We start from the raw sequence: 121,896 nt of genomic DNA on the forward strand, positions 1-121,896 counted from the left end.
AACCAAAATACTGATTGGAAACTCTGAGCGGTGGATGGGGCTCTTTGACTTTGAGCTTCACTGTAGGTTGATCTTGGTTAGCCCTTTGTTGGGGGAAGATCTTTCCTCTTGGATGCCCGGAGACTTCTCTTCTGATCTCCTATCTGGAGGGTAAAGGTCTGCTGCCAGTGTTGTGGATGCTGATTTGGTGAGGAGAACTTGAGGGGGAGGAGGTGTGGAAATATTAACTAACTCCCCTAAAGCAGAGATAAAGACTCTGCTTTATCTTCTTCAGAGAATAAACATCCAGACCCCCTGTCACAATGGAGAAGGGGGTGGATCCCCAGCACTGTAGAGTGGGGAAGGGGACCTGGGGAATCTGACCACTTCTCAAATCTCCTAATTTTTGTCAGTCCCTTATTCCCAATTCCAAGGGTACCACTGAGGTCAGCTCTTGAGCCCTTTCAGAATTCTCAGTGGAATTGGATCCTTTCTCAGCATTACTCCCATTTGTTTCATATTCAGCTCCCTTAGGCCTACCAATTCCAGTTACCATTTATCCATTTGCTTTCCAGCCTCTCAAATTTTTTGCTGAAATCTCTTTTTCTGTCTTCTCTGTCCTTGTAGGTTTATGTCTTTAAACAAATCTTTTTATTAGTTTTAGTGAATTTTGGAAGGGAGTGAATTTCAGGGTATGTGTTCAATCTGCTTTTTTTGCCTCCTTTCTCACTGTGTTCTAATTATCCTACCAAGTGATCAGATCCTTTTAGAAGCCTCAGTCCTGCTGACTTCATCTGTCTGTCACCTGGCAGTTAGGCCAGGCCCCCATGGGCTGCTTCTCAAATTGCTGCAGCTGGGAGGCGGAGACAAGTTCCCTAGAGACAGAGCCCCAACCTGTCCAGGCGTCTCAGAGCCCCACAGACCTGCAGCTCCTTCACAGAGAGCTGGGAGGGAGGGAGGCCCTGGCCATTGGTGACTACTTTTGTGAGAGGGGTAGAGTCCAGCCAGGCGTGGCCAAAGACAACCCAACCCAATAGCCTGGGTTGGCAGCACAGTTGCCTTCAGGTCCACATGGCTGGATGCTGTGGATGGCAGAGAGGATGGACCGCACACTGGAAAGACACTGACATTGCTCTTTCCGGTCTTCATTCAAATGCTTGCCTTCTGAAGCCTGATCATTTTGGGGGTCCAGGCTCCTTCTGTTCAGAACTGGGGCCGACTCTTGCTTGTTAGGATAACTCCTTCCTGGTGATGATAGCCTCCCATATATTGGCAGCTCTTGCTCTGGAGTCTGCAGTGTAATTCATGGGACACTGTTGTTGCCCACCCAACAGCTGCAGCCTCTCTTCTTGCCTAATAGAATATTCATTGGTATGGCTGGGGTCATGCCAAGGGCGGATCATGAGGGGTCAATGCTAGTCATAGCAATCCCATTCCCCTGTGTCTTGACTTCCAGGGGTGGGTATGCCACCCAGTTCTGGCCAATGAGGTATGTGTCTGGGCTAGGCTAGGGGATGGTGTAGTGTGTGGTGTAATTTCTGAGAAAATTTTTCCTTTTTGATAAAAAAGAGTTACCCAGAGATGAAGCCTTTCTCCCCTTCCTTTCCTTCTTGTTTTGAACTCTGTCATGTGAGGATATGATGCCTGAGCTGGGCAGCCATTTTACAGCCATGAGTCAATGAACCCAGAAAAGTAAATCTTGTACACTGTGATTAGTGGACTCACAGGTAGAAAGAGTATGGGACCTTGATTACATTGTTGAGCCTCTGAAACCATCCTGATACCACATTTACTCCCACCAGGGGACTTGCCAAGTCAACAGTAAATGGGGACTTCCCTGGTGGCACGGTGGTTAAGAACCCGTCTGTCAATTCAGGGGACATGGGTTCGAGCCCTGGTCCGGGAAGATCCCACATGCCACGGAGCAACTAAGCCTGTGCGCCACAACTACTGAACCTGCACTCTAGAGTCTCCTAGCCACAGCTACTGAGCCCGCAAGCCTAGAGCCCATGCTCCGCAACAAGAGAAGCCACTGCAATGAGAAGCCCGTGCACCGCAGTTAAGAGTAGCCCCCATTCACCGCAACTAGAGAAAGCCCGCAGGCAGCAAGGAAGACCAAACTCAGCCACAAATAAATACATAAGTTTATTTTAAAAACAAACAAAAACAATAAATGAACTCGTGGTTTGAGCCTCCATAAATAAGGTTTTCTGCTCATTACTGTTAAAAGAAGCCTGACTATTAACACTCACAGACCATGTTTCTGGTCTTAGATTCTTCTGGTGCCTGGAAAAAGACTTAGTCAGTTTGGGCTGCTATAACATAGTACCATAGACCAGGTGGCTTGTAAACAACAGAAATTTATTCCTCAGAGACCTGTAAGCTAGAAGTCTGAGGTCAGGCTGCCGGCATAGTCAAGTTCTGGTGAGGGCCTTCTTCCAGGTTGCACACTGTCATCTTCTCCTTGTATCCTCATGGTGGTTGAGAGCAAAAGCAAGCTCTCTAGCAACTCTTCTAAAGGGCACAAATCTCATTCACAGGGGCCCCACCTTCATGACCTCATCTAATCATAATTACATTTTAAAGGCTCCACTTCCTAGTACCATCACACTAAGCGGGGGAGTTGGGTTTCCACATATGAATTTTAGGGGGACACGAACTGTGAGTTGTAACAAAAGCTATGCCTCATGGTGACTGAAGATAAACTAGCAATTTATTCATTCAATATTTATTGAGTGCCTACTATGTGCCCAGCACTGATTTAGGTAGAGAAATAAAAATGATACAGAGAGGCCTGGGCCTGGAGGAAGCAGGGCAGGGAAGGGATTCAAGAACACATGCAAAATAATAACCCAAGGTGGGCTTAGCTTCATGCTGGGGGCAGGGGAGGGCCAGCTGTGGGAGGTGTTTATCTGGGAGGTTATCCTGGCAGAGATGGACCAGGAATGGAAAATTCAAGTGCCTTCGGCGGGGGCAGGTAATGAAATGAGACGTGTGAGCCTGGGTAGGGAGTAAGACCATAGGGAGTGAGGTTATATGGTGGAGTGAAGAGGTTTGCAATAAAAACCAAACACTGCCAAGGCTCTGCTGGCTAAACAGTCACCCACCAAAGCCCCCACATCTGCTGCCCTGAACATTGTGTGGCTGCCAGATTGTGACCTGCCAGGATATGGCTGAGGGTCCCTTGTGCTGTCACCTCGGGTAGTGTCCAGGTGTCTCATGGTCAGTCGGAAGCATCTAGGATGAATATGCTGCAGACCCTGGCTCCACACTGCAGATTCTCCCTTCAGCCACAACTGCTACAAGCTGGCATAAGGGCAAGTCCTTTGGGTCAGAAACCCAAAAGGGGTTAAGAATCTGAGGGCCAGAGAGTGCTGGAGGAGGCAGGGACTCTGCAGAGCATCTGAATGAACCCCCCGATGTACAGATGTGAAGATGGGACCCAGAAGGACAGAAATGTGAAGTGGGAGTCCCTTGTCACTCGAAGTATTCTTGCAAAGGCTGAGTGACCGCTCGTGGGTGATGCTACAATAAGGAGTCTCCTTCTGAGTTGGTGGATGGATTGGGCTTTGTAAACCATCCCTTCTGGTTCTGAGAGTTCCTGATCCCAGGCCCCCCACGAAGCCCTTCTCCCTGTAGATGGCAGCTCATTTCCTTGTTCATTCAATTTGAACACTCCCCATCTGGCTTTGCTTTGGAGCAGTTATTATTGGTAATCAACCATCAATTTAGCCCTAATGATGCAACCTGAACACATGTGGGGCGAAGCCTGGACCACAGCTGCCTTGCAGGGGGACAGCCCCGGGAGGTCTGGCTGGCCTCTGACCTCTTCCCACCTCCCTCCAGGTCCAGTTAGGGGGTAGAGGCTGGGCCCCTGCCCTAAACCTTTCCCTTCTCCTTCCACATCCCCAGGATCAGCCTCCAAGGCCTCAAATCCACCTCTCTGCCAGGCCAAAAGGAAAGTCCATCTCTGGAATCTGAGGGTATGACTACCTAGAGAAGCGGGGACAGGAGCCCCAGGAGAGGGGACAGGGAGGCAAAGGCTCTGGAGTGAAATTCAGCTCCCATGGTAGATATGCTAAGGAGGGTTGAGCAGTGCTTCCTGAGCTGTGGGAAGACTCAACTTCTAGAAGGCTGAAGGTCAGAGGGGGCTGGTGCATATATTTACTTGAACATTTACTGCTTTTTTCCAAGGCAGGAAAGGTTTTCAGCAGGGACGATGCCTTAAGCCAAAGCCATGAGGGATGGTGGCATTTAAAGGCTCTGTGCCAGATGTGGGGAGAAGGGATGGGTGGGAATTCTGGGCTTCTCAAGTCCCTCTGAAAAGTGAGGCCAATACCTCTAATGAGGTGTAGGGCCAGCCTGGCTTCTTGGGGTTGGGACCAAGAGTGTCATGGTGACAACTAGAGCAGAATCCCATGGTGGAGGAGAGCACCAGGGGTAGGCGGCACACCTGGGTGTGAATACTGTGCCCTCGACCTGGATAAAGCGACCTGGCCTCTGGGAGCCTCAGTGTCCTCCGCCGTGAAATGAGGACAAGCTGAGCCACCCCGCCCTTTGCAGGGAGGGAAGAGGAGCGAGTGTGAGAAGTTGTGAGGACAGAGAAGGCAGGCTGTGCAAGTGGGGGGCCTCAGGCCCCAAGCTCCGCCTCACCTCCGCAGCCCTGCTTCCAGTCTCTTAAAGGCTGGATCACCTCATTCCAACCAGAGTTCCTTGCGGGCCGATCACACAACGGCTGTAAAGTCAGAAAGTAGGTTGAAGATCAAAATGCTGGCCTGAGAGTCTGATTCTTTTAAAAAAGAAAATCCTCAATTCCGGTTGGAGTAAACATTTCTTTTGTTCTCTCGAAGCAGGCTCAGAGACGCAGAGTCAGGAGAAGCGGAAGTGATTTTTTTTTTTTTTTTTTTTTTTTTTTTTTTGCGGTACGCGGGCCTCTCACTGTTGCGGCCTCTCTCGTCGCGGAGCACAGGCTGCGGACGCGCAGGCTCAGCGTCCATGGCTCACGGGCCCAGCTGCTCTGCGGCATGTGGGATCTTCCCGGACCGGGGCACGAACCCGTGTCCCCGGCATCGGCAGGCGGACCCTCAACCACTGCGCCACCAGGGAAGCCCGGAAGTGATTTTAAAGTCACTCTCTTGCCCAAGATCACTTCGTGGTTCCCCATTGTCAACAGCACAGAGCAGCCCCTGGTGCCAGCTGAGCGCTGGTTGCTGGGCACACGGCGGAGAGCAAAGCAGACACAGCGCAGGCCAGCCCTCGGGGGCGGGTGGTCTAGGTCTCGCATCACGATTTTTCCCAAATGCCCCCTCACCACCTGCAAGAGATTCACCAGGGAAGGCGGGTGGGGCTGGCTAAAATGCAGTTTCCTGGGCCCAGCCCTGGGGCCTCCTGAGAATCTCAGGGACTGGGACCTGGGTATCTACCTTTTAAGACATCTCCATATGATTCTTACTCACACGGAAGTGTAAGAAGCAGCCCCTACGGATGGCGACTCCAGGGACTGGCCTCCACCCCCTACATGGATTTCCACCCTTTGCCCACCCCACCAACCAAGGTGGACACTGCGGAGGGAGAATGAGGAAACCAAGGAACTAAGAAAAGTCCTGACGCCCCCGTTGCCTCAAGGGCAGGCTAACTCTTTCCTCCCCTCACGCTCAATTTGTTCCGTCTGCCCTAACGTGCGTTGACTACGTTGGACATTTCCTTCCCTTCTTCTCTGCATCTTGACGTGCATGGAAGTAGTGCCTCTACTTAGGAACTTAGAGCTTACACGTGTCCAGAAGCCTGAACAGATTCTTGCATCCCAGGAGAAACATCTCACCTCTGTCTGTACCCATGTAGACAGGAATCACTGGTCACCTGGTGATGTTACACGTGGCTGCATGTGGGAGAAAGTGAGGGAAAGTTGCAAAATAACAATGGCTTCAATGATATAGAAATTTAATTCTTTCCTATTTTAAAGAAGTCACAGAGAGGCCATCTGGGGCTGGTAGGGTGGGTTTATGAAAGCATCTAGTGTCCAGGCTCTTTCAAACTCGCTTCTACAGCATCTGCATGAGATTCACTATGTACTTTCCACTTTATGGTCTTACATGGCTGCTCCAGCTCCTGCCCTTACATCATCTTCCAGTTAGTGCAAATAATAAAGGAGAGGAGAAAGGCACACCTCCTCGCCTTAACACCTTCTGGAAGTCATACATGAACTTCTGCTTATATCTCACTGGTCAGAATGTAGTCACACAGACAATGGGGGCGCCTAGCACTCTGCAGCACCACTGCAGTCCTCCTCAATCTGAGGCATGTTTGCTGTGGTTGTCCTTACATTTGAGTTGATTTATGAATATATATGACTGCCTCATGCAAATAAGAACAAACTTGGAGAAAATGTGGAACAGTTAGTAAGAGTTAGAATCAGAGAATTACAAAGGGAATGAGAGTAAAGCGGAACTTTTCAGAGATGAGTATATGAGATCCCTTGAATGGCATCACTTTGGATTTAGGAACAATTGGGCTTGGGAACCACCTTTGGAATCTTACATCCTCATAAAGGAGGGAGTGCCTATAGAACATTCTTTTTCCTGGTTAAAAATTCCAGGCGTGTCCCCTGTTCCTCCTTTACACTTCTGGATCAATGTGCCGTTCTGAAGTCTGACTTTCGACCCCACCACCCCATGATTTATCTCCCTAACTGATTTCCCAGTCCCAATCGACCCACACCTCTTCATTTTGTGCACAGATTACTCTTCCTGATTAGCTCACACCTCTGCTCAGAAACCTCCAGTGTTCCCCACTGCCTACCAAACTCCTAATTTCTTCACCGGGTGTGCACACCAGCCCCTTCCACGACTCTATTCCCATCAAATAAACTTGGCTGTTTTCTTAACTAACCCAGTGCCTCGGCTTCTCTGGCCTCCATGCAAGCTGCTCTCATAGCTGGTATACCTTAAGAGGCTTTGTGTTTGCCCCTGCCACTGCAGGAGAAGACCAGGTCCTGGTTGCCGGAGGCAGAGCTCCCAGCAACCCACAGACCAGCAGCATCACCGCAGCTGCCTCGTCGCACAAGCAGAGCTGGCCAGTGAGGCCGATCCCCGGCCAGCCCGCACGTGTGTGAGAATAAATGCTTATTGGTGTCCGCCACTGCAATTGTATAAGTATTTATCATGTAATATTATCATAGCAGTAGCTAGCCCATCCACCTGGCTAGATACCTCTCTCCTCATTGGAACCCCTGCAGTATTTTCGGTGCCTCTGGTATGAATCACTTCTACCTTCAGCAAGAATTAGGTTTGGATGTGAACACAATCCAGAGAAACAGTGGTTTAAACAAGACAGGAGTTTATTTCTCTCTCATATGATGGTTGTGAAGTAGGTAAACTGTCCACAGCTGCCATAGGTGTGTGAACTGAAATTCAGCCCGAGCTCCTGGCTTAGGGCTGTGAGACATATGAGGACGAAGCACCGTTTTCTACTTTGCCCAACCTGAAGAAACATCTTTTTGTGTGCCTGCACAGTGAAGGATGTGTGCCTGCTGTCTTTTTGTGTATTTCTTACTTAAAAAAAATTCAAATATAAACTGTATTAGTCAGGGGTCTCCAGAGAAATGGAACAAATAGGATGTAGATATATAGAAGGAGATTTTTCAATAAGGGATTGGCTCACACAGTCATGGAGACTGAAAAGTCCCACAGTCTGCTGTCCGCGAGGTGGAGGCCCAGAAAAGCCAGTGGATGTAGTTCCAGTCCAAACCCCAAGGCCTGAGGACAAGAGGAGCCAATGGTGTGGCTCCCAGCCTGAGTCCACAGGCCGGAGAACCAGGAGCACGATGTCTGATGTCCCAGGACAGGAGAAGATGAATGTCCCAGCTAAGCAGAGAGCAAATTCGCCCTTCATCATCTGTCTTCTTGTTCTATGGGGGCCCTCTGGGGACTGGGTGATGCCCACCCACATTGGTGAGGGTGATCTCCTTTGCTCAGTCTACCCATTCATATGCTAATCTCTTCCAGAGACACCCTCACAGATACATCCAGAATTAATGTCCAGCTATCTGGACATCCCTTAGCCCACTCAAGTTGTCACATAAAATTAACCTTCCCATAAACAAAAGTAAAGAGAATAATATAATGAACCCTCATGTATCCTTCATCTAATTCCAACAATTATCAACTCAATGCCAATCTAGTTTCATCTATACCCCTCTCCGTGGGTTAGATCATTTAATATATCTGTAAAGCATCTGAAAATAAGGATCCGTTGTGTAAACACAACCACAACCATTATTCCATCTAAAAACCCAATAATTCCCTAATATCACTAGTATCTAGTGTCTGCATTTCCCCAATTATTTTTATAGCTTATTTGTTCATCACATCTCATGAAAGTCTAAATGTTGCATTTGGTTGATATATCCCTTACGCCTCTATAGGGCCCCCCTCCATCTCTTTTTTTCCCTTTATAATTTTTTTTTGAATGCAATGTTTGTCCCATAAAGTTTCCATGATCTGGATTTTGCTAAGTGCACACTTATAGTATCTTTTAATATGTTTCTCTGTTTCCGATGCTTCATATCAATTGGAAATTAGACCTAGAGGTTTGATTAGGCTCAGGTTCCATTTTCTGGAAGGACTACTTTATGAGTGGTGGTCTGTTCTTTTATCAGGAGGCAAATCATGTCCCATGTCTCTCTTTTGGTGATTTTAACAGCTGTTGGTGGTCATTGTTCAGAACTATTGTTTCATTAAGATGGTACTTTCATTATATCACTTCTTCATTTATTAGTCAATACTTCTATAAAGAGAAGCTTGCCTCATCCAATTTTTCATTATACTGAAATGGAGTTCATAGAAGAAAAGGTAGGATAGATGCGCTTGATTCTTTCTATTTATCAGTTATTTTATTATTATTCTTATTTTTAATGGTTTCTTAGCATCCTCAAAATCAGCTCTGTTTTCTAAGAAAGCCATCCCTGCTTCCATCCCTTTCCCCAGGGTAGAGTCACAGGACCCCAGCTCCCTGCCAGGTGGTCTGGGATCTTCAGCATTTAACCTGGAAAGCCAGGTGCTCAGACAATTTCCCTGTTACAATGGAGAGGGGGTGTTGTGGACCCGGGGTACCTGGCTGTGTTTCCTGTTGGCTCCACCTGTGTGAGGGCTGAGACATGCTCTGGGCACTTAGTGAGTACGCAAGGAGCACAGGAGTGACAGATTCAGTCCCCACTGGTCCTATCTGTCCCACCGCCCTATTTCCATTCAGCCAGGCCCTGAGCTGTCTCCTACGGCCTCACTCATCCCAAGCTTCTCCTGCTGCTGCTGTTCCTTTCCCTTTCCTTCCCCTCCCTCTCTTCTCCTTCTTCTTCCTTCCCTCCCCCTCTTCTCTTCCTCCTTTTTCTCCCCTTCTCTTTCCCTCACTTTCCCCATCTCCAGCTTCTTCTTCTGCATTTACTTCTGGCTTTTGTTCCTGTTTTGCCTCCTTGACTCAATGCCTCCCCAGTTTTCTCAGCCTGTTGGAAATGGACCCAGCCTTTAGGGTCCTCTCCTTCCCTGCTCTATCCTGAAGGATTCCTTGAGTACTCAAGCCCACCCTGACTTCCACCTGACTCACCGTCATGCCTGGTTAAGCTCCTCTTGGATCCCTTTCTTTTCTTGTGTTTATGCCCAGATCCCCGCAAGTGATTGTCAGTGCCTGGGGCCATGCCTCTGTCCCCAGCAGGCTGCATCTAGCTAGACCTCCTGCCTTGTTCAGCACAGGAGCTGTTGTGACACCAATCATGGGGGTGCATTGATTGAGGCACTGCTGTTGGGCACAGATTTTGAAAGCTGTGTCTACCTGTGGCCGACACAACCTGGAGAAGAGCAGGAATCTGGTCATCAGTCTTGGAAAATTTTTGATGTCTACGTGACTGAAGAGGTGGATTTGTGTTCATTTGTTGACTAAATGGCAGTGGTGGTCATAACCCAGATCTGATATTGGGCTTCAAAGGAGTAGTTCTTGAAACAGATGCTTCTGGGCTCCAGAAACACGAGGCTCTATAGAACCCTTTCTGCAGGTGGCCAGAGTGGAAACAAGAGAGTGAGGAATCAAAGTGTGGGTCAAGGTTCAAAGTGGCAGTGCTATTTCTACTTTATAGAGTCAAGTTTCTCCATTTTGGATCAGGAATTATAGACTGACCTTCACCTTTCATTTTTAATATTTCTTCTTGAGTCTTACATGCTAAGCCTGCAAACATGCTCTAGGTATTGATTTTGGCAGTGGGTGGGAAGAACATAGAAAGAAAAAACCACGAAGAATGAAATATTTCTATAAATCTTTCTGTTCTTAGGAGCCTGCTTTATTGTACTTCTGTGGACTTTATGTAATGGAAGGGGCAGTGAAAACAGTCATCCCAGCATAATGGGAAGAAAATGGGAAGTAGGACAGTACTAGGCTGTACGCTGGGAAAAATGGATTCTGGTTGTAACGCTGACCTTGTTCATAAGCCCATTTCTGAGCCTCAGTTTCCTCATTTGTGTAACAAGGAGATGGGCAAGACAATAATCAAGTTTCATTCTTGGAGACACTACTTTATCTATACTTCTAGAATTCTCTGTGTTATTTACAGAATCCATACCTATCTTCTCATTTGATCCTCACAATAAACCTTTAATGCAGGTTATTATTACCCATATTAGACAGATGGGTGCATTGAGGCTGAGAGATGGTAGGTTTCATACAAATGAAGCTTGTCTTCCTGACGCACAGTGATTCCTTCTTACCAGGAGGCGTAGACCTGTGAGGGAATGTCGGTATATTGGTGAATGTTGGCATCTGCCTGTTATGTTTCTCTGATGTGTGAATATGCAGGTATGAAGGGTATGGTTAGTAGGTAGATTTCCCTAGTTAGAGTGATGGTCTGTTCCTTGATGATTGCTTTCGTCTGATGGATGTTCCATGTTATGGTAGAATGTCCACTGAACACATTAACTAGGCGCTCATAAAAAAACAACAGGAGGGCAAGAGGTAGTGGGCAAGGAGAGATGGACAAGTAAAGGGGAAAGAACTAGGGCTGGAGAGCTAGGCACCATTCTATGTTCTCTGCAAGTATTAAATTACTTGGTCCTCACATCAATCCTATGAGGAAGGTTGCTATAATCCTGCTCATTTTACAGCTATTGAAACTAAGGCCTGGAGAAGTTAAATAACTTATTCAAGCTAGTAAGTGGCAGAGCCAGAATGTGAAGCCAGGCAATCTGATTTTGGAGTGTGTACCCAAACTACTCTGCTGTCAAGGTCAGATTGGGCAGTCATAGCCTTTGTGAGCTACTCTGGTATAAAGTAAGATAAAGAATGCCCACCCAGGGAGATTGGGATTGACATATATACACTAATATGTATAAAATAGATAACTGGGCTTCCCTGGTGGCGCAGTGGTTGGGAGTCCGCCTGCTGATGCAGGGGACGCGGGTTCGTGCCCTGGTCCGGGAGGATCCTGCATGCCGCGGAGCGGCTGGGCCCATGGGCCGTGGCTGCTGGGCCTGCGCGTCCGGAGCCTGTGCTCCGCAGTGGGAGGGGCCACAGCGGTGAGAGGCCCGCGTACCGCAAAAAAAAAAAAAAAAAAAAAAAGATAACGAATAAGGACCTGCTGCATAATAAATAAATAAAATAAAATTCAAAAATTCAAAAAAAAAAAAAAAAAAGAATGTCCACCCAGGGACTTCCCTGGCGGTCCAGTGGTAGAATATCCGCCTTCCAATGCAGGGGACACAGGTACGATCCCTGGTCAGGGAACTAAGATCGCACATGCCGCGGGGCAACTAAGCCCACGCGCGTCAACTAGAAAGAGAAAACCCGCACTCCACAACTAGAGAGACAGAGAAGCCTGCGCTCCACAAGGAAAGATCCTGCATGTTACAGTGAAGATCCTGCATGCCACAACTAAGACCCGACGCAGCCAAAAATAAACAAAAATTTAAAAATAATTAATTAAATAAATGTTGAAAAAAAAAGAATGCCCACCCAAAGCTAGCCAGGTTGCAGAGGAATTGGCACACTATATATTGCTGGTAGCATTGACAATGAGTTTTATAAAGCTTTTAAAATGTGTGGCAGGCGATATAAAGTTTTCTTGTATATTGTCTTGTATACTTGTATACTTGTCTATTTAAGAATGCCAGCCGGGCTTCCCTGGTGGCGCAGTGGTTGAGAGTTTGCCTGCCGATGCAGGGGACACGGGTTCGTGCCCCGGTCCGGGAAGATCCCACATGCCGCGGAGCGGCTAGGCCTGTGAGCCATGGCCGCTGAGCCTGCGCGTCCGGAGCTTGTGCTCCGCAACGGGAGAGGCCACAGCGGTGAGAGGCCCGCGTACTACAAAAAAAAAAAAAAAAAAAAAAAAAAGAATGCCAGCCAATCCTAGAGGTTTATTCGAAGTTGTAGTTCAACAAACGCAATAAGCTAGAGGCATGAGAAAGTTCATGGTGTGATTTGCAGTAATGGAAAACTGGGAGCAAATTAAGTGCCCAAGAACAGAGTATGATTAAGTAATTTCACAGTACATTCATTTGTTGGAATACTATGAAAACATTTAAAATGAAAATTAGGAAGATAATTATGTAGAAGGATGGGAAAATGTTTCTGATAAAACGTTAAGTTAAAAAGCAGGATAAAAAATGCAGATTATGATGACAAAACCCATGTATAAGCATACTGGCAAAGCCTGAAACAGAACAGGAAAAAACTCTAGTAGTTAGGTGTTTCTTAAGTTCTTTTCATTTAAAAAAGTTTTCATTAGTGGTGGCATTATGTTTATTCGATAGATAATGAAGAAAGGAAAGAGCTGGGCAGGAGTGGGTTGACAGGATGGTCAAAAGAGGGGCCTGGAACTGTTGGTGTGTTCCTCCAGCTGCTTTCATCCTTGAGTTCTCTGAGGGCAGCAGAGGTGTTTGGGGGTGGAAAAGAGGTCTGAGAGATATGCGTGCACTGGGATCCTGCCCTGTTGTGCTCACTGGGACTATGGTAGGTGTCTTGGCAAAGCCAATCTGCAGTGTTCCCTTTGCTGTCTTCCTCTTCCCCTGACCTCACTTCTCCCATTCTTCATTCTTCAAGTTGCACTTAAAAGTCACTTTTCTGGAGTCAACTCCTACTGCCCTCCCTACCTCCCACCTACTCAGCTAGGTGCTTCTCCTAGCTGTCCCCTTTCCCAGCACCCTATGCTGATACCATCTCTTCCATTTCTGAGGCCCCTCTGGGCTGCAAGCGTTGGGGCCTCAAACACAACACAAGGTGTGTTCACTGAATGGGCCTCCTTTCCCTTATCTCAAAAATGGAGGCAGGTTTGGTTGATTAGATTTTTTCCAGCTCCACATACTGCAATTTTACCATCTAGTTTTCTCAGACTCATTAAATAAAGGAGCCACTGAAGACAAGTCTCGGTGTAGGAAATGTCCTGTCTTTCTGCATGTGGATGCCAAGCAGACTCTGGTCTTGCTGAGGACTGTGAGCCTGGTCTGAGGGTAGTGCTGGGATTTTCACAGCAGGTGGGCTAAGTGTGTAGGAACTAGGTCTTAGCAGTCCACCTGACAACTGGGCTGCGGGGTGAAGGCTCTTTGCTTCTGTCTTGCTTGTACCTGGCAGGCCAGTCACAGGCCACGCGAGACACTGTGGCTGTGCCTCCACGTGTGAATCTGAGGAGCCTCCTAGCCCTGATGTCATATACGTGCCTGTGGGCTGTAGAAGTGGGCGTGTCTGTGCACATGGCTGGTTGTGTCTGTGTCCGAGTGAGGAGAATGGTGGTCGAATGGTTTTCTGGGTGAGCGTGCCTCTATAGAACGTGTGCACACACCTCAGTGTACGAGCGGTTTTCAATTCGGCAAATAAATGTTGTGAGCTTTGTGCTCTGCAGAAGCAACAAAGCGGTGCGAAGGCAAGGAGCCTGGGAGTGTACATATCTGCATTGTGTGTCCTCTCTGTGTGTCTTTGGGAATGCGTTCTTGGCACGTGTTTGGTTAACAAGGCTTTCGGTGTGTGCAGGTCTGTGTGGCAGTGCCTGCGTCCCGTGTGCCGCGCTTGCTCTCTTTCCAGCTCCACTTGTGCCCGCAGTCGGGCTCTGCACGTGGGCCAGCCTCCATGCGCACGTCCCCGAGTGACCCGGGAGCGCTGTGCAAGGACCTCCGGGTCGTGTGCACTTGGAGCGCTCGAGCCTGTCTCTCCTGACGCACGAAGGCACCTTCACATGTCTGGGTGCACGTCGCTCTCGGTGTGTGCACGTTCCGTGTGCACGCCGCCCGTGTCTGTGTGCTGGGCGCTCCACGCGCGCGCGTTCCGGCCTGCGGGCGACCAGAGACCCGCGCGGGGCTCCACGCACCCCGCGGGGCTGACCCCCTTCCCGCGCCCGGCCACGGGCCACCGCGATTGGCCGCCCGCTCCCTCTCAGCCGTCACCCCTCCCTCCCCCCCGCCACCCGCGCTCCCGCGGTCCCCGCTGTCCCCCGCGGTTCCGGCGAGGCCGCGCCGCGCTGCGCTCCGCTCCCATTGGCTGCGCGCGCCTTTGTGTGGCGGCAGCTGCGGCCCCAGCGCCTTTGAATGTCGAGAGGGGCCGGGAAGGGAGCCTTTCCATGGGCCATCTGTCTCCCCGCCAGCCGCCGCCCCACCGCCGCCCGCGCCCCGCGCTCCGCCTCCCGCCCCGGCGGCTCCCGCAGCCCCGCCGCCGCCCGCGCCCGCGCCCCGGAGCCGCGCCACAAAGGGCCCGCGCGCAGCCGCCGCCGCCGCCGCCGCCGCCGCGCGAGGAGCCAGGATGGTCCTGGTCCACGTCGGCTATTTCGTGCTTCCAGTGTTTGGCTCTGTGCGAAACAGAGGTATCGCTTTTTCCTTTCGGGGTCCGCTTCGGAGCGTGGATCGCCGCGGGCACCGGGGTGGGGGCGGGCGCCGAGGGCGGCGGAGGGCTCAGGGCACACCCGCGGGGACGCGGGGCGAGCGGTGGCTTCTCCCCTCTCCCTTTTGGGGGGACCCCCAGTGTGGAGGTGGCTGCCCTCGTGGGAGCTTTTGCAGTGAAGTTAGGATTTGGCGATTTGAGTCCCTCCCTCCCTCCCTCCCCAGCCCCACTATTTATTCTTTGCGGCGGACGCGGTTCCCCCAAATCATAGCCCCTTCCCCCAATACCTAGCCCTGTGTGATCGAAGGACGGAGAGAGATACAGGACTGCGTGTGTGCGCGCGCGCGTGTCTGTGTGTGTAAGCGTACTTGGCTTCCTGTGATTTTTTTTTGAGGTGTGTGTGTTTCGTGTCATTTTTGTTTGTGTTTCTCCATCATTTGGTCGTTGATACCGATGGCTGGTTAGCCGGGACCTAGCATCTGCATCTCCCATCTGCCCTATGCCATGCCCCAGCCCCCGCATTCTCATGGGCACTTGCACGATTTCCCGTCCCATCTTTTCCTCCCCTTTTAACCCTTTTTGTGTATCGCCCTTGTGCTACCCCTCCCACCCCATGGTCTTTGTATGACAGTTGCATTTATGGGTTCAAGATGCTTGTGTGTCTGTGTGTGTGTGTGTATGCGAGTGTGTGCAAGTGTGTGCGCGCCTCGGAGAGTCAGACGTGCACTGCTGTGCACCCCTGGGCCGGGCCGGAGCGGGGTGCCGGCCCTTGGCTGTTGCGCTGTGTGTGAGGATGAGGTGGGACGCTGCCCCCAAGCCAGGCCTTTGCCCCGGGCAGGCGTTGACAAAGCAGCAGGCCGGCGCCGGCTTTGTTTTTAACTGTGATATATGGGGTGTGTTTGCACGGTCCCCTGCCCCACATCCCCTTTCCCTTACATTCTGCTACAACAATAGCTTGATTTTCCCCTCTTCTCCTCCCTTCACATTTCTTCCATTTTCTTTTAATCAGAAACTCCCACCTCCCAAAGCAAATCCGAGATGCATTTAGATTCATCATTATTATGTTTTCTTTTTGTACTCTGCCTCTGGACTCACATTTCTCTTCTTGGAAATGTTTCTGCTATCCTCTCCCACTCCACGTCTGCTTAAATCCCTGCTGGCTGAGGCCCTCGCCCACTCCCCCTCCCTCAAGCTCAGAATGATGTCTTCCCTTTGCGGCCAGGGCTGCTCCACCAAGTCAGAGTGGGGGGTGGCGTCGCAAGCCGGCGCTTTAGTGCGCCCCAGGGGCCCGACTGGGCAAGAGAATGAAAGCCCAGCCCTCTTTCTTTCAGCCCAGCTGTCCCCAGACCCAGCCTGTCCCCAGAACCTAAAAGGCAAGGTTGGCCCCCTTAGGCCTGTTTGAACCACAGTTTTTTCGTGTGATGATAGAATGATGACATTCTGCATTTATCAAATCTTTTTTTTTTCTTCATTGTGTAGCTCAGTGAATGGTCAACTCGCTGCTGTGTGCGCTGTGACCCTTCTGCCTCCGCATTTAGCTGTATTGTGACACCCCTCTTAACCATCTCCTGTCTCCATCTGAGGAAGGCATTGCTATTTAAGCGGCAGTATCCCCTATCTCAGGCCAGCCTAGCAGTGGGGGGCGGTGGTGGAGTGGGTGTGTGAAGAATAGGAATGGGGGGGGCTGGGTGAGATCTCCCTTGAAATGCCAACCCCTCCCCCAATACACAATTATATCTTATTACTTGGCATTTCCTCTTAAAACGGGTGTGGAACATTACACTAGGCAGAAATTCAAAAATGATTAAGAAGGATGTTGAGCCTGAAAGTATAATTATCCTGATTAAATCATTATCATCCTCATTAATACCACCAATCTCTAAATACCATTGCAGGATGCTGATTCCATGTTTTGAAATTCAAATTGCTCAGCTGCCTTTAAATTTTATTTTTAATACACCCCCACCTCAAAAAAAAAAAAAAAAAAAACACCCAAGAAAACAAATTCTGCCAGTCAGTCAAAGTTTACTTTCATGACAAACACGCCCATAGGAAATTCAAGGGCTGAGGGTTAATTGGGCTGTGAGTAAAATTTAGCACAATGTGATAAGAATTCATGACCTTCCGATAGAGGATACTAATGCTTAACTCAACAAGGTCCTAAACCACAATCTTCTTGTAAAATTATTAGATAGCTTGCCAGCTTAAATCTGTTCCTTTTAGTTTCCATTGTAGTAGTATAGGATGTAGGCCATTTCAGAATAGATGTAGAGAAATAACCATTTTTGTATCTCATCTTGTTTAGCCGAGTACATTGCACTGTAAATCCCTGTTAAGTGGATTCCTTTTGCCTTGGCTTGGAGGCTGTAGCACCCCATTTCCCACTTATCTGGGTGGCCATCATCTAGCTTCCTGGTAGCACCCAGGCATAAGTGAAGAGATTATATTTAGTCAGAGGCAAAAAATAATAAATAGAGATATGAAAAATTTTGATGAAATGACAGTTGCTGCTACTCTGAAAATTTGGTGTAGCAAGGTCCTTGACTTAAGGGGGAGCCATAGCCATGGTGTCTTAATTGTTTCATTGTACAATGTCAAGAGCATCTTTGGACATCCGCCCTGGCCCTCAGAGCTGCCCCTTTAACAGCCGGCTCCCTTCTGCTGCCTCGCTGGCCAGACCTGCTTGAAAACTGAAACAAAACAGCAGCAATAAAGAATAAGGCCCCTACTTCAAGGGCCCTTCCAAAATAAAGTCCCAAGTGGCCTCCCCAGATTGCCATTTGGCAATCTGAAAAGAAAGAGAAGAGAAAAAAGAAAAGAAAAGAAAAAGGATCCCCAGCAAAATGGTTTTCCATTAAACAGGGATAGCGTGTTCTGCTGTGCTGAATTACTTCCTGTTCTTATTTTGTGGGTAATTTTTTCTGTATCAAATATCCTTTCGGTTGTGTATCTTTTTCACCTTTTCTTGTACTAAAACTAAAGCATGATCTGTATTTTTTTACATCCCCCAGTTGACAATGTACAGCGCTCGGTTAGAGATGTTACCCTGCTGAAACGTACTGTGCTCGTGTAGCCCGGGCCATCTGCTCATTGTACGCTGCTTTTGTTCTGTTGCCCTTCCGAAGCATGGTGGGCCCAGCCTTTTTTTTTTTGTATCGTGTGCATGATGACATTGTTACACACAGAATCCACTAATACTAATATACAATCTCTCAATAAAGAACTAGTTTCCTATATTAACCTAGTGTGCTTTTTCTCTTGCTGTTTTCCCATTTATTGTTGTATCCTGCTGTTTAGATTTTCCCCCTTGCTTTTCTCTTCCCACCCTCACCCACCCACCCACCACTCCCACCTCCCATTGTAAGATTTGAGTGAATGCCTTCTGGTTTTTTTTTTTTTTTTTTTAACTTTTGTTTTGTTTTGTTTTGTTTTGTGGTACAGATATGGTGACTTTAATCTCATCTAGTCCATATCTTTCTACGGCAGATGTCTGGGGCAATGCGGGGGTGGGTCAGTTGTCCTGTCACACCAAACTAGCTCTGCTGCATAGAAGGAACTCCTATCTTTGGCTACCTGTGTACCCACCCAATAGCCCCCACATTTCATCTCAGTTTCCAAGTTACATGGGCACTCAGTTTATGATGCTGGTGAAGAGATGGGGCTGTAACACTTAGGTTGAGAAAAGGGATACTGTTCTTAACTAGCAATCTTGTAGCATTTCAGACTCGCCTGAAAAACCCATTTTCAGTTGTGTTTTAACTTTTCTTTTTACTGTTTTATTGATTTACTGTCCTTGTAAGTCATGCTGGGGGTGACATGTTACATGCAGTTGAAGCCATGATCTGGAATTTTAAAGTACCCTCTTCTGTGTGCATATTTAAATTGTTGGGACCTGTGATGTAAGTTTTGCATTGAGATCCTGCATAAGGAAGATGTTTGAAACAGAAACCAACTCAGACCACTCCCACATTCATCCCAGGGCCAGCAGCCTGACCTGTGACTGTAGGAATAAGAGGGTCTGTGCCCTCTGCAGGCTGTGAGCCATTTAAAGCTGATTACAGCCTAGTTTCCTGACAGCTGCCTCATCTGTGGCCGTAGTGCCCCTCTTGAGAAAGAAAGCCAGATCTCTGCCATTGTCAGAGTGTGTTGGGGGGATCAGGAAGGAAGTCATGACCTTACCCCAAATTGAATTGGAAGAAGAGCCCTTAAAATATGTCTTTTTTCCATAATTATATTTGAGGAGCCAGCGGAGAGGTATTTTTTCCCCAGAGTGGAACCCAAATTCAAGCATTTGTCAATTACACCTAGTCAAGTTCAGCCCAGAACAAGCCGTGACAAATGAGGCGTTTTAGTCACCGCGGAAATTAGTTGATTAAAGAAATTCATGGTTCCTTCAAAGGGTCATCGTTCTGGAGCTGCTCTTCCTTGGGCCAACGTGCTTCCTCCTCGCTCCCGTGGGCTGTCTCCTGGCCCGCCTCTGCCCCCTGCCAGCGTCCCTTTCCCAGGCAGGCGCACCCCTGCCTGACCACAGCGCTTCCTTGCCTTCTTTGTGGCTTGGTGCGGCTCTCCGCTCCCCCCATGGCTGCCCTTTCTGCTCTGGCCCTTTGTTCTCATGCTCTCTCCAGCCCAGAAGGGAAAGCTGAGCTGATTTACTGTGACACATGGACACACATGCAAGTTCCCAGCAGAGGCTCATGCTGTAGTTTTTGTAAGAAGGGATATGCAGGTCTTCAAGGATTTTGTTTCTCCCCCTCCTTCTTCTCCTCTCCTTCTCATTTTATTTTGGTTTTCGTGAAATGTTTAATTTTGTTCCTAGTTTGAGAAAGCAAAATAAACCATCTTCCAACCAACCTCAACAATAAGGAAAACTCAATAAGGAAAACTACCGCAACTCAGGTGATGGCCGTCATTTCTGTCCTAGAGAGCAGTAGTTCATTAGATTGCTATTAAGCAACTCTAAGATTTTATTTCTTTAAGTGAATGTTACGTATGTTGGAATTATTTGGTCAATACGTTTTGAGGATGGTTTAGTAACCTAGTAATAACAAAGAAAGTTAGTGGGTTAATGGAAAGTCATGTCTTAGCAATTTATCAAATGCATACTATGTTTTCATCCAGATTGTCAGAATAAACATATTTATCTGAAGGAGCCTTTTCCTCTGACTGGATGATCCAGTCATGACAAAGCCATTGTACTTTATATCTACTCTCTCAGCCAACAGATGTGTACCTGTTTTAATAAAGTTTAACTCTAAAAGGTTTTGGAAAAGCCTTCTGCTCACAGATCCTACACTGAACTTTGTAATAAGATGGGACATAGTTCTTGTTTATGGCTTTTCCTTTTGAATAAGAGAACTTCTTTCCTGAAACTAGCATCAGATAAGGTCCACCTAATTGAGGAGCTTACTTGAATAATAGTTCTCATAAATCAGCAAATACTATTAATCACTCAAGGTTGTGGGAAAAGAGCACCAAGAGTCTCCATGCCCTAATATGCTGATAACAGAGACTGGGCCGCCTCTCACCTCTCTTCCTTTCGTAGTTTGCTCACTTCCTGCCCTACGCACTATGTCCTTCCCACCTTTAAATAAGCAGCCTGCGGTGTCCATTGGAAACCTTAATGCTTTTCTGGGCTAGGGAAGCAACAGCTCTGTGCTGGATCCAAGTGCAATGTGAAACCCCTTTCCTGGCCAGGAGACACAGGCCCTTGACTCCGACTCAGGGAGTGACTTTGGATGTCTCAGTCCTAGCTGACCACGGTTGCTCAAATGTGCAAGACACTTGTGCCTTGGCTTCTCTTCGAATCTAAATAGCTCTTTAAAAATTCCTGGCTTAACATAATATGAATGTGAATTAGTTTTTATTAGTATGGTATGGTTTGGCCACAGATGAACCAATATATTTCTAAGAGAATCAGAGGGGAAAGCTTACCTTAGAGAGGCTCAGATTTTCTGGATGATTTAAAAACTAAAAGCAAACATTCAGAACCCCGCAGCCGAACCACTTGCAATGCCTGTATTTTCATGTATTCAGTCATTCATTCATTCACTGACTCACTTGTTTGTTCATTTAGTTAATGAGTGTTCATTGAATTCTACTTGGGGCCAAGTGAAGCAGTGTAGGACCTGGGTGCCTGCCCTCCTGAGGCTTATGCTGAGGCTGGAAGATGAATGCTTAGGAGACCAGACGCTGAGATGTTCTGTGCCACAGCACCCAAACGGATGGCAAGGACATCCTGACTTGAGGTGGGAAGAGCTTGGAGCAGTCCAGTGGTTGAGTCCTACTCCAGTCTTGACTGGGAAGGGTGAACTTAGGCCACTGCTCTGAGCATCATCTAAACAATGACTATCATTATACCTACCTGATAGGGTGTGTGGTGTGCAGACTTTTCAAAGGCACCTGGCACAGAGCAGGTGCCTCGGGCATGCTAGGTGGCTGCCCCCATCCCCCACACCTGTAGGAATTTACTGGCCAAGGGATCAAATAAAGTCAGGGATGACTTGCTGAGGAAGTGGGGTTGAGATGTGCCTCAAAGGTTGGTATGTATACAGGAGGAAGAGAAGCGAGGGCTCCAGGTGGGGACCGGAATGGAGTGAGACTTTGGCCAAGGTCAAGTGGCTCTGCTGATTTACCAAGAACAGAGAGTGCTTATGAGGAGGGGTGTGTGTGTGTGTCTGTGTGTGTGTGTCTCGGGGTATGTGTGCAGACCTGTTGCCTTGCACATCTTCAGGAGGCACTGGGACCATTGTCCTGTCTTTGAATGGTTCTCCTGAGAGAACAACTCCAGGGGATAAGCAACATGAGTTTGGGAGAATAAGGGAGAAAAGGCTGGAAGATATTTTGAAGTCAGTTTCTGAAGACCTTTGGAAGCTCCGGCAGCGTTGGACTTGCTCCTTTAGCCACTGGGGGCTGTCTGGGGAGACTGGTGCTTCAACAACTTCTTATTCTGGCAACTGATGCCAGGGGGTGAGCCCAGGGGGCTGAGCTGGGGAGGAGGCCGTGGTGGGCATCCAGGGCTGTTGGAAACCCAAAGCAGGGCTCCGGGGGAGGAGGGCTTGCAAGAGGGGCCTTCCCATAGGAGGAAGTGAGCAGAACTGAGTCAATGGGCAGGGGCTCAGGGGCGGGAGGTCTGGGGGTGCCTGGGAAAATGTAAGACCATGAAGACAAACAGGGAAGATGGGAGGAACAGTCAATTTGGGGGATAGGTTAGTTCAGCGTGCGGATAAATAGAATTTGAGTTGCAGAAAGTGGCAGAGGGAAGGGGACCACGGCAATGTGCTGGGATTTGAGACTTCTAGGACCCGGATGGAGTAGAAAATTAATTTTGATGATAAAAATGTATCATATTTACATGACACACCCTCAAAAAACTCTCCCTCCGTGCCTTACTTGGCTATACAGATGCATCTTTAGTTATGCTGGTCACACTTTCAGCAACCTCTCTGCCGACACTGACTCCCTCAGGGAGCTGTGCCCCCATATCTCAGTTTGAACAACTTTTATCAAACTTCACCCTTCTTGAGAAGAGAGAACCCCAAGGCCGGCAGGTGGGAGGATCGCTGCCTCTACAGTTTTGCAGAAAAGGTCGGCCCTGCCCACGTGAGGAGGATAGCAGAGTCGGGGAGAAAGATGGGGCAGGGGTTTGGCAGCTGGGGACGAGGGCAGGGTGTGAGAGGGAGGGCCCGGGCTCCGACTTCAGCATTCGCCCTGTCTGCAGAGTGGATTTTCCCTAACTCAAAGCTCTTTCTCTTCTGTTATCTTATTTCCTCCCCAACACAGCCTGGGAGGAGGTAATTGGGGGCCAGAGGAGGCAACTGAGGCCAAGGGTGGGGAAAGTCCATCCCTGCCCGCCCCCAGCTAGGAAATGGCTGAGCCAGAAGTGGATGCCAGGTGACTAGCCGGCCGGCTGTGGTTCACTGCACTGCCTCCATGGCCTGTACACTGTTAGGAACCCTCTTGAAACCAAGATAAGCATTGGAAAGGAATCCCTGCTTTTCCTCCATGTCGGGAGGCATCAATTTGTCCGCATTGGGAGAGGCCTCTGTCCAGCTCGCGGACGGCCATGCTGTGAGGCAGGTCAAGTCCCCAGCCTCGAGCTCTTCTCCTGGAAGGGGAGGCTGAGAGCCAGGGAAGGTACATAGTGGACCAGAGAGACCCCTGGGTAGGAAATGAGCAGGGGCTGGAACCCCGTGGTGAGTCTTTCAGCCTGCAGACTCTGGCTCGGAGGAGGCCTGGCCGGCTTAACTGGGGGACACTCTGCTCTGATTGCCACCTAAATAACCAGGTGTTGCCCTTTGAGGACTTTGGCTCCCAAGTCATGAGCACATTTCCCAAGCTTCCTTAGGTCATTGTAATGCCTTTGCAGATTCTGTCTATGTTATATCATCAAGTAGAAGAATCACATTTTGGAAAGTTTAGAAAATAGACCAAAAGGAAAAAAATCTCTTAGGAGTCCACCTCTCTGTGATCACTTTAGTGAAAGGCCTTCCACATTTTTGTTCATACTCATATATGTCTTTTTTGTAGAGCTGTAAACAGTGATATACACTTCTGCATTCTCCAGTTTTTCTAATTTAACATATCGAAAGCCTTTTCATGTTTTGCTAAGCTGTCTTCACCAGCACCACTTTGAATGGCTTCACCATATTCCACTTGAATGGTGGCTCTGCATTCGGGCTTGGTGGTTTGTGAGGCACCCAATCGCCCTGGGTCACGGGCCACTCCTGCTGGTCTACCTGTGACCTCCCGCAGGCTGCTGTTTGGCCACTGGAGGGTAGGGGGTTAGTGGAATCTGACAGCTTCCAGGACTCTCTGCTCACCGTCAGCCCCTTCCATCAATGGGCCCAAAGAGGGGGAAGGAAGGTCAGGAAAGAGGGTGTGGGGAAGGAAGATTTGGATAAATTCTTCTGAGACCTGGGTTCTGGTCTTTGTTCTGCTACAAACGTCCACTGTGATCTTGAGCAAGTCAGCTTCCTTCATGGGGTCTCAGTTCCCCCATCGGTCAAATGGGGATGATGGGTCCATTGTTTCTGCCTTACAGGACTTGTCACATGAAGTAATACACATGGAAAGAAGTAAGAAGCCAGCCAGAGACAACAGTACCAATAATGGCCCATTATTCAGGAGGTAGTGCTCAGACAGGCTGCGCAGGACGGTGGGCGCAGCCCTGCTTTGAGGCTGCTCTGCCAATAACCCCCCCTGTGACATGCTGGCGAGTCTGACTGCTCTGGGTCTGTACCTCCTATCTGCCAAAGGAGATAATTGCCCCTAATTGCCCCCTTCCTGCTCTAAAAAACTGTGATTTCCTCTTGATGAGAATAACTTACATTTCCATTGTCTTTTGGCCTCTTCACGGGGCAGCAGCCGTGCACGTTGGTGCTCAGTACATAGGCACCTACCCGTCCACCGGCGGCCTTCGGAGGGACAGGGGGGCAGCAGTGACTCCTGGCGGCTCCGCCACGGCGGTGAGCGCTCCCCCTGGGAGTCCTGAGCCTGGGGTCCCTCCCGCTTTCTGGTGCTGCTGCTCTGTTGGGCCTCTGAGCAAGAACTTCCCTGCGGCATCATTGCTTCCTCTTGCCATCCTTTCCCTTAAACCTCCCCCTGAGGTGTGCCACTCCGGGGCAGCAGGGGAGTCGGCCCTCCAGGAAGTCACCCACGTGGAAGGGCTCAGCTGCTCCTCCTAGGAGGTGGGGACGCAGCGGGGTGGAGGAGAGGAAGTGGCGGCTGCTGACTCAGCACCAGCCTGCGGGTGGAGTGGGGGTGGAGGAGCTCTCTGAGGCTGGGAGGAAGTGAGAATTCAGCCAACACCTGTCTCAAGGAAGGGCAGGAAGCTTTGGAACAGCTGCTGCTCCTTCTCTGGGGCTGCGAGTGGGAGAGAAGGGGGTGGAGGCCCGCTCAAGGCTCCTCCTCCCCCCGCAGCCTGTTTGCTCGGCTCCAGCGCTCCACCCCGCATCTGCCAGGGCCTCCAGGCCACCCCCTCCCCACTGCTCAGGGGCCCCACCACGCTGCCTGCCCCCAACGCCATCGTGCTGCCTCCTAGAGCACTTAGTCTGAGGGTGCTCATGGGTGAATGCGTCCAGCCTCCCAGCGCTGGGGGCACCGGGCTTCCCTAAGCCAAGGGGTGGCCCTTCCCGCGGGGCCCTCAGTCTCCCTGGCACTCCCTGGAAGGGCAACCGCTCCGCCAGCACGGCCCTGCCGACCAGCGCTGAGGGGTCCAGTTCTGGGGATGGTGAGGCGGTGATGGAAATACCTGGATCCATGGGCCGCTTCCCTCCTTCGAGGCTCCCTGAACTGCTGGTCACCCCTGGCCCAGCGGCCTGTGTGCCTCACTTGGTACTGAGGGAGGGAGCCACAAGAGGTAGTTGCACAGGACTTCGGCCCTGGTTCAGCTGGTGGTGGCCGAGCCCCTCTCGGACACCAGGGTGGGTAGGCCCAACCTTGGCTTCACCTTTGGTGGACTCATGTCCCTCGGGGCATAGGAGGGAGTCAGGCATGAAGAGGTGTTCAGTCAGCTGGTCCACAGGGAACCTGGGCCTTGGACGCGGCTCCTGCCTGACTGCTTTTGGGTGAGGAGAAACTGAGGCTCCCAGGCAGCGGTGCCAGGAAGCAGGGTGGCCACAGAGCCACAGCCGGAGTTGGAGGGGGAGGGGAAGGGAGGTAGTAAGAGGCCCCGAGAGGGAGCTTGGGCCCTCTGGCACCTGAGGAATCCAGCCTTCTCCCCACCGGGAGGAATGGGGCTGCAGGAGGCGTGAGGGGAAGAGAGGCCACGTGGGCGTAAAGAGAGCAACAGCCATCAGCCCCCACCTGAGCAGGTGAGCTGGGAGTGTGATGACGTAGGCCGAGGAGGAACCCAGACATGAACCCGGGACGGTGTTTGCCCAGCCCATCCCCATCCCATCCTGAAGGGTCCCCACCAGCCCAAGCTTCCCGCAGGAGAGAGGTGGAGGAAAGAAGGAGTGAGAAGTATAGACGGTAGGAGGAGGAGGTTAGAGACACACTGTCTCGTCACTGAGCCCCACTTCTCAGCAGGAAGCACCCATCTCTTGGGTCCTTACTAAGTCTGTGCCGGTGCCTGCAGAGTCCTGCCTTGTGTTCGCCTGGGTGGGTGGGCCTGGCTTGCCCACCAGACTAGACGGGAGAGTGGACAGGTGTGCAACAGACAAAGGGCCGAACCCTTGACTTGGGTCAAAAAAAGGGCCTTGCCACACCACAGAATAAACACAGCGTGGTTTTCAGTTTTCTTACTAAATTTGGATAAAAGGAGATTTCTATATTAAACTAAGCAAGGAACTCTTATGCCACCAGTTACAAATTTTGCATGGACTTTTTTTTTTTTTTTTTTAAATTGCGGTACGCAGGCCTCTCACTGTTGAGGCCTCTCCCGTTGCGGAGCACAGGCTCCGGACGCGCAGGCTCAGCGGCCACGGCTCACGGGCCCAGCCGCTCCGCGGCATGTGGGATCTTCCCGGACCGGGGCACGAACCCGTGTCCCCTGCCTCGGCAGGCGGACTCTCAACCACTGCACCACCAGGGAAGCCCTGCATAGACTTTTGAGTGAAAACATAGGACTTTAATGACATATTTCATTCACGCACTCCAGGCCAGTCCATACCCCTACGGCTGGGGGGCTGGGGCCGTTTCACACCCCTCTGACATTTGGGCCCTCCTGGGGGAGAGTGTGAGGGGCGCTCCTGGGTAATCCAAGGCCTTCTCTTTGCAGAAGTGGGAACCCAAGCCTGTCCAGAGGCTGGAGTAGCTAAGCCAGCTCCCAAGGGGCCTGGTCAGGACTGCGACCCGGGCCGCTTGACCCCGAGGGCCAGCGCTCTTCTCGGGTCTTGACTCTAGGCCAGCTGGAGGCGGCCCAAGCTCCAGTAACTCCAGCAGGATGGTCAAGGGGCATTTTGTGGGGGACAGGACTGGGCAAGGCTGAAGACAGCATGGGGTTTAACTGGGCAGAGGGAGAAGGGTGGCATTTCAACATGGTGGCCGATTCACATATATTCCTAGTCTGCAGAGCCAAGGCCAGGACTGGGAGCCACGGTCTGAGAGGAGAGGGCAGCGGACGAGACAACCCCATGAACTGGCGTGGGAGGAGGGCCTTCCTGTGGGGGGCGCTCAGCAGAGGGCTGTCCATGGTACTGTAAGGACTCTCTTTTTTTTTTTTCTTTTTTTACAGTGATAAAATATACATAGCATAAAATTTGCCATTTTAACCATTTTATAGTGTACACTTCAGTGACATTGAGTACATCCATCGTGCTGTGCCACCATTACCACTCTCTACTTCCAAAACTTTTTCATTACCCCCAACAGAAACTCAGGGCCCCCTTGACCTTGAGGCCTGTTCCCAGGCAGCGCCAAGCTGTGCTTGCTGGGGCCCCTCCAGGACGGTGGGGGAGATTAAGCGGTGGCAAAGAAAGCACAGGTTTTGGCCTCAGGGAGGGTTCAAGCCTGGTCTTGCCACCTACTTTGGGTGACTTTGGACCTCTCTGAGCCTCAGTGTCTTCATCAGAAAAAAATGGAGAGAATTGCTATCAATACTAGTGTCATGGGGAGGTGAGGATGAAAGAGAGTTATGATACATTTAAAGTACAAGCACACGAACCTCTGGGAAGTGCTTAGCAAAAGATGGTCATTCTCAGCTCCCCACTCACCCCATCCCCTCCGAGCACACGTCCCTGTTTGTTTGGGCCTGGAACAGTCTAAGGGGTCCAAAGGGAGTGCAAAGGGAACAGACAAGAACTGGCATGTTTCAGCTTCACTGGGTAAGCAGTTACTGAGAATCTACTTTGGGCTGTGAGCAACCGAGGCACAGAGAGCGTCTGGCCCACAGCCTAGCTGGGGAGACCCCCGAGCACCCCTGGAGTCCCTGGAGCGGGGTGGAGAATGCAGACTGGGCTACACTGAGGGCCAGGCCGATGGTCATGCTGGCGGGAAAGCGTGGCCCAGCCTGGAGCAGCTGGCCAGGGTTGGTGCCCGGGATGGGAAGTCACTGAGGCCTGGGAAGTCAGGAGGGCCTCCTGGGGAAGACAGAACAGGAGCTGCTCCCCGTGGAGGGAGCGATCTGCACTTGCTGCCTGGGGGACCGATCAGGTCTGCCTGCCCCCTGTCCCTCTCCCACACAGGCCCAGATCTGATCCAAGAGGTGAATGTTCGGAGTCCTGCGGCTGTTACCTTGTCTGATTTTTCTTTTTCTTTTCTGGAGCATCGGGCCTCTCATTTCATTGTCATCCCACCCACGCTAGTCCCCTTCTTCCCTGCTATCCCCCGGCCCCAGCCATTTCCCCTGTAATCCCCTGCCTCCTCCCACCCCTCTGCCTTGCTGGACTGCCTGAGTGCTCCCATGGGTCAACGTGCCACCCCTTGGGTGGGCCACACAGAGTGGGATGCTGCCTGGGAGGAGATGAGGGTTTGTGACCTCCTCTGAAGTGGGCAACGCTCTCAGGCACTGGTTCTTCTCCCTGCAGAATTGGGTACTATTCTTACCTGCCAGGCTGAGTGAGAGTCAAATGAGACGGTGGCTAGAAAGCACCCACCATGACACCTGGCACAGAGCATGGGGCTACGCTTATCGTTATACGTGGCTACCTGCTGGGTAGTTGCCACGTACAGGATCCCCTGACTGCTCCTAGGAGGCACTTTGAATTTGGTAAGGGGAACAAAGGGTAGGGGAAAAACTTCTCTGAGCCTCAGTGTTCTCATCTGTAAAATTGGGACAATCCTAGTAACCCCTGCAACAGGGTTATAATGAGGCTCAGATTTGATCTCGGATTTGTTCAGCGGACCACACAGATGTGTACCTTGTGTCGGCATTTGACCAGGTGCCCTGCCAGGCACTGGAGGCATGAGGATAACAACAACATGAGCATCAGCAAATGCCCACATAGCACTTGCTCTGTGCCAGGCGCTCTCCTAAGCACTTTAACTGCCCTAGGGGTGTCGTCCCACGGGAAACAGACACTTGAACAATCAAGAGAGTATGGTTCAAGGTACATGCTGTGTGCTCAGGCTGAGCTGAGTCTTAAAAGATGCGTGGGGCTGACCAGGAGGAGAGGCGGGGGCAGGGTGTTGCAGGCAGAGGGGCTGCAGGGCACAGGGACTGCCAGGCAGAGGGCGGGCTGAGGGGCAGAGGACTGCAGAGGGGACGTGGGAGCAGGCTAACGTCCTGTGGGGCAGCTGGGCCCTTGTCACTCCTAATTGTCAACATATCAGTGTTGCCTGCTAATCAGCATTGCTGGTGGCTGATTGGCCTTTGTCAAGAATGAAGTGCACACAGTCTACGCGGAGCTCTGGTATGTCCGGTATGAAATAAGGGCTGAGGGTGAGACCTGGGCGATGCCTTTGAAGGTCTAGGAAACAAGCTGGAATCCTGACAGACCCCCAGAATAATAATAATGGGGCATTAATAATAATAGTAATAATAAATGTTATCATGGTCTACTGCTGAGATGGAGCGGTTCGGAGGAGGGGAACGGGAGGGGAGTGTGGTATCTGGGAGACCTGGAAACTGTGGGGATTGAGCTGACCCTTGAAGCAGGGGTCTGGAGCAGCATTTCCCAGCACACTTTCCAACCAAATGCTGGGACCTCTTGAGCTGTTAAAAGCTGTTTATGCAAAAGGGTTATGTGTTCAAACAATCTGAAAAAATACGACACACTATACCCCTGTCTTATGTCTATTAGCTTATTAAAGGCTCTGATAAGTCCTGTAATAAAGAAACCCCTTTTGGTTCTGCTTCAGTAGCATTTCCCCAAACTACCTGAACACAGAACTCTGTGTGTGTGGGGGTGTGTGTGTGTGTGTGTCTGTGTGTGTGTGTGACTCCTAAAAATATGTCTTGAGCATGGAGCACAGTTTGGCAAATGCTGGCCTGGGAGCCAGGTCATCTAGCTCAAGACTGGCTAAAAGCAACTCCTTATACTGAGGGGAAATGGAGACTGAGAAAAAGGCTGCAAAAGATGGCTCATCAGTATGTGACTGCTTGTCTCAAAATACCCACCCCCTCCAGCGCAGTCTTCCTCCCAGGAGTGCCACCCTTACCTACTCGAGAGAATTCTCTAAGACCAGAAGGTCGGTGGGGAGCCGGTCACTCACTCCCAGTGCCACCCTTGCAGGCTACTGGGGAAGCTCTGCCAGCAGCCAGGGAGCCGAGGTGGCCCTGGAGGGAGCTCCTGGCCTCTGGAGGGACTTGTACCCCACTCTGCTCAGGCCTTCCTCCCACCTTCTTATATTTGTGACCTTGCCCAGGTTCCTCGGGTTGGGCTTTCTCCCTACCCATCTGTGAGCCCCTGTTCCCCTGAACCCACAGCTGCGTTTGACACACTGCACACGACCCGTCTAGCACGTGACGTGCACATAATAGTGCACCCGGATGCTCAGCCTGACACGTGCCCATCTGTACACAGCCCCCGAGTCATACACATTTACACACTCACCCACAGGCCACACACCTGCGTGACGTCAGCAGTCCACTCATGGACACTCATAAATATCTGTACACACAGAACATTACACAGTCACATGCACAGGTGACAATAGATGCACACAGCCACTTGCTGCTCACACATGTGAGTATACACAGCGACACCGTGATACCCTCGCACGTTATCTCTGGAGATGCAACTTAAATGTCCGCTTCCCCTTCTTTCTACTGCCACGTCTCCTGAACCCCATGAGGTGGACACCATCACTGGATTCACACAATTAATATTCCAACAAGCCTTGAGCCAGGATGATGCCACCGGGCTTGCGCATGGCCACGTGCCCCAGTAGAGCCTGTGGCCCCCAGTTGTCACCGTCCTCAGGGCTCCACTGTCTCCATGAGCCCTTGTTGCGGCCTGGGAGGGGCAGTGGCCTGTGTGGGCTACTGAGGGGGGCACCCCTGATTTGCCATGGTCTCTGCTATAGCTGCCTGGTGATGGATGAGACAAACAGCGCCCAGCTCCTTTGGGAGGCTATGTGGCCTGGGGGGCTTTGTGGAGGAGGTGAGCCTAGAGCTGGTGTTGAAGGCTGAGGTCCCTGTCAGTAAGAAGTGAGAAAGGGGAGGGCACCCAGGTGGGAGGCCGCGAGAGGGGCGCGGGGAGGGCTGAGCATGGCTGGTAGCCCCTCAACCCCGAGAACCCTGGCAGCGGTTATGAGGTCAGATTGGGTAGAGGTGGAAGAAGAAGCAGTGGGGCCAGGAAACGGCCAGCAGCCCTGCTCGGCTGGGGTTTCCACCCGCCACCCTGGGTGCTGGGCCTGACACCTGGGAGACTCCTCAGCTGGTGCTCAGCCTCTGCGCGTGTGGCTGGGGGAATTAAACAGACCGTGCAGTATGAATGGCGCTGCCCTGTTTTATAAAGTGCCCTAACAAGCTGGCGAGCCGGGCACACTCAGTCTTATTTACGGCTGCTATTATTTCTCTGACATTGAGATTAATTTGACGACAGCTGATTATAAGCTCTTCTATCATCAGATGGGCCCACTACCTGGGAGGAGAGGAGGGCTGAATTTAATTTGTGAATAGTGTGTGTGGGAGTCTCAGCCATAAATCACGGAAGGCACCAGCAGCGCTGAGCCCAGAGGCCTGGGAGCCGCCTGATCCGGCCACGTGATGGAGAGGGATGTCCCGGCAGGTGGGCGGGTCTGTAGACCCATGGAACCTGGCGGGATGCACACCATCCGTGCTGCGAGAGAGATCTGGGGCATCACCTGGCCAAGGAGCCTTCAAACTCTAGAGTCTACACCAAGTAAGAATCATCTGGAACTTTGTTAAAACACAGATTTTTCCAGCCCTACAGTCACCACCTCTGGGGGGTGGGGCTTTTGACTTCCCTAAGTCTGGAGTTTTCTTGGAGGAGGCCTGCCTGGTGCAGTCCTGCCTCGGGAGGCCTTGGCCTGTGCACAGGCTAAGTGGCCCCTCCAGTTTCCTCCTGCTCCAGGCATGGCCTCCCTTCCCTGGGTGTCATGAAGAGAAAGACACAGGAGAAGGGCTGGCAAAAAATAGGCCCTGAGTGGAAAGCTAAGACGTTGGGTCTTGAGCAGAATGGTAAAGTCGGCAAAGGCCGCCTCCTTCCTCCCATGGAGCCCCCAGCACTGTCACGCCTCAGCTGTGAGCCCTCCTGCCGGGCAGCAGAGAAGCATCAGCTCATGAACGTCATGCTGGGGCTTACAGGCACCATCTCTCTGTCTTCTTATGTTGATCTTTGGGTTACCTTTTATTAAACCCCATTGAGAGATGAGAAAACCGGGGCAAGGTAAGAGGTGGTTTTAAATTTCATGGCCTAGAAACTGAGGCTGGGGTTTCAGTGCAGCTGGGATACCTGGTCCTTTCTATGACCCGAGGCAGTATTCCTACCCCGGGGGCAGGGCTGCACACACCAGACTTTGCACCCCTCGGCAGACAGTGAATGAATCTACGGGGTGTGTGGGGACAGGGTCCATGAGAACTCGAGGTGTTAAAGAGGTGCCCCCGCTCCTGAGCAGTCCTCCTCTCCGATGGGGGCTACTTTCCTTGGGGCCCCTGGGCCCAATGCAACAGATCTTTCTCCACTCGTGGCCTGGCAGACCCTGTCACTGCTGGTCAGTGGGGGACATGGTTGTGGGGCAGGAGGGCCTGACTCACACACATGGCCCCTGACTTGCCTTGATGGAAGTGAGTGGCCCATGGGCAGCGACTTTGCCCCTTGCCTTTCCTTGCATTTCCTTGGCCTGTCCCAGGATGCCAGCCTAAGTCCTCTGCCTCCCAGGCCCTGGCCTTTCCTTCCCACCACTGACTCTCCTCTTGGCAGCCTTTGCAGGGCTCTGCTAGGCATTTTGAGAATCCTTCAGGCCAAGCATCCCTGGTTCCTCCAGGGCCTTTGGTTCCATGCAGATGCTGACTTTGACGAACTCCAGCTGGTCAAAGTCCATAAAATGAGAAGGAAGCCAGTATGGACTCCATCAGATGCCCTCCCTTCGTTGAAAAATCCATGCTTCCATTAACGTAGCCTAAGTTTGCACATCAGATGTTTTGAGTACACGTCACCCTATTATTGAGCTTAATTCATGCAGACCTGAACTCTTGAATCTGATAACACCTGTTTGGAGACACATGTCTTCACCTAGTGGAGTCGGTTTATTGGGTAGGGTTTAGTTTGGCTCTGGTGCCAGAGACTCAAAATAAAGGTGGCTTAAAGGGGGTACCAACTATCTCAATCAGCCTGGAGTTAGTGGTCCCGGGCAGGTGCTGATGTCAGGGACGCAGGCATCTCCTTTCTTCTTGCTCCACCCTCCCTGGGGTATGGCCCTTTTCTGTGTGTCCAGGACAGTTCACCCCATGTCCACTTTCTAAGCAGCGGGATGGAGGAAGAAGAGAAAGGGCAGGAAGAGCATGATATATTGCTGCCTGGCACCTCCACTTGTATCCCATTGGCCAGAACTTGGTCTCATGACCACACATGGCTGCAAAGGAGGCTGGGAAATGTAGTTTTTATTCTGGAAGGCCATGTGCCCAGCTAAATTTGAGGATTCTATTACCATAGAAGGAGAAAACAGATATTGGGAGACAGCTCATCACCTCTGCCTCAGTTGGTTCTTAGTACCCGCAGATGAAGCCTTACATTGATCCTACTTAAAGACTGTCCTATGAGAGAAACTTATGGTCTCACAAGCAAACTCCTTGCCTATGGAAATTAAAAAGAGATTGTCTGTGTCCACTCCTCTCAGTTTAGTGTTGTGGTGGATGGGGCTAACATGCCCACCATGGCTTCACCTAACAGGCAAGGACCAGACACCAAGGCAGGAAGTGAGAAGCCACTGTCCAGGTTGGTCTCAAACCACTGACCTGTGTTGATAGGATGTGCTCGTTCATTCATTTACAAATTCTCCTCATTGTCCTGGTGACTAGGTTGCATTTTCCATCTTGTCCACAAGAATACAGTAGAATGTGTGAGCTAAGAAGGAGATCATAACTGTGAGTGCCCAGCCAGGGGTGTGGTGTACAGACCCTCAACAGAAGCTGTGTGTCCTCAGGCAAGGTATGTAACCTCTTGGAACTTTGTTTTCTCATCTGAGAAATGGGGACGTAATCATGACCCGCCCCTGGTTGTGGGCGAGATTCAGCGAGAGTCCACAGGCAGCACCGGTGCAATGTCTGGAGCAGGAATGGAAGCTGCCACAGCAGCGGGGTGGCCTGGGTGTCAAGAGCATAAGCTCCAGGTCAGGCTGCCGGGAGCGAGTGAGGCTTAGTAGTCTCCCAGGAGGTTGTTTTTGTGAGGATTATGTGGGGTACGGACAGCGTTAGCACAGCACCTGGCAAGGGGTGGGCACTCCGTGAATGCTAGTTTGCTCCCTGTCCTCTTCCCTGCTGCCATGGGCAAGGGGTGTCACCCCATCCCTCCCCAGATGGTGGGTGGAGGCAGGGGGAGGACTCTGAGAATCAGAGCAGAAGTGACCAGCCAAAGAGACACGAGCTGCTGGCAGGCAGAGACCCAGGACTCTGGCCCCTCAGGCCAGGGTGGTGCCCACCGCCCCAGGCTCCTACCTCAGGTCCTCCCTGAGGGAGGGTGAGGGAAAGAAGGTTTGCTTTCCAGAAGGCAACAACCAGACATGAATATCCCATGTCGAGGGCCCACAGACCTGGGGGCCTGGCTGGACCCTGTCCACCAAGACCCAGCTCTCAGGGTTTTCACTGGAAGCCTGGAAAGGCAGGGCTGGAAGGGACCCCAGAGATATCCACTCCTTCCAACCAGCCCCATTTTGCAAAAACAGAGACCCAGAGAGAGGAGGGTACGTGGCCAAGGGCACTCAGCCAGGGTGGAGACCCATGTCCCTCCCCCCGGCCCCCCTCCTGGACCAGGAGGGCAGGGGCCACAAAGCTCCACGTTTCCCACTTTCTTTCTCTTCTCTTCCTTCCGCTCCCAGTTATGAATCATGTCATTTCTTCCCAGTGCAGTCCTCCTGTCCAGTCTGTGGGAGGCCAGGGAGGCTCAGGCGTGTTAGCAGAGGCACCTGCCGGGGCCAGGAACGACCTCTTAAGGGAGCAGCTGCGATGTGGAGGGAGCTTCGCAGGGTCAGGGATGGGGCTTGGGCTCCGATGCCAGTCCTGAGGCTCACTGGTGTGTGCTGAAGGCGAGAGTGGGCAAATGGGACCCGCTCCCAAGGTTAGGGTGGAGATTAACTCACATAAGTTTGTAGACTATATGGGGCCATTCAGATGCGAGGTTCTGTTCACTCAGGCTGAAAAGATGAGGTTCTCATACACAAAGCACAGGACGGGAAGGGCTGGGGAGGGAGTGTAGGCATCCGAATCCAACAGTGCTATTGACAATACAGGGTCTACTTATATCTTAGAGGCCAAACAGGAGAAATCTTTACAAGCATCTCAATAATTGGTTACGATATCTCCAGGGCATTTGCCTGATGCTTCAGGGTTTCACAGAACACACCACTACAATCAGTCAGTAAGCTCTAAGGTGCATTTGTACATTTGCACATTTCCCGTCTCTGAAATTGGGATGTGATTTTTCTAGATGCCCGTGCATCCCAGTTTAATTGCCTTTTAAAAATCTTTTTGGGGGGGCTTCCCTGGTGGCGCAGTGGTTGAGAGTCCGCCTACCGATACAGGGGACACGGGTTCGTGCCCCGGTCCGGGAGGATCCCACATGCCGCGGACCGGCTGGGCCCGTGAGCCATGGCCACTGAGCCTGCGCGTCCGGAGCCTGTGCTCCGCAACGGGAGAGGCCACAACAGTGAGAGGCCCGTGTACCACAAAAAAAAAAAAAAATCTTTTGGGGGTTCATAAAGTGATGGTACACTGTGCAATTGATGGCCTCTTAGAATTGAAATTTAGCATTCTTTTTAATGCTTCCCGTTCACAAAGCTTTGGGGGCCACAGCTAAGTCTGTAAAACCTTCAAAGGCAAACTTCAGTGCCAAGTTTGTGATTCATGAGATCTCGGTTTCTTTCTCACCACAAACATCCCCCTTTATCTTGTTTTTAACATTTCACGACCCCACAAATCCAAGGACTCAGAAGGATAAACACATCCCGGAGGACCAGAAGGCAGCGAATCTGGAGGTGGGAGTCCTGGGAGCTCTCTGAGCTTTGTTAAGCTCTCTGGGGGCCTTGGGCCCCTTCCTGGTCCAAGGGGAAGAGCATCCTTTCTGCTTCACTCTTCAGGGGCTGGTGAGGACCTCAGGGAAACTTGCTGTCTAAAAAGCTTTGCAAAGGACACACATTCCCTAGAGTTAATATTCTAGAAAAAATGCTAACTTCCTTAACCTTCCCTCTCTCCCCAAACCAGCTGTCCAAGCCCTCTTCCTCTGCCTATCCAAGGACCACCAGTCTTCTAGACACACAGGTGACCCTTCTGGAATGCTGACCCTCCTCCTCCCACTCCTCCAGCAGCTACAGTCTCCCAGTACCCTGGGATGTCCCTTCCTAGGGCCTCTGCCACACTTGCATTCGGTGCCTGCCTGGGCTCCCCCCTCCTTCTCTCCTCCCCGCTCCACCCCGTGTACTCAGCTGCCCCCTCAAGACCTTCCCTAAGCCCAGCTTTGTACACATGATCCAAAGCCTTGCACAGCCCCACTGTTCCTGCAGGACCCCTGTACCTAAATGCCCAGTACAGCCCCACCGCATGGGGGTATCTGACTGCCGTGGATGATAAGGACGTGACGATGATGACACAGAAGGACCTCTGTGTTGGTGGAGGCATGGCCAGGTGATGGTGGCTGCTGAGTCAAGGCCACGGGCTGGTCCTTGGCAGGGTTTTCATGGCCCTTGGCTCTAGGTCAGGATGAGGTTGGCTCAATGCAGGTCCAAATCTCTACCATTCCTCTCTCGTTCTCTCCTTTATCTATTACTTACATATTTATTAAGCCCCTACTCTGTGCCAGGAACTGTTGAGCCAGGATTCAGACCCAGGCAGGGGACCCCAGAGTCTGTGGCGAAGTTGAAAAAAATTGCTTTATCTTCCTTCCTTTCATTTGTGTGTTTATTCATTCACTCATCCCACAAATGTTGATTGAATGGCCCACCCTGTTCCAGGTATGTTCCAGGCACTGAGGAAACAACAGTGAACAAGACAGTCAGGACCCCTCCTCTGGATTTAGGGAGCTTACATTCTTGTGGGGGACGACGGCAGACAGCAAATACGTAAGCAGGTAAACAGCGTGTAGGAGGTGACAGGGGCTAGGGTGCAAAATAGCACAGGGTAAGGGGGCCAGTGATGCTGGGGCGGGGGTGCGGGAGAGGCAGGAGGTGCTCACTTTATGTCCACACTCAGGAAGAACCCTGTTGTCAGTGCCATGCTTACCAGAGCCCGAAACTTGAGGGCAGTGAGAGAGGGAACCCAGAGGATGTAACGGGGTGAATCTTGCCTCCCTTGTTGTGGGTGGGGCCGGCTGCTTCCTGCCTCCTGATCAGGACAGGGTGCCCACACTGCTGGTACCTGCTCTGTACCAGGCACCCTAGTAGCACAGTCCTCACACCTGGGAGGTAGAGACTGTCATTACCCCCACTTCACAGATGGGGAAGCTGAGGCAAAGAGAGGTCACCCAAGGTAACACAGCTGGTAGGGGTGGAGCCAGGATTCAGACCCAGGCAGGGGACCCCAGAGTCTGAGCTATGACTACTCTGCCACACTGACCTCTGTATGTCTGTGTTCCACCCCTGGGCCCAGTGGTTCTCTGAGCCCTGGGGCCAGACGGCTGCCTCCCCCACCCTCATCCCTCGGCAGGGGTGCTGACTGGCGGGTGTGGCACCCGGCATGGCGTTCCAAACCTTTCTCAGTGCACATCTTGCTGTGGCTCTTACACATGAGGAAACTGAGGCCGAGAGAGGAGAACTGACTTGCTCAAACCTTATACTAATTAATGACCAAAGAGGTTCAAGGACTCTCCTCTCCCTCGTTCTCCTCCCTTTGTCTGATTTATTTGCCCGGAAGCTGCAGGGCCATGGTGGGGGTGAGAGGAGGTGGAAGCACGATGGGTCTGTCCATATTCTGGGGACCATCTCTGTGGACAAGGTGTGTGTGTGGATGTGCATGCATTTGTCTTTGTGTGCATGTGTGGGCACATGTGTGTATCGGTGCATGTGCATTCTGTGTATGAAGGTGTGTGCACATGCATGCACATGTGTGTATATTCAGATTCCACCAAGGACTCCCACGAATCAAATCCAAGACACAGGCAGTTAAGGGTTGAGAGGGCACCCGGGGTCTCAGCAACCCCTTCCAGGGCTCTGCCACACCCTAGGCATTGCCACACTCAATGGCATTGCCATCTGCTCTTCTCACTGTGTCAGCTCTCCGCCCCCTGATTCCCTGCCTCTGTTCTACACCTTGGTCACATCGAGTCATGGTGCAGGTGTCCGAGGTTTTACACTCAGGGAAAACTGAGACCTCCAAAGATTAGAGGGTTCCTTCAGAGCCAGATGGAGCCCATCGGAAAGGCAACATTCTTTGCCTTTGAGCTGCAGTGTTGACTCTGAGTAGTTCTCTTATCTGTCATTAGGGTTACCTGGGGAGCTTGCAAAGATCCATATTCCCAGCCCCCAAGGCAGAGCTAACTTTCTGAAATAGGAATCTACATCTATAAAAATACGGATTTGTGAATTTTAAATACAAGCTAAATACAAGCTGGTGGGTTTGCCATTAAAGAGGAAAGATGCGGGGCTTCCCTGGTGGCGCAGTGGTTGAGAGTCCGCCTGACGATGCAGGGGACACGGGTTCGTGCCCCGGTCCGGGAAGATACCACATGCCGCGGAGCGGCTGGGCCCGTGAGCCATGGCCACTGAGCCTGCGCGTCTGGAGCCTGTGCTCCGCAACGGGAGAGGCCACAGCAGTGAGAGGCCCGCGTACCGCAAAAAAAAAAAAAAAAAAAAAAAAAAAAAAAGAGGAAAGACGCGCATGTGGGGAAAGTGTAAGCAGCGTGGAAGGCTCATCACCGAACACCTGCTCCCCGACCTCGCCTTTGCCCCAGGCCCCTCCCCAGAGGCAATGACTGTAATGCTCACCTTTGATATAATAGCAAGCGCTGCACTAGACGTCACACACGCACACGTGTACTGTGTTGAACAGAACCCGTATGTCCCGGCCTTCATGGAGCTTTATGGTCTAGTGGAGGCGACTGGGAATAAACAAATGACCCACAAATACATGCATAATCATGAAGTGTGACAAGGACCGGGCATGATCAGAATGGGGTGTTGGGGGCAGAATAGCAGAAACAGCCTCATTTTGGTGGGTTGTGCTGGAGGAGGTGGTGGGATGGAATGAGGCGTCCCCATCTCCTGTCCAGAATCTCAGCTGATTCTGAAGGAACCCTCGGTGGGGCTGGCCAGGGCGGGGCCGGGGGAGGCAGGGAGGCTCTCAGGACCCTCGCCACTCACTTCTCACTCGATGTCTGGGGTACAGAGAGGAACAAGACCCCTCTGACATTTGGGAGTCACCATCCAGTTAGGGAGACAGGACATCACCCATGATAAGGATTGTATTGGTTTCCTAAGGCGGTCGTGACACATAAGTGGGGGGCTTGAAACAATAGAGATTTATTGCCTCACAGTTCTGGAGGCTGAAAGACTGAAATCAAGGTGTTGGCAGAGCCGCGCTTCCTCTGAAGGCTCTGGGGAAGGATCTTTCCTTTCCAGCTTCCGGTGGTCGCTTGCAATCCTTGCCTTGCAGACCCATCACTCCAATCTCTGCCTCTGTCATCACTTGGTGCTCTTCCTGTGTGTCTCTCTGTCTCCACGTGGCCTTTTTTATAAGGACATCAGTCACTGGATTAGGACCCACACTAATCCAGGATGACCTCATCTTAACTGGGTCACATCTGCAAAGACCATATTTCCAAATAAGGTGCCGGGGGTTGGGACTTCAATGTATTTTTTTGCGGGACACAACTCAATCCACAACAAGGATGAGACACGCAGGCCCAGGGAGCAGGACAGCCAGTGAGGGCTGCAAGGATTCAGGGAAGGTCTCCAGGGTTTGAGGGTCCAGGTACATGGGGAGGAGGACTGAGAATGAGCAAGTGAGTGGGTAAAAGACTGCAGAGGCAGGAATGCACAAAGCACACACAGCCTTAGGGAAGAGGCTCCCAGAATCTGCTCAGAGCTGCCTTCTAGAACTGTGAGTTCAGTAAAATGAGGCCACCAGTTATGAAGTCTTCAGCGCATCCTAAAGAGAACCCATTTGTTTCTCCCCTACAGGAAGTGATGGGGGCCCTGGGTGTTCTCAGCCTTCCCCTGTGACCTTCCTTCCCCCTGGCTCTGGCTTTCAGGTGTGGTGGCTGCAGAAAGAGGAGTGACTGCCACCTGGTCTCGTGGGATGGCTAACATGTCCGCAAAGCTCATAGCCTCTGGCTCTTGAGGACATGCTGCAAATACCCAAGACTGTCTGTTCCTCCTATTCTTATGTCCACACCAACCAGCTTCTTTTTCCATCCCTTTTCTTTTTTAAAAAAATTAATTTATTTTATTTATTTATTTTTGGCTGCATTGGGTCTTCGTTGCTGCGTGCGGGCTTCCTCTAGTTGCAGCGAGTGGGGGTTACTCTTTGTTGCAGTGCGTGTGCTTCTCATTGCGGTGGCTTCTCTTGCTGCGGAGCACGGGCTCTAGGCGCGCAGGCTTCAGTAGCTGTGGCACACAGGCTCAATAGTTGTGGTGCACAAGCTTAGTTGCTTCATGGCATATGAGATCTTCCCAGACCAGGGATCGAACCCGTGTCCCCTGCTTTGGCAGGTGGATTCCTAACCACTGTGCCATGAGGGAAGTCCTCCATCCCTTTTATTCACACACGGAGGGAGAAACCTGTGTGTGGGATGACCCCCACCCTGTTGTCATTGTATCCCCAGTGTCTAGAGAGGGTCTGCTCGGAGCACATATGCAAGAGATATTCTTTGACTTAAAGAAAAGCCACAATGAGATGAGAGCATCCTGATAGTCACACGCTTAGATCTTGCCCCTGCAGAGACCCAGCTCCCCCAGCCCTTCACACACACTGCTGTGTCAGGAGGACTGCACCCAGGTCCTACCACTGCCACTGAGCTGAGCTGATGCTTGGGAGAGGCTCCTCCCCTTCCTGGGCCTCAGTAAGCCTCCTTGTAGTATGGAGGTGGTAGTACCCACTTCGCAGGGCTTACATGTGAATAGCTGTCACGAAGCTAGAATTGAGCAATTTATTTCAGCCCGACCATCTGCACTCCTGCTTTGTAATCTGAGTTACAGTTATGCCAGGCTGGGTAATGCAGGGTGGACCAGGCAGGCTGCACCCTGCCTGAGGAGGGGATGGATCATGTGTAAGGAGTTCACAAAATGAGAAACACTACAAGGGGGTGTGGTGCAGGGAGCTCTGAGAAGGCATGACTAGGATTTCAGTTGGCTCAAGGGTCAGTGGAGTCCTTCTGCGGAGGTGGCCTATGAAGAGGAGTTAGCCAGACAGAGAGTGGGAGAAGAATTCTCAGCAGAGGGAATAGCGTCTTGGAAGCTAGAGCTCACGGCCTGTCCTAGAAATAGAGAGCAGTCTGGTGTGGCTGGAACAAAGAGAGCAAAGGGTATGTGAGAACTGAGGCCAGAGAGACCAGATGGACTCCAGTGGAAGGGCCATTGTATTAGTTAGCATTCTATTTGCTTTAGTATATACAGTTTATTTATTTCTCTCACTTGTCTAGAAGAAGTCTGGCAGGAATAATCCAGGGCTGGTGTGGTGCTGCATAGTGTCAGGGACCCAGGCTCTTACTAATTGCTCTGCCATTCTTTTTTTTTTTCTTTTTTTTTTTTTTGTGATACGCGGGCCTCTCACTGCCGTGGCCTCTCCTGCTGCGGAGCACAGGCTCTGGACGCGCAGGCTCAGCAGCCACGGCCCACGGGCCCAGCCGCTCCACGGCATGCGGGATCTTCCTGGACTGGGGCACGAACCCGCGCCCCCCTGCATCAGCAGGCAGACTCCCAACCACTGCGCCACCAGGGAAGCCCTGCTCTGCCATTCTTGACTTCCATTCCCAAAGTCACTCATAGCCCAAGACAGCTGCTAAAGCTCCAGCCTTTGTGTCTGCGTTCCAGCAAATACTAAGGAGGAAGGGATGGGGATGCTTTCTCAAATTAAGGCACTTCCTAGAAGTTGCACATGCCATTTCCATTTAAATCCTATTGGACAGATTTTAGTCATGTAGTCACACTTAGCCTCAAGGGAAACTGGGGAAGTGTCTTTATTCCAGACAGCCACGGGCCAGCTAAGAATGAGAGGCTTTATTGTTACGGAAAGAGAGGAAGTTGGATATTGGGGATAACTCATGGCCTCCACCATAGTCACCATGTTTAGTATTTCAGTTGATGACGGCACTCTAGGTCCAGAATATCACAAGATGCATCATGAATCCATGTGCTGGCTCCACTGAGGGGCTTCCACCTCACTCATCCAAATAGAGCCTTCCTCCCTCCCACCAACATGGTGCATCAGAGCGATCCTCCTCTCCTCCATGGGCTGCGCTCTCCACCGTGGGTGCTGAGGCTGTGGGAAGTCTTCACTGCTGCAAGAATGGGAGGAGGAGGGACCGTGTGTTTGTGACTAGCCCTGGAGGAACAGAAGCTGTTCTGCAGACAGTGGACTAGGTTGGTGGTCAGGCCCAACTGGAAAAATGGTCTTCCTGCTTCGGTGGGAGCCCGGGGTTCCTTGGGAAAATACAGGTGGAGTTCCAAACAACTTGTTTACAAACTCTTGAGACCAGGTGGCTTGTGTCCTTTTCTCGAAGACATTTCCATGGCAATCCCTGCTTTCCAGCCTGGACTTCCACTTCTCTCTTTTGGGACCAAAGCGCCAGGCAGCAGCAGGCAGCACCAGGCAAAAGGTCCCTGCGTTAGGAACGTTGTCAGGGCTCCCCTGGGGGACAGGAGGCGGGGGTGTGGTGGGAGAAGACCGCCTTGCCTGCTGGGCTGCCTCTCCCAGACACACGAGGCGGGGTGTGGAATTCCGCATGGGGTGGTGCCAGGCAGGGTCAGGCACGGGAGCACTCAGGCTGGGAGGGAGCTGAATGCTGTCCAGCCTTGGGGTGTTCAAGCTGCGCTTGGGGACCCCTGGGGACTGTGGAGCTGTAGAGGAGGGCTGTGGAGGAGCTCAGGGGCTGGGCTTCGGCCCCGCAGCAGGCGACTTCCCATCGGCTTTCAAAGTGGGCTCCCACAGACATTTCGTTTGAAGGAAGGTCTCTGTAACTAGAGAACGTTGGACTCTGGCCGGCCGCGCAGTGAGCAGCTGATGGGAACAGGGCAGGAAGAGGACAGCGACTCGCCCGAGATCCACGTCACTCGCTGATGCCCCACGGTAGAGCGGCGGCCTGGGTGCCAGGCCTGAGCCTCTGCAGCTGCGAGCTGGGAGGCTCTGGAGGCCGCTGTCCTCCGCCCCAGCTGGCTCGTGGGGGAACCAATTTCTGAGCTTCCCCAGACCTCAGTCTTGTGCACCGGTGGATGACGGGGTTGGGTGAGATGCTCCTGAAGATTCTTTTTAGCTCAAATTTCCACGATCCTATTATCTACTTCATGCCCCGTTTCCCCACTTAAAGAAATTAAGAAATAGGGCAGCATTGAAGATAATAGCTCATTTATGGTCCCGGAGGATTTCAAAGGGGTTTACAGTGTGCGAGCAAAATGCCGCTCAAGTTCAGCTGTGGTTGGCCTGCCCTCGGCCCCGCTCCTGCCCTCTTCCTGCTTGGAAATGGGGGTGTGGAGGGGAGGCCCCAGGCTCTCGGTCCAAGGTGACAAGGGGGTCAGGGGGCAGTGGCTTCTCCTCCAAGGCCATTCTTTTCTCCACCAGGCCGTGCAGTGCACCCTGTAAGCCCTTGGGATGGATTCTTGAGGAGGCCAGGTTTTCCCGTCAAGTTTTTGTGAAAACATTTCACAAAATTTGGGGGTTTCTACCTACAGTTTTTTAGGCCTGGGTTTTCTTAACTTAGAGCCAGTGGGGCGAGTCCCTTAGGACGCTCCTAAAAGGAATAACAGAATTTCCCCACGAAGCTTGCCTTCCAGGAGTGTGTGGGGGCTGGTGTGAGTGGAGGGTCGCTCTGGCTCCAGGGGCTTGGCCCACTCGCTAGGACTGCCTGCAGCTCCGTCCTCTGTCTCTTCCTTGTGACTCATGTTCGGTTCTTGAAAACCCTGAACGCAGCCCAGAAGCAGCCCAAGTAGTGGTGGTACAGCCACGCCTCACTCTTGTGAGCAGGGAGAGCCTCAAAGCTTTGCTACTTACAGACACAGGGTCACGTGGCCTTGGCCAATGAAACTTTGGGAACTTGCTTCAGTGAACAAATAAGAGGGATCTGTGATAACCACACCAAGTTCAATGGTACGTAAGTCGGTGTGTTCGAAGTGCTTGACAAGTTCTTCTTTCCGATAGTCCCCCGCTGGTCCTTTTCCTTAAATTACCGAAGCTCAGCACATCAGAGCCCAAAGGACTTCAGAGAGGTTTTTGCCCAGCTCCTGCATTTCACAGAGGTGGAGACTGAGTCTCGAAGGGGAAAATCACAGGATGAGATAAGTAGCAAAGGGCAAGCCAGACCCCAGGGCTCTTGTGCGGAGCCCACAGAGCTCTTTCCACACCTGCAGAAAGAGCGCAGAGTTAAACCGAGGTCGGCCTCTACTGCACCCAGGATGGGGGTCACGAGGACCTGGGCTTTGCCCAATTGTTCATTGTATCCCCAGTGCCTGGCCCAGGGCTGACATAGAGCTAGTGCTCAATAAGTATTCGTTGACCAAATAAATAGGAATTACAACACATTCTACATCAGAAGGGTTTAAATAGATGTGGCTTTGCGTGCTGTCAGCCAAGAAAATCCCTCATCCTCTGGGCTTTGAATGTGGCCCCGAAGATGAGCACTCTTAATTCTTCTATCTCCTTTGGCCACAGAGGAAGCAAAGGCCAAGTCTTCTATCCTAGCAGAAAAGGTGGCTCTTTTCTAAGTGTTAAAAAGATTGAAAGGAACACACTGCAGTCCCCCAGCCAGATCTTCTCTTTGCAAAGTTTTCAAGGGAACCATGCCAGCCCTGAAGTGGTGCCTTTGCCTGGTTTCTCTCAGCGCCTTAGCTGCTCCCCGACTTGAGGCACCCATGAATCAGGGTTCACCTTTGCTCTCTGGGTCCCTGATTCATGTGGGGAGACCAGGTGGTCAAGTTGAAGCCCAGCCCTCTTTGGAGGGGGTGCGGGTCAAGGAGTTATGCCTTTCGTTGCCACGATGAGCTGATCTTGAGGGCAGGGAACATGCCTCTGTGTCTTGGGTCTCCTTGGACTTTCTGAGTGGAGTTGAAGAGGTCACATGAAGTAGCTGAGGCCACCAGTGAGAGGGTGACCTCCAGACTCACCTCTCAGAGGGCCTGAAGCCCAGGCTCTTCTCCATGATCTGCTTCCCTAAAGACAAGAGGTTTTTCAGGACCTTCTTGTGCTCTCCACCCTGTACCCATGAACTTCTTCCCCAACCAGAAGTTTCTTTGGTCAAAAATCCTCAAGAATTACCCAAAGTGTGTTTTGGCGTGGTCTAGCAAAGCTTCAGAGAAAAAGCTGCAAGGACATAGAATACACACTCTAACGTGACCTCAGGGAAGCTCACTTTTTGGGGTCCCTAGAGGGCCCTTGGGGATGCCCCCTCACACATAAGTGAGGTGACACCCAGGCCTGTGATTTCAGGTCATCTCCACCCCTCATTGTAAGATGTCCTCCTCCATCTACTGCTTGGTGCCTAGATTTTAGGATTGGTTTACAGTTGGATTTTGTTTTCTTCAGAACAGGCCAAAGGAGAGGCTGGAGGTACCATGGAGTCTCCTTTGGTGGTTTCAAAAGGTTGCACTTGGCTCCCTCTGACAACCTGAGCTGGCTGGGGGGCCCCCAGAGCATAGAAACACCAGGAGAACAAAGGCCAATGGATCCCTCTTTGCACCTCCTCATTGGGCTGCAGGCTGGAGGCTCAGGAGGCTCATTGGTTTCCTGGGCCTTCAGGGTGCTTCAGGAGGTGAGAAAGAGCCCTGGTCCAGGATTCAGGAGACCTGGGCCCTCTGGTCCCTGCTACGTCCCTCCCAGGCTCTTGGGGGTCTGTTTCTGTCTCTGACAAGAGAAGGGTGGCTGGGTTGGGGGTCTCTGGGACTCCCCTTGCTTCTAATGCCCTGCAAGTCTCTACTTCTTCCAGGTACTCCTGCTTTATCACCTTCCCCTGCTTCTCCTGCCGTGTTCTCTCCAGGCAGTTTCCTGCCTTCTTGTCAGAGGAGAGGGAGGGGAATTTCTCTTTGCAACCAGACCTGGGTGAGAGGGGAAGGGGCTTGGATAACAGGTGGGCTGAGCCTAGGCCTTGAGGCTCCAATGTGGACTCTTCCAGAACCTGTCTCCTGTCTGTGTTACCCACTCCACACCCCTGACTCAGGGTCACGTAGGGTCAAGAGTCCAGGGATTCTGTTTTGGGATGACCGATGTCTGTCTCCAGAAGTCTCTGGAGGAGACTCTCCTATGCTAAGTGAACACATGTAGTTGTCTCTTGATAAGGATGTGGGCAGGGCTCCAAGCTTAAAATCTGGCTGGATAACTTCTCTTTTGTGACCTTGGACATCTCATTTCACCCTGGGCTTCCACAACCTCATTCAGTGATGGGGAGGTCTAACTCCGTGGCTAGATTGTCCTGAGAGTGCAGGGTGTGGGCAAGGGATAGAAACAATGGCAAAAGAGGTATAAAGCAAAGGGGTTGCCCTGAAGGAAGTCAAAATCATTTGCAAAGGAAATGTCATACCTTGTGACCAAACAAAGGGGGATCAGTACACACTGGGGTCTAAGAGATAACTCTTGTGACAAAGACTTAAGCCCTCTGGAAGATTAGGGGGGATGAGCTGGGAACAACTGACAGTGTTACCACCTCCTTGCTCCCCAGGCCCAGCCCAGCCCGGAGGACATCTGGTTCTTCCCAAGTGCCCCTCAGATGCTGTAGTTCATTTTATGAGAAGCCCCTGAGAGCCTGGTGAGGGTGATGGAGAGTTGTTCCCTGGTTTCCTTACGCTCTGAGTAAATGGAGTACCCAGCAATGCCTTCTGTTGGAGAACTTGATAGCACAGTGATATCATTGATATCAATGATATGTTGACAGCACAATGGTTATTAAACCCTGGAGTCCTGACTGAGAAGAAGAGTTAGATTTCTGAAAAGCTTCTAGACTGGGAGGAGGCTATTCCTTTCCGCAAGGGCTAAAGTGAAGCTCTGCCTTGAGACTGTTCTCTACCTTTCCTAGTCCTGAGATTAGGTCAAATTCATTCATTCACTCATGTATTCATTTACTTACACACACATGGATTGTCCACTACCTGTCAGGCGCTGTGCTAAGGGTTAGGGAAACAAGAGCAAACAAAGCCGTCTTGGAGAGTGAAAATGCAAGTCTAGCAGAAGGCTTTCTGTGTCCTGCTGGAGAGAATGGATTTGCTGGAACTGGCTTAGGGCCCAGTCCTCCTGTTGGGCTTCTGGGATTCACACCAAGAGGAAATTCATCATATACTTAATTTCCAAGAAAAAGGAAATAAATCACCAAGCAAAACAACACTGTGGGCCTTCTAAAGCAAACACAACAGGAAGACACTGGGGTTGGGTGGATGAAAGACTCCTTCCAGGCTGCCCTGCTGGGGGATGTAGAATCTCTCCTTACAGATGCCGAGTTTTGGGGATTTTCCAAGGACCTTTTGGGATTTAGCTTCCTATTCAACTGATTCAACCCTCTCCAGATGTACGGCAGGCCAGATGACCCCTGACGTCTCCATCTGCTTTAAAATTCAGCAGTTTGGGGATTTTCAGGATCTGAGCTCAAATTGGAGGATTGTATTCATGTTCAGCTTGGGTGGTGGGGAACAACTTGTCCAGAGTAGTGACCTGGACAGGAAGTGCGCTCCTGCTTAGAAGAAAAGTGGCTCTCTGTTCCATGCATCTGAGCCAAAGCCTTATGCTGGTCCTCTCTGAGGCAGGGGAGACTTGGTTCTGGAATGACAGATGGGTCTACTGGACCCATAATTTGGCAATTTCAATGAAAATGTGGGCCTTAAAACTTATATTGCATAAACCTTCCGGCATGGAGCAAGATGTATTTGTACAACCTTTGGCAACACACTCTACCCAACTGGCCTTGGTTTTTCCCCCACCAGCAGCCTGTGACTTTGTGCTTCAGTCATTACCACACCCCAGCTCCACTGAATAGCAGATTAGAGGTAGACTTCTCAAGCCTTCTTGAGCATCAAGCTTGTCTTCAGTGCTTTAAACAAAGCAGACTGCTGGGCTCTCTTAGTATCTATTGCAGCTGGTGGGCGGGGCAGGCATCTGTATACTTTAACCAACTCCCTACTTGATTTTGATGCCTGGTTTGGGTTGAGAACTTGGGACCAGCAAGTCTCCAATTGTGGTCTCCTCAGCAGTGCTCTCACCAGGGAAGCACATTGAACATGCATGTTCCTGGGCCCCCTCCCCAGAGCTACTGAACGAGAATCTACATGGTAATTCGGATGCACACAAATGGTGGAGAACCACTGCACCAGGCCCTGTCTGCTCCCCTGGACCTCTAAGCACCCTTGTGCTCGTGCAAAGAAATCCTTCCCAGCTGAAGTTTATTGCACGTTCGCTGAGGGTTCATCCCTGGAGATGTAGGTTATGCCTGTGTGGTGTTGGCTGAGACTGATTTGGGGCATGAGGTCCTGAACAGAGAGTAGATAATGTTGGTTAGATCATTCACTCTCCCCAGTCTGCCCCCTTTCTCCCCCATATCCTGCCCAAATCACCACCTAAACCCCAGGGCCACTGGGTGGGAAACCGAGACTTTTGGGACAGGACCTAGTCATGGGATAGAGGAGCAGGGAGAAGCCCATAAGTGTCCCCAGCTTCCTTGGGGCCCAGGGGGACCCGGGTCACCTTGGTCACAGTTTGGCGTGAGCTTTGTCCCTGGTGCCCTCGACTGTCCAGGAGAAGACAGCTGACCTTCTCCTGAGGTGACTTGGGTCTGCAGTCCTGTTCCCTTCAGGACAACTCCACGGAGCTGTCTTTTCAGGCACACAGGGGTCATGAAGCGCTAACCATGGACCAAGGCCTGGCTATGAATAAAGTAGCAGCCAGCCTCTGCTGAGAGTCTAGTACAGTCTGGAGAGAGAATGCTTGGGTTCAAACCACAGCTCTGACGTTCGCCAGCCGAATGACCTTGGGCAAGTCACTGAACCTCTTTGAACCTTCATGTCCTCATGTTTGTTTACTCATATCCATTCAACCAATAGCTGTTTATTAAATACCTACTCACAGTGAGCTGGACTTGGCCACATGTCATTTCTGAGAACTGGGTACAGAGCCCTGGACAGGCCATGTCAGGAGGTGTCCTGGGGAATAGATAGAGTTTTTTTAGGGCAGAACACGGGAGTGTCTATGCAGGAGTGCGCCATGGGGGCAGTGCTGGTGGGCTGGGAGTTGGCTGGCAGGTCCTCTCAGGCTGGCCTGTCTGCCATGTCCAGGGGTGCTCTAGAACCCACCAGGTCTTGCGTGGGGTCCTTCAGAGCACGCTGATCAGGGTGACAGCATAGTTTTCTGGAGGGAGCCTGGCTGGAGAATGGGGAGCTAAGTTTAATGCTGACCCCACTACTCACTTGCTGTGTATCCCTAGGCAAGTCACTTCATTTCTTCATGCCTCAGTGCTGGGAGCCATAAGCCTGCCACGGTCCCTCCCAGAAGCCCATGTGGAGACCCAGAAACATAGTGCACAGGACACTATACTAGAAAGCGTGCTCTTTGACATCGGGAGTATCGTTGTCATCTCCCCCATCCCTGTGTGGGCCACTTGTGTGAGCTCACTCTCACTCACCCCACATTCTAGCTTGTTTTGTCCTGGAGGAGAAGGCCACCAGCTATTGAACTAGCCCACGTCACCATGGCAACAGGAAGACAGAGCCTTGGGAGGGGCCGGCTTGAGGGGTTAGGGGTCTCCTGTTAGGACTTGGTGGAGGGGAGACAGGGCTGGGGAGCAAGCCCTCTCTTGCTCTGGCTATAGGAACCAAGGGCTCTGCTGCCTCTGGCTGAGCTGTTTTATCCGTACTTGTTAAAACCTGAAAGGGACAAAATCTGTGTGTTTCCTTTATTCTAACCACACTGCAGTGCTGTTATGTAAGGACTGCGTGGTGTCCAGGAAGCCTTGGGGCACAGAGAAAAGGAGATTTCTCACCTCTGCACCCTTCACCTCTCTCTTCTTTTCCCATAGCCTCCCAACTGCACCACCGGCTGTGTGTGTGTGTGTGTGTGTGTGTGTGTGTGTGTGTAGGAGGATATGCCTTCTCATCACAAACACTAGACTGAGCAGAAGAGCCCTCTGCCACTCACTTGGGCCCTGCAAAGCTGTGGTCTCCTCTAGGGGCCTCCAGGGCCGTGAGCTTGATGCCAAGGCTCTGGGTCTGGTGTGGCTAGTGCTCAGACTTGGGGAATGGGGAAGCCAGCCAGAGCCTGGGGCTAATAACAGCTCACATTTCCTCAGAGCTTCAACCGAGCTTTCTAAGCTTCCATTATTACTTTCATCCTGACAAGCACCTGTGAAGACGGCTGGCCCACTAGGCAGGTGAGGAAAGTGAGGCCCAGGGGGGCTGAGGGACCGTGGGGAGAGGCCAGTGGAGGGCTCTGTTCAGACATCCTGACTCCCCAGCGGCCCATCGTGTCGAGGCTGGGAGGACGGGCGAACTGGTTGCATGCCACAGAGCTTGTCACTGCAGTGTTGTTTCTTGTTGTTGATGACTCAGTTGACAGTGACGTGACAAAGGAGACCCCAGTGCCGGGGACACGGAGGGCTTAATAAGCCACTGCTGATGCCGAAGATGGGGCTGGACACTCCTGCAGCGGCTCATGGGCTCCAGGACCGCCTGCAGTGACCGCCCGAGCAGCCACTTGTGTACCCAGCCCTCTGGATTCTTCCCCGGGCCGGACCCTCCTTGGGATCCGGGCCGTAGGAGGGGCTGTTATGTGCATCACGCATGTAGGAAGCTGGGCTCAGAGCGGCCTCAGCCCCCAGCCCCGTGGCCTTGAGCGCCCCTGGCAGCTGCCTGCTTTCCTGAAGCAGACGGACAGTTGCTCCCACAAAAGGGATGCGTGGTGCCCGTGCTGCGTTTCCCATGGCAAACTCAGGCCCTTCATGTTTCTAATTACTCCTGGTGTGCTTTTCTCCCCTCCGTGTGAGCATGGCCAGGCTGGGGCATTCTTGTCATCCTGGTCCCCCTCCTCCCCACCCCACCAAGTGTCCCCGGATGGAGCCCTTCTCCCAAACAAGAAAACTGGGGCCCAGGCAGCTTGTGCACCAGCCAGGCAGCTTTTAAAAAATTGTTGTATTTTAATTAATTAATTAGCTAATTAATTATTTTTATTGTGGTAAAATACACATAATATAAAATTTACCATCTTAACCATTTTAAGTGCACAGTTCAGTGGCATTAAGTATTCACGTTGTTGTGCAACCATCACCACATCCGTCTCCAGAAGGTTTTCATCTTCCCAAACCGAAACTGTTCCCAATAAACACTAACTTCCAGCCCCTTCTCCCCCAGCCCTAGCTACCTCTATTCTACTTTCTGTCTCTATGAGTCTGTCTACCGAGGAACCCCACGTAAGTGGAATCATACAGTATTCGTCTTTTTGTGACTGGCTTCTTTCACTTAATGTCTTCAAGTTTCTTCCATGTTTTACCGTGTGTCAGAATTTCCTTCCCCAGACAGGAAAAGGGAGTTTTATGTCTTTTCTTTTGCTCTAATTCTTTGGTTCTTAAGCAAACAAAGAAACAAAGCAATGGAATCTTCCTCCAGCTATTTTCTTTCCCAAACAAAATCTTACCTGGAGACCCAGTAAATAAGGCACACAAAGCAGAGGTGCTCTGGCTGAACAAGGGGGAGAACAGGGGACCTTACAGCCTGACCCTGGCATCCCTGAAGATCCTTTCCAGGAGCTCCCGGGCACACCACAGGGCTTCTGCACCTGCTGGACCTGCATGTCCCAGACAGGGGGTGACAATTTGATTGACGGTGGGCCCACATGCTGGCACTGGGGACCTGGACTCCCTCCTGCCTCCTCTGCTTTCCTCCTAACTGCCTCTTCATGTCTCTGGGCCCCAGCCAGGACCCCAGGACTTTTCCAACACAAGTGAAGAACCAGAGAAAGTTAAAGACCTCGTTTGCCTGGGGGATTTGGAGTTTCTTCTTGCAAACCTCCCCAGGCTGGGTTTATCTGCATCTCTCTGTCCGAGTCCCTTCCGGGACCTGGTGGAAGCCCCCTGCTTCCCCTCCCCTCCGACCCCCACTCACCTCTCGCATCTTCCCATTTCTCCCTGCCCTCAGAGTCTTCGAGCTCCTTCCCGGCTGCCGCGGCCCCATTCTGTTCTGCTCCCACTGGCCTCATCTATATATCGGCTCTAGACAGTTCCTTTCCTTTTCCCCAAATATTACGTGTCCTGAGTTCCATTTCCTTAGCATCTTGTGAGTATTAATTAACTGCAGTATTAACTGCAATATTAGTTGCTGCATGAGTTTAAGTGCTCTGGGGAGTTCTACAGTTGTCAGATGACTCTTGGTTCCCTGCAGTTTTATGTGAGGTCCAGAGCACACAGAATTTCAGACCCCATGAGAGGCAAGGTGGGGGCAGTATTTTGGGATAGGAGCGGCACGTGGAGTAGAATGAATACATTTTGGACATCCCGAAATCCATCACGGCAACCAGCGGCTCTGCTACATCGTACGGCTGTGTATGGATCACCTAGTACACTCTAGGTCCTGGGCTAAGTGCAGGGGTAACCACCAAGCAGGCTTAGACTCTGCCCTCAATGAGAGTGTGGTTTGGGGCAAGTTACTTCATTTCCTTTTGCTTCTGTTTCCTTATCTGTAAAATGGGGTGGTAATCTCTCCTAGGGCTGTACGGGGATTAAGTAAGATGGAGCACGTGGAGTGCTTTGGAGGGATGGACACAGTCTGTCACAGCCACAGTCACTCTGAGTATCACCCTCGCCTGTGGCTGAGGGGACCACAGGCTCCTGTATGTCCTGCTGTTAGGCCCCTGGCTTCAAACAGCAAAGCTGTCACCTGTGCTTCCTATGCACTTTGTCCTTTCTAAAATGAACATACAGTAGGGATGGAACTGATAGTAGCTGGGTACCTTCTCTGTGTCAGAATCTCCGTGAGGCAAGCATTAGCATGCCGACTGTAGCGACAAGAATACTGAGGTTTGGGGTGGCTCAGAGCACACCCAGGACAGCGTGGTCAGGACGTGGTAGAGGCCACAGTCAGGCCCAGCCTGCCCAGTATTGAACTTTGTTCCTGGCAGGTGAAGAGGAGGAGCACAGGCATGAAGGAAACAGTAGATGCAGCCCCTTGGTGTGTGTGGGGGTGTCTTTTGAAGCTTCCCAGTTGGGGGACCTCACCTGTGCACTGGCATATTAGACCAGAATTTGTGGAATGTTGCAAAATCATGGCCCTGTGACTTGAAAAGGAATTTCTTTCGAGGCTTCAATCCAGTTCATCTGAAGTAATTCAGCAAACACCAGTTAAGAATATTTTAAGTGCAGGGATTGGGAGAGACTCAAAGATGCGCAACCTACTCCTGCCCCTACGAGCATCTAGGCTACTGGGAGGAGGCGGCGGGACACTGGAGATGCACTAAGAGAAGTTCAAGTGTGGCCATTGCATCCTAAGTTCAAGTCAGCATGTGATCTGACAATGGATTGTTTTAAACTGTGAATATATTTATAGGGACGATCTTAAGAAGATATAGACTGTATCACGTTTTATTACATCTTTAGTAGATAACTTTTAATGAAAAGAAGAATGTTTCATAAAACTTAGAGTTAATGTCATCCCTCCCTCCCTCCTTCCCTCTCTCCTTCCCTCTCTCCTTCCCTCCCTCCCTCCCTTCAACAGATATTTATTGGAACTTGCTATATGCTAGACACACAATGAATGGTATATTTAGGTTGTGACGTTCAGGACACCACGTCTAGGGCAAAAGGTACAAGAAGGTGCGGCTTGGCATGATCAGGCCTCTGTGAGGAAGACCTGGGGCAGGAGGACTGCTAGTAGGTGATGGTGGGCTGCATTAGGGAGGTGGCATAGGAATGGAGAGGCGGAGTGGGTTCAAGAGGCTTCTGGGAAGAGGGTGGTGGGTCTTGGCAGCTGATGAATCTCAGTAGTTGAGAGATGAGGCCAGTGGAAGATGGCCTTGGGGCTTCATTTTAGCTAACTGCTTTCCCAGATCCCAGTGCAGACTTCATTAATGCTCCAAGGGGCCCCCAGCCATTTATCAATTAGTATTGAGGGAGCAAGTTTGAGGGTGCGGTGTTTGAAAGTGAGATAAGGACTCCACACATACCTCTGGGCCACCTAGCTCTAGTCTACACAGTACCACACAATAGCTTCTCCCTTGGCCCATATTACAGATGAGAAAACTGAGGCTGAGTGTCTGCAGAAGGCCACAGAGCAGTTAGGGTTGGCACCAGGCCTAGCACTCAGGCTCCTGGGGCACACCCTGTAGAACATTCGTCCCTCTGAACACGTTCTGTGGGAGGGGTAGGGTGAAAATTGTGGCCTTTTGCACCTCTTTCTCTAAATCACCACCCAGACTGGAAAGGTTTCAGGGAGCCTGGGGGGAAGCTCTGAGGTGTCTTTGCTGCCGGGTGTTTAACTTCCCTCCCCATCCCCTTCCCCTAGCACTGCTCAGGTGGATAAACAGCTGACACTAACCATATGTCAAGTGGAGGTGACACCATGCACCTCAGATTGGGACTTGAACCCATGTGCTGGGACTCGAACCCAGTCTAAACCCAGACTGGGACTTGAACCCACATGGCTGGGATTCGAACCCAGCCAAAACCCTGACTGGGACTTGAACCCATGTGGCCAGGAGTCGAACCTGGCCAAAACCCACGGTCTTCCAACTGAGATCACACACCTGGTTTCGGGACTTAATGAAGCTCAGGTTCCTGACGTCTCATCACAGAAAGAATTCAGTGAGAGACAAAGTGATGGGTAAGAAGTGGATTTATTTAGAGAGAAACACACTCCACAGACAGTGTAGGCCATCTCAGAAGGTGAGAAAGTCACCAGGATACGGGGTTGTCAGTTTTTATAGGAGCGGGTAATTTCATAGGCTAATGAGTGGGAGGAGTATTCCAGCTACTTGGGGAAGGGGCGGGGATTTCCAGGAACTAGGCCACCAGCCACTTTTTGATCCTTATGGTCAGCCTTGGAACTATGGTGGCACCTGTGGGTGTGTCATTCAGCTTGCTGATGTGTTACAGTGAGCATATACTGAGGCTCAAGGTCTAATGGAAGTCAACTTGTCTGCCATTTGGACCCATTTGGTTCTAATCAATTTATGGCATGTCCTCGGGCTACATCATTCTTTCAAAGGTTGTGCCCTGCCTCCTTCTTTCCTGTTTCAGAGGGGCCCTGGTGCCTGTACGAGGCTCACTTGCTCCTCATTAGGACTGGAGTGGGGAGGGGAGTGGGGCACCAAAGGGCAGCAGCAGCATCTGGTCCCCAGGACCCATGGGCGTGGTGGAGGCGGTGAAGGAAAGAGGAGGCTTTGGGACCTCACATCCCTGCTGGAAGCCTTGTCCCCCCACCCCACCCTGTGATAAGGGGGACCTGGAAATGCAAAGGCCCTGGCGAGTTACTCGGCCAAGGAAAACCCTCTTATCTTCCTTTTGGGGGGCATCTAGCCCAGACGATTTTAAGCTGGTTGACCCCACTTGTCCCCAGTTTGACAAACACAATACCCTCTCCTTTAAACTTAACTTGAAATTTGAGAGAACAAATCAGTCTCATAGGACAAAGTGCTGGTTTCTTTTCAGGGCTGATACCTCATCCCTCCAGATTCTGAGAGGCCTCTTCCTATTTATCTCCCATAACACCCCTCCCTGCCACAATAATCCATTTTACATGTGAGGGAATGAAACTAGAGAGGTTGAGTGACCTGCCTGAGGTCACACAGTAATTTGGTCTCTGGGTCTGGACAACAGCACTGGTCTTCATCTTCTCCTGAGCCGTCTCTTTTCACCAGGCCCCCAGGGCAAGGTTCCTCCTTTAGGCCACCTTCCAGATTCTTCTCCTTGCCCAGTATCCTCCCTGTTAACTGCAAAGGTCTGGCCTTTCTAGGGGTGGCCACAGTTTGAGCAACCACCCTGGGGAGCTAATGAGCTTTCTGAACTTACAGGATATAACTCAGGACACAGAAGGGGAGGAGGAGCTTGATGCAAAGGGTCTGTTTCAGGGTTGCTTCAAGATGGTGCCCTGTGAGTAGTTACTGAGCAAACTGCAGAAGGGGCTGTTCTGCCCCAGGGGTCCTTGGCCCATGGGGAAGTTCCTGCCACTGATGCCAAAACCTCAGTTTCTGTGCACTAATGCCAAATCGAATATTGGAGACAGAGTTTTGGGTAAAGTAGAAAAAGGTAGCTTTATTGCTTTTTTGCCAGGCAAAGGGGACACAGTGGACTCCTGCCCTCGAAAATTGTGTCCCAGCCCAGGAAGATTTGATGAGGAGTTTTATAACAATAGTTCAAGGGTGGGTGGGGTTGCTGATAAAATTAGGGTGTGTGCAGGGCCTGCACTCCTTTAATCTGGTAATCTTTTGATGAGCTTCCCTGGTTCCTTTAATCTGGCCTCAGGTGGTCTTCTCTGGAATGAAGAATGCTGACATCTTCCATTTGTTGGGGGTTTTAGTTCTGTAAAGAGCTTAAAGATATTGTTATGTGTATCTCTTTAGGGGGAACCAGGACCCTGCCCCAAGGCTGCACTATTGTTTCTTGGCTGCTCCTCCCTTGTCTCTGCATCCCCTCCCTTCCCTGATCAGCAACTGTTTGAATCTGCCCTTTGGAACTTAGGGAGGATCATGGAGGTTGGAGTCTGTTCCCTACAAACAAGAAACGGGGGACAGAAAGGCTTCTATGCCCAGGAACCCCACAGGGTCCTGCTTGGTTTCACCTCTAAGTCTGCTTGCTGACCTCATCTCAAATGGAACTGGAATGTGAGGGAAGAAGAGATAAGGGTCCAAAGGCAAAGGCCACCCCCACCCTGAAATTCCTCCTGACCACTGATCTCAAATTCTCTTCATCCAGGATCTGTGCTTGCTACAGCTTTTTAAAAACAGCTCACTCCCAGCCACCCCTTCCCTGCAGGGGGCAGAGTGGAAGAGCCTTGAACCTCACCTCTCTCTCCACCCCGCACCTCTGGGCCTCAGTTTCCTCCCCTGTAAAATAGAAGAGTGGGGCTGGAGGGTGTCTCCACTGCCTTCAGCTCTACTAGTCCCTCACTCAGTGACTCCCAAGGAGATGAAGAGGCCATCATCCGAAGTATGGGAAACACTCAAGGGACCCGTGTGCATGTGCACCTGCCCTTGGGCGAGGCTGCGGTCTCAGGGCTGCCCTTGGGCAGGGCTCTGGTCTCAGGGTTTCCCTCCTGACCAACCTGTGGCCAATCTGGTGCTGCCAGGGATGGGACTGAAGGTGGGCCCCGGAGGAGCATGTCCCCTGGGCAGCCTTCTTTCTTCCCCTGCTGACCGGGGTCGGGGTGAGCAGGGACATCCACTGGGTGAGGCCCAAAAGACCTTGCCTCAGGTTTCACTGAGAGGGAAGTAAACGTAGTGATGACGGTGACAGCCACACATCACGACCAGTAGCAGTGTCATCCTGACAATGGGCGCTGCGTGGCCCAGTTCTCAGAGCTTTACCATTGTGAACTCTGGCCCCAGGGGACTGTCATTCCTCAGGCCGGATGCTTCTGAACGTGCTGCCCGTTGCTGGGTGCTGGCGAATCTCCTGTGGGTGGGAGCTGGGAGTTGGTGACTTCTGAGGTCCCCCACTCCAAGTATCTGGGGTCCTGGGGCTCTGAACCCCGCCTGGTACCTGGGGCTAGTGCTTGTGAGTGGTGCCCACTAGCTAAGGGGAAACAGAGGCCGGAAGGCAGAGCTGCCTCCTGGGTCAGGGCCCCATCACACTCCCTCCAGCCCTCCTCCCCAAAGAATCAGAGAAAGCCCAGAGCCCGGCCGTTGGAGGAGAAGGAAGGAAAGGGACGGAGTGAGATTTACACAGGACATAACCCAGCCAGCTTGGATTTCTTTCTCTCTGAAACAACTCGTAGAGAACATCTTTGACTCTTGGGTTTCTCTGGCCATGTGTGGGAGTGTGGTGAAGCCTTGGGCTTGACATGTCACTGGGTCTCAGTCTCCCCATCTGTAAAAAGGGGACACTCTGCCCTCCCCATAGAATGTGGGAAGGGAGGCCAAGCTGGTCAGAAGTCACTGCCAGGCCAGGCATGTGCTCTGCCGTCCACTGCTGCCACTGGGTTTCCATCCACACTTGGCTGCTCTGGCTCTTGTCTCTGAGGAGCCTGGCTCTCCCATCTCAGGCTACAAGGGCAGGGCCAGCCCCGGAAACCAGTGACCTGTGTCAGGCAATGCTGTGCTTCTCTGTCCCGTCCTCCTTCCCCAGGCTGCCCGTGGCCCAGAGCTCCCTGGGCTCTGACTGCATCAAGGTTTGGCCCCTCTCAAGGTCCTCCCAGTTCCAGAGAGGCCTCCTGAGGGGAAAACTATCCTTTAAGACTCTCAGGAACAAAACTCTTGTGGTGGAATTTCGGGTGTCACCGGTGAGAAGGAGTTTTTGGAGAAATGCACTTTTCTCCGGCTCAGCCGCAGGGTTCAGCTCAGGCTCCGGCAATGCCTTGCCTTCCCTCAGGCCTCATGGCTGGTGCTCCCGAAAGGCCCTGTAGCTCAGCTTCAGAGGCCCGGGGAAACAGCTGTAGGGACCGTGCAGGCCTCAGCGCAGCCTCAGTCTGTGCAGCCGGCCGACTCTGGGAGGGCTGGTTTTGAAATAAGAGGCTGCAAGGATTTCAAAGGCAAGTTTTGGCATCTGAGCAGTTGGGTCCCTGGCATCACGGATCCTTCCTGGACCGCTATCTTCCCCTCCGCCTGGGAGGGGAAGGCCCCAGGGAGGCAGAGGTCCCTCAGGCCGCAGCTGGAGAGGAAGTCAGACGCTGCAGTCAGGGCCTCACCCCGCAGGCTCTGTCTGGCTTCAGATTTACTGCACAGCTCAGAGCCCTGGGCTGGGCCCCTGCTGGGGCTGGGTGTCTGCAAAGCTGGGGCTTTTCAAGATGAGATGAGATTTTTTTTTTTTTCAAAGAGGAATTCCACCCCTTGTATGTCATTTAATGTTTTAAAATTAATACATTCACCTAGTGTCAGTCTCTTGTTTCCCCATTGTTTATTTCACCTACTGCTGAAGGTAAGATCTTACCCACCCGTGAATCCCGGCAGGCTCTGCGGACAGTTGCATATCTTAAGTTTCCAGCATTTCCAGCCACCCTTCATCTATAGTCCATCTCCTCTGATGCCACCACAGCCCTGGGAGGTATGATTTCCTCTGTGTGCAGGGAAAGGAAGAGGCTCATGGAGCTTCAGTGCTGGCCGGCGGACCCGGGCAGAGCCTGACATATCTCATTTTCCCCGCCCCAGGTCTGGAAACTCACGCACACTCCTACCTGCTGGGCCAGCTTGGCCGGGGCAGGGGACACAACCCGTGCCCTCCTTCCTCTCACTGTGCTGGGCCAGGATCAGGCCAGGCTGGGATAGGAGCAGTGGGTGAGGCAGACTCGGGCCGGACGATGGCTGCCCAAGAGGGAGACACGGTCAGACGCCATCCAGCTTTGGGAGGCAGTTGGTGTTGGGGGCTGAGGACAGAGGGTCAGCCCAAGATAGTGTCGAAATCAAGTATCCAAAATGTTAAAAACATAATTCTCCTACAAATATAGAGTGAGCATGGGCCAAAGATTTATTCAAGTCATTAATGAGGGAACCAGCAGGATGATATACATACACACATAACATATACACACACATGTTAATGGGAGAAAACAGAAGGCTGAAATAATATCTCTAAATTAGAGATAAAACGTATTCTCCATGGGACGAAAATCATTTGCACCCATATCAGGTTCCTAATGATAATGTCTAACTTTACAGTGATTAGACTACCAATAGTAAGTAGTTAAGTCAAATAAAGTTAAATTTCCCTAGAAAGTCAGATGACTCTTAGGCAGACCTATTAGACAATGTTCTAGTATGACTTTGAAAGATGCACAGTCTTCTTTTTTTGCTGTATTTCAAAACTTTATGTATTTTTCCTTTACGGCAGATAGAAACAGAAGGTAAAACTGAGGGATTGCAGGCAGAGAAAGCCCAAGACAGAGATGGCATGGCAGGTTTTTACCGTCCAGGGTTTTTACCCTTTCTTTGGACCCAGCCCCACTCTCCCTCCATCTAGAGCCCCACTCCGGTTATTAGAACAACCTAGGCATTTTATGATGGATGTGAGTCTCGGGAGACTGGGGATGCCAAGAGCTCACCTGGGGCGCCCATACGTGCCCAGTCTCCCCAGGGACCTGCAGGCTGGTGTGTATGTGCGTATGCGTGGGATCCGACTTCCTTTCATCGCAGAGACTTTCTCCTTCAGGGCTGTGCCCAGAACTGGGGCTTGAGGACCTCTTCTTTCTTGGTCCCTATTTTCCATCCTCTCCCAAATCCATTGCTCTTTCTTTGAATTTTTCCCCACGGACATATTACCCTTCCTCTCCCTGCCCCACCACAGAGACCCACACACAACACCTCCTATATAAGTAGACACAATCACTTAGATGCCCTGTGAGGCAGCACAACCTCCAGCAGAGAGGCGGCCTCCCTCTGCCTTCTACTTCTTTCCACCTGGGACTAAGGCTAGCCCATTCCGCACCTTTGCATGAATTAGAAAATGGCTCCCCCACTGCTGGCGGTTGCAGCGGGTGCCAGGGCACACATGGCTGCTTCAGCCTCACTCACCCCCTCGCAAGACATCTCCGTGCCTGGTACAGATGGCACGTCTACATATAGTGACCCCACTCCCTCCTCCTCAGAGACTTCCAGAGTAGTCTCCAGGGCTCCCTTCACCTTCTTGGTTGGTGCACCCTTTGAAATCCCAACGGGGAGATAGTCCAACCCGAGATCCTGCTCACCACACTGGTGCCAGCTCTGTTCTCTTAGGCTGGAGACTATGGTTGCTCGGGTGATGTGATGTCAGGGACCAGGAGAGCCCCTCCTACCCCACCAATTACAGCTTCTTCCTGAACTCTAAATTAAATTGCACAGAAATCAGAGTAACATGGTGTGTTTTCTTGGGAGATGAAAGAAGTGACGTATCTTCACAATTGGGTGTAAATGACTGCTGACAGACTGTCTGGTCTGGAGGGCTCTAAGAAGATTCTGTGCATGTGCGTGTGTGTGTGTGTGTATGTGTGTGTGCAGGGAGGGGTCTGCAGAGGAAGTGCTGTACAAGGACCTTGAGACTGAGACTGGCATTTTCCCAGGTTGGCTCTGCTGACCCTACTGGACCCTACTGCCCTTAGAGCCTCTAGATCCCCAGATTTAGAGAACTGCTCCTCTCTGATGATGGCTGGAAGGAAGACGAGACTTGTTTTAAAATGCACAGAGAGGGCTTCCCTGGTGGCGCAGTGGTTGAGAGTCCACCTGCCGATGCAGGGGACACGGGTTCGTGCCCTGGTCCAGGAAGATCCCATATGCCGCAGAGCGGCTGGGCCCGTGAGCCATGGCTGCTGAGCCTGTGCATCCGGAGCCTGTGCTCTGCAACGGGAGAGGTCACAGCAGTGAGAGGCCCGCATACCACAAAAAAAAAAAAAAAAATGCACAGAGAGAAAATCTAAAAACAAGTCCCACAGCCCCTCAGGGGAACGTGTCAGCTCTCACCCTCTGGCGTGTGAGCCGAGCACCCACCATCTCCTCCTAGAGCTTCTCTGCTGCCACCCAGCCCCCAGTCTCTCGCTCCACTCTTGCAGTTTTGGCAGGACCTCCTGGAAGTAATTAATTAATAAATCAGTGTTTGCTTTCCTCTTGGAAAAGTGATTTTTCCCCCCCCTCTGTAAGTAATAAGTGTTTCAGCTGATCCCAGCAAGGAGTCTGGGGCTGGAGGCGTTGCTGTTATCAACACGTGCCAAGAAGACTGTAATATTGTCTCTATAACATGAGCGGATGGGGCTAGATGACCTCGTGGTGGTGTCTGCCAGCTCCGACACTCCGGCTCACTGGACCCCCCTCCCTCACACGAGGGAGCTTCCCTGCCATCTGGGCCCGTCTCTCAGTTGTTTTGCCAAAGAGAGGTGTTGGGGTCTACCCACAGCCTTGTGGGGCCTTGGCAGCAAATGTCTTGGCCCATCAGTTCAGGGGGAAAGTTCTCATGGGTGAGAAGGAAATGGATAACCATGGTGCCATGGTTTTTCCTTCTTCTCCTGGCTGCCTCAGTGCCCACACTGGCGAAACAACTGAAATAAAAGGCTTTCCCATCCTTGTGTGAGGATCTGGAGACTCTGACACCCTAGCTACTCTTTAAAGTATTGATGAGGCTTATCATCATAATCACCATCACCTCTGGCATTTGTGTAATCTGATAGTCTACCAAGTAGCACCGCATATGTAGTCATCCTATTAGAGGCACAAACTCCCACTAGGATGGGGTTGTGGCAGATGTAACCATCATTGTTTAATAGGAAGCAGTAGCTCAGAGAGGTTAATATCAGTTTTCTTCTAGGGCCAGTAAGTACTGGGGCCTGCACTAGAATTCAGGTCTCTTTCTATGGTATCTTTTTTTTTTTTTTTTTTTTTTTACATCTTTATTGGAGTATAATTGCTTTACAATGGTGTGTTAGTTTCTGCTTTATAACAAAGTGAATCAATTATACACATACATATGTTCCCATATCTCTTCCCTCTTGCATCTCCCTCCCTCCCACCCTCCCTATCCCACCCCTCTGGGTGGTCACAAAGCACCGAGCTGATCTCCCTGTGCTATGCGGCTGCTTCCCACTAGCTATCTATTTTACGTCTGGTAGTGTATATATGTCCATGCCACTCTCTCACTGTGTCACAGCTTACCCTTCCCCCTCCCCTTATCCTTAAGTCCATTCTCTGGTAGGTCTGTGTCTTTATTCCCATCTTGCCCCTAGGTTCTTCATGACCTTTTTATTTTTTCTTAGATTCCATATATATGTGTTAACATCTTTCTATGGTATCTTTTTTCTTGATCTCAGATCCATCCATCTTCCATCCATCCATCCATCCATCCATCCATCCATCCAACCAACTAACCATCCATCCATCCATCCATCCATCCACTCAATAGATAATTACAAAAAGCCCATTTCATGCCAAGCATGTAGTAGTGGTAGAGTCGTAAGCAAAAACAGACCTGCTCCCTGCCCCTAGTTGCTGCCAGTTAAGTGCAGATTCTCTTCTCTGTAGATAGAAAGATCCAGGGTGTGGAGTGGGAGTCTGGACATGAAGCTCTCATTGGAAGATCTTGTTTCCCTTCCTACATTTCACCCTTCCTTCTGTCCACAGCAGATTGGATTTAGGTCATTTGGGGAGCCCTCCAGCTTCTGATTTCTAGAACCTTTGGCAGGTGAGCAGGGTTTGGATGGTAGAGGAGCAGCTAAACGCTAACAGAGAGGAAGAAAGACACTGATATTTATGGGCACCACTGGGCGCTGGCACGGACCAGGCACTCTGCAAACACAGCTTATTTCTCACCACCTCCTTGAGAGTGGACCAGTCAGGGAGACAGTGGTACCTGGTGGTCTCCTGCAGTGATATCCTGCCTTGTTAGCATAGGGCCCTAGTCTGGCCAGCTCAGCAGACAAATTTCCTGATGCCCTGTGGTTCTCACCTTCAGTGTCCAGCCGAGGCACATGTGAAAAAAGACAGATAACCAGGCTCCGTCTCTAGAGAGTCCCATGGTGGGCGTGAGAGGTTAACACAAGCCCCTGTGTTAAAACAAGCCACTCCCCTGACCCCAATGCCATGTTTCCAGTGCAGCGTTCCCAGGCCACTTGGGGATGGAAAGACAGCTTTCCTCAGGACAGTCGACATCTTTGGAAATGAATCCAGTATGAAAACAGCAGTTAGCTCTGGGACAGGGAATCTGTACAGAACTTGCAGGATTCCAGGACTTGTAGGGGAGAAATTTGTCCAAATTTCAGTGCCAAAATCCCCTTGAGGCTGCACAAAATGTGGAAACTCCTTGCTTCCAATTCCACTTGAGTGCAGGTCTAGAAGGTGGACAGTGAGGACAGCATCACAGAACCGGGGGTGGTCCGGAGCCGAGCAAGAGGGTCGATGGTCCGTGCAAGGGCCCACCAGTGCGAGCAGACAGAAACCCAGGCAACTTCCACTGAGGCAGCCAAGGCTGAGGGAGAGCCTTCCACTCTTCAGTCCTCCTATAGAGGACTTCTGAAACCCCAGGCTCAGGGCCCCAAAAGCAGACTCTTGAAGCCGAAGGTGACCTTAGGTGTTGTCTAGTTACAGGGACAGACAATGTGGGGCACGCAGGATGCCAGCCTGTCTCCGGGACAGGGGGCAGATATCTTAATTGACCATGGCAGCTTTCCCCCCAAGCCTGGAGGCAGCGTCAGAATTCTTCTTAACCCAGCACTGCAGGCCAGGACGTTCTAAGATCCTAGCTGGCATGTGAGTTCCATACAAGCCTCTTTGCCATTCTCCATCTAGATTAAGTCCCCCACTTGACACATGAAGAACATGCGGCTGGGGGAGGGAGAGAGGCTTGCTCAGTGGTTAATAGAATTATTGCTGGGAGGTGAAAGGAGGTAGCCGCGTAGCAAGGTGGCCTTGTTGAGGGGTGCTTGGGTCCTGGCTTGGTAAGTTTGACGTATCCTGTGTGTATCCCATCACAGTTTACCACTCACTATTATATTACAGGCTTGGACCTTTTTAAACCCACTGCTTTCTGGATGCATTTGGTCCTGGGACCCTTTTGTGCCATAGAAACTGCTCAATCCTGCAGAACAGTTTGTTTCTGAAACACAGTTTGGGACCTGCAGGATGAGCAGAAAGAGATGAGGCGGCGAGACGCCCGCACTCGGCTTTCAGGGTCTGCCTCAGCCATGATGGAGGGCGTGGGAAGCAGGGGTTGGGCGCTACGCAAACCTGCCCTTGGTCGGGGTCTGTGTGATCCTTGGCCTTTATGGCTTCTTTTCACTCTAGTGATTTAGGCTTCTCAGGTGGGGAGTGTGTGTGTGGGGGGGCATGGCGGGGGCATGAACGAGCCTATCAAATCCTAGCCAACAAGAAAAAGCAGCTCTTTTGGAAGGTGGTTTTAGGGAAAAAAAAAAAGTTCCATTTCCCTGAGTGAGGAGTAAACCTAGAGAACTCCAAGAGACATGCTTGTGTGGAGAGGTAGGTATGAGTGAAAATTTAACACCCCACGCAGGGTGGTCAAAAACAGATCTAAGGGGGCTTCCCTGGTGGCTCAGTGGTTGAGGGTTCGCTTGCCGATGCAGGGGACGCGGGTTCGTGACCCGGTCTGGGAGGATCCCACATGCCGTGGAGCGGCTGGGCCCGTGGGCCGTGGCTGCTGAGCCTGCGCGTCCAGAGCCTGTGCTCCACAGAGGGAGAGGCCACAACAGTGAGAGGCCCGCGTACCGGAAAAAAAAAAAAAAAAAAAAAAAAAAACAGATCTAAGAACACGGGGGCGAAAAGAAAGAAAAGAAAAAAAAGACACAGAACACTGAAACAGCTATCATGGAGCTCATGTACTTAACTCTGGGGCCCAGCTTCTTGGATTTCTTTCGTAGTTTATATAGTTTATAGTCCACAATGGATTGGAAACAACCAATGGGAAGAGGGAAGACAGGCTTGGGGAAGGAACGGGGACAGAGTCATTCCGTCCCATTACTCACCGTTAGGTGATTCTGACCCCAAGGAAATAGGGAGGGGTACATTGTATTTAGTCCCTGTTTAAGGAGCTGGGAAAGCTAAGTGTGTGAGCATTTAGGAAAGGTTTCCATACTAAATGACGGGGATTAAATGGATAAGTTTCTGTTACAGGGAAAATTCACTTATGTGAATCTTTCTCAACAAGGCTGATAAACGAAACATCACATTAAGAGACAGACACATCGTATGTTATAAGAAACAAAGCATGTTGGAGTCATCGGGATCAAGCCCTTTGTTTTGTAGGCACAGAAGCGGGGGGCAGGGAGCCACCCAGTCAGAGGTGTTCAGTTGCTGGAGGCAGGAATAGTCTGAGGCTCCCCTGTCTCCCTCAGCCAATAAGGCCCTCAGCTTTCCCTCGCATCTCCGGACCCTGTGACTCACTTTCCTCTTCCTTCCCTACCCTCACCTCCCCAGAGTGGAGCTGGCACAGGGATGGGGCCTTGTGGGGCTTCACTCGTCTGACAGCAGATGACAGCGGTTGGAGATGGGTCACTGCCTCTGTGTCCTCAGGAGGTGTGGCTGGTTCCATAGAAGCTCTGGCACGTCTATTCTATTTTCAGTGGAACTCGAACGTAAAGCATGTGGACCTCAAGCTTTCTGTGAAAAGAACACTAACCCTTCTCTGAGTGATGGAAATAGGCCAGTTTCTTCTCTTCTTCCCCCCACCCCGCCCCCGTACAGGACAACGAGTCCATCTGCACCATCCATGGGCGCTGATGGCGTGTGGAACTGAAGACTAAGGAGGAACAAAGGGAACACGGGGAGAGCGGAGCTCGGAATTGCAGACTGGCCTGTTGCTCCACTTCTGAGCTGGGAGCCCTGGGGCTTGGTAGTTAATTTCCCTCACCTGTAGGAGGGGGACATGGATGCCTCACAGGGCCACAAGAATCAACAGAGACAATGAATGTAAATCGTTTAGGAAACCTTCAGTGAACGGGAGGGATTTTTCTACTAAAGGGGATCTTCGTTGACTTGAACCACCACCGTTTATGAAAACGTCACTGAAACTCTTGAAAGCAATGAGCACAATGGAAATACTTCACTTTTCATAATGGTCTGAAAGTGTGCTGGACTGGGTTTGAATCGAGCTCAGCTTTCACCAGCTGGTGGCTGCCCATGGGGGCTCCTAGCTCACAGGGCTGAGGACAAAACGGTGTCAGTCAAGGCTCCCTAAATGGGGGCCACCACTCCTCTGTTCATTTTTTCCAGTTTACTCTTCACAAGCGCTTCCTCGGGGGTTGTATTCACACAAATTGTCTTGTTTAGTCTTGAGGCAGTGCCATCATGAACTTGCAGCGTGTCTGCGGTCCATCAGTGGGAAGGACATCGCGGCTCAGGGAGGAGCACAGAGCCTGGCTCCTGCACCCTCTCACTTCAAGGTGGACATGGCACCAAGAAAGGGCGCTGGGTTATGAATTCTGGTATTTGTCTAGAGGATATGCCCACGGTATCATCCTGACAACATCTGGTTAAGTTAGAGAGAGCTTCTCTGTTCGAATCCTCCCAGCTCTTATTCTGGGCGGCGGAGGGTAGGGCTGGGCCATGGCTTGGGAAGTTGACCAGGTTGCATCTGACCAGGTGACATCCTCCTCCTTGTCCACAGCTGCCTAAACGGGGTCTTCCGGAGGGTGGACCCCAGGCTGTACTGTTACCCCTCCCTTTCTCCCTCCCTCCCAGGGTTTTAGAAACCCAGTCTTCAGTGCTGGGAGGCTTTCTCCTCTTTCCTCGGCAGCCTCATGCTCTGCCTGGGCCGGGGCCCCCTCCTCTGCCCTCCAGGCAGGACTAGACCTAGACCCTAGAGTTTAATTCACCAAAGTGTGAGGTCTCAGACCTGTTGTCTCTTCACTCCCAATGCTTCTTAAACCTTGATGTATCCTCCAGGTTCTAGAACCTTCTACCCAGGGAAGCCATGTCCCAATCCCCAGGGGCATTAGCTACTGTGCAGAGGTCAGTAGGGAGACAGATGGTCCAGTAAGTAGAAAGGACTGTGGAGTCATGGTGTGGGGAGCCTGGAAGTCACGGGAACTCATCTTGCCCACACGGGTTCTGGAGTCTGCAGACCAGGGTTCAAAGCCTGTCTTTGCTTCTTACTAGCTGCGTAGTTACTTAACCCCTCTGAATCTTGGTTGATATGAGGCTTGGAAGAGATCAGGTGCCCACTGCCTGGCAGGTGGCTCCAGTGGGGCTGGCTGCTGGGAAGCAGGGAGAGCTTGTCTCAGGAGCCCCAACCTTCTTCTTTGGCTTCCTGCTTCCCGGGGAGGCAGTGTACACTCCCTGCTACCAACCAGACCCTCACTGATTTCCTTCCTCCAGAAAGGTGCAAATGACTAGGGGTGGTGAGACAGATGGGGGCCCTCCTACAGAGAACAGAATTTAAGCAGGGTGAAAACATGAACCTAAAGTGATCAAGTTCATGCTTGCTTTCACTGTGGAAGCACAATCTGTCTGGGGCACCAGCGAGAGCCCCGGCCTGGCTATCGAAGATGTGTCCCAGTCCCTGCACTAGCTCACAACCCAAGACTGAGACAGCTCTCCTCCCAGCCTGCCAGGTGTTCCTGACATTGGATTGTTCACTCCTGGGAAGGCCATGCCTCTCCCCCTCCCTCCCAGATAGTCTGCTGACTGATACCCAAGTGATCCTCCAAGACCTTTGATTCTGTGGGTAGTGGAGGAGGTTTCTGGGAGACTCATATTGATCAAATGGAATGCAGTTTCAGCTGGTTTGAAGTGTATTCATAACAAGCTAACTACCTTGGTGGGTTTTTCCTACTTACTTCTAATTTGGGTTTAATAGGCCTCTCCACAACCTACCCTAAATCCAAACAAACAGGAATCCAAGGAGGCAGAGCTGTCCCTTCACGTCCCCGGTACTGCACACGGACAACCATGGGTCCTAATAAATGGCCCCAGGGTTGTTTCTGCAGGACCAAAGGCCTCCGAATCAACAGTGGAAGATTCCAGTGTATTTTATTATAGGCTAGTTCTTTGAAAACAAGCCCCTACTAGAGGATGCAGGGTAACTTTGTGAACTTGCAACATTCAATTAACATGAACTTTCATATACGTGTGGCTTTGTGCCAAATGTGCTACAAATCCCATGCAAAGCCTCCCTTACCTTGTGGAGACGGCTACCTTCGGGCCATAGTATCTTAACTGCCAGAAACTCAGAAATGTCATTTCCCCTGTTGGAACTCAAGCTGACACTTAATCTTGGTCCAGACTAGCTAGACTCCCATTTTAGACCTTTAGGGCAGATGGGCTCAGAGATGGAAGGTGGACCGGCTACTATCAACACCGTTTGCTATTGTATTTACCTGAACTTCCCAGGAAGGGTGCAGGGGTCCTGGAGCCCCACTTCTCCAGAGGTCTGTGTGACCATCTCCACTGCTGCTGGCTTGCCCTGTGACCGGGGTTTCTCCACTTTGGCACTCTTGACATTTGGGTCTGGATAATTGTTTACTGTGGGGGCCATCCTGGCCTCTCTCCACTAGATGTCAGTAGCAGCACCTGTCCGCCCCACGCCCCCTCCCTGCCCCGTCCCACTTTGTGACAATCAAAACTACTTCCGGATATTGCTGAATGTCCCCTGAGGGGCTAAGTCGCCCCTACTTGAGAACTGCTGCTTTACACGGGTCATCTCATGTAATCCTTAGAGGAGCCAAATTTATCACCACCCCCACTTTACAGATGAATTCTCCGAGGCTGAGTGAGTTAAGTAACTTATCTGCAGTTAGTACATGGCAGAGCCGGGTCTCAAACCCGAGTCTGTCTGACACCAAAGTCCATGATTTTACCCTGTTTCCTGCTGCAGAGGATGACATCTAGGTCACACACTGAAGCTCCAGGGAACCCTGGATCTCACCTGGTGTTCACCTGGGGACATACCCAAGCTGGGGTTTTCAGAGAAGTGAGCTAGTAGGTAGCACTCAACGCAAGGGTCCCAGCCCTGAATTCTCTGACGTCAGAGGCTGTCCGGGGCCAGGTGGGGATGCGAAGTAGCTGGGAGGTAAATCTGCGTTCCGTCTGCAACAGGTTGGCTGGAGGGGTTTGTACTGATATCTAGAGTCACAGTCTGTTGCGTACTGTCACCCAACACCCAGTGGCTGAGAACATAATCATTTATTGTAGCTCACGATTCTCCGGGACACCTGAATAGTTCTCCTGGCCTCGTGGCAGCTCAGCGGGGCTCATGCATGTGTGGTTTCCTGCTCTTGGGTTGGGTTGTCTCGGCTTTGTTCTATGCCGTCTCATCATCCAGCAGGTTAGCTCAGGCTTGCAAGCATCTGAGAGAGAGAGACAGAGGAAATGTGCAAGGTTCTCTGAGGCCCAAGCTTGGAACTGGAACAGCCACTTTTGCCGCCTTCTGTTGGCCAAAACAAGTCACAAAGCCAGCCCAAATTCTAGAACGAGGCAATCTAGAATTTCCTCTTATTGGGAGCGGCTGCAATGTCAGAACAGCCACTTTTGCCGCCTTCTGTTGACCAAAACAAGTCACAAAGCCAGCCCAGATTCCAGAATGAGGAAATCTAGAATTTCCTCTTATTGGGAGTGGCTGCAATGTCACACTGTGAGGGAGTGGAGATGGGGAGGGGCAGCTGAGGCCGTCTTTGTCTTCCTTCTCTCCTGGTGCTCAGCTGGCATCTGGCTGGCTTCCGGCTGGCATCCGGCTCAGTCTCTGCAGGCCCAGGCCCATTAGTGAGAGAGGGAGGGGAATACTAGCAGGTTCAGGCTTCTGCAGAGATTCTAGCTGCCTGGATGTTCTTCTCAGGATGGTGAGCTCCTTGGGGATATGGACTTTGTTCACCCCTGAGTTCTAAGAATCTAGCATGTACCTGGCACACAGTAGGTTCTCAGCTAATAGTTGTTAAATATAAAATTAATTCAGTGACTTTTCCTCAACTCAATTCAACATAACTTGATTTCACTGGTCTTTATTAAGTACCTACTACCTGTTGAGCTCAACCCTACTTAATCCAAGAGAGCCAGAAGGCTGTCCACTTCTCAGCCTGGCCATTAGGACCATGACCAAAGGCCGGCATGATTGATGGGGGATCCAGAGGAGGGATCCAGGCAGCCTTAGAAGTGCTGCCTTTGCAAACTGCACCCTTGTGACGGCCTGGGCCATCCAAGGAAGGGCATGGTGGTTGCCAGGGGCTCTGGAAGCTCTTCCCAGTCTTGGCACCATGTGGATCGGGTGGATTTTCTGCTGCTCTTCCAAAAGGCTCAGTTTAGTCAAATCCAACAGGTGTCTCAGCAGCCTGCTGGCTTCCCTTTTCCTTTGAAAGCCTGAGAGCTCTGGGAGGGAAATCTGAGACTGTAATTGAGATTCCCTGCAATGCTGTCTGTGTAAGGCTGGCTGGGAGAGGAGAAGCCTTTCAAAACACCAGGTTATTAGAAACAGGAAGCTGCCTTCTGCCAGGAGCCGTGGAGGTTCGCCTCAGAGGTGTCCTTCCTTCCTGCCCTCCAGCTTGGAAGAGGAAGGAACGGACATTAATTAGAGATCATACCTCTCCCTCATCTCTACCTTCAGCCTTTCCCAAGGTCAGGAGTGGGGCCTGTGGGTGGGAGGTCAAGTGGGACTTCTTCCAGATCAGAGAATAGTCAGACCAGTGTGTGTGGTTTCTCAGTGGTGACCAAGAGCAGAGATCGCCATGTCAGACTTAGGGAGGGGTGTGTGGAGTGTGTGTGGATGGAGTGTGTGTGTGTGTGTGTGTGTGTCATGGGGAGGAGGCAGTGTGTGCAGTGTGTCTGTGTGTGTGGTCATGGGGAGGAGGGAGTGTGTGTGTGTGAGTGTGTGGCCATGAGGAGGAGTTAGTGTTTGTGTGTGTGGGGGGGGTCATGGTGACGAGGCAGTGTGTGTGTGTGTGTGTGTGTGTGTGTGTGGTCCTGGGGAAGAGGCAGTTTGTGTGTGTGTGTGTGTGTGTGGTTATGGGGAGGTTGCAGTGTGTGTGTGTGCGTGTGTGTGGTCAAGGGAGGAGGAAGTGTGTGTGGAGTGTGTGTGTGTATGTGTGTTGTTATCAGGAGGAGGCCGTGTGTGTGAAGTGTGTGTGTGTGTGGTCACGGGGACAAAGCCTTGTGTGTGTGGAGTGTGTGTGTGTGGTGTGTCTTTGGGTCATGGGGAGGAGGCACTGTGTGTCGAGTGTGTGAGTTTGTGGGGTTCATGGGGAGGAGAGTGTGTGTGTGTGTATGTCTGTGAGTGTGTGTGTGTGTGATGGGGATCAGTGTGTGTGTGGTGGGGAGGTCATGAGGAAAAGGCACTGTGTGTGGATTGCGTGTTTGTGTGTGGTTATGGGGAGGAGGCAGTGTGTGTGTGTGGTCATTGGAATGAGGCAGAGTGTGTGTACGTGTATGTGGGTCATGTGAAGGAGGCAATGGGTGTGTGTATGTGTGGTCATGGGGAGGAGACAATTTGTGTGGAGTGCGTGTGTGTTTGTGGGCATGTGGACGAGGCCTTGTGTGTGTGGACTGTGCGTTTGTGGGTCCTGGGGAGGAGGCAAGATGTGTGGAGTTTGTGTGTGTGTGTGTGTGTGTGTGTCGGGGGAGGAGACAGTGTGTGTGTGTGTGTGTCTTGGGGATAAGGCAGTGTTTGTGTTTGGTCAACGAGAGGAGGCAGAGTGTGTGTGGTCATTGGAATGAGACTGTGTGTGTGTGCGGGGGGTCATGTGGAGGAGGCAATGGGTGTGTGCATGTGGAGGAGGCAATGGGTGTGTGTATGTTTGTGTGGTCATGATGAGGAGGGAGTATGTGTGTGTGTATGTATGGTCATGAGGGTAAGGCAGTGTATGTGTGTGTGTGTGTGTGTCTGTGGTCATGGGGAGGAGGCAGTGTGTGTGGATGTGTGTGTGTGTGTGTTGTCAAGGGTAGGAGGTAGTGTGTGTGTGGTCACATGGAGGAGGGTGTGTGTGTGTGTGTGTGTGTTTGGTCATAGGGAAGAGGCAGTTTGTGTGTGGGGGTGTCATGGAGAGGAGGAAGAGTGTGTGGGTGTGTATGTGTGGTCACTGGGAGGATGCAGTGTGTGTGTATGTATGTGTGTGTTGTCAAGGGTAGGAGGTAGTGTGTGTGTGTGGTCGTGGGGCAGAGGCAGTGTATGTGTGTGTGTGGCGGTCATGGGGAGGAAGCAGTGTGTGTGTTGTCACGGGGATGAGGCAGTGTGTGTGTGTGTGTTTGTGTGGGTCATGGGGAGGAGTGTGTGTGTGTGGTAATGGGGAGGAGGCAGTGTGTGTGGAGAGTGTGTGTGTGTGTGATGGGGTGGAAGCAGTGTGTGTGGAGTGTGTGTGTGTGGTAATGGGGAGGAGGAAGTGTGTGTGGAGTGTGTGTGTGTGTTGTCACGGGGATGAGGCAGTGTGTGTGTGTGTTTGTGTGTGTGGTAATGGGGAGGAGGCAGTGTGTGTGGAGTGTGTGTGTGTGTGTGTGTGTGATGGGGTGGAAGCAGTGTGTGTGGAGTGTGTGTGTGTGTTTGTGTGTCATAGGGAGGAGGTCGGGTGAGGAGGAAGGGGGCAGGTAGAGGGAAGAACAAATACCAGGAGACCCGGTATCATTTGTTAAGTCCTACCTGATGGCCTGAGCCTTTGCTAGAAGCTGTGGATGGTCCAGCAGAATAAACCCAGCCGCCTGCCCCCAAGGTGCCCATCCCTGTTGAGGCCATGAATCTGGCACAGGGGAGACCACTGGCCAGCCATGTTGGACAGTGTCCCATGAAGTGTCAGATGGTGTGGCCGGGACTTCGGGGTAGCAGGGACACAGAGGAGGGATGTCAGGGAAAGTTTGAGGAAGATGATGGTTTGGGCTGGATTGGCACTGTGCGCCTGGGGGGCCTTGAATTGCAGGGGCTCCCCCTGCTGTTGAACTGAGAGCCCACAGTCCAGCCCCCAGGGCTCTATGGAGACGAGTGGCCTTAAAGCTGCTGCCATCAAGGGGTCTGCTGCCTGAGACAGGAGAGGCCGAATATCCCGAACGCTGTGACGCCTCCCTCCTCCACTCAGCGCTCCTGGGCGGGTGCCTGCTCGCTGTCCTTTCTCTCTCTGGCTTCTGTCCTTCCTCCTTGGATCCCCATCTCACACGAGACAGACATGTCACCAACATCTAGTAGCTGCACAGGACACACGTGTAGGGCAGTGGTCCTGAAACGGCACGTGCTAAAGTAGCTCCAGGGAGTTCTTGTTGAGGTGTGGGCTCCTGGGAATGGCTCCAGAGACGCTGGCTCAGCAAAGCTGCCACGGGGCCTGGGAACCTGCATTTAACAAAGTCTCCAGGAGGACCTGAGAAACTGCTTCGGTGTTTTATGATTGTGCAATACCTTCAACTACAGGGTTTTCCTAGAATTCTCTGCTGCCCTATGGGGTTGGTTGAGTAGGGATACCTGTGCCCATTTTCTGGATGGGAACAGTGGAGCCCGAGAGGAGAAGCACTGCCCAGTGTCACACAGGCAGTAAGTAGGTAGTGGAACTCAGGTGCACTTTTCCATCAAACACCCCCACTAGACCGGATCAGGCAGTGAGGCCTCCTGGGAATGGGTACACTTGAACGGGGGTTGGGGGGGCGGTGGGCAGGGAAGGGAAGGCATGTGACTCCCTGGGGAGAGCTATTTTATCTGATTAATGTGGATGGGTAGGCGTTGTTAGGAAGGAAGAGAAGGGGGCAGCAATGAAAGGCAGGGTCAGTTGACAACGACAGTGTCCAGTGTGGCCTGCGGCCTGTCCGGGAGGCAGGTATTGGCTTCTTCCTCTCTTACCTCCGGGAGGGCCACCAGAGTCCCTGGAGTCGTAGACTGTTCAAAAGGAAGGCATCTCATTTTATAGGTGAGGATGAGGAGATGCAGAGCAGGGAATTAACTCACCCGAGGCCACGCCCTGGTTAACGGCATCTCAGGACACAAGCTCAGATTCTGTGTTTCAGATTCAACAGCCGCTCACCCAGCGTCGGGGGGCTTTCCTCCTTTCTGTCCAGGCCCCACTCTTATTCTTCTCACGGGTCTCTGACCATTACTCTCCTTTTCTCTCGAATTCCCTGATACCCCTCACATTCTACACTGTGTTTGGCTTTTCCAAAGCACTTTTGTGGACACCTTCTTGGAAGGTTATTGGGACAAGCGACCTCACTCCGTTTTACATATAAAGAAATGGAGGCTTTTGGGTTAGTGAGGAGGAGATATAGGCCCAGACTCAGTGTTCTGGTCTTCAGGCCCCTGGAATGCTGGGCACTATGGCTCTTAGACAGGGCGCCCCCAAGTTCAGGTGGGACCCTCATCCCACTGCTTACCCTCAGCTGGCTTCATTTCTTGTGGTTGGATGTCTTGGCCTTGCTCTTTAGCTCCAGCCCTGACTTTTGAGAATGGGCCAGATATTTCTCCCCTCTCATCAGCTTCTCTCCTCTGAGTCTTTTACTCTGACCACGTCTTTGTACTTGGGCTTGGCCAGTGTCTGCGTGGAGGGCAGAGACGTGATTGCTCACTTCTCTGGGTCCCTCAGAAGAGGGATGGGCCACCCAGCAGGGTCCTGGCAAATAGCTCTGACTTGATTAAGGACTCTGCCAGCTTCTTCCTGGCCTGCTAAAGGAGTGCTTGTACGGCCTCCATCCCTCTCTGACTCAGATCAAATGGGGACCTTCGGTCTGTTGATGGGCAATTTGTTAGATTGTGTGACCCACAGAAATAGGGAAAAACATGGCCTGTATAGTGTTGTTTCTAGGCAGTTGGAACACCGCCCCTATTCGCGTGGTCCCCAGCTGTACGGAACATCCCTGTGTCTGTGAGTGTGGTGGCCTGAGTCTGCCAGGGCTGCTCTGTCATCTCCGTAGGTCTGAACACAGCCTAGATTGTGCCAGTTTGTCAGCAGCCCTGTCACTCTGCTTGTGAGGCTAAATCCTGCCCTTCCACTATTTGCATTTTTCCCTCCTTGGTCTTTTGTTGAATAAAATATGCTGGTTAGGGGCTCAGGGTTAGTCTTGGAGGCATTTACAATCCCCACCCCACCGCGGGATTATTGGGGAGAGCAGGTTTTGGATGGGCAGGTGGAAGGTGTGTGTCGGGGGGTGGGGGATGGGCTACAGGGAGGCTGAAGCCGTTAGAGGCAAAGATGGTCACCATCAAAGCTAAACCTTGTACTGGAAATGCTGGAAGGTCAGACATCCCCACAAGGCAAGGAGGGGCGTACTGTGTAGGCTGAGAGTCCCAGTGACATGGGACATGAGGCTAGAACCCAGGGGAAGGCAAGGGTGCAGGAAGACTGGGTCTAGGCCCCCAGGGGCCTGCTTGGTCCTGCTCAGAGGCGAGGGCAAAGCCTGCTACCGGGCCCTGTCTCAGAGCGAGGACCCAGGAAGTGGGTCCATTTCCCAGGGAGCCACTTCAGCTGCCACAGCAGTCCAGGCCTGGCCTGGGGCCTCCCAGTTACTCTATAGGCCCCACAAAACTCAGCAGATCAGCAGATTCCAGCCAAGTTGGTCCAAGGCCACCACGAAGCAGCGTTCCTCCCCTGCCGTCACTTCTCCAACCACCGGGGGTCACTCAAGGACATTTTTTCCTTATTGTGGAATTTTCCAGATCTCTGTGTCAATTAGGAATGAAGGTTCTTTGTATTTAGATTCTGTAATGGATCCAGGAGCACGAGAGCAAAAAGGACCTAAGCAAGTGCCTCATCCCCTTCTGAATGGGAAAGTGACTGGCCCGGGGTCACCGTGTTACTCAGTGCAGCAGGACCTGGCCCACACCTGGGTCAGACGACAGTGAAGGCACATGTGAAGGGAGCTGGGTCTCCCCCCGCCGTCCTCTGATCTTCCCACTAAACCCTCTTTAACAAATGTCAGCCACCAGCAGGGCTGCCCTTTAAGTGACAAATCGTGACATCAGCCTAGTGGAGCTTCCTGGCACCTGGGACCTTAGAGTTGAGGAGGCCGTGGAGGTGTTGCCTCCTATGGTCCTCAAATAGGGCAGGAAGAGCCATGCAGGGTCCAGGAGTCCAGCTGATGACAAGCATCTCCTGCCAAAGTGGGGGGCTTTACACTGTGGGAACAGCCATCTGCTTTTATTTACTCTATGCTGGGCGGGGGTGGGGGAGGCTCTCAGTAAGATCTATTTACACAGAAAAGAAATCGGAAACCATAAATCTGATGCAAACTCAGAAAACCTCTTCTTGCTATCCAACAAGAGGCTTTGGGCTAAACTTTGTCTCGGAAAAGTCTCCCACATCATGTGTGAGGCAATCCAGTCTTCCCTCTTCCATTTTAAGAAAAGACAATACGCTGAACGTATTTAAACTGTACAATCTGATGGGTTTGGACATATGTATATACCTGCGAAATCATCTCTTCCCTGTTGGTTAGCTCTTCCTGATCACTTATTAATTCATTTATTAGATCAGATACTTATTGAGCATGTACTATGTGCTATGGGCTGTTAAACAATTTTACATTCAATTAGAACCTGCCTTCCTCTAAATTCTACTCTCCAACCCCAGCTTCACTAGGGTTGCCAGATAAAATACAGGATGTTCAGTTAAATTAGAATCACAGACAAACAACGAATGGATTTTTAAATAAATATGTCCCAAATATTGCATTCTTATACTAAAAAATCATTCATTGTTTATCTGAAATTCTGATTTAACTGAGTAGCCTGTATTTTGGTTTGCTAACTGGCAACCCTAAGCTCTACCCACTTGAGCTGTATAGAATTCACGTGTTCTCGGTCCTGGGACAGCCCTTCTGGTGTTTGAAGATGGGTCCCAGTGTTCCCACCTGCTTTGAACCTTCCTGGTGTTCAGAGCTCTGGAGATCGCTTGCTCTGGTCTCAGTGCCATGAGTCTCATTATCGATATTAAGATTGTGTGACCCTTTTCCAGTCAAGTCCCATGACTCCCGTTGAGCTCATCACACTCAAAAACTCATGGCTCACGTTCCCTTTGGTGCCATCAGGCAGGCCTCCCCTCCAGCCCTCAGGCAGAGGTTTTGAACAAAGCCTTGGCTTCTCCATCGATGCCGATGAGATTTCATCTCGTTGGTTTATTCATGCTTCTAGGCCATTGGAATCTCATGGAAGCCAGAGTCTGTCACCTAGCAAAAGGTCCATCCCTCCCAGGTTAGAATATATTCAAACCTGATAAATCTGACAGTAGATCTGCAGTCAAGTAACTGGTGGAAATGTGGACAGGCCAAGCCTAAGCACAGATGCCCAAGGAGTGCCCTGGAGAGAGCCCTCCAGCCCCCTCCTCCTCCCCTCTTCCCTTCCTGTAGGTTGACAGTAACGCTCATTGGACCAACTCATCTGAGTGTAGTATCTATTACCCACATGACGTTTCCTATTTTTATCTACAAACATTTCATAACAGTCTAATTCAATTTTCTCACTCATTCATTTCAGTGGATACTTATTGCATGCTTCCTTGTGCAATCTGTCAGATGCCTGGTGAAAATCAGATCCATTACACTCTAGTGTTCTTCATCTCCCAGCCCAGGTGACCCCAGCACAAAAGCTCATTCTTTAGGGAACTTGCTGGTCCCTGGTGATGATCAGTCCCCTCTTGTTCCCCCTTCCCTTTTTAAGTCATCACAAACCATTTTAAAATCCATTAAAAATTTGTCAAGGTGTTTTATATTCTAATTTAAAATTTCTGGATTTCATCTTTTTTCCTTGTGGGAAAATTTAAACACAGTTTACAGTCTGAAATGTCTGCCCCTCTGCTGCGATTCCTGTTTCCTCAAAAATTGCACAGTAGTTCTGGGGTCCCACTGGCAAGTTCCTTGTTTGTGCTGTGCTATAATTTAATGTAGTTGGAAGATGTAGTTCAGTGAACGGGCTGAGTGGCTCCCTTACTCTTTTGAACTTAATCCAATGAATTCTCACTGATTTCATGGATGTAGGTCAAGGACAGGAGAAAGGGTGGTGGAAGGAGAGTAACAGATATTAAACACTTATTTTGTGTCAGACATGCAATGCGTTCAGTATTCATTATATCATTTCACTCTCACCAAACTTGATGAGAGTGAAAATGAGGTGAAAATGGCTCTAGCCCCATTTTTGAGTTGGAGAAACTGAGGCTGAGAAGTTCAGAGAGGTTAAGGGAGATGCTCAAGGTCACACAGCTGGAATGGCTATGTGATACATGCAGAATCCACATCTGGCTTTGTTTAGCTTCAAAGTCTGTGTTCTTTCTACTGTCCTGCAGAGCTAAGCTTTACTTTAAGTCTAATATGGCAAAACCCATTTTTTTGGAGGGGGGATGAGGTTCATCATAGAATTCCTTCTGATGTAAGAGCTGATTCAGCAAATGAGTTTGTTGTTTTGGAACCCATCTACTGTGTATAGTATGGCGGACTGGGTTGCTGCTCTCTGGGACACAGAAATTGAGAGACTTGTTGAGTGTCCCGTGACGCAATTTTTAGCTGAGAGGTGAGCTAGCCTTCAGCTTTGAGGCTCCCCAGCAGTAGGAGTGCCTGTTACCAGGGACGTAGTCAGAGCAGCTGCTGGGAGGCACGGAGCTCTGCGAGCTGATGGGCTGACTCCTGGAAGGCGGCCTGGCTGGAGTGTGCATGGCAGTGGAGGCCCGACGGGCAGAGGGGCCAGCGAGGGCCAGAATAGTGGTCCAGGCGGGGACAATGGGGACAACAAGAGCAGCAGCCACAGCTGAGGCGGTGGGAGGGGCCAGTAGTTGCAGAGGCGATGGGAACCACAGAAGTGGGTGAGGGAGTGGACAGAAAGGGTGGAGGAGAGAGAGTCAGGGGGAAACCACTGGAAGGTTCCCAGGACCCAGCCATGGGTCCCGGTGAGTTCTGTACGCCCCCAGGGCAGAGGAACAGGTGGGAAGGAAGGGAAAACAATTTGATTTGGATGAACTGAGTCTGAAGTGTACATGGGACACCCAGACAAAGAGCTTCTCACGGCCTGGGCTGGTGGGAGATATTCTGGGTTTCCTGATGTGAGGGCGGATGTTTCGTACAGTTATTTGTGTGCACGACCTTCCCTGCAGAACTGCTGTCCCCTTCCTCCCTCCCAGGTGAGCTGCTCCCTGGGGCTGTGCACATGTGTGCACCCTTGTACACGCATCCACGCACAGAACACATGTGCTCACATATGTGTACATAGCCATACACCCTTACACACTCACCCACACACTCACGTACACACCCACACATTTGTGCCTCTTTACACACTCAGCCCACACTTTCCTCACACATTCATACACACAATGTGCACCCTCGCACACATCCACACCCACTTTCCTCTCAGACACACTTACACGCTCCCATTGTACACACAAGCACACACATATCGTGTACAGCCTCACCCACTCACACACTCCTGCAATCCATTTACACACCCATCATCCTGACACACTCACCCTCACTCACTCACGTGCCCACATCCGTACACTCACTCGCACACGGCTGCCCTTACTCATCCCACCCCCGCCCACGAGCTGCTCCTGCTGCGTTAAGCCGGCCCCTCCTGCCCTCCGGGGGGTGCTGCCATCAGGACACGGAGTGCCGGGCTCCACAGTCAGGGGGCCCCACTTGGGGTGGCTCCCAACCCCTGACTGCCACCAACCCCGCGGGCTCTTGGCTAGGGTGCTGGCTGGGGCCGATCCCCGGAGGGACTTGCAGCCCTTCTGTGCTTCCTAATTCCGGGCTTCCGGGAAACACGAGACAGGGTGTCCTTGGAGGGGAATGAAGCGTCGGAACGAGAGTGCGTCGTGAGCCTCTTGTCTGGCTCACTGGACATGAGAAGCCTGACTTGCCCGGGTCACCCTGCCCTTGGTGGCAGGTTAGGGACTAGAGCACCCAGATCTGGGGCAGGGGGCTCTCCGTGCGCCCTGGCTGACAAGGGTGACCAGAGAAGGATCAGAGGTGAGCCCAAGTTCTGAGGTTGGCCACAGGGCCCCCCCTCGGCAATGAGGTCACGGGTCGGGGGCCCTTATGCTCCCGTCCTGTCCCACGGGAGTTGCCTCCCTGGGGCAGGGCATGGCTGGCACCCGGGCCTGGACAGCTCCAGGCGCTGGCTTGCCCAGCCCGGAATCCTGATGCTGATGGGGACACCCGGGTGTAGGGTAGGCAGAGCGGGGCTGTCTTTCCTGACATCGTCCTCGTTCCGTCCCCGAACAGCCTAGTTTCCCTTTAAAAATGACTATTTATGGAGCTCTTATTTAAGAGTTATCTAAAACCTTCTAGAACTTTTCTTTTGCCCCTGCCTCTACCACCTCTTGGGGGGACACGAGGACTATAAATTGCATCCTACTGCATACAGTTGGGCTTCCTTTGATTTGCTCGAATTCTCCTGTGCTTGAGATCTATTTGAAGTACGGGGATCGGTGACAAGGGCCGCTGCCTCCCTTTCCAGGGCACATGCGACCTTCACCCCACAGGGTGGGAGACCAGCTCTGGCCCAGGCATCGGCGGCAGACCCACCCAGGCCTTTGGAGGTACAAGCCCCCGCCCCCGCCAAGCCGGTCTCCTGACATCCCCCCCAAGCTCTGTGGCCGACAGCTGGCGTGGGGATTAGCTCTTTCTCGCTTGCTCACCTGTGCTTCCTCTTTAGTACACATTTGTCTTTATTATTATTATATGGCTTTATTTCTTCATTATAAAATCATGTAACAATAAATTTGGAAAATATCATTCCTAATCCCATCATTCAACAGGACCATGCCTAACCTGTTGGCACTTCCCTCCAGATTTTCTCTCTGGGCAGATGAGGTCTTGCTTAGTTTAGTTTTGTTTTTTAAGTTGAAGGTTAATCCCTTATATTGCAGATGCCATTTCCAGACCTGTGGCTCTAGCCATGGCTTTCATGGGGAAAAAAAATGAATCACAGCTGCTATTCATAGCTGGATTTTTAAAATTAAGAGCAGGGAAGCACTTGCTGGGAGCTGGCACTGGGCTTGATGCCTTGAGGCATGTCAGGTAATTTCTGCCTAGAAGGAGCATACATTCCACTTGAAGTGATAAGATCCACACGGGTGTAGGGGGGAGTTGGGTGACATCACAGGTATTGTGTCATCACAAATGTCACAGGCTGCTTGGGAGAGCCTTGCCTACTGAGAAGCACAGAGACTGATGGTGTCTTCAGGAATCCAGGGTGGTGAAGGCCCAGTGGGGTGGGCAGAGAAGCCCTTCTGGAAGAGGTGGGGTTGTGGCTGAGCTTTGAAGTCTTTGCAGATGGATGTTTGGGGAGGGGTTGTATTCCAGACTGGGGAAACAGCCTGGGGAGATGTTTGGAGGTGAGAAAGCTCCAGCATGTCTGGAGGCCTGGAAGTAGCTGGGCAGGTAGGGGTAGTAGGCTGGAGGCAGATGTGAAGGGTAACATCTGCCCTGGAAGGAGTAGGGAACCGTGGAGGTGCCTGATAAAGATGCTGCCACAGAGGCTGCTGATTCAGGGGAAGGTGGGCAGGAGGAATCTCAGGTCTGCTTTAAGGAACAGGGAAGAGGCCGCAGGAGATGGAGGGGGGATCTGCCAAGGAGCAGCCTTGCCTTGCCATCCCTGGCCCAACCTCCCTCCTACCCAGAGCCAGAGCTGATCTTGGGCCAATATGACTGGCGTCTATAGTGACAGCCTGGAGCGTGGAACGCCTATAGAAGTGGAACACTCAGCACACAGACCGACTTCCTAGGTTCAAATTCCAGGTCTATCCCATTAAAGCCCACCAACCAAGACCACCAAGAATATACCCGTAGCCAAACAAAGTCAGGCGTATTAGCCTGATGCAGCAAGGGAGAGCACACACCAGGGGAAACTGCGGGGCACCTCAAAAGGGGGCATTAAAGAAGGGGCGCTTGTGGAGTTTGAGGGCTGGAGTTAATTATAGCACGGTCTTGGTCAGAGTTGCTAAACTAGGGCCTTGCTGGAACAGTCAGAAGTCATATCTTTAGAACACACAAGCCTATTTGGAACTGCTGTCAGATCAGTTTGTCTGTGGTCTTATCTTGGAACATATGGGTGTGAATGAGCTGCTGTCAAAAGAATTCGAGCTTAGATAGTCTGTGCTGTGCCATTTAACTGTTTTATGAGTCACTGCACAGGCCTTTTTGCAAATTGTGGTTTCTGTTTCAAGTCTCAGTTCTCTACTTACTGCCTAGATGCCCTCAGGGCCATTTCCTACTTCAAGTTTCTCTGTGGGCATGTTATGTGCCCTTACTCTACCTAGGTTTCCTCACTGAGTAAGAGGGGATAATAACAGCAGCTACACCATGGAGTCCTGAGGATTACAGGAGTCAATATGTGTAAAGCATCTGACAGTGCCTGGCACACAGTGGGTCCAGTATAAATGTGAGCCATCATTATAACCACAAGCCTTTGAGATTGAGAAAAAGAATGTTGATGGCTCCACTGCCCCAAAAGAAAAGATAGCCTGGGCTTCCCTGGTGGCACAGTGGTTGAGAGTTCGCCTGCCGATGCAGGGGACACGGGTTTGTGCCCCGGTCCAGGAGGATCCCACATGCCACAGGGAGAGGCCACAACAGAGAGAGGCCCGCATACTGCAAAAAAAAAAAAAAAAAAAAAGAAGAAGAAGAAAAGATAGCCTGCAAGGTTTTTTTTCCACTTAAGGGGGGAAAAAAGGACACATCGATATGAGATACTTTGACCGAACAGGATGGTGTTCTAGGCAGCAGCCACCACAATCTAGAATAAACAAGCTTCTTTGACTGGTGTCCTCTTCTGAGAAGGTGGGAAGGCAGGGGATCAAAGGATGCTTTGAGGTTTGGGGCACATCTACAGGGAAAAGTGGTGACACTCTCTTCCTTCGTTTAGTCAAGGACAGGACAGGAGGGAAGGCACTAAAGCGCTGACACTCCAAGTTTGGATTTCATAGAGAAGGACTAGTTTGACTCTGGGTCATTAAGTATCAGGGTGGGGGCACTAAGAGGCTGTGGACTCCTGGCCACATCTGAGGAGGGTGGAAATTGTGGTGCCAGTGGTGGGACTTCTGTAGTGCGCGTCAGGTGGCCCGGGTCCCAGCACAGAACTGCTTCTAGTAGCCCAGGGGTGGGTTTCTGCCACTCATTCCTCACCCTGCGTCTTAGCCTTCCCATGTATAAATGAAGGATTTGGAGGGCCTTTCAGAGTCTTTGCTTTCTTCACTTCAAGGCATCCTGGAGATCATGGTCATTCTTTCTCATGACTGTACAATGTTCCCTGAACACACGGTTCACTATTGACGGACATTTGGCTGTTTCAGTCTTTTGCACTTCTTATGAGAAATGGTGCACCTTTTGTGCACATATCTTTTTTTTTTTTAACCGGTACGTGGGCCTCTCACTGTTGTGGCCTCTCCGGTTGCGGAGCACAGGCTCCGGACGCGCAGTCTCAGCGGCCATGGCTCACGGGCCCAGCCTCTCCGCAGCATGTGGGATCTTCCTGAACCAGGGCACAAACCCATGTCCCCTGCATCGGCAGGCGGACTCTCAACCACTGCGCCACCAGGGAAGCCCGCACATATCTTTATATGTATGCGTTTACCTGTAGGATACCAGGTGGAGTTGCCTGCTGACAAGGGGTGTGCATTTGTGATTTTCATGGCCATTGCCAAATAACTCTCCATAGAGGTTGCACCAAATTAGAACCCTACGGCCAAGCTGTGGGCCCTGCCATTTCACTGATGTGGCGAGGGTGGTGGTGGGGGGCTCTTGATGATCCCTGCAATACACCTTCCACCTCTAAGATTACATGTCAGGGTCCTGCTCTGCTTCTGCTCCACTTCTTCAGGCACCAAATGCTTAGCTGGGCTTGGCTTCATGCTCCTCTCCTTGCACCATGCATTTCTGCTCTCCAGCTGGTCCCAGTGAAAGAGAGAGAACGAGAATGATTGAATGAGAGAGAGTTCTAGGTGCTCAATGTCTCACCTGTGACATGCCAGCAACTGTCCTCATTCCAACTTCTCTGTCCACACACGTGGCTCCCCACAGCCAGGGTGGAGGTGGATGAGGAGGCAGCCAGCCAGCTGTGTGTGTTATGGTGAAGGTCAGAGCCCCTTAGGCCGTGAGATTGAAGGGCAAACTCACAGTCCAGTGCCCTGCATACAGCCTTCAGGATCGGGATCATCATTCATTAGCTTCAGGAGGCTCCTGATTCTCGGTGGAATTTTACCCTAGGGAGGTGTTGGGGCCTAGATCTTGCTTGTGACCTGGAGCCCTGCCTGGAAACACTCAAAGCTGTCACCAATAACCGTCCATGGCCTTAGCTCGAGGGAGGGCCTCCCTGACAGGCAAACAAGTGGAAATCCATCACAGAGGAAGTGTAAACAGACCCAGAGAGTGGAAGTGCCACTGTCCTCCAGTTTTCATCATTGACGTGGCACATGGTGAACTCACTTTCTGCATCCTTTCTTCAATTGTCCAGGCTAATAAAAGTGGTCAGCAAGTAATCCCTTGATTTTCTACATGTGCCTTTGTAATGTTTACAGGACCACCCCCCCCCCGGGGTCCCCTCCATACATACTCATTAATTAAACATCTCCTGGGCACCAGTGTGTGCCAGGTGCTGGCTGTGTGTAGGTGGCAGATGACCAAGACCCTGCCTCTACCCTGGGGAAGTTGCTAAGACAAGGCTCCTTGTGACAAACATGGGGTGGAAAGTGACAAGTGTCATGGACAAGATATGCAACACGTGCCTGATGGCTCCAGGCACCCTCCTCCCCTACTTAGTGGCAGCTCTCTTACTTTGCCTTCCCCAAGCATCCAATAATTTTGAGAGTTTAAGGAAGGGAGAGCACCAGAGTAGAAAGGAGAGGACGGCTCCATGGAGAAGGTGGGGTAAGGCCTTGCAGGAGAGAGCCGCCGCTGTAGCATTTGCTGGTTTAACAGGGTCACAGGCAAGTTGCTTTGGGCTGGGTGAGTTTGAAAGATGTAGTGACATTGGCTGGAGAAAGGAAAGAGACACATTTCCTAGAGGCCCCTGTATTAGGCCTTTGCTGATGAGGTGATGCCCTGCGGCCATGATTAATAGGACACGTATTTCTGGGTCAGTTGATTATTTCTCACCCTTGCAGTAAGAGGGGTTGCATGGAGTCATTTGCATTTTCCTGCCAAATCCCCTTTGCTACTGATCCATTCATTTCAACACACCTTTGTTAAGTACCGACTGTGTGCCAGAAACGAACTAGACTGTGGAAGTCTTGCCTCATGGAGTTGATATTCTATGTGAATCTTCAACTCTGAGCAAGTACCTATCCCGGGGAGGGTCCCTTGTATCTTCGTGAAGGATTCCGAAGGGGTGGAGCTCTACTGGTGGAATCTCAGGCATGGGTCAGATATTTAGGGCTGTTCACCCAATGTGAACAAAAGTTGGCGGGCGTTCAAGGAAACCAGATTCAATCAAGTAACTGGATGTGCCCTAATGATGACCTTGGGCTGGGCCATGTGTGTATGTGACCTTTGCCTCTCCTTGGTCCCTTTCTCCTGGACCCTTGGATGCCCTTTGGGAGGGGAGGGTCTAGGGCACCATGGTGTCCAGCACCCTGGAGTGGCATCCAGGATGCCAGGCTCCCTGGGCTAAAAGCCTCTTGTCAGCAGAGTAATTGGATCTGACTTGCAGCAGGCAGGAAGCAGAGGTATTCAAGTCAGTTATGCTATTTTTAAACGCCCTCTCTTCCCCAAGTGCAGATCTCAAGCTCAGCAGGAGAGAACTGGCTCATCTCATCTCAGAGCCTTGGGAATCAAAGCGCAGTCCCTGCCCCCAAGCTTGAGTCTCCCCACCCCCATTCTTCAAAATCAGATCTCACACTGGGCAACTGTCCATGAACCCTGCCACGACCATGTGTCCTGGTTGGGGAAAGTGTGGACTCTAGGGGCCTCAGGGTTGTGGAGACACATCCTGGTTTGGGCTGACTGTTCAGCTGGCAGGAGACAAGCCAGCAACCCTGGTCTCTTGGTTGCCTGGCGGCCTCAGAGACTCACCACTAAGCTTGCTGGCAAACATGTCCCTGCCTGTCTGCCACTGTCTTTGACTCTCAGAGAAGCTCATAGCTGCCTGTCAGGCTCTGAAGACAGTGGGAGTCAGAGCAGAGAGCAGGCACCCTCCTGCCAAGCCTCCCTCTGGGAGCTGAGTCCTGTCCTGCGTGCAGCTCAGGGTGTGGAGAGGGCTCCCGGGAGGAGGCTGGCGCTCAGTCATGCTGCCCGGGAGGCTGCCTCGTTTGTCTCCTGCTTCTCACTCGCCGCGCTCCTCTCCCCAGCTCGCCCAGCTGCGGGGTCTCTGAGACACATGTTGGCTGTGAAATGTTCCCCCTCCAGGGTATGCGGGGCAGACAGGAATGGCAATTGCCAAAGAACCTGACCACCCCGCACTCTCTCGGAGGAGGACAGGCCACCTCTGCAGGAGCTGTCATGCAAGCGGAGACACTGCCAGCAACCAACATGGAGTGCATGCCTTCCGTGCTCCGGACGTCACACCTGTGGGCTAGGTGTCACTGTGCCCTGTTACAGATGAGGCCACAGAAGCCCAAAGTGTAGCCCCTGGCCAAGGTCACTGGCAGGTCCTCCCTGTGTCCCTGACAAGTATTCTTAACTCCCCCACTCCCCACAGAATTCCTGAGGCCTTGGGCTGCTTCAAATGTTCAATACCTCCCTCTCTTTCAGAAGCTGGAGGTGTTCCTGGCCTTCCCACCTTAGCCAGGGGGAGCTAGGCTCCTTGGCACTCTGCTAAAGCTTGCTGCTTTGGGTGACAGGTCTTGAACTCAGTTTTCAAAATTGTTTGGTTAAAACATTGCAAGCTGGGAAGCCTGCCAAGGCTTCTTCTCTCCCGAGTGGAATTAGAATAAGGCAGCTGCCTGACCCTGTCCAACGGCCCTGATTCCCAAGTTCACAGCCCAAGCACCTTTTGTAAAGCAACGTCACCGGAACCCAGCCTTATCCTGAAGTAGATATGTGGTGACATCCGAGGGGCCCTGGAGAGACCCTTTCCACCGCAGAGTACACCTGCTGTGGGTGTCAGACAGGCCTGAACTCACGGCTATAGGGCCTCTCCACGCTTTCTCAGCAGATCTGAGTTATAGTTTCAGATTGGGGGTGGTGGACGCTCTGTGGAACAGAGAAGCTCTACAGAACTGAGCCCAAATCCACCGTGAGTTAGCCCTGCCACCTGGGAGGTGTAACAGCAAGGTGTTTACTTTCTTTGCATTTCAGCCTGCTTGTCTTTTAAGTGGGGAGAGACAAAGAGTTGAAATTTGGGGAAAGGAGTGGGAGACAGTTGTGGGAGGTCCTGGGAACCTGGGATGAAGGAGGGGGAGGATGAGAAAGGGGAGCCGAACAACCCTGAAGGTTGACCACCTTCCCTATTTTGCTATATGGACATTTTTCGTTATTTTATTTTTAAAACTACTCTGTATTTTAACAACCACAAAATATATACACGTGGTACAAAGGTCATACGGCACAAAATGATGTAATACAAACAGATAAAACCCCATTCCCCTCCCTCTTCTGCTCCCAGCCACCCAAGGTTTCTCCTCGTGGGGAACCACCGTTGCCAGGCCTCATGGATCCTTCCAGAAATCATCTGAGTATTTGCTTTTGCTGCACATGTGCTGAAATCTAAACCACGCAATGTAATTCAAACTGTTACAGCATCCTCAGGTTCTTCCCATCTATGTGCTTGCTGTAACATCTTTGATACTAGGCCTCATTGTGTGTAAGTCACTTTACAATTTTCAAGGTGTTTTACCCCAGCATATCTCAGATGAATCCGGGACAATCCTGGAGGTAGAGATGGCAATATCCTTATGCCCATTTTGCAGGCTGGGAAGTGGAGATTGAGAGGGGCTAGGCTACTTGCCGGAGGCCACACAGCGAGTGGGTGATTAAGACCCATTTAAATGCAACTTGCCTTTCCCTTGAGGGAAAATACTTCACTCCCCCGTATTGTGTTGGGTATAGAGCAGGTACTTAACAAAAAATAATTGACCTGGTAAACCTGGGCTGTGTGTAGGCACAGCCAACAGGCAGGCCTGAGTAATCCCAGCAGGCCATGGGGCAGGTTGTGGATACATGTGTACACTCACATACACTCAACACCCACAAGCCCCCCCGGCCCCCGCCCCGCCAGACTCGGGAAGGGGACACTGCATGTGGAGTCCCTTGCCCTGGCGGAGAGGGAGAGGTGCATTGGTAGCTGGGGAGGGTCTCTTGAGAGGCCATGTTAGGTTTGGTGAGGGCCAGCTTGCCTCCAATAAACATCTTCATTTCATCCACCACAGTCTTACAAATGGGGAATGTGGATGGGATCTAGGGCTTGACTGGAGCTACAAGTCCCACGAGGCCTCTAAAGAACCTGGCGACTGGCCTTTATTCTCGGCTCTTGGATATCCCGCTAGCTTCAGAGGACAGCTTCAGAGGACTGGAGCCCCAGAGATGCAAGCTGGTGCAGTTTCAGGGCCTGGGAGAGTCCCCGAATGTCTTCCGAGTGCCCCCACCCCAGGCCTGGATGACCTCGGCCAGAGATTGACATCCGTTAAATGCCCATGGGAGACCTAACCTAAAATTACCAGCAATTTGCCTAAGGATCCCCCGTCCCCGACTCCTCAGTGTATTTGGCCCTTTATTGAGAACATGCTTTGATGGTGCTGACATTGAAAGAAAGACAGGTTTGGGATCAGAAAACCAGGCTCCAAACTCCCAGCGCTGGGCCAAATGATGTGGGGTGAGTCTGCCTAACCCTCTGAGCCTCAGTTCCTTCATCTCTAAAATGGGGATAGTGTCATAATTCACTGAGCTGGATGTTGGTGAGGCTGGCTGCATTTGGGAAATGCTTTGGAAGAGGTGACATGCTGCACCGACATTACACAGAGCATCACAGAGGCACCCGTGTGGGGTTCCTGAGGGACCCGGAGCACCTGGGGTGGAGGAAAGACAAGCGGGGAAGCAGAAAACAGTGCCCGAAGCCCCGGAAAAGGACACCAGCCCTGGGTGGAAAGTCAGGACTCCCAGTGCTGCACCAGCTGGCTACTCAGGGCTAGGGATTGTCCTCAGCCCTTTTGACTTTGCTGTTGGCATTTCCCCTGCTAATTAACATGTCATGGAGGTGGAGAGAAAGAAGAACTCAAAACAATTGATTTGTTATTTGCTAGCACATCTGGGAAAAGGCTGGGTGTGGGAGGTCAAAACAGGCTAGAAATCAGTGCTTCACGTTCTCAAGGAAACGCTTGCATCTGTGGGTTTCAATTCTCTGTTGCTATCGCTGATGAAACTCCAGGAAATCGAGGTTCAACTGCAAACTCTGGACAGAGTAGAAGGCGGGTGGCGGGGAGGAGGAGAGGCATTTAAAGCTCTTCTGGCTTTGTCAAGAGAAGGGTAAATCGGGGACCTGGCTGGTGCTTAGGGAGCCGATTAATAAGTCATCTATCGGGCTTCCCTGGTGGCGCGGTGGTTGAGCGTCTGCCTGCCGATGCGGGGGGCACGGGTTCGTGCCCCGGTCCGGGAGGATCTCACATGTCACGGAGCGGCTGGGTCCGTGAGCCATGGCCGCTGAGCCTGCGCGTCCGGAGACTGTGCTCCACAACGGGAGAGGCCACGACAGTGAGAGGCCCACATACCACACAAAAAATAAATAAATAAAATAAGTCATCTATCGAATGAATCCATCCATTCACCAAGTGTGCACTGAGCACCCAGATTCCATCTAGTCCTTTCCTGAGGGTGCTCTGAGTGTTGCAGGGAGAGAAGACAAGGCTTTTGCTCTGTAAGCATCCAGACTCACATTCAAAACAATCACAGCATAATAAAAAATTGAGTCTCGACCTCAATAAATGGCAACATCATCTGTAACAGTTTGCATTTTTTCTGCATGATAACCATTCCAAAGCTTGGCTTTAAGACAACCACCATCTATTCAGCTCACAATTTAGTGGGTTGATAATTTGGGTTGGGCTCAGCTAGGAGTCCTTTTGGTCTTATAGGGTTCACTTATATTTTTACAATCAGCTGGGACAGACGGCTTTGAGATGGCCTCAGCTGGGAACTTATCTCTGCTTCACATGGTCGCTCATCCTCCAGTGGGTTAGCCTGGGCTTGGTCATATGGGAGTCGGAATGAGAGTGGAAACGGCAAGGTCTTTTGAGGCCCAGGCTCAGAACTGGCATGATGCCACTTCCACTACATTGGTCAAAATCAGTCCAGTCGTATGGTGAAGCCCAGATTCAAGAGGTGGGGAAATAGATTCCGCCTCTTGGTGGGAGGGGCTACAAAGTCACCTTGCAAGGGGTGTGCATACCAGGAGGGAAGGATTGGGACCACTTTTGCAAACTGTTAACACACCATCCTCCTAGTTGCTCAGGACAAAAGATCTGGAGTCCTTGTCCTCTGTCTCTCATGTTCCATGTCCAATCCATCCAAACCTGGTCACCTCTACCCTTGACATAGGTTCTGGATCTGACTGCCTCTTTTTCTCTCTGCCCCATTCCCACCCTTGTCCAAGGAACAATCATTTCTTTCTTGGTCTCTGCTTCTGCCCTTTTGTCCCTGTAGCCTGTTCTCAATATGGTGGCCAGAGAGAGTCAAATTTTTTCACTTCTCTGCTCAGACACCCTCCTTTGGCTTCTAATCTCACTCAGAGTAAAAGCCAACATCCTATAATGGCCAGTGAGGTACTGCATGGTCTCAATATTTATTGAGCTCCCAGTATTTATCTCACCTAAATTCCTACCACTCTCCCCTATCTCACTCTGCTTCAACCACACTGGCCTCCTGATGTTCCTCAAAATGCCAGGCACACTCTCACCACAGGGCCTTTGCACTTGCAGTTCTGTCTGCCTGGAAAACTCTTCTCCTGATATCTTCGTGCTCCTTCAGCTCCTTATGGAAAAGTCACCTTCTCAGTGAAGGCTCATCTGGCCATCCTATCTAAAAATTAACCCCCCGCCTACTCATCCTCCTTCCCTCTTGGTTTTCTCCTTAGCTCTTATCATCATCAATTAATGACATATTTTCTTATATAGCTACTTACTGTCTAGACCAGCACTGTCCAATGGAAATACAATGTAAGAAATATAAAATTTAAAATTTTCTAACAGTTACATTTTGAAAAGTATGGAATTTATTTTAATAATATACATTATTTAATTCAATATATCCAAAACTTATCATTTCAACATATAAGTAATTTGCAAAGTTTTTAGTAATTTTTACTTTTTTTTATTGGTACTAAACCTTTGAAGTCTGGTGCTTATTTTACACTGACAGCCTTTATCAATTTGGACTAGCCACATTTCACATGGTGACCACACAGGGAAGTGCAGGACTAGATCACAGTCCCATGAGGGCACACGTTTTTGACTGTTATTCGTGGCTAATCCCAGCATTAGAATAGTACCTGGCAAGTAATAGGCACGCAGTAAATATTTGGTGAGTGGATAAGTCAAGTTTAAATTCAAATGCAATTGGCCAATCAAATGCATGTGGCCAGAGAGCATTAGACCCAGAAAAGACCTGTTATCTGGCTGTCTTCATCCTTAGGGCTGCAGGAACAGAGCTGTGAAGGAGGTAAAGTCAGTCTTTCTCTCCCAGCCTTGCCACCTAACTCAGCATCTCCATGATTTTTCCATTCTTTCTGGACAGAGAGAAAGCCTTTCAAGTTCATCCACACCCAATATTAAGGACTTAATGTGCTACCCTCTTGGGGACGTTTGTATCTTAAAAGCAGGAGTGAGAGAGAGTAATGCTTAATCCAAAGCAATGACTCCCTCCTGGAGAATTTTTGCCTCCAGTGGGAATGTTATTACTGGCCCATGACTATCTCTCATGTCCTAAGCTCACCCCAGGAGCAGGAGGCCAGCCAGGGTGCTTCCGTTGACAGGGAGGTCTTGGGTGGTGGTTGGTTGCTGGGTGCCCTGGCCACTGTCCTCTGCCTGCCATTGCACTGTAGACCGTGCTTGGGGCTTGAGGGGGAGAGGCGGTACTTGGAAGAAGTAGGTCTTGCCTGAGCCTGTTCTCTGCAGCCAGCCCAGTGGAGGGTGAGAAGCGCTTGTCCTCTGTAAGGCACTTTCACAGCTGGCATCTTATAGTCACCCTGTCAGGTGGCCAGCTGAGCCACTATGCCCTCATTTTGCATATCAGAAAGCTCAGTGAAGAGCTAGGAAGTGAAGTGCCTCAGCTGCTCTCCTGAGGCACAGTCTTGGCCTGTGAGGATTCTTGGTCCAACTGGGGGGAACTGGCCAAAGGGACATTGGCCTGGGGTGATACCTACGCAGGACACCAGGCGATGAGCCGAGTGGACATGGGCACAGCCAGACATGGCCTGCCTGGGGTTGGGCGGCGGTCATGCTGGTGGAAGCAGATGCCATCACAGGCCAAGCCAGGGCCAACAGAGTCCCCTGAGGTGACTTGAGAGGGGCCTTTGCTGTTTTAGGCATCTGGGGCCTGCTAGTTCTGACATGGTGACAGCGTGGGCTTTTCCAGGCATCCCGTTCTCTCCTACAGCCACTCTCCTGCCTTCCTTCCTCCTCTCGCATATATTTCAACCAACCTCCTCCCTCACTCCCTCCCACCCCCGCCGTCTCACACACACACACACACACACACACACACACACACCCGCATCCCAGGGTGCCAGACCGAGGTGCCCACGGGCAGTAACAGTTGGGAATCTAATTTAATTGCCTCTGGCTCCCTCTGAAAGCAGGTACACCCCACCCGCTGGCGGAATTTAATTTCAGGTCATGGGGAGGCCAGGAGCTCCCCACACCCTGTGCCCTGACTCACTGGCTGCCATCTGAAATCCCAGCGTTAGGACTTCATGATGTGACCTTGCTAAAACATAACTGCTCCTGGGGAAAGCCACCGTTGCACGTCTGTCATTGCCCATCACAGTGAGCGGGCCCTGAGAGCCAGGCTGGCAGCAGGGTGGAGGAGGCAGAGGAGAACACGGAGTCAGAAGGAACAGAACTCTCCTTGGGGAAGCGGGAGGCCGAGGAAGGATGTTACCCTCAGTCCTGCCCACAAAATTCCTAGGGCTGGGCCTTTGTGTGGGTGTGGCCTGTGTGCTGCAAATCTCAACAGAGTCCTAGTGGAAGTGGCTTTCTGAACTTGGTCTGCCTATTTTGGATACCAGGCAATGCTAATGTGAGATGGGCCCAGGTAGCCGCCCTGACACTTCTTGAAAGTTGTTGAGGCTTGGGTTTTTGTTTGTTTGTTTTTAATTTACTTGAGTCGTTATCAAGAATCATAGAAGAGTATCTAAACTCATGACCTAGGACGAACTACATATGGTTTACAAGAAAGCTAACCAGTGCCGTCAACAGTGCAGACCCCTCCTTCCTTGGCCAGGAATGGCAGGAGGCTTTCTGTTCTGGGTTTGAAAGCACTTCTTCTTCTGGGTTCGTTGGTTGTAATTCACACTGACCACCTGGTGTGTTGGGCCACCCCAGTCCACGTTGGATTTGCAACTGGATCCCTAGATTCGTTGAAAGAATTCCCAGTCTTTCTGTCTGCAGCGTCTCCCACATCAGTCTTTCTACGTTACACTTTACCTCCTTGAGTCACATTTGTTCCTCTGCTACCATGAAAGCCCCCAGTGCTGAAATGCTGGGAGGCAGCTGTTTTGCACACTCCCAAGGCTTTTAGCAAGATGCTACTTCCTACATGTTCAACAGTTCATTTCCCTCCTTCCCTCCCCCCTTCCTTCCTTCCTTCCTTCCTTCCTTCCATGAGTTCTTACTACGTATTAAGATCTGTGCCAAGCACTAGGAATACAGGTGCATGAGATAGAGCCAGGTCCTGCCCTCATGGGGTGAGGTCTTCTGACCATAGATACCTTCTACAAAATGCCCTTTTTGTGTTTGTTTGTTTGTTTTGGGTTTTTTGCGGTATGCGGGCCTCTCACTGTCACGGCCTCTCCCGTTGCGGAGCACAGGCCCCGGACGCGCAGGCCCAGGGGCCATGGCTCACGGGCCCAGCCGCTCTGCGGCATGTGGGATCCTTCCGGACCGGGGCACGAACCCGTGTCCCCTGCATTGGCAGGCGGACTCTCAACCACTGCACCATCAGGGAAGCCCCAAAATGCCCTTTTATGACTATAGTGGGAATGTTTTCATAGAGCTCCTTGGCATTAGATAGAAAAAAGGATCTTCTGGGATGGAATATGCCCAGAAGATGGTCCCGTTACCTACAGGCGCTTTCCTCTTCTGTAATTGCATCCTGTCTCTAGCTGACCTCCCGCTCCTGGGCTCCCTTCCCTTATCCCTGGTTTGCAACCACAACTGGAGAACTGGTCCTTCGCTGCTTGCTGGAAGTTTGCTGTTTAACTGTCTCATGCCCATGAGCAGGTAGGCTTCCTTAGGATGGAAAGTTCCCTCCCAGCAGTGCTTTGAGAGCCAGGAATTCAGTTCCTCGGAAGAAGCTGAGCTTTTCATTAGAGATCAAAGGCTGGCTCTGGGGAAGCATTCACAAAGCGGCTGTAAAGAATCCCTCTGGTCATATCACTTCCTTTCTAGGCCGTTTGTTCCCATTGGTCAGGGAACCAAACTATGCAGAGGGAGGAAAGCAGACCTCTGGCAGCCAAGAAACTGAGCCAGGGAATAGGCTTCTTTGGGGTGGTCAACTGGAGCAAAAGAGGTTAATTCGATTTACCTGGAGTGAGGAAGGGAGCCAGAAAGAGCAGTCTAGGAAGTGGGGGTCTGGGCAGATGACCCACTTTCCACATTCTTCATCTCTGATTCCTCTGGGTCGCACTCAAGTAGTTAGCTCACGAGGTACACCCCAGCCCTGGTCCTGCCATTCAGACATCCCACAACCTGCCCCCTCCTCCTTCTCTCCTGTATCACCTCTACAACCATCCTGCATCTGAGTGGTTCACAAAGGATGCGTTACCTAGCAACACGAAACCTGACCGTGTCCCAAGCTGGAGAAGTTGGTGGGGGCCACTGGGAGGCTCAGAATATGCAGGAAACAAAGTTCTGAGCTGTATCAGTGCAGACAGAGGCTCCTGGGGCCATGTTGAGTAGAAGAGGGAGTCTGTCTTTGGACGCCTGCCTGTGGGTGGCTTCTCCTCCTTGCATCTGCAGCCTTGGGCCCTGAATACTCGGGTGTGCTCTCTGCTTACTGTCATGTTCCTTCCTCTTTCCCCATCACCCAGACCAGCCTTTCTGTGCTTTCAAAGACCAGTTTGTCCTAACTATGCTCAGGCAGGGGGTAGATGTTGCAGTGAATTTGCATCATCTCATAGTGGGCACAGAAGGGACCGTGGAGGTGCTCCAGGCCATCTCCCCTCCAGTGTTCACACTTCTCTGCTGGCAGCTAGCCAGCCTCTGCATGGACACGACCAGTGATGAGGAACTTTGGAGGACAAAGTGAATTCTAAGAAATGTCTTCCTTATGTTGACCCAGATCTACCAGAAAGAGCTAATCCCTTTGCCTGCAGCTATTACCTGACCCTGAGTCTCCTCTTTGCTGCTCACACCCAGATTCTTCAGCTGTTCCTCCTCTTAGACAACTCAAGTTCCCTCCCAACCCTGGTCTCCTCATCAGACTCCAGTTTATCCCTGTCCATGTTAACACAAGGTGCCCAGAATTTGTGCCAAGACCCCAGAATTTTCCTCCATCCCTCTTTACCAGTTAAACCCTATGAATGGTAGGACTTAAAGCTTTTCACAGGATTTCCAGGGACCCTGCAGGAGTTGCCTGTGACAGGAGCACCCAATGGGCTGGAAAGACCTTGGTCTACTCCATCAAAGTTGGGGCTTGTCCTTGGCATTTTCTTAGGCCAGGGAAGAGGCCTGGGGCTGCTGGTCAATGTGGACTGGGCTGAACCTACGCGATGTCAGCCACCACGGCCATTTCCCAGCATCTCTCACAGCAGAGGTTCAGACTGCTTCCCCATGAGCACCAGCAGCTGGTCCCTCGTTATCTCATGGTTACTAGGAAGGAAAGGCTTCCTCCTGGGGGAGCTTGGGATGGGGATGGGCATGGGGAGGGGAGGTGGGACCACCAGGGCCTGGGCAGGCGGGTTCCTCTCTGGGGTAGCATGTGTGGATGGGTGTGGAGCACACTGCACTGGAACTCAGGAGGCCTGGACTTCAGTCCCAGCTTGGCCATAACAACCTGGGAGCCCTCGGACAAGCCACCCGCCATTTTCCAGCCTCCTCGGGGTTCTCATCCTGTAGATCAAAGGCTGTATGATCTCTTAGCCTCATTTAGCTTGAATATTCGATGATTCCATGAAGAACTGTATTTCCTTGCTAGCTAATAATCTAACACTTAACTTTTCTAAGATAACGAAGGTCTTTTTTCTCTTTTTTCCTTCCTTCTTCCTTTCTTCCCTCTCTTCTTCGCGCCTCCCCGCCTCTTTCTCTTTCCTTCCCTCTTCCATTCTCTCACTTTCTTGCATTCTCTCTCCCTCCCCTTTTGGAAGTTTCCTTAATCCTTCTAAGAACAAAGGACATTTACTGCGTGGTATTTGTCCTGAAATCACTCACTTTACAGCTGATTATTGGAGATAAAATTTGTCCAGAAATAAAATGCCAAGTATAATAGGCAAATGCCACAAATCTGATGGAGAGAAGAGTTTCATCCACTGGGAGATTCCATTCCAGAGTTAACATCTGCCCTGGGTGGTCGAGGTTGGACAGACTGCAACAGCCCTGGGAGGTAGGGTATGAGGCCAGGGGGCAGGCAAGACCCCTGGGGGTCCAGGAGAGGTGAGAGGGAAGGTCACAGGGAGCAGTGAGAGAGAGAGAGAGGCCAGACGGGGCGTTTGCAAGGGATGGAACACTCAGAGCTGGCTTTAGGATGATGTGGCAGCCATTGGAAGATGGATTTAGAAGTCCAGCACTGGTCTACTCTGCCTCTCCCTGCTTTGAGCTCAGTTCCAGTGTGGACATGGGGCAGAACACACAGGCTTGTCCCAACAGGAGGTGGGGCAGGAGACCTGGGTCTGGCCTGGCCTGCGGGGGGGACTCTGGGGGCAGTCACAACACTCAGTGCGCAAGGTCTTCCTGTGCTTCTTACTTGACTTCCCCACGAGCAAGAGGAGAGGCCAGGCCAGAAGATGCCTGTGGCCCCTTCAGCGGAGAGATGTTAGCAGGTGTGTAGCATCAGGTACATCATTGTGGGTCACGGTCTCGGAAACTGAGGCCCAGAGAAGTCCAGTGTCCAGCCTGGTCTGACAGCGAGGGGAGGCACCCAGGCCTCTAAGACGGAGCCCTTACACCGGGTGACTCTGCCTGGCTCTGAAAGCCTCTTTGGTAGCAGAGGCCTTCCTCCCTGGCCTCTTGTGGGCAGAAATCTGCTTTCAAAAAACTGGTTTTCTTTGCTGCTTGAGAGCTGGCTTTTCAGAGAGGAGTAGACTCTGACTCCAGCCCAGCTTCAAGGAAGTGCTCAGCAGAGACAAGTATCAGCCTCCTGTCCCTGCGGGCTGGCTGCCCTCCATCCCAGGGCCTTTGGGAGGGACTCTCTTTGGCCCACCCCTCCCTTGTGACTCTGCTGTGGGCCCCGCCCTCCTGTTTTGTCCCCACCTCTAAGGGAGAGTGATGCGGGTCAATGGCCTGAGGACAGTGGGAATCTGACGCCTGAGAACTGGCCTGGGGAGGATGGGACCTGCCGGCTTCCCTGGAGATGCGGGAAGGTTTGGTTCCCATCCTATTCTCCCAGGGTCCTGCATCCCTGGGAGGAGTGGGGGACGTTTGGCCTGGTTGGCCCTTGGGTCTGCAACCTTGTCCCAGAGGCCCCCGCTAGCAGGAGGCAGTTATCCCGGGGCACGGGGGTGGGAGGCAGCCCCCCCTGGTCCTTGCCCCCAGCACTGCCTGCTCTTCTCTTTCCCTCTTCACCTGAGGGTTTGAAGGCAGTGCCTCTCAGCCCTGGAGTCTGAAGCATGAAAGCCGCGTTACCTTGAGGTGACCAAGTTGCTGCAGATTAGAAAACAGCTAGAATATTCCTCCAGCTCAGGATGCTGCCTGCTCCGGAGAAGCCTATCAGGCCACATGGATCTGCTGTCTCTACCGACGTTTCTGGCTTTCGGACTTGTTGGCTTGGCTCTTCTCATCTCCCACCCAGGCCTAGCTCTGAGGCTCCTCTGGCCCCCTTGTCTCCATCCCCATTGTCCCCAGGAAACCTGGACCGGCCCAGCGTGTCCTCTGGGTGTCCAGGCCCCGTTTCTGCCCTGCTCTCCTCCTCAGCAGGGCCCCTCGCTTTGTCAAGGCTTCTCGTTCCCTGGCTCTGCCCTCCCTCCCACTGACAATTGGCTGTCAGGCAAGACCTCAGTTCAAATCTCTGCTCTGTCATTTACCAGATGAGTGTCAATGAACCTTCCAGAGACTCGAGACCTCTGTCACTGTCATCTCCACCCACCTCGCCCACAGCCTTTGGCCCCCACGTCCTCCGCTTCTCTTTTACCTTCCCTTCCTCGTGGGGCTGCGTGGTTTCTGCTGTTCCGCCCCTCTCCAGCTGCCAGCCTCTTTGGCTCCCTGCCCATGAGGCACGAAGCAGCCACCAGGTCTTGTGGAGCACCTGAGAGTGCCAGGTGGCCATCAGGCAAGACCCCGCACAGGGGCCTCCCCCTGCCCCAGCCCTGCCTTGCCTTGCTCAGGCCCCAGGGGAGCACCCCTGCTCGAAGGTCCTCCCAGCTAGCTCTCGGGGGGTCCTATAGCATCAATTTCCAGAATTCTAAGGTGCACATGTTTTTCTACACATTTCTGAAACTAATTTGTCTTACACTTGCTGTGTTTCTTTTTTTTTTTTCTTTTTTTAAGAAGATGTTCGGGGTAGGAGTTTATTAATTAATTTATTTATTTTTGCTGTGTTGGTTCTTCGTTTCTGTGCGAGGGCTTTCTCTAGTTGTGGCAAGCGGGGGCCACTCTTCATCGCAGTGTGCGGGCCTCTCACTATCACGGCCTCTCTTGTTGCGGAGCACAGGCTCCAGACGCGCAGGCTCAGTAGTTGTGGCTCACGGGCCTAGTTGCTCCGTGGCATGTGGGATCCTCCCAGACTAGGGCTCGAACCCGTGTCCCCTGCATTAGCAGGCAGATTCTCAACCACTGTGCCACCAGGGAAGCCCTTGCTGTGTTTCTTTAATGTGGTGTTTTTTTTTTTTTAAAAAAGTAACCCCTCTTTCTCCTCACTCCCTAAAAATGTTATTTAGGGCCTCCCTGGTGGCGCAGTGGTTGAGAGTCCGCCTGCCGATGCAGGGGATACGGGTTCGTGCCCCGGTCTGGGAGGATCCCATATGCCGCGGAGCGGCTGGGCCCGTGAGCCATGGCTGCTGAGCCTGCGCATCCGGAGCCTGTGCTCCGCAACGGGAGAGGCCACAACAGTGAGAGGCCCGCGTACCACACACACAAAAAAATGTTATTTAGTTCATGATGAATCCTCCAATTGATGGCATTTCAGTCCTGGGGAAATAAGATAAATGGGTAATATATTCAAGGACACCTGGAGATTATTTTTTTAACCCAAAGGAGTAACTCTAATGTGAAAAATTGTAGGTTGTTTGTTGATGAGGGCACTTTGGGATGTGTTACTCAGCTGTCACTGGTCACTGGCTTGTCATGGGCCCGACCAGTTCACCCTAAGAACTTCACTCCTCTGGTCTTAGAGACCGAATACAGCAGCTGCTACTTTCACAGACCCTACAGCACACAGGGTTGGGGTGAGTCAGGGGCCCCAGAATGGATGTCTCCTGCCTTTCATGTCCTTCTGAGCAGAGCTGATGAGACTGAGAACCTTCTGGGGATGGAGATGACAGGGGAGAGGGGCATAAAGTCCCAGAACAGAAGTCAAAGGACTTTTGCAGGTAGACATTGCCTGAAATATTATGAGCCATATGGATACTTCTGTTCACTTTTCTCTTTTTATTTTATTTTTATTTTTATTTATTTTTTGCTTTATAACAAAGTGAATCAGTTATACATACACATATGTTCCCATATCCCCTCCCTTTTGCGTCTCCCTCCCACCCTCCCTATCCCACCCCTCCAGGCAGTCACAAAGCACCGATCTGATCTCCCTGTGCTATGCGGCTGCTTCCCACTAGCTATCTACCTTACGTTTGGTAGTGTATATATGTCCATGCCGCTCTTTCACTTTGTCACAGCTTACCCTTTGTTCACTTTTCTCTTCCTGCCCATCCAGGAGAGAGGGCAGCTGCCCTCACTGCCCAGTGCATCAGTTGGAGGGCACAGGTTACAGGAGAGTGGAAACCTCTCCAGGGTGGTGGTCGGTCCTCTCCCTAATGGGCCTCCATAGAAACCGGAAGGGCCGCCCTCACAGGCTGGGCGCCCTCCTGGCAGGAGGGGCTTGTGGGAGGGAGGCAGCTGCTGTTCCTGGTGGTGGGAGAGGCTCCACCAGCCCCCGAGGGGGAGGATGCTGGCCTGCTCTGCCTGCCCAGCCCCTGTGCACTGCAGCTTTAAAACCTGGAGCTCTTTATGGCTGAGTAATATTCCATTGTATATATTGAGCTATTTGTAGTGAGGTGGATAGACCTAGAGTCTGTCATACAGAGTGAAGTAAGTCAGAAAGAGAAAGACAAATACCGTATGCTAACACATATATATGGAATTTAAGAAAAAAAAAATGTCATGAAGAACCTAGGGGTAAGACAGGAATAAAGACACAGACCTACTAGAGAATGGACTTGAGGATATGGGGAGGGGGAAGGGTAAGCTGTGACACAGTGAGAGAGAGGCATGGACATATATACACTACCAAACGTAAGGTAGATAGATAGTGGGAAGCAGCCGCATAGCACAGGGAGATCAGCTAGGTGCTTGGTGACCACCTGGAGGGGTGGGATAGGGAGGGTGGGAGGGAGGGAGATGCATGAGGGAAGGGATGTGGGAACAGATGTATATGTATGACTGATTCACTTTGTTATAAAGCAGAAACTAATAAAAACAAAAACAAAAAAACCCTGGAGCTCACCCGGGCCTATCTGCCCCTCTCTTTCCCTCTCGATTTCAAATCAGTTTGCCTTCAACCAGCCCCAGTGCATCAGTCGCCTCGAGCCATTGCTTTTCCCTCAGTCCCTCCAGCAGTCAGCCAACCAGGTATTTACTGAGTGCCAGCTCCAGGGAGGTGCGTGGGGATCCAGAAACAGCAAGACAGGAAGCTCAGCCAGCTGGGGGCGGTGAGTGTGAAGAAACAGCTCAAGGTAGCTACTGCCAGGTGCCAAATGAGTGGTAGTGACAGGGCCTTCTACAGGAATGCAGAGGAGGAAGGCGTCCCTGGGGGCTGGCAGGCAGGGGAGGCATTTTTTGAGTTGCTGAGAGATGACCTTTAAAGACAGGGAAGGCAGCAACCAGCATGAGCAATGGCCCCGGGGTGGGAACGTGCATGGAGTGTCTGGAGATTTGATGTCCGGGAGGGCTTGGGCGGTGGGGATCAGGGGGATGGAGCTTGAGGATCAGGCTAAGGGGTGTGCATCTCACCAGTAAGCAATGAGGACTCCCCCTCTGAAGGCAGACCAGTTAGCAAACTTGGCTAAAATTATTTGCTCTATGTATGGAGTTGGTCTTTTTCTTTTGGAGCTGCCTTGTCCAACACAGAAGCCGCTAACCACAAGTGGCTATCGGAACTAAGGTGTGTTGTAAGTGCCAGATGTACGCTGGATTTTGAAGACTTAATATGAAAAAAAAACAATGTAAAATATCTCAATAATTTTTTTATATTGAGTACATGTTGAAACAATATTTTGGATATACTGAGTTATATAACATATACTATTAAAATTAAATTCACCTCTTTTTACTTCTTTGAAGGTGGCTACTAGAAAATTTACAATTACATATGTGGTTCACATTGTAATTTAATAGACAGTGCTGGATTGGAGTCTTTATAATATCCCTTTTTTTAAAACCCCATTCCCTTCTTCTGCAGTCATGCCTGTCTTTCACTTTGTTAGCTTTCGACACCTCTCCTTTCCCTTCTTGCCCTCCTTCCTTTGGTCATGTGGACCTTCTCCTCCTCTTTTATGGTATGATAGATGGTGGTGAGGGAGAAGGGGGAATCCAGAGCCTGCTTGCTCAGGCTACAGTCCCTGGACTCATGGAAGCCAGAATACACCAGGCAGAGGAGGCCCTACTGATCTGGAATGCTGGTGGGAATTAAGGTTCTAGATCATTCTTTTCTGGCTCACTTGCAGTGAGCCAGAAATGCATTTTATTTCCATTTTGTTTTGCAAATATTTATTTTAAAAAGATTTTAAAAGAATCTATCAATGGCCTGCATGTCATTTACAGGGTCAGATAGCTCCAATGTAAGACACATTTAGTAAAACAGCAGTTGTCTGCCCCTTGCCTCCCCACCCTAGCCCCGCCACTAGAAGCTCAACATTTCCAACTCTTCTTCGAGTATTTACTTCCTGAAATACATAACTTACTAAGTGAATTTCTAAATAAATTCTTTTACTGCTCTTTGTTGATTTTTCAATTTTGACATTGTCTGTTTTCTTCTTATTATGGAAGAAATGTCCTTTTCTGTTCTAAAATAGTTTATTAATGCTTGTTGTGTTATTAATATATAAATATTGTTCACTGCTGAACCAAGTAGTATGTAATCATTACACTTTCTGAACAATTTTTTCTCTTCCTAGAGGTAATAATTGCCTGCTTTCTGTGACATTTTTTACAAATTCTTACCAAATGCTCTACAAAATTGGAAAATTCCTTCCAATACTATTTTCATGTGGCCAAATCTGATGGTAATGTTATATTTTTGATCCACCCCCCAGCTACCCCTCAGAGCGCCCTCCCTCCTCCCCACCTTGAAATGATTGCTGGAGGCCCTGTACAGCCATGTGCTTGGGAAAGCCCCCTCTTCCAGGTGTCACCCCCTATTTCTTTGCTCCTTTCTTTTGGTTTGCATCAGTAGTTCTTTGAGAAAGGGTGTGAGAAGATTAATTGTTTTTGAGACCCTCCATGGTTGAAAATGGCCTTACTCTACTCTCACGCCTGATTAATAGTTTGACTGGGCACAGAATTCTAGATTGAAAATCTTCCCCCGACACCCCTTCGGCACCTTGAAAGCAGTTGCTCTACTGTTTTCAAGCTTCCAGTGTTGCTCTTGAAAACTCTGGTGCTATCCTGCTTCCAGACCCTTCGAATGGGACCAGTTTGCTTTCTCTCTGGAAGGTGTCAGAATCATCTCTCTGCCCCACTGCTTGGACATTTCCCAGGGAGATGCCTTGGTGTGTGGTTCTTTTCTGGGCACTCAGAGGGCCTTTTCTATCTAGAAGCTGACCGTCAGTTCTGGGAAATACTTCAAATAATTTTTTTCCACAATTTTCTCCATTCTTTCTCTCTTACTAGAAAACTGTGGAATCTTCTGACTGCAACCTTCAACATTGCCATCTTTTTCCTCAACTCCTTGTTTTCTTGTTCTGCTTCCTGGGAAATCTCCCCAGCGTTATCTTCCAACCCTGCTGAATTTCAGATTTCACCTCTTATATTTTTAATTTCCAAGAGCTCTGTTTTCTCATCACTCCTTTTAAAGGAGCTTGTTGTTGTCTTATGGACCCGACATCATTTTTCTGAGGATTTTTTTTTTTTTTTTTTTTTTTTTTTTTGCGGTACGCGGGCCTCTCACTGTTGTGGCCTCTCCCGTTGCAGAGCACAGGCTCCGGACGCGCAGGCTCAGCGGCCATGGCTCACGGGCCCAGCCGCTCCGCGGCATGTGGGATCCTCCCGGACCGGGGCACGAACCCGCGTCCCCTGCATCGGCAGGCGGACTCTCAACCACTGCGCCACCAGGGAAGCCCTTCTGAGGATATTAATTAAAGTGTTCTGAAGTTTGTTTTTTTCGGATCCTTGCATTACTTCTGTTCCTCTGAGTTTCTTTTCTTTTTTTTTGTTTAATTTAGTATTTCTTTCTCTCTTTTCACTTTGTAATCTTCCTCAAGAGACTGGTCGTCCTTGGCTGTCTGTTCATATTGAAGAGTAGGTCACTAATAACTTCCAGAATCTGTGTGTGTGTGTATGGATATGGACCTTTCAACTTATGGGCTTTATTATGGAGTCTCCAGTTGGGGACTCAACCATTTTACAGGGTACTCCCAACCAGAAGGAACTGTAGAGCTATTTCTGGGGCCAGTTTCCAACCTGGGGCTGTGGGGTGTACAGGGGAGGGGCACCTGAGTGACAGCACCCTCTGAACCAAGAGGCAGAAAGGAGCAGGGGTTTCCAAAGCTCCAAGTATAAGACTTTCGCTTAACACCCCCCCCCCCGTCTGAGCACGGTGCTGCACCCCTGTCCTCCTCTACTGGAGCCTTTCTGGCTCAGTTTCCCTGCAAAATGCCAGGGTGAGGGAGCGGCAGTCACTGCCCTGCATGGGGGAGGGGAGATGCCCTGGGCAGAATTGCTCCTCATAGAGACTGGCCACCAGCCTCCCTGCTCTCAGCGCCGCCATCTCTCCTGCCACCACAGGAGTTGTCCTGACCCTTCCAGCACGTGTGGCAAATCTGTCCGCTTCTCGTTGACTGCGCCTTCATTAGGTGCTTGGTTTCCAATTCCTCAGCTCTGCTAATTGCTCCATCTGCTTTCCACCTTCCAAAAATCTGTTGACTTTTGCTGCCTGCTGATGTCACCTCTCCTGTTCTCTCTGTCCTTGTCTGTTTATTTTCCCTTTATGCCCTTGCTCTCATTTCAGTGGGGTTTGGGAAGGAGCAGATATATGTTGAACCTGCCATGTTTAGCAGGAAGCCTCTGTAAAGCTTCCTGAGGTGCCAAGTCCACTTCCTTCCTTATTAAAGGACTCCAGCGCTGAGAGCTGGATCTTTGCTTATGGAAAATTTGTAAGGCTTTGTCATCATCAAGGTCAATGTTATTTAGAAGGTAGTGGAGACTAGATTAAATGCAACGTTGAGCCCAACTTATTGCTGGAAATCTTTGCTTTTAAATAAATGATAATATTATAACAAATTATTTCATTATTACTTAAAAATTGTGTGGGATTAGATTTTTTATTTTTCTTACAATTGCATGGAAAACAACTTCTGGGTGTTTTCTCTTTGGAAATTTGGGCTCCCTGTCGGCTGGATCCTGGCTAGCCAAGTCTTCAGTAGAGTTCAGAGCTTGACTAGGCTGGACTAAATTTTCCCTAGGCATCTATTTAAAAAGGTAGTAGGGTCAATAAGGTTGACCTTATGGGAGAAATTCAAGAAAGCCAAACTGCCTCCAGGGACCTTAAAATTCCTTTAACAAGTGTGCTCATTTAAAAGAGGGTGCTTATCTATTTATTAAACAAAATACTCCCCCCCGCAACACATACTGCACAGAGCCTTTACTAGGGAGCACCGATGATCATTTGTATACAAAAGTGATGATACTTGTGTTCTAATGAAGGTCTTGAGTTCCACCAGCTGCAGGTTGGGGGTCAGGGGAGACGGGGTCTGTGGGAGAGGGAAGCAGGGCTGGTGCTCATGGAGTCTTTGTCATTGCTTCTCCAGGTGCCCCATTTCAAAGGTCTCAGCATCCTCACGCTACCTCCTGCCGCCACTTCCATCTGGGCCCCCCCCAGCCGCAGCAGCTCGCTCCCGACTTCCCCCTGGCCCACCCGGTGCAGTCGCAGCCGGGCCTCAGCGCCCACATGGCCCCGGCCCACCAGCACAGCGGCGCCCTGCACCAGTCGCTGACCCCGCTGCCCACCCTGCAGTTCCAGGACGTCACAGGTCCCTCCTTCCTACCTCAGGCCCTGCACCAGCAATACCTCCTGCAGCAGCAGCTCCTGGAAGCCCAGCACCGCAGGCTCCTCTCGCACCCCAGGTGTGTGTGCTACCTGGGCGGGGGCGGGGCGGGGCGGGGCGGGGGGCAGGGCCCAGCACTGGACCCCTGGCTTCTACCCTGCCAGGCTTGGCCAGCAGTCAGTCACCAAATGAGTCTCTGTGTAGGAGGCAGCTTTTGCTCCACTTAGAGGCATGTGTTTCGGGCAGTGAGCGCTGCCTTAACCCGATACCGGTTCCCTCTGTTGCTTGTGTGTGTCCTTGTCATATCGCACAGTTACGGTCAGGAGCTGGGTAAGTGGTGGGCTAGGATGCTCACAGTGAACTTTACAACGCTGTGGGAGACTAGACTAGGGGACCCCTCACGTCCCCTCAAACTTCATGGTCACCAGATTCTAACATTGGAGGTCCCTAAGGGATACCTCAGGACAGGGCTGGGTCAGCCCTGCCCTCAGAGAGCCCACCGTCTGGTTGGAGAGACCAGCTATGAAACAAGTGCAGAGTAAAATGAGACAATACTAATCAAATGGGGCTGAAGTAGCTGCGGGATCCTGGGCCAGTCACTTCACCTCTCTGAGCCTCAATTGTTAAGAGAAGGAGCTGTACAAGTTAAGTGGTTCTCAAACATTTTTGTCTCAGGACCCTTTTTACACTCTTAAAAGTTACTGAGGATTACAGCAAGCTTCTGTTTATGTGGGTTATGACTATTGATACTTACCCTATTAGAAATTAAAACAGAAATTTAAAAATACTTATTAATTCATTTGACAATAACAATAACAAAGGTATATGTTAACACCAATAATATGTTTTTCAAAAAATAGCTGTATTTTTTGCCTCTAAATCAGTGAAAAGAGTGACTTTTTAAAAATACATACTGACAAATCTTTTTCATGCCTGGCTTAATAGAAGATGGCTGTGTTCTCAAGTCTTCTTCTGCACTCAAATGTGGCAGAATCACATGTCATGTAGTTTCTAGAAAATTCCACTGTTCACTTGTGAGAGAATGAGAGTGAAAAAGCAAATAACATGATAGTATTATTATGAAAATCATTTTGACCTCGTAAACCCCATGAAGGGGTCTCAGGGACTGCCAGGGGTGCTTGGAGCACACTTTGAGCACCTCTGGACTTGATGATCTTTAAGACCCCAAGCGTCCATGTCTGTAGAGGTTGGGGTGCCTGGGACAGAAGGTGAGTGCTGTAGGAGGTCAGAGGAAGGAGAGGTCACCATGATCTGGAGTGTTCAGGGAGGCCTTCCTGGAGGAGGTGGCTTTGCCCTGGGCCATGAAAGCTGGGAAGAGTGTGGAGAGGGTGGAGGAGAGGAGAAGAGCATGCTGGGAGCAGAGGGGGTGCACAGAGGTGGGAGAGCCTACAGGAGGCCGGTCTGTGTGACCTGAATACATCCCACCAAGGACCGAGGGGAGCAGTAGGATAAGGAGCAGAGAAGCTAGAGAGACTGGGTGAGACAGCTGACCTGCAGTGGTCACACCCAGGGAGAGGCTCAGTATAGTGGGCAGCCCAGAGACAGCGGGAATTTCTGAGCTATTGACTGCCGCCCAGGAAGCTTCCTTGGAGTTTGGGAAGAGGGCTGAAGGCCACTGCTCCATACGTAGGCTGTGAGCTGGGGCTGCTGAGCACTCCTGGGAGCTGGGCTGGCCCTGGGCAGCCCTGACGCCTCGATTCCTCCTTCCATTCCGGTGCAGGCGGAGTCAGGAGCGAGTGTCTGTCCACCCTCACCGCCTCCACCCCAGCTTCGACTTCGGCCACCAACTACAGACACCTCAGCCCAGGTATTTGGCTGAGGGCACTGACTGGTGAGTGGGGTCCCTGGGGGAGGGAGGGAGGAGGGTCTTGTCTGATCCATTGAGTTCCTGTTTCCTTCACTTCAGTGATGCCAGAGTCCTAGTCTTCAAGCCCCAGCTTTTGCCCTGTCCACCCTCAGGGCCAGATGGCCCCCCAAGGTCCTGGTTCCAGCAATGAGCTCAGATGTGGCTAGGTGCCATCATGTGCCCAGCCTTGGGCTCAGTGCTCATGGTACTGCAGGGGAGGAGGGGACAGGAATGCAAAGCATTTCCCAAGCTCAGGGAGTGTTGTGAACCAGTGGTCCCTGGGACGGGGGCGGAAAGGAGAATCTCAGGAGCCAGCATGGTCAGGGAAGGCTTCCTGGAGGGGGTGGGCCTTGAGGAGTCCAGAGAGAAGTGCCAGGGCATGCCAGCCAGGCAAAACAGGCTCATGGAGATACAGCCAGCTGGGTTGGAGGCAAGGACTGGGGAGATTGGCTGGGGAGAGGTCGAGGGCTTGGTTGTGGTGTCTTTGTAGGCAGCGGGCCCCTGTGATGTCTTCCCACAGTCTCCTGCACTCAGGGCAGAGGTCTTTGTTGCCCTGGGATGCATCATTGCTTCGTTTTGGATACTTGGTCCCACCCTACTCACAGGTTCTAGCTCAGGGGAGGGCTGACCTAAACTAGGGCTGGATCTAAACACCTGAACACTTGAAAAAGATGTGTAGTTCACTAAAGTATTTAGAGGTAAAGAGCATCATGTCTTCAACTTATTTTTAAATAGTTTAGGGAAAAAAAATCCACGGAGAACTCTGTGTGTGTGTTTGTATGTATGGATGTATACATGGAGAGAGAGAAGGAAATAGAAATGCAGTAAGGTAGTAAAATTTCAACACTTGGGGAATCTGAGTGAAGAGTATCCAGAAATTTTTTGCAACTTTGAGGCAAAAAAGTGTGTGTGTGTGTGTGTGTTTTAAAGAATGTAAAAACAAACAAAAAACCTGAATGGAAAGGGATGGGCTATTTAAGAAACAGACGTGCATTAGTGTCCTTACTCAGCCATTTAGTCAGGCAAACTGGTGTGGGCAAAGTTTGCTTTGGAAGCAGCCTAGGACCGGACACCCAGGAATGGTTCAAAAGGGTAGTTCTGGTTGACTGGACGCTAAAGGTGCTTCTAGGTGCAGGAAATGGTTGCTTTAACAGGTTCCGTGTCTCCAGCCCTTGGTAGTTAGTTCTCAGGTTTTCTCTGTTAGATTTAACGCTCTCCTAAAACATAGATGGCACCACGGCCAGCTTCAGCCCAGCCTTTTTCTAATTAGCAGATTCAAATTAGGAAGATTTAATTGTTGTTTGGATGAAATTCTTGCCTCAGCAGGCAAGTCAATCCAGTTTAATTCTCTTCAGCACACAGAGCACCTGGGGTCCTTGTGTACGGCTAAGGGATCTGAGCAAGGTCCAGCGTGGCAAGTGGGAGGGGATGGGAGACACGGGGAGGCGGGTGCTGCTGAGATGCGGGAGGCGTGGTGCGGGTTAGGCTGCCGACTTCCTTTCTTTGGCCAAATATCCTGTGCTCCTCGGTCATTTCTGTCGCTCTGCATTCCTGACCCCTGCTTGCCTGGAGAAACAGAGAGGCTGGGGCCCTGAGAGGCTGGCCTGTGTGCCCCAGCAGGGGACGCTGGGAGGCCCCTGGGCTGAGTCCCGCCCGGGGCCACCTGGGGCCCTTTCTGCCTGTCCCGTCCCCACTTCCCAAGTAGGAGGTCCTTCCTCCTCCCTGTAATTAGGTCTGCTCCAGCAAGGGCCAGCCAAGTGGTGACGAGGGGCTTTTCATCCCACCCCTCTTTTCCAGGGAGGCCTCTTCTGCCAGGAGATTTGAGGTCTGGAAATTAGATGACAGGAAATGCATTATAGGCGGGGCTGCTCTCACCCTCTGCAAGGATCCCTGGGAGGGAGGAGGTGGGCAGTGTGTCTGTGCACCACCCCCCTTTCCTTTAGAGAATCATCAGAAACCACTGACTTCTGCCCTAGTCATCCCAGGAATTGGCACGGCCCAATAGCTCTCGTCCAGCCCCAGGCCTGAGGCTGCCTGGCCCTCCCCCGCTTACTTTAGGAGATTCTAGTCCTACCCAAGCAGCTGCTGTCACTGAGCATCCTGGCCTGGGAGTGTGTGGGAGCAGCAGGCCTTGGGGGATAAATCCCCCCAATCCCCCCTTTCTGGCCTGGGCCCGATAACTTGACCTTGACCTTGAGCCCTGCTCCGATGTCTCCGTCCTCATCGTGCTCCTCTGACAGTCCTGGGTTCACAGTTCTGACTCTGCCCCCAGTGCAGATGGCAGCCCGCGCGACCATGCAGCCCTAGCCCTGCCTGGGCACCTGGGAGGGGGGTGGTAGGGGTGAGAGCTTCCTGCCCTCTTTCCCCTGCAAGCAGCTTGGCCTCAGCAAAGGAGCCCTGTTCGAGGATCCTGGGTTTGGGAAGGGATTTTTGATGAGATGATAAAAGGGGATCCCAGAGCCCACTCAGGCCCAACCTGGGCAGATCACCTCTCTCATCTGAGGGCTGAGGTGCCTTTTGCTTCTCCACTCAGCATTCCTAGAATTGGAGAGATTCTGTTTCCAGTTCCTTGGGACTTTGCTTTTGGTAGAATTCCCTGAACATCTCTCTGCTACTTTGAATTGGTTGGATTCCCTGGGACTGCTGGGCAGGTGCTAAGAGTCAGAGTTTCTGCCACGTGAGGTGCCCCGGGGAACTCCTTTCCCCGAGGCAGGTCATGGGGTGAGCCCAGGGGAGGATCGGAAACCCTGGAGCCCCTAACTGGCTAGCCTGGGGCCATGGATAAGGCCTCCGCTGGGCCTGCGAAAGTGAGGGACTGGACTAAGAGAATTTCTAAGTTTGCTTCCAACTGGCTCCAAGAGTTACCTCATGTCCCAAGTGACAGACTCATCAGGAGTTGTTCCAGGGATGTGGGCTAACATATAGAGGAAATGTAGGAATATATATATATATATATATATATATATATATGTCATACTGTACAGACATCACAGCTGGAAGCAGAAATTCCTTTAATGCTCCTCATATTTTAAAAAATGTATTTGTTGAATCAGGCTTTTTTTCCTGTAGTTCCCCCTCATCTGGATTTTGCTGGTTATGCTCTGGAGGTGTCACCTCAGACGCCCCTTGGTTTGCTAAACACTGGGACCCAGGTTGCGACTTGAGCAGATTCAGCTTCAATTTGCATTTTTTGGCAAAAAACACTTCATACGAGGTGCTGTGTTCTTCCAGCAGATAGCTGGTTGTCTCTCCTGTGTGATGTTCGTAGCAATTGATAATCTTTGCCCAGATCCTTTATTTCTTTAGGGGATGAAAGAAGGTGACAAATAATTCAATCATTCCTTATTCATTTATTAGCTAGAAAACTTACATAAAGAGGAATTTTCCTTCATCCACGGTTTGGTTACCCTGAAGTACATTTAACAGAGGAAAGGCAGGATAAATGTTTGGTTCTTTCCCTTTATTTTTTATTATTATTTTCTTTTTCGGTACACGGGCCTCTCACTGTTGTGGCCTCTCCTGTTGCGGAGCACAGGCTCCGGACACACAGGCTCAGCGGCCATGGCTCATGGGTCCAGCCGCTTCACGGCATGTGGGATCTTCCCGGACCAGGGCACGAACCCGTGTCCCCTGCATCAGCAGGAGGACCCTCAACCACTGCGCCACCAGGGAAGCCCCTTCCCCTTTATTTATTAGTTTTCAAAATGAAGCATCCCTAGCATCCTTCAAAGGGGACCAATTTTCTTTAGCATCATTTCATTCTCATGGATTTGAACCTATTTCATGTATTTCAGTCTATTGCAGTTACACTCATTGATACAAAATGCCCAAACTCTGCCAGTGGGAGCCTCTCCAGGATGGTTCCCGAATCCTTTTGACTTGACCTTGATAACTTCCTTGCTTTTAGTTATGACAAGGTGTTTCAATCTGATGGCTCCCGAATCCTTTTGACTTGACCTTGATAACTTCCTTGCTTTTAGTTATGACAAGATGTTTCAATCTCATGTTGCACATTTTTTTTTGTCTGTCTCAGACCAGAACTTAGCCATTTTCCAAGGAACACTGGATCCTTTTCAGTTGATTGACTTTTAAGTGAAATGAGTTTCCTGTATGGTGAGGAGCAGGGGCGTTGGTCCAGGAAAGCTTTCCTGCCTCACAGCTGCAGGTCCCCCTCCTATTATTTTCTCAAAAGTGGTAAAAGTATGGCCTCTGCCCCCCTCCACTTTGTCTGGAGCTGTCTTTCCTTTGCTCTGTATCCGTGACCGGCTTATTTGGAGTCCTCTTTCAGCATGTCTCTCAGGGACGGGCTTTGGTGCACTAGTCTCAAGTAGTATGAGGCCCAGACTATACTAGTTCCTTCGATGTAGCAGAGCCCTTCCTTCTCTGAGTCTCGGTTCCCTTCGCCATAAAGAGAGGGGCAGGGCTAGGCGAGACTGACTCCCTTGCAGCTCTGGCAGTTTGTGACTCTGATTCTACTTGACGGGCTTGATGTCTGAGGTCCCTTCTGCAACCCGCTGGCCGGATCACCTGTGCTTCACCGTGGCTGTGTCCCTGCAGGGATCTCAGTGTGGACACCGGCTTGAGTCCCGCTCAGTTCCAGGTGCGGCCCATGCCTCAGCACTATCAGCATTACCTAACGACTCCTCGAATGCACCACTTTCCCCGAAACTCCTCCTCCACGCAGATGGTGAGTGAGAGGCTCTGCCAGGAGATTGACTCCCTTGCTGCCTGTTGGTGCCAATGGTGGGCTGAGGCCTGTGGCTCCCTTGTGTCCTGCCCGGCTGTGTCCTGAGCACAGGCAGGTCAGCCACTCCCATCCCCTCCCCTCCCAGCTCCTATTCCCAACTGGGCTTGAAGGGGAAAGAAAGCAAAGCTGCTGGACCAGAAGCCAGCACTGCTGAAAGGAGGTGGGGCACTGGGGGTGGAGCAAGGGGCCCAGTGGCAGGCCCCGGCCTGGGGGGGTGGGGGGGTGGAGTGAAGGAGGGTGGGGGGAAGGCTCAGGGCTAAGAGCAAGCAGCGTAGTCCCTGGACCCCATGTGACCTCATTTAGTTAATTTATTGGGTCAGCTTCTCCCCGGGGGTTTGGTTTTACTTATCCGTGAAATGGCATGAAGATGCCTGGTGTGGGGAACACAAGAGACCCCAGAAGTGGCCCCTGGGGCTGCCTACTGATCTGGTGCTGCCTTGTGCAGAGGGCCGGCCTTCAGCGCTGCAGGGTGTGGCGACTGTGGGAGGATCCGGTTGGGTTTGGGGCCTTTGCATACCTGGCATCCCGAGCTGTGTGGAATGAAGGTGAAGACAGTCCACTAAAGCAGCGAATGGCTGATTGAAAATCTTATTTCCAGACAGCTTCTTCATGCTGCTGCCCTAGAGCATAATTCGGCCCTTCCAGCCCTTACCTTTTGCCCTTTAACCACTCAGCACCTCAGTCTCCTCAGTTGTAAAATGAGAGGCTTGGATGAATAATCCCAGAAGCCTTGTCAGCTCGGAAGTTCTAAGGTTCGCCTTATGAAGCACCATCTCCTAAGAATAAAAGCTAGTGGTTATTGAGCACTCACTGCATACCAGGCACTGTTCTAATCACTAGCCTCGCAAAAACACCACACGAAAGGTTTTATCCCTGTTTTACAGACTGGCAAACTGAGGCATAGAAAGATTAAGTCCAGGACCGTGCAGGAGTAAGCTGAGGAGCTCTGACTCACAGCTGGAGACAGGGTGAGGGTCAGGGTGAGGTGAGTGAGGCAGGGCCGTGCAAGGAAAGGATCAGATCCTGTTTTTATTTAAAATTTTGATAGTTTGTTCATTATGGATTCTTTGCATTAATTTTGATTTTAAAATACTACATTAAAGTATTATTTATCTTGGTTACTGAGTCATTCGGTGCCTCCTTAAATTTTGTGCCCTCACTTGCCCCACCCTGTTCCGGGCAGTACAGAGCGGAGGGGAAGGGAGTGAACTTTGCCATCCGACTGCCTGGGTTTGAAACCATGGTTCTGTCACTTACTTCATCCGCTTGTGTCTCACTTACCCTATCACCAAAATGGGAATAGTAATTGCACCCAGGTTACAGGTCAGGTGAGATGATTCAATTAATCGTTCGAGGGGCTTAACAGTGCCTGCCATGAAATAAATGCCCAGTCAGGTTAGCTGTTACTTTACTGATTTTGTTATTCTTTCTGGGGCTGGTTCGGCCCAGGCTTGGTTCTTGACGAGAAGAGGGGGACACAGGAGGAGGAAAGACAGCGCTTCCGAACACCGCAACATCTCAGGGGTGCGCTGATTGGCTACGGGAGGGGGAGTCAGAAGCTGGGCTCTCGGAGCCTGGAATCCTGTCTGAGGCGTTTTCTCCCCAACAGGTCGTCCATGAAATCCGAAACTACCCTTACCCTCAGCTTCACTTCCTCGCTCTCCAGGGACTGAATGCCAGCAGACACACCTCCGCTGTGCGGGAGAGCTATGAGGTAAGCCCCGCCCCTCTGTCTGGGGACCCTCCCGTCAGCCTGGCTCTTGCTGGCTTGGTGGAGATGCCACTGTCCCCTCTCCCTCCCCAGCGGGTGGGGAGGGCATGGGTGGTAGGCGTAGCCTCAGGGTTGAGAGTAGGAGAGAGAAAAAGAGAGTGAGTAGAGATCTCGCAGTCTTTGAGCATCTGACAATTCTTCCCGTCGACGTGAATGCTCTGCAGGTCTCTCAGTGCCCCTCTTCCTTATCATGAGTGCCGCGTGTTTGCACGTGCAGAATGCACACATCCACGTGTTCTCTCTTTGTAGGAGCTGCTGCAGCTCGAGGACAGGTTGGGAAATGTGACTCGGGGAGCTGTACAGAACACCATTGAGAGGTTCACCTTCCCCCACAAGTACAAGAAGGTGAGCCAACCAGCAGGTCAGCCTGCAGAGTTGGGGTTGGGGTGGGGACGATCTAGTTGACCCTGGCCTAGCTTTCCACCGAGGGGCACGGTCCGGAATCTAGAAGCTTTTGCTCTGGCTCGATGCTCTGAAGCTCTGCTACCTTCCCAGGGTCTTCTCCCTTGCTTCTGCCAGGTGTGACCAGGAGCGGAGCTGGGTATGTGTGTGTGCATGTGGACTTGTGAGTGGGTGTACAGGCAGATGAATGTTTGTATCTGAATGAGGAGGGCCAAGGGAGCACCTGCACTGCAGGCTGAGATTTGCCTTAGAAAAGATTCCAAGTCCAATCTCACATGTGGACAAACAGGCGGCTAAGGCTTCAGAGCGTAGGTTTCCAGTCCTTGGGGAGTGTCAGGTTCACGTGGGCTGCTTTTAAAGCCACAGATTCACAGGCTGTACCCTAAGCCTGTGGAGGAAGACTCTGGAGTAGGATTGGAGTCCAGGAATTGGAGTTAAACTAAAAAAAAAATTCAAATAAATAAGAAATTTGGAAGTAACCAATCTGTCTTTCAATAAGTAAATGGGTAAGTAAACTTTGGTAGATCCATACAATGGAATATTATTCCATGATTTAAAAAAATAAGCTATTAAGCCATGAATAGATGTGATGCAGAAAATATGTATTAACTGCATATTACTAAGTGAAAGAAGCTGACTTGAAAAGGCTGCATACTGTATGATTCCAAATACACAGCATTCTAGAAAAGGTAAGAGTAGACAGTAAAAAGATCCGTTGTTGCCAGGGGCTTTAGGAGAGGGATAGGCAAATGAATAGGTGAATGATAGGGGACTTTTAGGGCAGTGAAACTATTTTTTATGCTACTGTAATGGTGGACACAACATGACATTATGCATTTGTTAAACCCTTAGAACCCTAATGTAAATGAATGGACTTTATTAATAATGATGTATCACTCTTGGTGCATCAGTTGTAACAAATGTACCACACAAGTGCAGGATATTAATAGGGCAAACTCTGTGAGTTTTGAGAGGGGAAGGGAGGGAACACGCTGTATTTTCTGCTCAGTTTTTGAATAAACTAACACTGCTCTATGAAATAAAGTCTGCTATGAAAACAGGTAAATAAATACTTTTTTTTTTTTGCGGTACGCGGGCTTCTCACTGTTGTGGCCTCTCCCGTTGCGGAGCACAGGCTCCGGACTCGCAGGCTCAGTGGCCATGGCTCACGGGCCCAGCCACTCTGCAGCATGCGGGATCTTCCTGGACCGGGGCACGAACCTGTGTCCCCTGCATCGGCAGGCAGACTCTCAACCACTGCGCCACCAAGGAAGCCCAATGCTTTTTAAAATTTAGGAATTTTAGGAATTTAGGAATTAAAAGCTTGACAAGCACTGAGAAACTTGGAGCAGGAAAATGCTCATGGTCAAGCCGGAGCCCATCTTCACCCCCTCAGGAGGCCATAGGCTGCAGTGGTTGTGAGCACTAGGTGTTGGAAACAGATGGGGCCAGTTTTGAATTTCCGTTTTACTACTGTCTTTGGGCTGCTATAACAAAATGCCTTCTACTTGGTGGCTTAAACAACAGACATTTATTTCTGACAGTTTTGGAGGCTGGGAAGTCCAAGACCAAGGCACTGGCAGATTTGGTTCTTGGTGAGGGCTCTCTTCCAGGCTCACAGACGGCTGACTTCTTGCTGTGTCCTCACATGGCAGAGAGGAAGCTCTGGTGTCTTTTTCCCTTCTTATAAGGGCACCAATCCCATCATGGGGGACCTACCTTCATGACCTCACCTAGACCTAATTACCCCCCAGAGACCCCGTCTCCATCACATTGGGAGGGGTGGTTAGGGCTTCAACGTATGAATTTGGGGGAGGGAGACAAACACTCAGTCCCTAACCACCACTTATAGCTGTGTGACTCCGGACAACTTACTTGGCTTTTCTGGCCCTTCCCTTGCCCTTGTTCATGCAAAATGGGAAAGATATGTTAGTAGCTGCCATAGGGGGACTCTGGGGATTCAGTGGGACAGTGCGTATACATGGTTTAGCACAGTGCCCAGTACCCGGTGAGTGCTCAGGAGTAGGGAGCTGCTCTCACCTTGATTCTAGGCTTGCCCAGGTACCCATGGTGTCAATGGCAAAGACCATGAACCTTGGTCTATGCAGCTCCTCATGGAGGCACTGGATTTATCCATCAGTGATTCCAATCAACATTTACTGACACATCTATTATGTGTCAGTCATGGATAGTATGTTAATAGAGGAAACAACAGTATTTCAGTAATTAAGCGTGTCATCTGCTCTGGAGGGAGAGCTTGAAGCTTCTGGAGAAGGACGTGGAAGGGAGTGAGGTGCGTTCAGGAGCCCGGGAACAACTTCTACCTTCCTGACCAGGGTGGGCTCACTCCTGCCAGAGATGCACACTTCAGCTGTCATTACTTCAACAGGCCGAGAGGAGATAAGGAAAAGAACTAATGCTAAGAATGAAAAGGGAAAATGGACTGAACCAATGACATAAAGAGTTGAGCTAAAAAAATTATGGGAATAAAAGGAGACTTAGGGGATAAATAAAATATTATAAAAACAGGAATACGAAGAATTAAAAATGCAAAATGATAGCATTTAAGATCCCCCAAAATATAAAAAAATTAAAAAATTTAAACTGAGAGTAAAATAATATAAAACAAAAAAGGATATTTTAAAATAGCAATGATAGGGGCTTCCCTGGTGGTGCAGTGGTTGAGAGTCCGCCTGCCGATGCAGGGGACACGGGTTTGTGCCCCAGTCTGGGAAGATCCCACATACCGTGGAGCGGCTAGGCCTGTGAGCCATGGCCACTGAGCCTGCGCGTCCAGAGCCTGTGCTCCACAACGGGAGAGGCCACAACAGCGAGAGGCCCGCGTACCGCAAAAAAAAAAAAAAAAAAAAAAAGCAATGATATGATAAGAATAAATAAAAATATAGTCAAAAAGAAAATATAAAAAAACAAGAATTAGGAAAAGATATGAAAATTACATACAAAGTTAATGTCAATAACATCAAAGTGAAAACAGAATGTTAATGAAAATGAGAAGGTAAGGGCAAAAGGGACAGTTCCCACATAAGGTTCTGTGTGGGAACCTTTAAAATACATATTAAATTAAAAATGCTGAAGAAACTTATAGTTAAAATAAAAGTTACATCGATAATGAAAAGAGAAGACAAAAACTGGAAGACCTAAAAGATTAAAAACACAAAGGAAGAAAGAGGATAAGATTTGAAAAGAGACAATATAGTTTAAAGAAATATAGATTAGATATGGTAAAACAAGGTAGGACTATTAAGTTAAAATTATTAACTATATAAAGGAAATCCTGAATAATGGTGGGAGAAAACAATAGAAAATAGTCTCAATGGTATTTTTTATGGAACTCCCTTTTCTCAAAGGGCCAACTAAAAGAAGGCCACTCTTCGCAGTGGTTGAGAGTCCGCCTGCCGATGCAGGGGACACGGGTTCGTGCCCCAGTCTGGGAAGATCCCACATGCCGCGGAGCGGCTGGGCCCGTGAGCCATGGCCGCTGAGCCTGCGCGTCCAGAGCCTGTGCTCCGCAACGGGAGACGCCACACAGTGAGAGGCCCACATACTGCGAAAAAAAAAAAAAAAAAAAAGAAGAAGGCCACTCCACCAGCAAACACAGCTGGGTTCTTAGGCAGGCAGATCATCACCATTCCATTCATACTCCAAACCCATGACAATTATATGGGACTATGGATGTAATTCTGATTTTCTGGTTAAGGGTAAACTTATTGCAGTTGGGTGTATAGGGCACAGGGAGGCTGAGAGCAGAAGGTATAGATTTTCTTGTATGTTCTAATAAGGTTACACAATTCCCCAGATTACTTCAGACTCCAGAGCTGAGGACCAGGGACCAGACTGGGGACACCTGGCATTTAGGCCTGGCCCGAAGGTCATAGTCACTCTCTGGGTGATCTTTATCTTGTGACTCTTCAGATTTCTCTTGGCAAAATGACCTTTAAGTCTGCTTATCCCTGGAGAGGGGGGAAAAGGTTTAGTTTTCTTCCCGTGGGTATTATCAGAATGTTTCACTGCATAGCATGGAGATGGGAACAAGAAAGTGGGCTGATTCCATTCACTGATTAGATTCCTTCCTCCCCAGAATATTTTTTTAAGCACCAGTGATGTGCTTTGTACTTGACCAAGGGTGGGGCAGTATCTAAAGAAGGGTGAGCCATGGTCCACACCATCCAAGAACTTGGAACTTTCTACATAGCAGTTAACTATCTTCAAATAATTAGCAAAGAATTTAAAACAGGACAATTAAAGTCAACAAGTATAAACAGAGTGCTGCATGATGTCTAACATGGTATTAGAACTAGTGCTTACCTTTTTAAAAAATTAATACCTTTTAAAAAAAATTGAAGTATAGTTGATTTACAATGTTGTGTTAGTTTCCGGTGTACAGTGGAACTGGTGCCTATTTTAAAGGAACTTTCTGGACAGGCAGAGAGATCAAACAACATAGAATAAGTGTGGTACAAATAATAGGAGGTAATGCCCAGTTGAGGAAATCTGCCTTCATCTAGTAATGAATGAAGAAGTGAATAGACATTAGTTGAGAGGAAGAGAGGAAGGAAGGAAGGAAGGAAGGAATGGAGGGAGGGAGGGAGGAAGGGAAAGAAGAGTGAATGGATGGAAGGATGGATGGAAGGATAGATGAAGCATGCTGAACCTGAAAGTGGAGGGAGAAGTCTGGAGGCAAGGGTATAGGTTGGAAAGGATGTAAGGAGGAGTGGACAGCACGAGGGGACTAGAATAGAGGAAGCTGTTTATGCACAAGCCATAGTTTTCCGAAGATTGGTTCATTAGGTACTCAATTCCTTTCTAAACTCTATGCGTCTAGGACAGTATAAGGTTTATACCTGGGACATAAATTGCCTGGGACAACAAAAACTGCTTGGCCTCTTCCGCGGCTCCACTCCTGCACTCTGTATCCTGAAGCAAGGAGGCGGCATGGGGAGGAGGCAGGGAGAAGGGTCTGGGAAGCGCACAGAAGTCTGGGTGTTATTTCAGAACTTAAAAAGTGACTGATTCACAGGGAAAGGAGGCTGAAAGGGAGGGGGAGGCTGTGGATGAAAGACAGGGGCCACCAGGTGAGTCGGTGCTCTTCCTCTGCTTCACACAGCGAAGACCCCAGGACGGCAAGGGCAAGAAGGAAGAGGGGGAGGAGTCAGACACAGATGAGAAATGCACAATCTGTCTGTCTCTGCTGGAAGATGGAGAAGATGTGAGGTAGGAGCCCCGCCTTTTGAGGCCCCCTCTTCCTTCATGGGGATTGGTGATCAGTCCTGCACCGTGTGTCAGGGGTGCTTGTTTGCCTGTGCACGTGCTAAGGGTGCACAGTGTGTTCTGTGGTTGTCCTAGGAAGGTGGGGTGTGGAACATTCTAGATGTGTGGTGCCCATGGTGTGGACTCCCGGACACAAAGCTAGGAGAACAGAGAGACATTTGGCCTGAATGGAACTCAGATAAAGTCCCGGCTTCATTTCAGGTTGATCTGGAGGGCCAGGAGGAGGAGGGCCTTGGGGCTTTCCTTCCTGTCATGAATTCCCATCCCAGCCACAGCCTTACTCCGTGGCAGAGCCCCCAAAACCTTCTTTGGCCAGTCCCCCAGTGGTCCTGGGTATGAGTCTCCTCGTTCCCCGAGCAGTCAGTGTCCCACGGCTCCTGGCACAGCCCGGGGCCCTTCTCCTTGACCATTCCTCCGACTTACCCTCCTCTCTTCCAGGCGCCTACCCTGTATGCATCTCTTTCACCAACTGTGTGTGGACCAGTGGCTCGCCATGAGCAAGAAATGCCCCATCTGCCGAGTGGACATTGAGACACAACTGGGAGCTGACAGCTGAGGGAGGAATTAGCCAGTGGACACCCCATTTTCCTTCACCAGGTCCCCCCACGGCCATAGCCCTTGCAGCCAAACTTTGCCTTCTGAGCCATTTGATGTAGAGGAAAAGCCTGCAAGCACATTTTGTGGAAAGAGGAGTTGGTGGTATCCGTGTCTGAGGAAAGGAGGGGGTGGGGGAGGCCCGCCCGTCCAGAGTGGCGACTGCCCTGTCCGTCCGTCCATGTCCATCCGCCTGCTTTGCGGGAGGGAGGGAGCTGGCAGTGCCCGGAGCAGGGGTGGGAAGGGGGGGCCCATGCTGCTGAGAATCTCGATGTGATCCTGCAGGTCCTATAGCTGATAGCCCGGCCCCTCAATCCTGTCCTCTGAAGGATTGTATATATACCTCTTGACCACGTAGAAACCATGTAGGGGTCTCTAGCTAATTCTGTGGATGGCAGCCAGAGCATGTTAGCTTAAGAAAACTGTCGTGTGTGGTGCTCTAGTCATCTGTGGTGGACATGTCGCTGTTACCGAATCCGCACCAAATAGTTCTCATTGAGTTTCTTGTTTTGGTGCCTGACTGAACCAACCAACGACAGCCCGAATCTTCCCGTCTTTACGAGAGAAAAGGAAAAAGGAATCAAAGGTGAAGAAAAGAGCCAAATCCTGTTTACGGTGACAAAGGATGATTTTTTTTTCACCCAGGTCGGGAGGCCGGAGGGGGTCCCCGTTTTGTTTTTGTTTTCTCTTGGCCTTTGTTTTTCTCATGTTTACAGTGCGCGGAGCAGTGGAGGGGCGTCCAGGAAAGAGGAGGACTGGAAAAGGAGCAGATGGGGACGTAGATGGGCCTCGGAGGGGCTCAGCCGGGGTTGGGAAGGCAGCATGTGAGTAGGCGAAGGGGAGAAGTCTGTCTTGAAGGAGGGCTCCGCACTTCCAGAGCCCATCTACTTAGCTCCAACCATCCCCCGCTCCCCCCAGTTCCACACTGAACCAGGAGGCGTCAGCTTTCAGCCAGAGCTGCCCCAGGTTCCTCGGAGCCAGGATATCCCTGCTCACGCCAGCTTCTTCCTTTTGGCTGTGCTTACGCCCTGTCACAAAGAGGCAATTTGGCCGCTGCCTCTCTAAT

General features: G+C 51.1%; 1 protein-coding gene across 1 annotated transcript; it reads left to right on the forward strand.

The window, feature by feature from the left end:
* Positions 1-14,528: 14,528 nt before the first annotated feature.
* On the forward strand, positions 14,529-120,792 carry ARK2C (arkadia (RNF111) C-terminal like ring finger ubiquitin ligase 2C; the record flags this gene model as incomplete). Its single annotated transcript, XM_079717015.1, has 8 exons — positions 14,529-14,800; positions 105,924-106,239; positions 107,902-108,012; positions 112,585-112,714; positions 114,384-114,488; positions 114,795-114,890; positions 120,073-120,179; positions 120,675-120,792. The coding sequence occupies exons 1-8, from the start codon at positions 14,740-14,742 to the stop codon at positions 120,790-120,792; spliced, it is 1,044 nt and encodes a 347-aa protein (XP_079573141.1). The 5' UTR covers positions 14,529-14,739.
* Between the last annotated feature and the right edge of the window lie 1,104 nt (positions 120,793-121,896).

The sequence above is a fragment of the Hyperoodon ampullatus genome (genome assembly GCF_949752795.1).
Source record: "Hyperoodon ampullatus genome assembly, chromosome: 13".
Lineage (NCBI taxonomy): Eukaryota > Metazoa > Chordata > Mammalia > Artiodactyla > Ziphiidae > Hyperoodon > Hyperoodon ampullatus.